Source organism: Dromiciops gliroides, chromosome 3 (genome assembly GCF_019393635.1).
Source record: "Dromiciops gliroides isolate mDroGli1 chromosome 3, mDroGli1.pri, whole genome shotgun sequence".
Taxonomy (NCBI): Eukaryota; Metazoa; Chordata; class Mammalia; order Microbiotheria; family Microbiotheriidae; genus Dromiciops; species Dromiciops gliroides.
Window position 1 is genome coordinate 603,499,517 of NC_057863.1, and position 144,179 is coordinate 603,643,695.

Below are 144,179 nucleotides of genomic sequence, written 5' to 3' on the forward strand. Positions count from 1 at the left end.
ACCTCAATTGAATAGAAAATTTGACTTTCAAATACAAGACCCTAGAGAAACATAAAAAGGTAAACAGGAAAAGGAAATCATGAGGGATGTTAAAAGGTTAAACTGTTTACATTTCTACATGGGAAGATGATATATCTAACTAATAAGAACTTTCTCAGTATTAGGGCATATGATAGGAATCAATTTAGACAGAGAACACAGGTGGAAATTGATTATGAAGGGAAGATAACTGTAAAGCATTTATTTTTTGTTTATCATTTTTCTGGGGTGGTCAGGGTTGGGTGGCATGCCTGGGGTCAAGGAGTTGGTGAGTGTCTTGTGTCTGAGGCTGAATTTGGGCTCAGGTCTTCCTGGGTCCAGGGTGGGTGCATTGTCCACTGTGTCACCTAGCTGCCCCACCATGACATCTTTAGAGTAAAATTGAGGGGGGAGTGGATTGCACTGGGGGAGAGGGAAGGGGAGAGGTAAAATGGGATAAAATATCACATGAAATAAGCAGGAAAGGGCTTATGGAGTGGGGGGAGAGAAGGGGAGGAGTGGGGCAGTGAATGAGCCTTACACTCATCAGAATCGGCTCAAGGAGGGAATAACATACACACTCAATTGGTTGGAGTAATTCATCTAACCCTGCAGGAAAGTAGGAGGGGAAGGGGATAAGGACAGAAGGTTAAAATAATGGAGGGCAGAGTGGGGGAGGGGACAGTCAGAAGCTTTTGAGGAGGGATAGTGTAATAGAAGATAGAAAATAAAGTAGATATCATGGGGAGGGAATAGGATGGAGGGAAACAGTTAACAATAGTAACTGTAAAAAATTTTTTTGAAGCAGAGGCAATAGTAATAAAAGATGATGATGATTGATTGATGGACTGATGAGGATTGATTGATAATGAGTACTGGTTGATGATGATGATAAAATGTATGGTACTTTGCTGGGCTATTGTGAAGAAAATTATTTGTTAGGTATAAGGTACTATATAAATGTTATCTATTACTGTTGTTGCAATAATCAACCTCAGGGGTTTATTGTAAGGTAATCTCTCTTTAAAGTACTATATAAATATAGTTTATTATAAAAAAATTATGAGCAGGATGCTATCAGAAAGACCTGGACAGACCTGCTTGAGCTAATGCAAAGTGAAATGTACTGTATACAAAATAACAGCAATATTGTGAGATGATCTGCTGTGAATGACTTGGTTATTTTCAGCAATGCAATGATCCAAGACAACTCTGATGGTCTTATGAAAAATGCAATCCATCTGTAGATAGAGAACTGATGGTATCTGAATACAGATTGAAGCATAATTTTTTTTGTTAGTTCCTTTATCTGAAGTTTTGGTTTTGGTTTTCTTTCACAACCTGACTAATGTGAAAATGTTTTACATAACTGCTCATGTATAGCTTATATTGAATTGCTTAAGTTCTTGTGGGGTGGAGGAAGAGAATTTGGAACTCAAAGTTTTAAAGAAATTGATGTCAAAATTTGTATTTTACATGTAATTTGGGAAAATAAAATTCTAAATATATGTAAAAAAAAATCTGCCCCTGCAGCTCCATAAGATCCTATAGCTGGAAAGGACCTTCCTTAGAAATCCATCCGTTGTTCCTGGTTTTACCCTGAAGAATGAATCCCACAAACCCATTAACTATGGGAAGACAGCTATTGTCTCTATCTATGCCCACACCACCTACTCTTTTCCAACCTAAACATTCCTACTTATTTCAATTGGGCCTAGGACAGGGCAGTTCTAGCTAAGTCACTTCATCTCTTTACCTCTGAATTCATTTATAAAATAAAATCTTCTCACCATTCCCTTTACTGGATTCTATGATTTCTAAGTCCTTTCCAGTTCTAAAATTTAATGTTTAAGCTCCCTCCCAGTTCTGACATTGGCTTCTAAGGCCCCTCCCAGCTCTGACATTTTGGGTTCTAAGGCCCCTCCCAGAACTGACATTCTGTGTTCTAAGGGCTCTCCCAGCTCTGACATTCTATGTAGAACTTAGAAAGGTTCCTCCCTTGGGATGTAGGGAAATTGAGACATTAATGCACTGTTAGTGGAATTGTGAATTGATTTGACATTCTAGAGAGCAATTTGGAACTATGCCCAAAAGGCTATAAAACAGTGCATACCCTTTGACCCAGCAATACTGCGACTAGGTCTGTATCTCAAAGAAATTTTTTTAAAAAGGAAAATGACTTATCTGTACAGAAATATTTATAGCAGCTCTTTTTGTGGTGTCAAAGAATTGGAAATTTAGGGGATACTTATTAATTGGGGAATGGCTGACCAAGATGCGGCATATGATTATGATGGAATATTATTGTGCTATAAGAAATGATGAGCAGGATGCTCTCAGAAAAACCTGGAAAGACTTACAAGAACTGATGCAAAGTGAAATGAATAGAACTAGGAAAACAGTGTACACAGTAACAACAATTCTGTAAGGATCATCAACTATGAATGATTTAGCTGTTCTTAGCAATACAATGATCTAAGACAATTCCAAATGACTTATAACAAAAAATGTTATATACCTCCAGAGTAAGTACTAATAGAGTCAAAGCATACTTTTTTAAATTTTATTTTTCTTCTCTTTTCATTTTGTCTGTTTTCTTCCACAACACGACTAATATAGAAATATGTTTTGCATGACTACACATGTATAACTTACGTCAAATGACTTGCTTTCTCAATGAGAGGAAGTTTTAAGAAATGAACAAAGTTTTTAAGAAACAAATGTGGAAAATTGTTTTTATGCATAATTGAGGAAAAAATAAAATATTAAAAAAGAAAGGTCCCTCAAACCTCATACCTTCTAATGATTTTTCCAGTCTGATATTCCATAAGTCTTGAGTTTCTCTGTGCTTCCTCCCTAGGCAAGCTTATTCATTTCTACCCAAGCTTTGGACCATCATATCTTAGGGATGAGTTCCAAATCGATAACTCCAAGTCCCCATAGGGATGTAACCATCTCTAGAAAATGTAAAACCATGAAAAACCAAATCTCTGGCATGACATGAGGAAGATAGAAAATATGGCGGGGGGGGGGTGGAACACTATAGAAATCCATGTGGTCTCCTATATATGTTGTTGAGGTTGGGTTGTTGCTGTTTGGTCTTTTTTTTTTTTTTTAAGGATAGGGATTTGACTTGTGACATCCTTTGTATATAAGGAGCTCCCAAGTGAGGAAACTCACTCTAGAAAACAGTCTGGGTCCTGATAGTCTTAGAGAGCTGTCCAGAGTCCAGAGAAGCTAAGTAACTTGTCACGGGTCACACGGCCAGCGGATGCCAGAGGAGGCATCAAGGCTGGCTTTTTAACCACTTCTCTTTGCTGCCTCTCATGGCGCCCTCTATGGATGTAAATATTCACTGCTAATTTAGTACATAAAAACATAGTGATTTGCTTGTAGAAAAGAGGAGGAGGAGGAGGAGGAGGAAAAGGAGAAGGAGAAGAAGAAGAAGAAGAAGAAGGAGAAGAAGAAGAAGAAGAAGAAGAAGAAGAAGAAGAAGAAGAAGAAGAAGAAGGAGAAGGAGGAGGAGAAGGAGGAGGAGGAGGAGGAGGAGGAGGAGGAGGAGAAGGAGGAGAAGGAGGAGGAGGAGGAGGAGAAGGAGGAGAAGGAGGAGGAGGAGGAGGAGGAGGAGGAGGAGGAGGAGGAGAAGGAGAAGGAGGAGGAGGAGGAGGAGAAGAAGAAGAAGAAGAAGAAGAAGAAGAAGAAGAAGAAGAGAAGAAGAAGAAGAAGAAGGAGAAGGAGGAGGAGGAGGAGAAGGAGGAGGAGGAGAAGGAGGAGAAGGAGGAGGAGGAGGAGGAGGAGGAGGAGGAGGAGGAGGAGGAGGGAGGAGGAGGAGGAGGAGAAGGAGTAGGAGGAGGAGGAGGAGGAGGAGAAGAAGAAGAAGAAGAAGAAGAAGAAGAAGAAGAACTGTTGTGTCTGGTGTGCTTAGAGAAATAAAGGCCTGGGAAACAAACCCCAAAAGTCCCTTCCCTTCGGGCACCTAATTTTTCCATTTTAATTCAGGTCTCCCAGACTCCTTCCTGGGCACCTCATTGAGATGCATCTCCTTGGACCCTGAAACACAGGAACAGAATTGTGGGATGTCAGAGCTGGAAGGCATCTCTGAGGTCATCTCTTCATTTTACAGAGCATACCCAGAGACAAGAAGTCACCTGCCCCAAGGTCAGAGAGTGAGTTAATGGTCGTGCCAGTACCCCGAACCAGAACCTAGGTCAGTAAAGTGCTAACCTGGGCTCACTTCCATTCTGGAATCCACTGGTCCTTCTAGCCAAGTCCACATTGCACAGCTCCTGGGCACAAAGTCTCATGATGACTTGGCAGGCCTCTCCACCCCACCCCCTCTGCACCAATCCAGGTCCCTTCTCTCCTTCAGGGAGGAACCTTGGCTCCGGACTCACTCTTTCTGGGAAGCCCTCCCTGATGAACCCCACCTGCTAGAAGGCTCAGTGCACCTCCACATTTACAGGTTTTGGCATAAGAGTAACTTACTGTGTTGCTTTGTAACTAACTGTGTTTCTTTCTTCTAGCTATTCATATTCTCCATCGCCACCTGGAATAAAGGCACCCTCAGGGCAGAGAACCTTGAATTCACCCACCCTCTGCCCCATAGTGTCTAGCACAGGACTCTGCAGAGGAGGTGGAGATGATATGGACCATGAGATTTAAAGCTGGAAGGAACCTTAAAGATCATCCCACTCAGCCCCCTCATTGTAGGTCCTGAAAAGTGAAGGCCATTGTCAATGGTCACACAAGTAGTCGGTCAGTGGTAGATCTGAGATTTGAACCCAGGTCCTCTGACTCCAAACCTCATCACTCTTTCTGAATGTTTGTTCAGTCACCTTCCCTGAGAACTATAACACACAAATACTGACAAAGAGCTACTCAGAGAACATACCCAGTAGAAGTCACCAGGGACCACAAGGAGCAGTCTAGAGGCTGGTTCCAAAAGACATACAAATTCTTGTGAGTGGCATCAGAAGCACTGGCTGAAAAAGAGCTTCTAGAAATCTCTCACATGGACCTTACTCTTTTTTTTTTTTAAGTGAGGCAACTGGGGTTAAGTGACTTGCCCAGGGTCACACAGCTAGTAAGTGTTAAGTGTCTGAGGCCGGATTTTGAACTCAGGTACTCCTGACTCCAGGGCCGGTGCTCTATCCACTGTGCCATCTAGCTGCCCTTGGTGTATATATCTTTAAGAGATGGATCACTCTCCCCACTCCATCCCCAGTCAAGTCTCTGGCCCTGCTCAATGAAAGGATAAAGAGTGTCATATTGGGAAGTGATCATTCTAGTCCCCCCAGGCTCTGACCATATGGTATATCCTTGACTCCTTTCTCTCACCCTGCAGAGCCAATCAGTTGCCAAGTCTTGTATTTTCTACCTTGTAACATCTCTCATATATGCCCCTTCTCTCCTAAGGCACTGGTCACCACCCTTGTACAGGTAACAAGTTCCCTGCCTCAAGCCTCTCCCACTCCAATCAATTCCTCTTGACCTCAGCCATCACATGAATCTTCCTAAAGACCCCCCATGTCACCTCCCACTATTCAATCCATTCCAGTGGCTCCCTGTGAAATCAAGGATCAAATATAAAATCTTCTGTTTGGCATTTGAAGCCCTTCATAACCTGGCCCATTCATTCCTACCTCTCCATTCTTCTTATATCTTACTCCTCTCCTAAGATCATTGCCTACAATCCAATGAAAATGACCTCCTTGAGGTTCTCTGAGCATTGAGAAATGGGATTTCCTAGCATTGGGAGAATGCTCTCCCTGGTTTACCTAGCTTGCTTCAAGTCTCAGCTAAAATCTCACCTCTGGCAAGAGTCTTCTCCATCCCCAGTCTTCCTTAATCTTAGCGCTGTCCTTCTGAGATCCTACTCTCTCCTAGGAGAAAGCCCCTCCAACCCCTCATGGCAGTCCATTCCATTTCTAGACCACTCTGATGTTATTTACCCCTCATAACCAGCCAGAATTTGCCTCTTCAAAATCTCCACACACTCCTCTTGCTTCTAACCTCTGTGGCCAAAGAGAATGTGTCATCATTTCTCTACATAAAAGTCCTTCAAATACCTGAAGACTGATGGCATGTCCCTCAAGTACACAATATGTGTCCTCCAGTTCCTTCAATCTGTCTGCATTTGACATAAGCCTAAGACCCTTCACCACGCTGGTTGTTGTCCTCTGCACCTTCCCCAGCTTATCAATGTTTTTATTCAGCTGCACCTAGACCAAACACTCCAGATGAGGTCTGCTGAGGCCAGAGCACAGTGGGATTATCACCTCCATTTTTCCTGGAAGTTACATCTGTCTTAATGGAGCCCAAGATCTCATTAACTTCTGAGGCTGACATATCCCAGGGCTGACTTTGATGGAGGTCCACTAAAAGCCTCACATCTGTCTCAGAACAGCTGCTGTCTAACTATCTCCCCCTAATCTTGAACTTGGAAAAAATTCTCATTTCTCTCTTCCACCTCTTCCTTTGTCTCTCCCTCCCCACTCCCTCTGTCTGTCCCTCCTTTCTCTTTCCTTCCTCTCCCCTCCCTCCTCCTTTCTGTGTCTTTCTTCTTTCCTGCTCCCCCATCTTCCTCTCTCCTGCTTCTTCTTCCCGTCCTCCCTCTCTCTGTCTCCTTTCTATATCTCTCCCTCCTCTTCCTTCTTTCTCTCCCTTTTCTCTCTCTGTCTCTCCCTCCTCTCTGTTTCTCTTCCACCTCCCTCTCAGTCTCTCCCTCTCCTTACTCTCTCCCCCCTCCCTCTCTGTCTCTCCCTCTCCTTACTCTCTCCCCCCTCCCTCTCTGTCTCTCCCTCTCCTTTATCTCTCTCTGCCCCCTCTCACTTTCTCTCTCTCTACACCATCCCCTCCTCACTACAGGGATAGGCCCACCCTATCACTTAGATGCTTCAGGGAAGAGGTCTCTAGTTGAATGCACCAAAAATGAGCTCCCTCGTGCTATTTCTGTCAGAGGCCATAATAAACTCCCCAGTGAACTTATGAATGGCTAGATTAAGAGACATAATCAGTAGAAGGAAGGAAGCTTGCAGTGCTGGGTTTCAGTCACTAAGCAGCTGGGTCCCTTCCAGCTCCTTTTGGGCATGGCCATAGCTCTGGAGTGTGGCTGGCTCATCCAAGCTCTAAAGCAGGATTCTGAGTTGCTGCCAAATAGTCCAGCAGTGGGCATGACACTCCTAATTGGTGCTGGATATGTCACAGTCACTTTACTAATTCTATACTCCACAACCTGCTTCCAGACCTAGGGAGCAATTTCCAAATTTACTCCATATGTAGAAAATCCTCAAGATTGATTTCCAATTGACCCTGTCCGGTCTGAGTGACCTGACGGAACAAAGTTTACACAAAGGCAAGAAAGCCAGGCCTGAACTGATATTCACAGACATTGAAAGGGAGTTGTTAGTAGGGAGGAAAATAGGTACAGGTGTACAAGCACTTGGAAAGAGCAACTAGACTAGTCACATACAACAATTACCTCTGTTGAATAGCAGGAATGAGAGGCATATGAGAGCCAGCAGCAGAGGCACATCTGGTGCTGGTGAGCAGTTTAAACTGGCCATTTGCTGTGGCTGAGCCCAGGCCTTTCACTCTTTGTTTATTTAATCATTTTTATTTGAGCTGTACAGTTTCTAAGCTGCAGATATGGGGAAAGTCATAGCCCTTCAGACATTCCTTCCACTGTGGTGACATTGCCAGTAAGGTCAGTTTCTGCATCTTCCCAGAGGTTCATCCCATGAGAGTCAGTGCTCCAGGTGACTTGGCTTGTGTACGTATCCCTGGAGTGACAGTCTCTGGATGGGGTTGCCACTGGTCTTTGTCTTTCCATAGACGGTGAAAAAGGAACAAGGAAGTGGCCTAAGATGGTCAGATTACAAATGGAGGTGGCCACTGGTGAGATGCCAGTCCCATGTGGTATAGTTCTGAGTGTGTCTGAGGCTCCCCAGGTCTCCACACTCAGGAAACAATGATGGAGAATGGAGAGAAGTTCCCACGCATATATGGAAAGCAGGGGTGGTGAGAGAGTTCCAGTGACTCCCCTGACTCCCTGCCACTGAGGCTGCCCAGCCTCCCACTCCCTGGCACTCTGCCAATGCCTTCTGCAGCAGCCCAGGCAGGCGCTTGTCCCCCTGATCACCCGAAGGTGAGTGACAGTGCCACAGATACAGAAGGGGAAAAAAGGCTTTTGTTCCACGGAAATGACTGTCAAGGGGAGAGGAGAAGTGGATTGTTCACTTTTTTTTCTGTTTGAGATAAAAATGTCAATTTACCTCAAATTGTCCCAAAAAGGAAGAAAATTAAATTTGTTTTTACAAGGATGTCAGCGCAACACTTCAACATGAGAGCCCAAGTTAGCGTGACTGAAGGAAGAAGGAGCAGAACGAGAAGGGGGAGGAGAGGATCTGGGAAGAGATTCTGTTCTCTGGGGAAAGGCAGTCACAGAAATGAATTTTAGAACCTGAAGGGATCAGCTAGTCCAAACCCCTCAATTTGAGGGAAAGGAGAGGCTAATTGGGAAAGGTGAGACTTGCCCAGGGCCATATAGCAAGTTAGGGACAAATTTAATCATTGCTTCATTAAGAAAAAATAAATCAAACCCACTCAACAATCACTAACTCAGGGATTCCCCCTCCCCTTCCCTACCTTTCCTGCCATCAGTAATTTAATGAAGGGAAAGAAAGGCTAAGGGGAGGGTTCACATGGCTAAGAACCTAGGACCTCATAGGTGTAGACAGGCAAGCCTAGAAGGAGTGGGCAGGGAGGTCTAAGGACAACTAGGTGGGACAGTGGATAGAGTGCCAGGCCTAGAGTCAGGAAGATCTGATTGCAAATCTGGCTCAGACACTTACTAAACTGGGCTGACCCTGGGCAAGGTCACTTTACCTGTTTGCCTCAGTTTCCTCATCTATAAAGTGAAGTTGGAGAAGGAAATGGCAAACCCTCTAGTATCTTAGCCAAGAAATTCCCAATGGGTCCTAAAGAGTTGGATATGACTGAAATGACTGAACACCAACAACAAAGGGCGTTCTGAGACTGACTAGACAGTCAGTCTCCCTCTCTCTCTCTCTCTCTCTCTCTCTCTCTCTCTCTCTCTCCCCCTGCCTTCAAATCTTCCTCTCCACCCCCTCCTCTCAAAAAAATCCATTGGGTAAAAGTTACAAAGAAGTGGATTTAGATGTGATGTCAGGGGGAAAGTCACCCCATCCTAACAATGGAGAGCAGTCCCCAAATGAATGAGCTGCTTTTGGAGGTGGTAGGTTCTCCCTTAATTGGAGGCCTTCAAGAAGAAGCCAGATGACCACTTGTTGGGCACCTTGCCCCGAGGAGATGTTATTCAGGTTAGGGTTGGACCGGTTGCCTCTGAGGTACTTTCCACCTCTGACATTCTGTGACTCTGGAAAAATCAAATCCATGGATAAATGACATCAGATGTATTGGGGGGGGGGGGGCGGGGAGTAGAACAGGATTTCTCCAGAGTTCAGCTTTAGAGGATACTGCCACAAATGATTCCCTCTACTTCCTCACTGGTAAGTCTGCACTAAGTGAGACCCCTAACCCTCTCACCCAGTCCCAACAGATGGAACCTCTACCAGGGCCCCAAGGGTACTTTCTACCTCCCACCCAGTTTAAGGTTTCTTAGTAGTTGTGGTGGATTCCAACAGAGGTGGAATCCTGCCTTCCTTAACTACAGGAAATCCCAAGCCTAGGGGGTGAGGGGACTGGACAGGGGTGAAATATCACCACAGCCCCTGGGGTCTCAGAAAAAAACGCTAAGACCCAATCGTGTTGGACTCCCTTGGGAGTTGTGTAGTGAGTTTCTTCTGGATGGAGTGGGGGAGGAGGCAAGGAGGTTAGAGATCCCAATATTTCCTACGGCCCCTCCCCTCTCTGTTGCAGCCCCCTACCCCCCCCCCACCCAATCATATGACTAAACTCTGTCGTGGTGACCTGGGTCACTTCCGAGTGGAGCTCGGCCCCCGGGGCTGCCCGGGAGGCCGGGCCCAGCTCTAGTCAGGCCGGCCTACTAAGGCCGTCTGAGGGAGAGCAGGTGGAGACCCGCTCCCGGATGGTGGCTTCGCGGGCCCGGCTGAAGCTACTGGGCTCCGGTGGGGCCCCCGGCGGAAGGGCCGCAGAACTCTCGGAAGCAGCGCTTGAAGTTTTCATCCAAGAAGGCGTAAAGCACGGGGTTGAGGCTGCTGTTGGTGTAGCCCAGGGCAATGCACAGGTGCAGGCTGGCCACCACCAGCGGGTTCCTCTTGCGATGTCCACCAGGGGTCCAGACGATGACCGAAGATGTGGATGGGGGCCCCAGCAGATGATGAAGGCGGCCACCACCACCAGCACCATGCGGTGATGCGCCGCAGGTTGCGGTCCTTCTCCTTGGAGCCGGAGAGCAGGCGCACGGTCCGCAGGCGCAGAATCATCAGTCCGTAGCACACGGTGATGACCAGGATGGGTACCACGAAGGCAAAGATAAACACGCAGATCTTGGTCACGGTGTCCCAGTACCAGCTGGCTTAGGGAAACCGCAGCATGCAGACCACCATCCCGTCTGGGGGGACACAGAAGGAGACAGAGGCAGAGTTAGCCACTGACTGACCAATGACCATTCCCCACAGATGGATTACCCAACGGGCCCGTCAGACACACGCTGGGGCGGGAGTAAGGGGGCGGGGGGGGTGGTGGTGCCAAGATTAGAGACAGTAAGCTATTCGCCTGGGTCCCTCCCAGCTCCCTTTCTGGGGTCCACCAAAGCAGGAGAATGATAACCAGGGCTCAGATCTGCAGTCGCCTCCCTCCACCCCTGCCCTGTAGCTGGAGCCCGCTTACCCAAGACCCTCCAGCACGGGGGAGTGAGAGAATGACCACAGGGGATCCATGGGGCTGGGGAATGGTTCGATTCTCAACTCTCCCAAGAGGGAGGACAAGGAAGAGAAAGACAGATTGAGCCAATCAGTCAGTCAACTATCATTATTAAGCACTTATTATGTGTACTGTGACAGGAACATGTTGCCTCTGAATGTTCCTGGTGACTTACTTAAAATAAAATCTTTTTATATTTTGTCTTTTATATCACCTTTATCTAAAAAAAAAAAAGACAGTTCCCTCCCATGTGCCTTACTTACTCAAGGGAACCCATCCCTTGTAACAGGGATGAAAAAAGATTGAAAAGAAAGCATTTCAGCAAAAGCAACCACCTCAGGCAAGTCTGATAACATGCAACATTCACACCCATAGTCCTCCACCTCTGTAAAAAATGGGAGAGAGGTGTATTGTCTCCCCTCTTTTATGCAAAGGTGGGAGAGAGATGCATTTTCTCATTCTTCCCCAGGGACAGGGGCTGGAGCAGCAAGTTGGCTCATTATAAATCCCAAAGCATTAGCTTATTGATTTTTCTGTTCTGTTTACATTTTTGTTGTCACTGTGCTATTCCTTACAACTTATATAAACCTGGGAGGGCTCCTTATCTCCGGGGTCCTCTGCCAATAATTTCCATAAAGACTAGGCAGGGAGGGCTGAGGTCCCCACTTCTTTGTCCCTCTGCCTAGCTAAACACTGCCAGTCCTTCAAGATTTGCTTCAGACCCAGCTTCTAAAGGAAAGTCTTTTCCTGCCTGGCCCTGGCCCTGGCAATGATAATCCCTCTCTCTGAGGCCTAAAGCATTTACTCTCAACTGAAGGAGCTCCTCTTGTCTGATCCATACAGTGAGTAAAGGAGAAATGGGAGAAATAAGCATAAAAGAAGACGAGCACCTTCAGTTGAGCCCTGGACCTCGATCAGGGCATCCTGAGTCTCTGGGTATCGGGAGACTGTCACCTGTCACCTAGAGACAAGTAGGTTGCCAAGTTCAGAGAGAGATGGACAGGCACCAGGAAATATAGCTGAGTTCAAATCCAGCCCTCAGATATGTGACCTTGGATAAGTCACAACCTCTGTTTCAGTTTTCTCAACTGTAAAATGGGCTTAATGATATGGCCCCTAACTCACAGGGCTGTTGTGAGGAACAAATGAAACAATATTTATAGTTCTTTGTATAGTGCCTGGCTTAACAAATGCTTGTTTTCCCTTCTTTCCTCCCCATTAAAGTCTCATCTCTCTCAAGACACAGGACTACAGACTCCAATTATTTGGGGAGGTGTTTTGTCCAAATGATGTCTGTGAGATTAGGACAGCTCTATCAGGGACCTGGAGACAGACTTCCCAGCCTGTTAAGAACTTCACAGAAGATAGTCAGAGATGCAGTCCCATGAGGTTGCTCTGAAGCCTTGTCTCCCCAATTGGTCTGTGAGCCCTTATTACCTTTTTTGCACACCCACTGCCCCTCCCCTTCCCAATCCCTCCTCTCGCGTTTTTTTGTTTTGTTTTTTTGGCAGGGCCATGAGGTTAAGTGACTTTCCCAGGGTCACATGGCTAATAAGTGGTCAAGTGTTTGAGGCTGGATTTGAACTCAGGTCCTCTTGAATCCAGGCTGGTGGTTTTATCCACGTGCCACCTAGCCGCCCCCCTCCCTTCCTTCTCCATACACTGACCAGCCACAGTGCCTGGCACATAGTAGGTGCTTAATAAATGTTTATGACTGACTACTTCCTCACCTGGGCCTCTCAGAATAACTTAGCTGCCTTCAAGGCCCAGCTCAGGTGCCACCTTCTAAAATTCTAGAATGTTATGATCCTCTAGCCCACCTATAAATTCTCCCTCTTGAAATGATGTTGTATTCTTTTGTTCATACTTCATATTTATTTCTCTAGGCACATATCTCTCTCCAGTAGAATGTAAGCTTTCTGAGGCAGGGGCTCTTTCCCTTTTTTGTCTTGGTACCCCCAGCCCCTAGCATGAGACTCAGCATGTAGTAGGTAATTAATAAAACACATTGAATTGAATTGAGCTCAATCAATAAGCATCTGTCAAGTGCCGATTAAGTGCCAGGTATAAAAAGACAAAAGTCCAGGGGACAAGCTAGATGGCGCAGTGGTAAAGCACCGGCCTTGGATTCAGGAGTACCTGAGTTCCAATCCAGCTTCAGATACTTGACACTTACTAGCTGTGTGACCCTGGGCAAGTCACTTAACCCTCATTGCCCTGCAAAACAAAACCCCCAAAAAACAAAAAACAAAACAAAACAAACAAAAAAGACAAAAGTCCCTGTCCTCAAGGGGTTTACATTCTATAGGAGAAGACAGGTACATTTTATTACAGTTCAGTCCATTTTCAGTCATGTCTGATTCTCTCATGACCCCTTTTAGAGTTTCCTTGACCATTTCCTTCTCCAGATCATTTGACAGAAGAGGAAAACTCAGGCAAACAGGGTATAGTGACTTGCCTAAGGTTATATACTAATAAGTGTCTGAGGCCAAATTTGAAACTCAGGAAGATGAGTCTTTTCTTTTCTTTTTTTTTGTGGGACAATGAGGATTAAGTGACTTGCCCAGGGGTCACACAGCTAGTAAGCGTCAAGTGTCTGAGGTCTGATTTGAACTCAGCTCCTCCTGAATTCTGGGCCAGTGTGCCACCTAGCTGCCCCCAAATGAGTCTTCTTTTCTTGACTCCAGGCCCAGCACTCTATCCACTGCACCACCTAGCTACCACATATGTATATATAAAATACAGCATGCCCCAAAAGTCTTAGCTTTAATAGTTTTAAAATGCATTTGGACTTTTGGGACACTTTATATATACCAAATTAAATGGAAGTCATTTTTAAGGGGAGGCCTCAGTGATTGGAGGGATCAGCTCAGGCCTCTAGCAGGAGGTTGTGTTCAAGCTTTTTGAAAGAAGCTTAGGGATCCCAAGAAGTGGAGGTGAAGAGAGAGAATTCTAAGCATGGCAAGCTTGGGGGGAATGGGGGAGTCTGTGTAGAAGCCCCAAGATGAGAACATGCAGTGTGTTCAGTGAGGCCCCGAAGGAAGGCTAGCTTGGTAGAGCGTACAAAGGGCAGTAAAGTATAATGAGGCTGGAAAGGTCAGCTGGAGCCAGGTTGTAAAAGGTTTTTAATGCAATATCGGGGACAATAGGCAATTTGAGGCAATAGGGAGCCATTGAAGTTTATTGAGTCATTTAGGTACTTCTCAGTAGAGTCAACATGAAGGACAAAAAGAGACTGAGGGCAGTGACCAGTGTGTGCCACTCCAGAGAGCCTTGCTTCATAACTTCACAGGGCGGACAGCTAGGTGGCACAGTGGATAAAGCACCGGCCCTGGATTCAGGAGGACCTGAGTTTAAATAAGACCTGACACTTGACACTTACTAGCTGTGTGGACCCTGGCAAGTCACTTAACCCTCATTGCCCCACAAAAAACCTCCAACCCCCCCAAAAAACCAAAAAAAACCCCAAAACCAAAACAAAACTTCACAGGCTCAGTCCCTGCAGTAGGTTCCAAGTGACCGATGGGCTTTGTGCAGCTGGTGACAAGACATAAGGTAGCCTGGGGGGGAAGAGGGTGATGATCTCTGACCAGTGATGCTCCCAGATGCCCCCTTAACCTTCTTCCCTCCCTCCCCAACTCCCCCATCCATTGGGACCACGTCAGCAAGATGGCAAGGCTTGCTGGCTGCTGAATCATCACCAATGGGAGCTGGGGAAAGGTGGGCAATAGCAGCAGCCAATCCTTCCCCTCATCCCTTCTCCATTGCCTTCTGAGATGAGCTCTGAGAAGATTCAGGCTGAACCAATTTCCGGCTCCCCATATTTGGTGAGGACAGCAGCTTCCGCATTGGAATCTTAGCCATTTTCCCCCCAGGCCCTAAATGTGGGCATGGGGGAGGGGGGGAATCCAGTGGGTATCTTTTCTCACTCATTCCCAACAAGAAGAATGAAGTGGATCTTCAGGAGCAGGGTCTGAGTGAGATCAATCAAGGGAGCTTGTCCTGAGGGACAAGAAACACTGAATAGGTATACAGACTCATAGGATCCTGGAGCTGAAAAGGTCCTGGGGGTCATCGAGCCTGCCTATCCTGTCCAATGGGAGAATTTCATCCTTTGACTGCCAAGGAATGGTTATCCAGCCTTGAATATTTCCAGTGACAGGGAACTCATTACATAACAAGGCGATGGGTTTCCAAAGGAATGTAGGGAATGTTCTTCCCTGAGAGGAGAGATGTTCATCTATCCCTGTCTATGGCCCAGTAGAGGCAATCTTGGCTTTTTTTGTGGGTCAATGAGGATTAAGTGACTTGCCCAGGGTCACACAGCTAGTAAGTGTCAAGTGTCTGAGGTCTGATTTGAACTCAGGTCCTTCCTTAGGTAGGTGAGGAACATCCCAACCTCTTCTGTTCTATCTCATTCCCTTGAGCACTGGATGCAACACTGACCTCCTCATTCCTCAAACAAGACCCTCCATCTCCCAACTCTGGGCATTTTCACTGGCTATCCTCTATGCGTGGAGTGCTCTTCCTCCTCATCTCTGCCTCCTGTTTCCTTCAAATCCCATCTAAAATCCAACTTCTGCAGGAGGTTTTCCTGGTCCCTCTTAATTCTCCACTTTATTCTGTATGTGACTTGTTTGTACACAGTCGGGGGTTTTTTGCATGCTCTTTCCCCCATTTTTTTTTACCTCCTCGAGGGCCTTTTATTCATATCTCCAGAACTTAGCAAAGTGCCTAGCACATAGTAGGTGCTAATAAATGTTTACTGACTGACTAACTGGCCAGGACTCATTCCATGTCTCCTCCAGCCCTGTCCCAAAGGACCTGCCACTCTGGGCTTGTCTGGGGTTGCCATTGTTTGTCCTTCATTTTTGAAGAGCACCAATGACATCATGGGGTAATGTCGGACTTGTGCATGAATTGGATTTAAGTGAAGCACAGCTGTGCAAGGTCATCAGCTTCAATCTCTCTGATATGAGAGCGGCATGGGGGGGGGGGGAAATCACTGGTCAAAAGCTACCCTGAAGAGCCATTGTGGCACTGGGGTAAACTGGGACAGATGAGTTCAAATTCTGGCTCCTTATTTACTAGCTGTCAGAGAGTTAAAAAAATTTTATTAAGCACCTACTATGTTCCAGGCACAATTCAAAGTTCTGGAGGATGCAAAGAAAAGGAAAAGTCCCCACCCTCAATTGGGGGAGACAATATGCAAACAGCTATATACAAATAAGGTAGAGAAAGGGCAAAGCAGAAATAAATAACAGAAGGAATACACTAGAATTAAGAGGGATCAGTCACAAGTCATGTAGCCACAGAGAAGTCTGTTAACCTCCCGAAGTCTCATCCTCCTACCTGTAAGTGGGTATAATTATACCTACCTTACAGGTATGTGATAAGAACTAAATGGGATCATGTACAGAAGGTGCTTCACAAAATTTAGAACACTATCTAAATGTCAGTTCTTCTTCTTTTTTTATTTTTGCTGGGCAATTGGGGTCAAGTGACTTACCCAGGGTCACACAGCTAGTAAGTGTTAAGTGTCTGAGGCCGGATTTGAACCAGGTCCTCCTGACTCCAGGGCCGGTGCTCTATCCTCTGCACCACCTAGCTTCCCCCTAAATGTCAGTTCTTATTCTTCCCTGGAAATGACTCAGAGAGATCTCTGTTTACTTGGTTCTCAGCCCTGGCCAGGTTCTGTGGCTGAATTATTGTCAGAGACAGGATTTGAACCCACCTCTTTCTGTTTCCGAGTCTAGGGCTCTCTCTACTTTGCAACAATTAAGGGGTGTGATGAATTAGATTGTCTCACTCGTCTCTTTGTCTTGAACTCAACTCCCCACCCCACTAGGCCCAGCACTCCAAGCAGGGCTTTTCTGGCACCTGGCAGCTTACCCCGGGGGGCCTAGGTTAACCAGTCATCCCAGCCATAGATTCATGCCTAGATCTAATAAGAGGAGTTTCTCAGCCCTAGCCCCATGGGCAAAGGCAAGGGACAAGTCTACCCTTAGAGTGGGCTCAAGGATGAGATCAGGAGAAAGATATGTGGGATTCTCCAGCCTCCTATTGGCCAGTGCCCTATCTCTCAGGGATCAATTACTTATGTTTCCCCAGACAACCAACATCATCCACTGATGAGTCAAGGATTCTTATTGGTCAGTGCTTAGGAAGCTCTTACTAGTCCCCACATGAAGCCCCTATTCTCTCTTTGGCCTGCCTCATAACCATTGACTTGAGCACTTCCAGAAACAGGGAACTCACTACCTAACAAGACAGTAAATTTCCAAGGGAATCTGGGAAATTGGCATACTCACCCTGGGCCTGGGTCACAGCCATGATCATGATGGGCACACCAATGCCAGAGGAAAGAAGCCAGATACATATGTTGATCAGTTTCGCTTTGGCTGGGGTGCGGAAGTCAAGGGCCTTGACTGGGTGGCAGACAGCAATGTAGCGGTCCACGCTCATCATGGTGAGGGTGAAGATGCTGGTGAACATGTTGTAGTAATCGATGGAGAGAACCACCTTGCAAAGCAACTCCCCGAAGGGCCACGTCTCCATCAGATACTTGGCACTCTGGAAGGGCAATGTGCTGGTGGCCAAGGCATCAGCCAGAGCCAGGTTGAAGATGTAGATGTTGGTGGCCGTCTTCATCTTAGTGTATCTGGAGAGGAAGAAAGAGGAACCAAAGGAGCTTTTTTACTTTCCATAACTGGCAGGGATCAATGGGGCATTTGACTAGAGGAAGGAGGGGGAAAAGAGGGAACCCAGAGGAGAGAGGTTTAGAGCTGGAAAGGACCTTCAAAGGTCATCCAGTCCCTTATTTTACAGTTGGGGAAACTGAGGGCCAGTAAGGTTAAATGATTTGCCAAAGGTCACCCAGGTAATGAGAGGTTCAAATAATTTTTTATTCTTGCTGGAAGATGGTGGGGGAGGGGGAGACAGAGAGGAATCTGGAAGACTCAAATTCTGCCATTTGTCTGGATTCCTAGGAATGTTTCTGGTTAGCTCTCAGGGAAACAGAGTTAGAAAATGGGTCCCTAGGTCCTCTCCTTTATGATGCAAATACTATGTGCAACACTATATGCAAATCTTAAATCCCTATATAAATGTCAGGAATTACTATCATCATCACCATTATTACTGCCCATTCTCCAAATCACTGACAAGAAGAGAAATGCAAATCAAAACAACTCTGAGATATCATCTAATATCCATAAAATTGGAAGATAGCAAAAGATGAGAAGTCAGTGTTGGAGGGGCTGTGGAAAGACAGGCACACTAATATGCTGCTGTTGGAGCTATGAGTTGGTTCAACCATTGTGGGAAGTAACTGGAATTGCCTATCCATACCCTTGGACTGAAAGATCCCACCGCTAGGCACATATTCCCAAGCAAAGCAATCATCATCACAATAAGCTAGCATTTATACAGCACTTTAATGTTGGCAAGTCACTCTCCATGTATGATTTCAGTTGATCCTTGCAATAACCCTGTGAGTTAGGTGCCGTTATTATTCCTATCTTACAGATGAAGAAATGAACCTCAGAAAGGTTAAGTGGGGGCAGCTAGGTGGCACAATGGATAAAGCATTGGCCTTGGATTCAGGAGGACCTGAGTTCAAATCCAGCCTCAGACACTTGACACTAGCTGTGTGACCCTGGGCAAGTCACTTAATCCTCATTGCTCCACAAAACAAAAAACAAAACAAAAAAGAAAGGTTAAGTGACTTGCTCAAGGTCATGTAATTATTAAGTATCAGAGGCAGAATTTGAACACAGATTTTCCAAAGTCCAACTCCAACAGTCTCTTGATTGTTGGCTTGTAGAAAAGTCTCATATACACCAAAACATCAATAGCAGCACTTTTTTGTGGTAGCAAAAAACTGGAAACAAAATAGATATCCATCAATCGGGGAGTTGACTAAACAAACTGGTGCATGAATAAGATGGGCTATTGCTACACCATAAGAAATAATAATAATAATTGTTAATATTTATATAGCATTTACTATGTGTCAGGCACCCTGCCAAATGCCTTCCTATTATCTCATTTAATCCCCACAACAACGCTGGAAGGTAGGTGCTGTTATGATCCCCATTTTTACAGTTGGGGAAACTGAAAAAGACAGAGGTTAAGTGGCTTGCTCAGAGTCACACGTTTAGTAAGTGTCTGAGGCTGGATTTGAACTCAGGTTCTGATTTCAAGCCTGGCCCTTTAACTATGAAGAATATAGAGAAGTGTGGGAATAGTTTATGAATGGATGCAGTGTGAAGTAAGCAGAAACAACTCACAACTGCAACAATGTAAATGGAAGAACAGCAACAACAAAATCCAAGCTGACTACTAGGTAATTATAAGAACCAAGTTTGGTTCTGTAGAAGGGATGAGAAAATGTATCTCCAGCCCTCCTTTGCAGAGGTGGGTGCTGGGAGCTGGGGGGGGGAAGAAAGGGGAGACTATGATTGTGGAACATGACATAGATTATTCAATTCAATTAGTGTGTAGATAAATTTCACTCAACTGCTTTCTCTGTCTCTCTCTTTTTCTTATTCTTTGTTACAAGGGCCAGCTCTCTGGGGAGAGGGGAGAGGAGGAATATATTTGGAAATGAAAGTAATATAAAAACAAAAGATATCACTAAAAATGTCAAAGCAAGTCTTATTCCCCAGACCCTCTCATCTCCCATTTAATAACACCCACACAAAGGCACTGTCTCCGACTCCAGCTTCTCTTCATGTTTAATGGTAGCAGAGATTTTGATGAAGTGGGGAAGTAATTCACATAAGGGAAGATAAATGGGACACAAAGGACTTGCTTTAGAGTCCTGAGGCTCGGGTTCAAATCACAGCTTTTCCATTCACCACCTGTGTGACTGTTGGCAAGTCATGTGGCTCTCTAGGCCTCAGTTTCCTCATTTGTAAAATGAGGAGATTGGACCAGATGGCCTCTGATGTCCTTTCTGACTCCTGTACATATTTCCATGGTCAGTCTGAGAGGACCAGTGGGATTCAAAGAGGTATTATAGCCTACAGAAATCTCACTGGATGGTCAAAAGTTGGGCTTAAGTCCTGGTACCATCATTTCCAAGCTGCAAGTTTGACTCTGAACAAGTCAATCAGTTGATCAACAGGCATTTGTGTGGGTTTTTTTTTGTGTGTGTGTGTGTGTGCAGGCAATGGGGGTTAAGTGACTTGCCCAGGGTCACACAGCTAGTAAGTGTCAAGTGTCTGAGGCAGGATTTGAACTCAGGTCCTCCTGAATCCAGGGCCGCTGCTTTAACCACTGTGCCACCTAGCTGCCCCTCAACAGGCATTTGTTAAGCACTTACTAAGTGCCATTAAGTGCTATCAAGTGTTAGGTGGCAAAGAGGAAAGAGCACTGGGCTCAGAGTCAGGAATATTTATCTTCCTGATTTTAAATCTGGCCTCAGACACTTACTAGCTGTGTGACCCTGGGCAAATCACTTACCTGTTTGTCTCAATTTCCTCATCTGTAAAATGAGCCAGAGAAGAATATGGCATATCACTCCAGTATCTCTGCCAAAAAAACCCCCACCTCAAATGGGGTCATGAAGACAGGACTTAAAAAATAACTATGCAAGGTGCTGGGGGACGGAACAAAACCAAAAATGAAGCAGTTCTTGCCCTCAGGGAGCTTAAATTCAATATCAATCGATCTTTAGATATGTATATATGTATGTATATATGCACACACATATATGCTTGTGTATACATATATATCTACTTATGTATATAACATATACACAGAAAAAATACAAATAATTTGGGGGTTTTTTTTGGTGAGGCAATTGGAGTTAAGTGACTTGCCTAGGGTCACATAGCCAGTAAGTGTTAAATGCCTGAGGCCGGATTTGAACTCAGGTCCTCCTGAATCCAGGGCCAGTGCTCTAGCTACTGTGCCACCTAGCTGCCCCTCACAAATAAATTTTGAAAGCTAAATGCAAAGTAGTTAAGGAGGGAAGGCACTCACTAGCATTTGGGGGCAGGGTTAGAATAAAGAAGATCTGGTAGAAGATGATGCTTGAGCTGAGCCTAGAGAGGTGATATGATGAAGATAAGAGAGACTCTGAGAGGAGGAAGTGCATTCCAGGCATAGGGAACAGCCATTGAGTAAAAAGACATGGAGATGGGAGATGGGGGTCTTTGTGGGACTTACCAGCTGTGTGCCCTTGGGTATGTCACTGAATTTTATTGGTCCTCAGTTTCCTAGTGTGTAGAAGAGGGTTTATAATATATGACTGACTCAGAAGGCATTTTGAGGATCAAACAAGATCATGTAGGTCAAACATTATCTTCATTTCTATTCATAGAACTTCAGATCTAAAGCAGGAAGAATTGTGAAAAATCTAACTCCCTCAATTTTCAGAGGAAGAAATTGAAGATCAATGAAATTAAATGACTTGTCCAAGGTCATACAGATAAATATCAGAGCAAGGACCCAAACCCACCTCCTCCAACTCAATATCCAGTACTCTCTCCACTGTACCAGGTTGTATCTTACAAATATGTTCTTTTCAAGTCCCTCTTGAAAGAATCCATGTGGGTCTTCCCTCCACCCACAGTCCACAGTCCCTCCATGCTTCAGTGGACAGGCTGTCTGAACTTACTGAGGATTGGTCTTTGGAATGGAGATTTTAATCCCAAGAAGACTTTAGAAGTCATTCAGTCTAACTTATTTTTTTAAATTGTTGTTGTTCTTGTATTTGTCTTTCATTCTTGAAGCAGATCAATGACATCACAGGGGTGATGTCTTGACTTGTATGTGAATTGGATTTAAGTGAGGCAGAGCTATGCAAAGTCATCAGCCTCACTCTCTCCTCAAGCCATTTTTGTTTTCCATATCACTGTCCTCTCTAGAAAGGATACCCAGCCACTACTCTAAGATCAAATTCCTCTTTGAAACAAAGGAAAGCAGTTCAGACAATCAATACAAGGACAGATTCCAATCCCCTTTTGTCCCCTGATGCCTTTCTATCCAGAGGAAGGAGACATTTCATTATCTGATTCACAGGACCGTTCCAACCTCCCCCCTCATTTCACAAGTGACAAAGGTGAGAAAAGGCAAGTGGAGAGATTTGCTCAAAGTCAAAGGACCACAGGTGGACCATGGACACATCCATCACCAGCCTGTCCTTGAGGGCTCTCCAGCTTGATGAGACCTTTGAAAGCTTAGGGAACAGTAGCATGGCCTCTGAGAGCCTGAGTCACACACACACTACAATGAGGCATAAGAAACTGTAATAGAGAATATTAATGCTAACTTGATTCTACTTCTATTCCACAGAATCTGACCTAAAAAGTCATTTATACTAACCTGTAACTAAACACCATCTCCTAAAGAGCATTAGTAAAAATGTAAGCCCCTTGAAGAGAGGGGATTGGTTCTTTGTATCCCCAGCACTTAGCACAGTGCCTTATAAATGACAGGCATAATAAATACCTGTTTAGTTCATATGAGTTGATTATACAAGTGCTCACCCAGCCTCTGCTTAAAGATCTCTTGTCTTTAAGGAGGAAACCTGTTCCTTTCCAAGGCAGTTCATTTGACTTTTGTATAGTACTTGGGGGGGGGGAAGTGTTACAATTATAACAATGTAATAGAAAGAATAAAAAACTGGAAACTGAATGCTGTGTAATTGAAATGACCAAACTCAGCCCCAGGAAAGGCATAAGAAAAGGTATCTTCTGGGAGCAGCTGGGTGGCTCAGTGGATAAAGCACTGGCCCTGGATTCAGAAGGACCTGAGTTCAAATCTGGCCTCAGACACTTGACACTAGCTGTGTGACCCTGAGCAAGTCACTTAATCCCCATTGACCCCCCCAAAAAAAAAACTGAAAAGAAAATGTATCTTTCTCCTTTTGCAGAGGTGGAGGACTATGGCTTTGGAATGTTGCATTTACCATCAGATTCAATCCATGTGTTGGCTAATTTTGCCAAACTGCTTTATTCTCTCTCTATCTCTTTTATTCATTGCTATGAGGACTGAGTTAAAATCTGTCCCCAGACACTTGCCAGCTGTGTGACCTTGGGCAAGTCACTTCACCCCATTTGCCTCAGTTTCCTCAGCTGTAAAATGAGCTGGAGAAGGAAATGGCAAGCCACTCCAGTATCTTTGCCAAGAAAATCCCAGATGGGGTCAAGGAGAGTCAAATGCGACTGAAAACAACTGAACAATAGCAAAAACCTTACTGACTTCTCCTGTCACCTCAGTAGCACCAAGCTCAGGGCAGTAAGGCAAAGTGCCCATTAAAACTTGTGAATGACTCCAGATCTGCTGAGTCTTCAGGCTCTTTCCATCTGATGTTTCAAAAGGTTTGATTGATTTTAGTTGTTTCTTGGTTTGGTTTTTTTTTTTTTTAACTAAAATTGACTAACTCAACCCATTGTTGGGCAGGCAGAGCATCTGTCCCACTTCTGTCCCAAAATATCCCTAATTTACTCTCTGGGCCTGCAGAGAAAGGCTTTTGCTCCAAGAAAGTACAAACGCATCAGCGTCTTTCTCGAACGTCTTGGAAAGTTGGCTCCTTTCAGCTGCTCACAGATCACAGCTGTGTGGGATGCGGCCTCTACCCCACAGCTGACTCCTTGAGTTTCTTTTCTCTTCTGCTGAACAATTAGATGCCTTTCTATTTCTGCTGCTTTGATTCATGCTGGATCTTTCAGTTGCCACAGGGGGTTGGGACCCTGGGAATTATGGGATTCATTTTCTTTAGCTAGTCTAATTTGTTGGGTTGGTTTAAAAAAAAACTATCACCAGCCTCTAAAACTTAAAAATATGGATTTTTTAAAAAAGTGTTGTGCTATGGCTATGAAGATAATGAACTTAACATACCACCTAGGTTATCAATGCTGTACTGGTCCCGGAATCAGGAAGACCAGCATTCAAATCCGGCCTCAGATACTTACTAGCCGTGCGATTGTAGAAAAATCATTTAACTTTTCTATGCTTCAGTTTTTTTTAATCTGGAAAACTGAGCTGATAATAGCACCTACCTCCCAGCATTATGGGAATCAAATAGGTGGTACAGTGGTTAGAACACAGGCCCTAGAGTCAGAAAGATTCATTTTCCTGAGTTCAAATCCAGCCTCAGACACTTACTAGCTATGTGACCTGGGGCAAGTCACTTCACCCTGTTTGTTTCAGTTTCCTCATCTATAAATGAGCTGGAGAAGGAAATGGCAAACTACCCCAGGATCTTTGCCAAGAAAACCCCAAATGGGGTCATGAAGAGTTGGACATGACTGAACAACAATAAAGTGCATTATAAACTTTAAAGTACTATGTAGGGCGGCTAGGTGGCGCAGTGGATAAAGTACTGGCCCTGGATTCAGGAAGACCTGAGTTCAAATCTGGCTTCAGACACTTGACACTTACCAGCTGTGTGACCCTGGGCAAGTCACTTAACCCCCATTTCCCCGTTTAAAAAAAAACTATATAAATGGGAATAATGATTTCCTGTGAGTTTAGGGTTGGTTGATTTGTTTTTTTGTTTTTTGTTTTTTCAGTACTGGAGATGAGTCGCACCAAGGTCTCCATGTTCTATCACCAAGTATTCCTGTGGACCAATGGCATTTACTGGAGTAGGCTTAGCCAAAGGTTAATGTTCCTCTTCCTCCGTATCTTTGGCTGCCTCTGTCAAAGTGATGCTTTAATTCCCCTCTCTCTGCCTTTGGATAGGCAGTCTGTACTCATGCCTGGAATTACTCCCTCCTCACCTCTCCCTTTTAATCACCACCTCCTACACAAGACCTTTTTCAACCTCCTCTAGCTACTCATGTCTCCTTCCCTCCGTATTTTTGTATGAAAGACAGCCCAGTCTAGTAGATAGAGAGCTGACCTCAGAGGCAAGAACCTGGGTTCATGTGCTGCCTCTCCATGAACTGGAGGCGCTGTAAACTTAGCCAAGTCACTTAACCCTTTTACCCCAGGCAACTCCCTGAGGCTATAAATTGCGGGACTGGTCCAGATCTGCCTTGAAAGAGGAAGCTCTGCTGTTGAAATCACAGGTTCAGTAAAAAATACACACTTTGTATAAACCTGTTGTTCAATTGTGTCCGACTCTTCAAGACCAATTTGGGGTTTTCTTGGCAGAGATACTGGAGTGCTTTTGCCACTTCCTTCTCCAGCTCATTTTACACCATGAAAAAATTGCGGCAAACTGAGTTAGGGGACTTGCCCAGGGTCACACAGCTAGTAAGTGATTGAGGCCAGATTTAAACTCAGGAAGATAAATATTCCTGACTCTAGGCCCAGTGCTCTTGTCCACTGAGCCACCTAGCTGCCCCTTATATATTCTTATCTGTGCCTATCTTTTCTCCCCAACTGGGGGCAAGCCCCCAAGGGCAAAGAGTCCTTCATTTTTGTCACCATCCCCCTAGAACCTAGCAAGGTGCCCCCCCCAGATAGTAAGGGTTTAGTAGATGTCTATTTATTCGTTAGTTCCCATAATTAGTAGCCCATCAAGTGGGGTCGTGAAACACCCTTATCGCCCCTTGCTTGGACTACTGCAGTAGCCTTCTGGTTGGTCTCCCTGCCTTAGATCTCTCCCATCATCTCTGGTCCATCCCCTACTCAGAAGCCAAAGAGAGATTCCTAAAGCTTAGGTCTGACCAAGTCACCCCTTGCTATTTGATCATCTCCTGGATTAAATCTAGGATTAAATATTAAATCCTCTTGTTTGGGTTTTAAAGTCTTTCGTGGGGCAGCTAGGTGGCACAGTGGATAGAGCACCAGCCCTGGAGTCAGGAGGACCTGTGTTCAAATGCGGCCTCAGACACTTGACACTTACTAGCTGTGTGACCCTGGGCAAGTCACTTAACCCCAATTGCCTCACTCCCCCCCCCCAAAAAAAAGTCTTTCATAACCTGGTCCCTTTCTCCCTTTCCAGGCTTCTCACACCTCACTCCCTTCCACTTGTAAGGATTGGAATGATGCCACCTGCTGGAGACTTACTGTAGAAGAGTTCGTCCCATGAAGCGAAGGTCTTTGAGGGCAAGACCAGGAGTCTTTTCTTTGGCATCAGGAAGTGACGTTGGGTAGTGGGAGGAAGAAGGAAGAGACTAGCGCTCTGTCTGGCTCTCTTTCCTCTGGACTCTGGTGGAGAGCGGAGCTAGAAATGCACTCCCCCTTTAATAGATAGATGAATATAGGCCTTTCTCTCTCTCTTAACCAAATTCTTATTCTCCTTAATAAATGCTTAAAAGCCTAACTCTTGCTAAAGCTTATAATTTATTGGTGACCATTCATTAGATATTTTAGACAGTTTAGCTAGAATTTTAGCCTTTAACACACTAATTCAGGGATCCAGTGACACTGGCCTCTTACTTAATCTCCTGACTCCTGGCATTTTCTCTGGCTGTGCTTCATGCCTGGATTGCTCTCCTTCCTCATCGCCCGGATTCCCTGGATCCCACCAAGTCCAAACTGAAGTCATACCTTCGGCAAGAAGCCTTTCCCAGTCCTCCCTCGTCTTAGTGCTTTCCCTCTGAGATGACCTCCAATTTATCCTGTCTTTATCTTGCTTGTACATAGTTGTCTGCACTCTGTCTCTTGAATTCCTTGAAGGTGAAGGGGCTGGGGTTTTTTGCCTTTCTTTGTATCTCCTAGTATTTAACACAGTGCCTGACACATAGTAGGCACTTAGTAAATGCTTGGTGATTAGATCACTTTTGCAATTTTTTTATAGACACAGCCAGCCTATCAACCATCTCCACAGGAGTGTCCAGCTGAGCTGAATGAAATCCAGGTAGGCACAGATCTTCCTCCAGTGGGGAAGAGTAATCTCCTAAAGACATCATAGTCCCCTACCCACAGCTCAAGGGATTCCACTTCCCATCAAATCATAGAATTTCAGAGTTAGAAGGGACTTCAGCTCCATCCTTACCTGGATGAGGATCCTCCCCGCAGGTAGCCCACATCCAGACTCTGCTGGAAGAGCACCAGTATGGAGGCCCCCACTCCTGTCCCAGCAGCCCCAGCAGCCCCAGCTGCCACAGCCCCATTTGGGCAGCTCTCATCCCATTGGTACATTGACCTGAAATCTGCTTCTCTGCAGATTCCTAGACTAGAACAAAACTAATCCTCTTTGTCAATGGTTCCACATGCACATTCATTTCTCTTATAATAAACTTCACATACCTGAAAACTAAGTTTATTACAAGAGAAATGAATGTGCATGTGGAACCCTAAGCCAGGGCAGATGTCACAATCCAAAGAGAAGATTGCATATTTTTGACAGTACAACAAAGGAAGGAGGGGAAAACAGAAACCACCAGCTAAAGGCGTGTGGCATGAGAGGGAGAAAGGGGCAGAAAACGTGGGGAAAGGACAAAACCCCTCTGGAAGGGGAGGAGCAAGGCAATGGCCAAAGCCACATTCTTTTCCCTTGGGAACTTCTGGACTATGAAGATAGGATGGTCTGCTTATCTAAAAGGGTCCCAACAGCACAAGCAATTTCTCAGCCTATGTAGACTGACTGGCACCTGTCTTTGACTTTCAAGGATACACAGGGAGTCCAGCTTGGTGTGCAAACTATACTTTACATCAATGGGGGGATCAAGGGGGATTTATCCTTGACACGCTCAGGGTCTCCTGCATACTCCAGGCCCAGTGTTTCTGGAAAATATTGCAACTCAAAAAGAGGTTAAATAGGATTCAGGGCAACATCTTCCACCTAGCCGCCATCTGCCATCTCTCATAGCTATCCCCAAAGCTCTTCTTCTCCGGGAGGAACAGCTGGTATTTTCTTGCCTTTGAGAGGGGCCCACCTTCTCTGGCGGACTGCCTCCTTTCCTCTCTCAGCCCTCCAATCCCCAATTTCTCCCCATCTACTGGCTCCTGTCCTGCTGCCTACAAACATACCAAAGATCTTCATTTGTTCTTACCATCCCCTCTCGCTAGGATCTCTTTTCTCTCCTCTCTCCTTGGCTAAACCCCTTGAGAAAGCTGTCTACCGCCATGTCCTCCACTTCCTGTCCTGTCATTCTTGCAAATCCTCTACAGTCTGGCTCCTGACCTCACCATTCCACTGAAACTTTTCTCCCTAAAGTCATCAGTGAAGGGGCAGCTAGGTGGCGCAGTGGATAGAGCACCGGCCCAGGAATCAGGAGGACCTGAGTTCAAATTTGGCCTCAGACACTTACTAGCTATGTGACCCTGGGCAAGCCACTTAACCCCAATTGCCTCTACCACCACCCCACTCCCCAAAATAAATAAATAAAGTCATCAGTGATCTCTTCATTGGCAAATCTAATAGCCTTTTCTCAATCTTCATCCTTCCTGATGTCTCAGCAGCCTCTGACACCGCTGATCCCCTTCTCTCTAGGTTTTCATGGCATTGCTCTCTCCTGGTTGTCTTCCTGCCTCTCTACTCCTTCTCCGCCTCCTTCATTAGGCCTTCATCCTAACCTCTCTCCTGATCTCCAGCCAGGTCTCTTACATTTTACTCCCCTTTGCCTTTTTTTTTTTTTGCAAACTAGTTGTCCTATAGACATCTCAAATTCAACATGCCCCAAACTGAACTCACTATTTCCACCACCCTGTCCCCCAGCTCCATCCCTCTTCCAAACTTCCTTATTACTGCCAATAAGTGCCTTATTACTACACCACTATCTTCTCAGGCACCCAGATTTGCAACCGAGGTGCTATCCTCAACTTCTCTCACACTCATTCAAGGTATCCAATTTGTTGCAACCAACCATTTCTCCTCTCTGACCCCTCCTCTCCATTTCTACAACTCCCACCTTGGCTAGTCCTAACCACCTCACACTTGGACTACAGCAACAGCTTGCTGGTCAGTCTCCCTATCCCAAATCTCCCCCTACTCCAATTTATCTTTTGAACAGCCAAAAAAAAAGTGATTTTCCTAAAATGCAGATCTGGTTACAGTCTCTCCCCTACTCAACAAACTCCAATGACTCCCTATTATCTCCAGGATCAAATATCGAATTCTCTGTCACTGAAAGCCCTTAACTACCCTGCCCCTTCCTACCTTCGCACCCTCCTTACACCTTCCTCCCATTCCTGTATTTTACAATCCAGCAACACCTCCCCTCTGGCTGCTCCTTATCTGTGACACCCCCCCCATCTCCAGCCTCTGTTCTTTCTTACTGGTTGCCCCTAATTCCTGGAATCCTCTGTCTTCTTCACCTTTTATACCCTCTGGCTTCCTTCAAGAATCAGCTCAAATCCCACCATGTGGGTCCTTCCTGGCCTCCAGCCCCCTTATCCCTTCCCTTCTGAGATTCTTCAATCTAGATAGATCATGTATGTATCTGGTTGTTTGCATGTTGTCTTCCCCATCCCAATGGGAACCCCTTGAGGACAGAAGCCATAATTTTGCCTTTCTTTGCATCCCTAATGCTTAGCACAGTGCCTAGCACACAGTAAATGCATTATTAATCCTTTTTTGGGGCGGGGGGTGAAGCAACTGGGGCCAAGTGACTTGCCCAGGGTCACACAGCTAGTAAGTGTCAAGTGTCTGAGGCCGGATCTGAACTCAGGTCCCCCTGAATCCAGGGCCAGTGCTCTATCCACTGTGCCACCAAGCTGCCCTGCATCATTAATTCTTGTTGATTGAATGATCCTGTAGGAAAAACGACTTATTACGTTGTTTGGAAAAATTATCCCACTGTCGAAATGCAACCTTTCCTTGATTCAAAGTTGTCCACACCCAGAATTGTTGCCTGACTCTGGTAACTCTCTAGGAATGCTGGAGATGGCTACGAGGCATTTGGGGCTTCTCCAAGACCTGGATCTATCCCAAATCATCCTTGTTTGGGGCTACCACACCCAGGACATGCATGGGATGGGCCCACCCCAGCTTGGGGTTTGGCTTATTGTGGTTCACATATAAGGCATCCTTGTCTAAATCCTAGAGAACAGAAACTTCTCGAGCCTAGAAGAGAGGGAACTAAGGCTTCTCTTCAGCTCGCTCTCCTCTGCCAAATAACCTAATACATTTCTTTCTAAAACCACTTCAGATCTGGGGGTCGGTTCCTGTGGACCACAATCCCTTGGTCCCTTCCTCTTCAGCTACGTGAGCACAGTGCACTCAACATTTGTACGCCGCTACTACACAATGTGGGTGAAGTGGAAAGGAAATTAAGTAAAAGAATTTTAATCACCAGCAGTTCTCTAACTGGCAGGTCCTTCTTACATGCCCTGAGAATGGTCTCTATAGTTACAAAGCTCTTTACATATATTATCTCACTTGAGCTTGTCAACAGACTTTCGAGATAGGGAAGGGCAGATTTTATAGATGAAGGAACCAAGGCTCAGATAGGTTAAGAGACTTGCCCACAGTTACATGACTTAAATGGCCTGGACTGGAACCCAATTCTTTAGACTCCAAGTCCAGTGTGCTTTCCAGATTATACTCCTTCCCTATTAGGCACCCCTTCTACTCTCTGCCCCAACATGAGCAGGCCAAGCTAATGGGCCTCTTCTGACTTGTTGAATTCAATTCAGCACATTTATTAACCACCTTGTATGTATAATCAACTATTCAACAAATATTTATTAAGGGCCTACCATGCAACCGTCCCTGGGCTAGGGACTGTTGATGTATAGACAAGAAAAAAATCATCTCCTGTCCTCAAGAAGCCTACTATCGGGGCAGCTAGGTGGCACAGTTGATAGAGCACCGGCCCTGGAGTCAGGAGTACCTGAGTTCAAATCTGGCCTCAGACACTTAACACTTACTAGCTGTGTGACCTTGGGCAAGTCACTTAACTCCAATTGCCTCACTAAAAAAAAAAAAAGAAGTCTACTATCAAGGGAGCCAACACCTATATATCTTTATTGTCATAGTTACATGTAACACACATGTGTGTACTGCGTATATGTGTATACCTATACATATGCACTCATATGTGTGTGCATGCATACAAAAAGCAAATACAAAGTAATTTTTTGAGGGAGATGCACTGGGATGGGCAGGGAGTGGGTGGATTCACATAGAAGGTGCTGCCTGGGCACCTTCTTGAAGGAAGTTAGAGATTCTAAGAAATGGAGAGTGGGTTCTAGGCATGGAGATGAGAAATGGAGTATTGTCTCTGGGAAGTGGACTGAAGAAAATATGGAGGGCAGTAGTGTCGGATAAACATGGACTATTGAACTCAGGCCAAGTCATGAAGGGCTTGGGAAACCAAATAGAAATTTCTGTTTGATTCTAGAGGGGATAGAAAGCTACTAAAGTTAATCGAGAAGTAGAGTAACAAGGGTGGGACTGGGCTTTTGGAAAATCACTTAGGCGACTGTGTGGAGACTGGGTTGAAGTGAGGAAGGACTTAAGGGAGAGAGACCAATCAAAAGGCAAGAGACTAGGACTATAAAGAAATGAAAACCAATACAGGCCTGCCCTCAGTGAGCTTATATTATATTGTCATGTCTCCAGAAAAGTGGTTTCCCCCCTCCAAAATCAAAGGCCTAATCTAGCCCATTGGGACCAATTGATTCTCTCTTCTGTTCATTCCTCTTTAAACCTCAGGGGTGTCTCCTTCAGACTTAGACCAGGGTAGAGTAAGAATGGGTGTGGCCCAGTAATATATCAAGAAGTAAAAGATTGGAAGGAGGAGGGTCCTTCCTCCCAGATATTAAAATGCTAATGGATTAAAATAACACCAAAGCCCTATAGAGATGAGACTTTAATGGATTTTCTTTCTTTCTTTCTTTTTTTGGTGAGGTAATTGGGGTTAAGTGACTTGCCCAGGGTGTTAAGTGTCTGCAGTCAGATTTGAACCCAGGTCTTCCCAACTCCAGGGCTGGTGCTCTATCCACTGTACCACTTAGCTGCCCCTTTAATGGATTTTCTTTTTTTTTTTTTTTTGGTAGGGCAATGAGGGTTAAGTGACTTGCCCAGGGTCACACAGCTAGTAAGTGTCAAGTGTCTGAGGCCAGATTTGAACTCAGGTCCTCCTGAATCCAAGGCCAGTGCTTTATCCACTGCACCACCTAGCTGTCCCCCACCCCCATTTAATGGATTTTCAAACAAAAATAAGGCTTTTCTTTTGTTCTAGTGAACAAATACACAGTGAAGTGTTGGGGACCCAGGGTCACCACCCCCTTGGCCCTCCTGTTAGCCTCCCTTTAAGAGCAGCTCCAGCTGGCAGTTCTGAACATCAGCCCCAGCTCCTAGCTCTTCCCCATGAATATCATCAGCAGGGAACCTCATCACCACTGCAATTAATGTGCCTCTGGCTTGCTCCCTCTCTCTTACCTGGGATCTGTGGCTCTCCATGACTGTAGTGTTCCCCCTGTGCTTAATTGGCCAAATATAAGAGCCTTTAGAGAGCTGTGCATGTTTGGGGGCCAAGAGGGAGAGTCTGAGGTATAAGGAAAATGAATGCTGGAACATGCTCTGCCCACTGAGCTGGCAATAAGAATTCTTTCCTGGGTAATCCCTGAGCAACCAGACAAGTAGAGATAGCTTTATAAGCCTTGTCCAGAAAGAAGGGAGGGAGGAAAGAGGGAAGGAAAGAAGGAGGGAAGGGAGGAAGAAGGGAAGGAAGGGAGGATGGGAGGAAAGAGGAAGGGGAGAAAGGGAGAAAGGAAGGAAGGAAGGAAGGAAGGAAGGAAGGAAGGAAGGAAGGAAGGAAGGAAGGAAGGAAGGAAGGAAGGAAGGAAGGAAGGAAGGAAGGAAGGAAGGAAGGAAGGAAGGAAGGAAGGAGGGAGGGAGGGAGGGAAGAGAGAAAGGGAGAGAGGGAGGAAAGAGTGAAAGGAGGAAGGAAGGAAGGGAAGGAGTAACAGAGGGATGGAGGGAATGGACATCTGATGCCAAACTAAACAAGTCTGATCCTTTTTCCACATGACAACCTTTCAACTACCTGAACCCAGCTATTGTGTCTCCTGTTAAGTCTTCTCTTCTCCGAGCTAAACGCTCCCAGCTCCTTTAACTGATCCTCGTATGACATGGACTCACGTCACTTATCATCCTAGTTGCCCTTCTCTGGTTATTATCCAGTTTATCAATGTTCTTCTTAGATTATGTTGCTCATAAATGAATACAATACTCCTGGTAAGGTCTGATGAGGGCAGAATACAGAGGGACTTTTTTGCCTCCTGGTTCCTGGAAGCTGTGCCTCTTTCAATGCAGCCCAAGATTCCATTAGCTTTCTTGGCTGCTACATCCCACCCACTTCTGACTCATATAGAGTCACATCATATCATGCATTTATATCCAATTTGTAGTCCACTAAAACCTCCAGATATCGTTCAGACAAAACACTGTCTAATCAAGCCTCCACCATCTTGAAATTTTGAGGTTGAATTCTTATACTCAGGTATAAAACTTTACATTGATCCTTACATTCATCCTATTGGATTCAGTCCCCTATTCTAGCCTGTAAATATCCTTTGGAATCCTGCCTGTCAAGCAGTATATTATTAGGCCCCCCTCCAGCTTAATGTCATCTGCAAATTGGATGACTTGATCCAAGTCATTGACCATTATCACTCGGATATTCCTCTAGAGACTTCCGGTCATGTTGACATCGAACCATTCATTAGCTGACTATTTTTTTCATTCAATTTGGAAAAGGAAATGGCCAACTGCTCCACTATCTTTGCCAAGAAAACTGCAAATGGGGTCACAAAGAATCGAACACCACTGAAATGACTGAATAACAATTTTCCTTCAATCTGTTCAACCACTTTAGAATCCATCTAATTGCATTATTTTCTAGTCCAATAGCTTTCCATCTTCTCCATAACCAGTAGTATGAGATACTTTATCAACTGCTTTCTTGAAATCTAGTTAAATTATAGCTGCAGCATTCCCTTTATCTACCAGTTTAGTGATCCCATTAGAAAATTAAATAAAAGGTTAGTCTAGCATCACCTGTTCTTGTTGAACCCATTCTGGCTCTTTGTAATCCCTACTTCCCTAGATGTTCTCCAACTGTCTCTTTAATAATACATTCTAGAATTTCCTCAGTGATCAAAACCATGCCTATGGTTTGAAGTCCTCTTCTCTTTTTTGAAAATCAACATATATGCCTTTCTCCAGTCTGGTGGTATCTCTTCTATCTTCCATGATCTTTCAACCTCAACAACCACACTTTCTAATACTTTTAAAAACTGAGAATATAATCCATGTGAGGCCAAGTGACATGGAGGGTCAGAGCTGGAAGGGACCCCAGAACATGCAAAGTCAAAGGCACTTTAGGACTCAGCATGTTAGAACACACAATGTCAGAGCTAGAAGTGGCCTCAGAGCCCATGTAGTCTAAATTGTTCATTGTGCCGATAAGGGAACTGAAGTTCAGGAAGGTTTGGGAATTTGCTCAAGGCCACAAAGCTAGAAAAAAAATATTAAGAGAAGGTTACCAAGCCAGACTTTGGGAAAATAGCCACTCAGGTGTGACACAACTGATAGAATGTAGAACTACTGCAGAATGTGAGCTCTTCAAGGACAGGGATGACTTTGGTTTTGTCTTTGTATCTCTAGGGTCTTGCGCAGTTCCTGGCACACAGTAGACACTTGATAAATGCTTGTTGAATTGAATTGAATGAGTTTGATACCCCAGCAGAGCTGTTATCTCACCCATGTTCACCCATGTGGCTATTTCCTCCACAGGTACAAATCTGAATCATGAATATCTTCTCCTCTGCTCCCAACAATGTTCCACAAGGGATCAACCAATCAACAAGCATTTATTAAGTGTCTGCTACATGGGAGATACAAAGACAAAAATGAATCAGTTCTTGCCCTCAAGGACCTTACATTCTAATAGGGAGAGACAACACACACATATATAGCGAGATATAAAACACACACCATACAGATACAAAATAGATACAACACACACACACATGCACTCACACACCAGGTACAAGGTAGGCTTGTAGGGAAAAACAACAGCCACCAGGGGACCACAAAAGACCTCATGCAGATAATGCTTGAGCTGAGTATTGAAGGAAATCCGGGCATTCTAAAAGGCTTCCTTGACACTGCATGGGCCCCAATGTAGTACATGTCCTGTCCACCGGTTATCCCTGCCTCTTCCTATATGAGATATCAATCCAATCCAATCAATCAATTTAGGATCTATGCCAGGTATTGGGGATTCGATGTGGAAAACCATCTGGTCCTCAGGGAACTTACCTTCTATGGGCATGATGATGACACACTTTAAAGTTTGCAAAGCGCATTTGCATATAGTATCTTTCTCATTCAATCTTACAACAACCCTATGAAGTAAGGCCTAGATTATCTCCATTTTACAGAAGAAGAAACTGAGGCTCAGAGACATTTAGCAATTTGTCTATAGTCATACACGGAGCAAGTTTAGAAGATGGGATATCAACGGACATCTCTTTTGATTCCAAGTCTAGCATTCTTTCTGCTATGCCTCTCTTGACATGACATGGGTTTATTATCTCTATTCAGAAGACTGCAAAATCTGTGCCCTCTTTCTCTCTCTCTCTTTTTTTTTTTTTTGGTGAGGCAATTGGGGTTAAGTGACTTGCCCAGGGTCACACAGCTAGTGAGTGTCAAGTGTCTAAGGCTGGATTTGAACTCAGGTCCTCCTGACTCCAGGGCCGGTGCTCTATCCACTGCACTGCCTAGCTGCCCCTGTGCCCTCTTTCTCAATGCCTGTTGGACAGCCTGGGTGTCTTGTAAGCATCTCTGACTCAACATGTCCAGAGCAGATCCCATTATCAGAGAGAGAGCCTGATTCCCAGTCCAAGGTCCTTTCTGTGATATATATTTTTTAAATTTTGTGAATGTTCTCATTTTTACAATACAAATATTTACAGATGATTCCTGATTCATTGGAGTTCTCTTGTAACAAAGTAAAACTGCTAAATAAAATTACTAATAATGATCTCATCTGAAAGTTTATGAGATATTCCACATCCATGACATCTTTCCTCCCCTCCCCTCCCCTCTCTGTCTCTGTCTCTGTCTCTGTTTCTCTCTTGTTAATATTAGTTAATAGAAATCTCTTTCCATTATATTATGTTCTATGCCCTTGGGCAAGTCATTTAGATATGGAAGGGACCTTAAAAGTCATTTATTCGAACCCCTCCCCTCTAACCCTATTTTGTTGTTGTTATTGAGTCATTTCAGTCATGTCTGACTCTTCAAGACCCCATTTGGGGTTTTCTTGGCAGAGATACTGGAGTGGTTTGCCATTTCCTTCTCCAGCTCATTTGACCGATGAGAAAACTGAGGCAAACAGGGTGAAGTGACTTGCTCATGGTCACATAGTGAGGCCAGATTTGAATTCAGGAAGATGAGTCTTCCTGACTCCAGGCCCTGCACTCCATCCACTGAACCATCTAGGTGACCCATTTTACAGATGAGGAAACTAAGACTTAGGGAGTTATTAAATAACTTGGCTAAATCCATAAAGTAGTAAGGAGAAGAGACAAGATTTTAGTCTGAGTTTCCTGATTTCAAATTGAGGTCCTTACCACAAGTCTCTCTTCCTTCCAATCCATCTTCCACACAGCTGCCAAACTAAACAAATTAAACAAACTAATTAAATTAAACAAACCAAACTGAATTTCCTTAAGGACAAATCTGATCACGTCACTCTCCCGCTCAATAAAATCCAATGGCTCCCTATTGCTGCCATGATCAAATATAAACTTCTCTGTTTGGCTTTTATAGCTCTTCAAAACCTAGTCCCAACTTACTTTTCCAGCCTGATTGTGCCTTGTTCAGAAGGCCAAATTGACCTTCTTACTGTTCCTCACATACAGTATCCCATTTCTTATCTCTCATCTCCATGCCTTTGGCCTAGCAGCACCCCCTGCCTGTAATGCACTCCCTTCTCACCCTCATATCTCAGAATTAATAATTTCCTTCAAGGCTCAGCTAAAGTGCCATCTTCTACATGAGGCCTCTCCCCCAAATTGTCTTGTAGAAATCTAGTGTATAACAATATGTGTCGATGTCTCCCCAATCTAGAGTATAAGGTCCTTAAAAGGAGCAGTTATTTTTCTTTTTTAGCCCTGTATCCTGACATAGTGCCCATCATAGAATTTGGCATATAGTAAGTACTCAATGAATGCTTGTCAATTCTACTACATCATAATCTTAACCTCTCTGACCCTCAGTTTCTTCATCTATGCAATGAAGATGATAATCCTATTATTATGGATTGTACAGAAGTATTAGTCAGATCATATAAGATAATATGTGTAGGGGGCAGCTAGGTGGCACAGTGGATAAAGCACTGGCCCTGGATTCAGGAGAACCTGAGTTCAAATCCGGCCTCAGACACTTGACACTTACTAGCTGTGTGGTTCTGGGCAAGTCACTTAACCCTCATTGCCCCCCACACACAAAAAGATAATATGTGTAAAGTGCTTTGTAAATCTTATAGGTTTTTTTTAAATTATAAAGGTATTTTATTATTTTCCAGTTACACATAAAGATAGTTTTCAACATTTGTTTTCATAAGATTTTTAGTTCCAAATTTTTCTCCCTCCCTCCCTTCCCTCCCTCTTCCCCAAGACAGAAAGCAATCTGATATAGGTACAATCACATGTAGAATCACATTAAACATGTTTCTTCATTAGTTATGTTGGGAAAGAAGAATCAGAACAAAAGGGAAAAACTTTGAAAAAGAAAAAAACACAAAAAAGTAGAAACAGTATGGTTTAATCTGCATTCAGAATCCACAGTTCTTTTTTCTGGTTGGGGAGAACATTTTCCATCATGAGTCCTGTGGAATTGTCTTGGATCATTGTATTGCTGAGAAGAGCTAAGTCTATCACAGTTGATCACAACAATGTTGCTGTTACTGTGTACAATGTTCTCTTGATTCTGTTCACTTTGCTCAGCATGTAGTTCATGTAAGTCCTTCCAAGTTTCTCTGAAATCTGCCTGCTCATCGTTTCTTACAGCATAATAGTATTCCATTACATTCATATACCACAACTTGTTCAGCCATTCCCCAGTTGATGGGCATCACCTCAATTTCCAATTCTTTGCCACCACAAAGAGAGCTGCTATAAATATTTTTGTACACGTGGGTGTAAATATAGTTCTTATAGTTCTATAGAAATTTCAGCTGTTACTACTACCTACCTCAGGATTTGATGAGACAGTATAGACAAAGTAAACTGTAAATCAGTATAAAAAATGAGTTATTAACAACATCCCTATTTTCCAAATATAGAAAACTGAGACCCAATGAGTCAACTCCAATTTGGTCAGAGAACTAACCAAGAGGTAAGATGCTCTAATTTAGAATGGCTTTCAACTGAGCAAGTAGAAACTCTAAAAGAAAAATAAAAGCTTTTCCCATTTCGAAGCCTTAAAGTGAGCCTCGGCAATACTGTGCCAAGAAACCAGGCCCACGGGGCCTGCAGAGAAAACCTTCTTCAATTCCCTCCCAAGCTTATGAAGATTTCATCTGCTTCTCTGGATCCCTCATCACCCACAAGCCTTGAAATCATTCCTGGAGCTGTGTACAAGAAAGCTTTTCAAAGCCTTTGGAGACAGAGAGCTGCCTGGTGCTGAGGACATGGAGGCTCTCAGAACCAAACTCATGGGGGTGAGGTGGAGAGGGAGAAGACATCAGATTATGGACTTTTCAGAAACCTTATTCCCAGGTCCCTTCCAGCCTCTAGAACCCTAGACGTTGAACTGTTTCCTTTCCAGAAAAATGAAACATTTAGCCAACATTCCCCTTTATCCTGGGCATCAGTCAGAATACAAGTAGGCTTGCACAGTGATGCAGTGGGAAAAATGCAGAATCCCTAAGCAAAGGACCTGGCCGAGGCTCAGTGGTACCTTTGGGACAAATAGGGTGCCAGAAGGGAGAGTGGACTTTGGGGGAAACGAAAGAATTTTTGTTTTGGGGGCAGCTAGGTGGCACAATGGATAAAGCACCGGCCCTGGATTCAGGAGGACCTGAGTTCAAATCCAGCCTCAGACACTTGACACTTACTAGCTGTGTGACCCTGGGCAAGTCACTTAACCCTCATTGCCCCACCCCCCAAAAAATTGGTTTTGAACAAGCTACTTTGGGCATACAGGTGGGAAATGTGGTGCAGTGGGAAGAACTTTATATTGGGAGGCAGAGGACCTGGAGTTGAGCCTAGGTTCTGCCACTTAGTACCCCTGGGACCTTGGCCAAGTCACTTGACCCCTACGAGCCTCAGTTTCCTTCTCTTTAAACTGGGGCTAAAGCTGTAAATCCCATGACTTTGGTCACAAAGTGAAGGTGGAAGAAAGGTTTTCTTTTGTTTCTTTTCCCTGGCTGTGAAGGAAATATCATCAGATGGTAGATTTTGAGTTGGAAGAAACCTTTGGGGTCATCTATTCTAACCCATAGATTTTTCAGAGGAAACTGAGGCCCTAGAGGTGACATGGGTCACCGAAGGCCACAAAAGTTGTAGACTGGTTTTGGAAGGATGCAGGATTATGAAGGGATAAATGTCTCTTTTAAGTAAAATTTTATGACTATCTTGTTTTCACATCCTCTACATTTTTCAAATGTATCCTCCCACCTCTTCCCAGAGTCATTCCTTAAAATAAAGAATAAAAAGAGGAAAATAAACAGTCCAGTGAAACTAACCAACATACTGAAAAAAAGTCTAGTACTATATGCCGTATTCTATTCCCATGGTTCGCCACCTCTGTAGCGAAGAGAGCAGGGATGGAAGGAGGCATCTGAAATAAGTGAATGGACCAGCAAGGCTTAGATGTTACAGTTGGAAGGTACCTCAGAGAGTGTATAGTCCCAAACTCTCATTTTAGAGAAGCAGGAACCAAAGCTTAGAAAAGGAAGTCATTTGTCTGGGGTCATACATGGACGTGTATGTGGCTCATTTCCCTTTCTATCACACCTTGGCTGCCCCCATGAATAAAGGGAAGGAAAGAACTGGGGACAGTGTGTTTGCTCCCATTTAAACTTAAGAAGGGACTCTTAGGATGATCACATTCACATTCCGAAGAGCTGGTTTCTTATAACAGTATCCTCATCCTTCTCGGAGTCATTCAGCCAGAACGCCCAGGGAAGCCTCACAGATAATACCTTCAGCTGGTGAGGGATGGAGGGTGTTAATGGGAGTAGTACAAAGACCTACACAGCCCTTTCCCTGGCCTGAGGGGGAGGTAAACTGCGGAGAGTTCTTCCTTTTTTTTCATAGGGAGGAGAGAAAATGGAGAATAAGAGCGACCTGGAAGGAACTGTAGAAACCAAAGCTCTGATAGCACAGGGAGTTTCCCTTTGGCAGACCTTCCATAGAAGCTGCTGGGATCACTTGGAACCTCTAGCTTACTCCATAGAGTAAGGAAACCTCTAAGAATTCAGGGGCTCATCAGAATTTCAAGAGGCATGATGAGAAGGGATTTTCTGGATTTGATTCTGACCAACAAGGAGTGGATGGAACAGATGGATGGATGGGGTGGGTGGGTGGATGAATGGGATGGATGGATGGATGGGATAATTGGATGGGATAGATAGATAGATGGATGGATGGATGGGTGGGATGGATGGATGGATGGGTGGGATAGATAGATGGATGGATGGATGGATGGATGGATGGATGGATGGATGGGTGGGATGGATGGATGGGTGGGATGGATGGAAAAAGGCAATGATTAAGCACTTACTAAATGCCAGGATCCATGCCCAGTACTGGGGATACAAATACAAGAATGAGACATCCCTTGCCCTCAAGAAGCCTAGATTCTAATAGAGGGAGACAATAGGAGAGGTGCCAAGGAAAGGTTATTTTGTTCTGGGAAACCATAGGGACAGTAAGTGGAACAAGAAGGCAGTAAACAGGAATAGTTTTATTCCAGCAACAGTAGCAGTTGATTTGATTACCATTACCAGAACAAGAGGTGAAAAATGGAGGAGGGAGGGAAGAAGGAAGGGAGGGAAAACACACTAAAGTGGATAGCAAGAAGTGTGAAAGGCCAGGGTGAAATATGGTCCAAACCAGGGCTGGTGAGCTATAGTGGCCCTTCCCCAGTTGGAACAACATGGCCCCAGGGTGGAAGTTCTGAAGCTGAGCAGCAATGAACCCCCCACCAACAGTCTGGAAATCCTTAATGGCCTTTCTTCCATACCAAGGTCTCTGTGCCTTCACCTCTGACCTCTCCAATCCAACTTTCTCACAGGTCTCCAAATTTTCCCACCGAGCTCATCATTCCCCTGCTCAAAAAATCTTAAATGACTCCCCAGTGCCCACAGGATAAAACACAGGACTCTTCATTATGTTCTCCTTCCCAAACTCTGTGCTCCAACCAAACTAGGCAATGGCTCTTCTCTGACCCTGTTCTACACCCTGTTGGCTTCAGCCAGGCCACTTACCATGTCTGGAAAGCACTCCCTCCACATTTCTGTTTAATGAAAATCTCTTCCTTCCAGGCCCTGCTCAGGTGCTGTGTCCTCAATCAATCAGCCAACCAGGATGTACTAAATGTCTGTCTACTGTGTGGCACGCACTGTGCTAGGAACTGGGGACACGTTCCCCTCCCCTCAACTCCCATAGAAAATTATTTCTCTTAAGAGTCTTACAACATTTTATCTAGACCTCTCCTTTCTCTTATATTCCACCTTGTAACATACCTAGTAGCATATGCTTATCTCCTCCATCATAATAGTTAGGTGGCTTGATAGATAGAGTGTTGAACTTGGACTTGTCAGATACTTACTAGCTCTGTGATCCTAAGTACATTTACTCTCAGGCTCAGTTTCCTCATCTGTAAAGTAGGGATAATAATAGTATCTACCTCATGTGTTTGCTCTAAGGATCAAATGAGATAATAAAAAAGCTGCTATTATTCATCATCATCATATGCTGACTATTAGATTTTTAAAATTTTTTTTAATTTTTAGTGAGGCAATTGGGGTTAAGTGACTTGCCCAGGGTCACACAGCTAGTAAGTGTTAAGTGTCTGAAGCCGGATTTGAAATCAGGTACTCCTGAATCCAAGGCCAGTGCTCTATCCACTGCACCACCTAGCTGCCCCTGACTATTAGATTTTAAGAACTTTGAGGCAAAAGGCAGGATTTGTATTTAGTTCCTCCCCAAATAACTAGCACAGGAAAAGAAAGGAACAATGAACCTTAGAGCTCATGATAGTCAAGGACAGTGATTGGACATTTCTGATCTGAGATTGGATTTTAGAAAAGGAGAATGGATAGTTCAGTGAAAAGTGGGAACAGCTAGGTGATGCAGTGGATAGAGTGCCACACTTGGAGTCAGAAAGACTCCTCTTCCTGATTTCAAATCCAGCCTCAGATACTTTACTAGCTGTGTGACCCTAGGCAAGTCACTTCACCCTATTTGCCTCAGTTTCCTCATCTGTAAAATGACCTGGAGAAGGAAACGGCAAAACTACTCCAGGATCTCTGCCAAGAAAACCCCAAATGGGGTCACAAAGGGTCAGATATAACTGAAAAAATTTCTGAATAAAAAAGGTGAAGAGTAGGCTCTTCAAGAGCTTTCATTTTCTAATTTGGATGGGCTCCAGGTTTCAGTTTTGATCTATATCCCCAGTACCCAGCATAGGACAATATTCTCATTTTACAGAAGAGGAAACTGAAGCCCAGGGGGGTTTAAATGAATTGTACAAGATCATATGGTGAGTAAGTGCCAGAGGTGAGATTTGAATCCAGGTCCTGTGACTCTTTAGTTAGTGATCTTTCCACTGTGCAACCCCATCTGGGTCTTTAGGATGGAAGTTGGCTCAAGGGAGTAGAGAGGCTTTTAAGAATTAGATTCTGAGATGCAATCACAAACAACTCAGGCTCCACAGGCTGTCCCCCATGTCTAGAATGCTCTGCCTCTCAGAATCCTCTTAAGCACCTGGTAAACATCTAATAAATATTCATTGAGTTGAAATTGATTTGGCTTATTAGAGGCAAACCAGGTAGGTCTTTACCATGCAAGGAACAGTAGAGAATCTCAAAGAGGCTATGAGCCTCCTGGGTGTCCCCTTAGAAAGGTCTACTCCCGGTGTGGAATCAGCAAGACCACTGGACTGACAATCAGGAAGATTCATCTTCCTGAGTTCATATCTGGCCTCATACCTCCCTGGGTGACCCTGGGCAAGTCACTTAACCATGCTTACCTCAGTTTCCTCATCTGTGAAATGAACTGGAGAAGGAAACAGAAAACTACTTTGATATCTTTGCAAGAAAACCCCCCAATAGGGACAGACACAACTGAACAACATTTCAGACTGATTCTTGGAACTTTGATAAAACTGCAAAGGACTATGGGTATTTAAGGCATCAATAAACTGAAGAAACTGTAGGTAAGAGAAAATTTTTTCCCATGGGAAACCCTGCTTTCTTCAGAACAATTGAAATCCTTCTGCTTCTTGCTGTAATCAATTATCCATTAATAGTCTGCATTTCTCCAAACAAGTTCAACAATCAACCCGTAGGTGATTCCATATTGTACATCTCCATTATCTTGTGTATTTCCATTGATCTCCCAACTTTGTCTATCTCCATTAATCTTGTCAAATGCTCCTTTGAGTTTCTTTTTTTTTTTCTTCAAAAAATGTTTTGCTTTGTGCACTTCCAGAGAAGCTCCTCCCCAGAAATTCTCTGTGCTAACCACTCTCTCCCTTATGGCAGTAAGTAATAAAGCTGTGCTTTGATTCAGTGAGAATCTCTTTCTCTGGGGTAATTCTTTGACACTGGACGCTAGAAGGGTAGGAAAGAGAAATTTCAAGAGGAAGGAGATGAGATTCCCACTCTGGATTTGAAGAATTTGTTAAGCATTCACAACCGCTGTCCTACCAACTAGGGATGCAGAGGTAGAGATTAAAAAAACAAACAACCAAACCCTCCCCCTTCCCCCACTGTAGAGATTACATTCTATACTTCCTGGAAGACTAAAGGATGGGGGTTGGGGTGGGGGGGCTACTACATAAGGAGGAGGCAGCAAGTCTATCAAACTTGAAAGCAGAAGCCCAAAGTCATTCCTGACCCTCCCCCATCCCTGTGATCCTAAGCAAGTGTCAAGGGGGTCAAACTAAGTGACCTCTGAGACTCTTTCTAATGGTCTAGCTAGAAATGTAGAAGAAAGAGCCTGAGATCTGCCATTTTTGCAGATCTGTAAGTCGCTCCTCCTAACTCTGGCATTGATATATCCTTGCCAGACAGACCCTTCCTACCCAGTGGGAGGCCCCTCTGCCAACCTGCTACTCCCTGCTGCTGCCTTCCATATGGAGACTCCTCTATTTACAGGCAAAGAGGGTGGGTCCTCTGTCTGTTGGCCCAACAATCCTGGCCCAGCATTGGGGATGCCAAGCTGCATCCTTCTTCCTCTGTTCCCTTTCCAGTGGTGGGGGGCCAGAAACTAATGAGCTGGGCCAGGGTTTGGCAAAATTTGTTAAAAGAAAGCAATTAATTATTATAAAGTACACTAGTTACTGTAGAAGAAGAGAGTAAGGACCCTCAGTTTCCACATCTGTGAAATGGGAAGGTGGAAGGAAATGTCCTAAGATCTCTAAATCCATCATCCTGTGAACCTGCAGTTCAGGCTCCCTACTGCCTATAGGATCATGTCCTAACTCTGTGGACTGGCATTCCAGGCCCTAACAGATTTGTCCAGTCTTACTTTCTTTTTTTGTTGTTGTTGTTTTTTTTGTGGGGCAAAGTGATTTGCCCAGGGTCATACAGCTAGTATACAGCTAGTAAGTGTCAAGTGTCTGAGGCCAGATTTCAACTCAGGTACTCCTGAATCCAGGGCTGGTGCTTTATCCATTGTGCCACCTAGCTGCCCCCCAGTCTTATTTTCTACACCCCAAAATAAGCCATTCTCTTCAGCCAAGTCAGGTATGGACTCTGTACTGACCCAAACACAAGACCAGGAATCAAGGGATCAGAGGCCTTGTCATATCTCTGCCACTTAATGTTTGTCTTTGGGGAAGTCATTTCTCTCCTCTGGGAGTTTCTTCCTCAATAAAATAAAGGTGTTGGCCTGGATGATCACAAAGGGGCCTCCCAGCTGACATCCTGTGTCCTAAGGGCCCTCCCAGCCCTGACATTCTGTGTTCTAAGGGCCCTCTCAGCTCTGACATCCTGAGTTCTAAGGGCCCTCCCAGCTCTGACATTCTGGGTTCTAAGGGCCCTCCCAGATCTGACATCCTGAGTTCTAAGGGCCCTCCCAGATCTGACATTCTATGTTCAAAGGGCCCTCCCAGCTCTGACATCCTGTATTCTAAAGACCCTCCTAGCTCTGACATTCTGTGTTCTAAGGTCTTCCCCAGCTCTTACATTCTGGGATGAATCTGTTTAACAAAGCACCAATTCTTCTGGAGCACCTCCATATCCCCCTCAAGTTTAAAGAAGGACAATGACCTCTGTGACCTCCCTTCCAGTTCTGTGATCCCCAAGGATACACATGGCAGAACCAAGGAGAAATGATCTACAAACAAAACGAAAAGCAGGCTCCCACTATCAGAAAGCGTAACCAGGGACCGGGACAACAGGGTACACGCCAGGGGCCATCTGGGTGATTTGGATAATGACCAGAGAAAAGCCAATGATTACTCAATGTCCCTACTCCCCATTTCTGGAGAAGCAGTGCCTGTATAGCCTGGCCTCCAGATGTGTAAAGGGGTCAGAGAACATTGCAAAAACTGGGCACGGGGTAGTCTGTGTTCTCTTCCCTCTTGGACGCTCGAGTCAGCCCACCTGACACCCTCCCCCCACACTCCCAGCCGAGGGAGACCGGAATCGGTAGGCACCGCTCCATTGCAAAACCAGCCTCTGCTCTGGATGATAAACAAGAATCACTGGATGTAAAGTGTTTCCTAGCACTGAGGAATCAAGAGGATGTGTTTATTGTAACCAGGGGAAACCTATCGTCTATTTCCAACAGGGAAATCTGGTCTGCCTAGGAGAGGAAGCAGACATTACTCGGAATTGAAATGACTCGGTTAGAATTTCCCCCTTGAGGTTGGTTCCATCCTCATCACGCTCAGGTTTGAATTTCAGGCTTCAGTTGATCTGACATCTATCAGTCAGTCAAGATGCACAAGGCATCTCTCCCAGCCACCCCCTCTTTGCACTCCTACTCCCAACCCTGCTGCTTCAGGCACTCCTCAGCTCTCCACTGGAGGACCATTCCTAACTGATTTCCCTCCTGGATTCTAGGCTCCCTCTTCTCCAATCTGTCCTCCAAACTGCTGTCAAGAGAATTTTCTGGAGGCGCACTGGCCGTATTATAAAACTTTGACAATGGAAGAAGCGCCAACTCTTTCTGGAGTGAGGAGGCCTTAGTTCAAATCCCAGCTCTAATGTTTACTACCCAAGTGACCCTGGGTAAGTCCCTTAACTTCCCTTGGCTCCAGTTTCCTTGTTTGTAAAGAGAGGGGGTTGGGGAAGTTAACTTCTAGGTCCTCTATTATCCCTTGGATAGAAAATGAACACTAACCTCAGCCTGGCATTTAAGGCTCTCCCACAATCTGACTCCAACTCATCTTTCCAGCCTTATTTCATAAGACATGATCCACATTTCAGTCAAAATGGACTACTAGTTTCAATTTTATTAGTCCAACATCGATCACCAGGCCTGGAGTCAGGAAGACCTGAGTTCAAATCAGGCCTCAGACACTGACTAGCTGTGTGGTCCTGGGCAAGTCAATTCACCCTGTCTGTCTCAGTTTCCTCCTCTGTAAAATAAGCTGGAAAAGGAAATGGCAAACCACTTCAGTGTCTCTGCCAAGAAAACCCCAAATGCGGTCTCAGAACATGATTGAAAACAACAAATAACAAAAAACTCAACATGCTGTTCCCTGCTTCCATTCGCCCAGGCTGTCTCCCCTGTCCAGAAGGCCCTCCGCTCCTCTTCTCTGCCTCTCAGACTCCTTCTGAACACAAGGGAAACACTTAATAAATATTCATTAAATTGAAATTGAATCAAATGACTGGACATGAGGCAGGTATGCGTGCACAGTGCAAGGGGAAGTAAAGCGCCAGGACACTACAAGCTCCCTGATTGTACCCTGAGGGAGGGCTTTTTCCTGGACACGCAGGAGGGAGAAGACCCAACTCCCAGCCTCAGTGTGATTGAATAAACAATTACTAAGCGCTTACCCTAAGTCAGGCACTTGCTAGCTGCAGGGACTACAAAAGCAAACATATTATTTCATTTATGTTTTTGTAGCCCTTAGTGCCTAGCACAATGCTAGGTAAATAGTCGGAGCTCAATAAATGCTTTTTGATCAGTTGATGAAAATGATCCCTGACCCTCAGGAGCTTACATTCAATACCCCTAGGCTGAAGAGACCTGGCATACAGTTATTCTCTAACAAACAACAAATAACAACAAATAACAAATAACTCCCTGTCCCTGAGGAAGGGAGGGAGGGAGGGGAACCTTTTTGTTGTTCAGTCTTCCTGACCCAAATTGGGGTTTTCTTGGCAGAGATATTGAAGTGGCCTTGCCATTTCCTTCTCCAGCTCATTTTACAGATGAGGAAACTGAGGGAAACAGGGTGAAGTGACTTGCCCGAAGTCACACAGCTAGTAAGTGTCTGAGGCCAGAGTTGAACTCAGGTCTTCCTGACTCCAGGCCCAGCACTCTATCCACTGCATGACCTAGCTGCCCCGGCGGGTAGGGGAGAATGAGGGCAACTTTTCTTTACCTCCCATTTCTAGGTCTTCAGGGAGAGACCTGACAACACCTTGTTGGAGATATTAGACTGGGGATTCCCTTCATGAACATGTTGAATAGATTGCTGCTGAGGTGTCCTCCGATTTAAAAAATCAATCTGCTTTCCCACAATTTTTAAATAGTCAAAAGATATAAACAGGCACTTTCCAGAAGAAGAAAGACAAGCTATCTATAACCATATGAAAAAAAATGCTTTGAATCACTAATAACTAGAGAAATGCCAATAAAAACAAATCTGGAGGCAGCTAGGTGGTGCAGTGGATAGAGCACTGGCCCTGGAGTCAGGAGTACCTGAGTTCAAATTCAGCCTCAGACACTTACTTACTAGCTGTGTGACCCTGGGCAAGTCACTTAACCCCAATTGCCTCACTAAAAAAAACCCAAAAAACTCTGAAGTTCCACCTCAGATTGGCCAAGCTGACAAAAACAGAAAATGATAGCTGCTGGCATGGCTGCGGGAAAACTGGTACATTAACATGCTGTTGACAGGACTATGAACAAACCCAGCCATTATGGAAAGTAATTTGGAACTTTGCCCCCAGTGTTATTAAACCATGCATTCCTTTGACCCAGTGGTACCACGATTATGTCTATACCCAAAAGAGATACAAGAAAGAAGAAAAGGACCCACACATACAGAAATATTCCTAGCAACTCCTTTTGCAGTGGCAAAGAGTTGGAAACTGATGGAGTGTCCATCAGTTTGGAAATGGCCAAATAAGTTATCAAATATAAATGTGATGGAGTACTGTTGTGACAGCTGTAAGAAATGATGGAGGGGATAGTTTCAGAGAAATTTGGCAACCTCTGTATGAACTGATGCCGAGCGAAGTTAACAGAACCAGAGGAACAATTCATAGGATAACAGCAATGATGTAAACAAACAACTTTGGGCGCTGATCAGTAAACTAACTGATCATGATCCCAGCTCATCTAATGAACTCAGAGTGCAGATTGAGACTTTTAAAAAATGTTTGGACATGGCCAATGGGGGAAATTTGTTTTGCTCAATTATGCATGTGTGTGATGGGGGTTTTTGTTTTTCTTTCTCTCTAAACTGGGGAGGATGGTAGGAGATAGGAGGGAGATAGGGCAGATTTTGTTAATTGGAAAAAATTTAATTTAAAATAAATGTATTTATCAAGAAACCAGGTGAATGTTGCTGTATGAACTAAGATGACATGAAAGGTTGTAGAGGAATATAGATCTCTCCCTATGGTAGATAATTAATAAAAACTGAGGAAACAAAAAAAAATGTATTTAAAGGGGGGAAAGTCTATCTGTTTCATATGCTTATTATGTGACCTAGGACAAGTTACTTAACCTTGCATAGCCTCAGTTTCTTGATCTGTTAGGGTTGGACTCTCTGGTCACTTCCAGCTCTCAGTCTATGAATCCATGATCTTTCCCCTAGAATAAAAGTTGGCTGGCCTTGTTGTTGCTGTTCAGTCATTTCAGTCATGTTTGACTCTTCATGACCCCATTTGGGGTTTTCTTGGCAGAGATCCTGGACTGTTTTGCCATTTCTTTCTCCAGCTCATTTGATAGATGAGGAAACTGAGGCAAACAGGGTTAGGTGACTTGCCCAGGGTCACACAGTTAGGACGTGTCTGGGGCTGGATTTGAACTCAGGAAGATGAATCCCCCTGACTCCAGGCCCAGCAGTCTATGCATTGTGCTACCTACAGTGAACCAGCCTGATCTCTTCTGGGGAAGCTGCCGGTCACCAAATGGCCCAAGTAGGAGGCATGCTTGCCCACCAGATTTGAGGGCTCAGCTCCAAGTCCATTGGCCCAGGTAAGACTACATCCTCCCTGAGGGCCCTTACTCACTCCCAGGGGCTCAGGGCACAGATGCAGAGGGGAAAGGGAGCTGTCCCAGGTGTGGGCCTGTGAGCCCTGAGTCCTGGGGGCAGAGCAGGGGGCTGTACCCATCCTGGCCCTTCACTCAGGGACCTTGCTTTCCTTTTCCCCTACAGAAGCTTGGAGGGGGGTGTCGCAGAATGGACTCTATCTTCCCTCCCCTTCTCCTTTCCTTTGCTGCATCTCTTTTCTGATGCCATTCAGGGCCCCAGGGGTCGGTGAGTGAAGCCTGACTCACCCCCTTTAAATGCCATGATCCTGACCGTATGGCTGGCTGGGCCACATTTAGCTGCTCCCTGCCCTGCTCCCTGCAGGCTCTTAACACTGAAGCAGCATGGGGTAAAATTAATAATAATAATAATAACCATCCCACCTCTGACACACGCTAGCTGTGTGACCTTGAACGAGCTACTTAATCTTGCAGGGCCCCAGACAGCTCACTGAGGCTATAAATTGCAGAAATAGTGGTGAGCATTATGAGTAGAGAAAGTTATTCACCAGCAGCTCCTTAGAGAGATAAAATCACAGGTCTGATTTAAAAAAAAAAGCTGACATCTACATCCTGGGTCTGCCAAGTAATACCTGTGTAAGTCTGGGCAAATCAATTCAATTGTCTGGGCCTCAGTGTCTTCATTTGTACAATGAGGGGGTTGAACTACAGGATTTCTTGAAGGGTCTCTTCTTCCTCTAAATCTGTGGATTTTACCTAAGGCTTTAAGGTCAGCAAAATGCTTTACCCACATTAGCTCATTTCACAGCAGCCCCATGAGGAAGGTGCTATTACTACTCCCATTTTATAGATGAGGAACCTGAGGGTCAGAGAAGTCATGAACACACAGCAAATGTCCAAAGTGGGATAAAGACTGGGCCTCTCCTGGAGAGTGATGTAGGGGAGAGATCACTGAGTTTTGGGGTCAGATGAACTTGAATGGAGATCCTGGCTCAATCTTCTATTTTCTGTTTGTGTGACCTTGGGTAGGTCACTTACATTCTCTGGGCCCCAGTTTCCTCTTCTGTGAAATGAAAAGTGTTTGACTCAATGACTTGAGGTCCCTCCCAGCTCCTTACTCATGAACCTTTGCCTCCAAGATCAGAAATCACTCCATGCCACTTAGGAGTCTTGTACTTCTGCTGAGCCAGTCCCCTCAGGGCTGAAAGCCAGACTTTGCCACCTGCCAATGAGAATTTAGATTTGATAGTGGTGACATTTTCTTAACAACTGGAAATATGCGAAAGTGGAGTGGGCTTCCTCCGTTCCCCCAACTTGGGCAAATCACATAATCTGCTGAGGCCTCAGTTTTCCCATCTGTAAAATGAGAAGATTGGGCTAGAAAGGCTTTATAGTCCCTTTCTCCTAAATCTGTGAACCTCCAAAACCTCCCCAGTGGGAAGGAAGCTCAGTAGGGTGTGTCCCCACTATCTCCCTGATGCAAGACAGACACCATCACTGTTGTCTTGCTAGACTGAGTTGATAGGCAGATGTAGATTTCATTCCAGCAATGATCTGGGCAGTAGGTGGCTCAGTGGATAGTGGTAGACCTGAAGTCAGGAAGACTCATCTTCCTGAGTTCAGATCCAGTCCTAGACACTTAATAGAGGGATGACCCTGGGCAAGTCACTTCACCCTGTTTCCCCCAGTTTCCTCATCTGTAAAATGAGCTGTAGAAGGAAATGACAAACCACTCCAGTATCTTTTGCCAAGAAAACCCCAAATGGGGTCATGAAGAGTCAGACACAACTGAAATGACAGGACAACCACACACACACACACACACACACACACACACACACACACACACACACACACAATGACCTGGGCATAAAGGCCTGGCAGAAAGTACATTAGCACTTCTTGTGGGTTGGTCAGTCCCATCCAGGAACACTATACCTGTTGATCTGGTGAGCCTTTTTGCTGTTGTTTCTCAGTCTCCCTTGGAAAGCTCTAGAAGACAAGCTTCCTGATCCTCCTCTTCTACTTCCCCAATCCCACCTTCTTGGTCAGAGACAAGTCTCCACTGATTTCTGCAGCTGTGCTAGCTAGTTTGACCAAAAGCACCCCTTCCCATTAGGCAGAGCCAGAACTGCTCCAGCCATCTGTTTGGTGAATGGCTTGTTTAATCCAGCCTTTCTTCTCTCAGTAACTATTTACCCTCTTCCTGTGCTCACTCTGATTTCCCTGGGAGCCAATTTGATTTCGAGGTCCCAGTCCTCAGCAGTAATGAAATCATACTTTGCACTTGCACAATCCCTTCCTCCCAAGGTGTGGCTAGCTGGAGCTTCATGATATCCTCAAGATAAGCAGATGGGGCTGTGGGTCATTGAATATTGTTCAAGAATGCATAATGGATAAACTAAGTCATGGCAAACAGGAAGCTAGACAGTCAGGGATGAGGGACGAACAGGGGTGGAAAGTTTCAATGGTGAGGAGGCCAGGTGAATTCTGCATTCTCAGACCTCTCTCTTGGCCAAGGATTCCCTACCTTTCTCAGGTTCCTTCAAAGAATCAAATCATGCCTCTGTGGCTCATTCCCTGTAAGACCTCAGGCAAGTCATTTAACCCCTGTTTGCCTCAGTTTCCTCATCTGTAAAATGGGGATGATAATAATAGCACCTACCTTGCAGGGATAATGTGAAAATCAAATAAGATAATAATTGTAAAGTGCTTAGCACAGCTCCTGGCCACATAGTAAGTTCTATATAATTGTAAAGGTTTGTATTATTAACCTCTCTCTGCTTAAGTCTCTTCAACTGTAAAATGAAAGTCTTGGATTAAGGTGACCTCTCAGGTCCCTTCTAGGTCTAAATATATGACCCTATGAATTCAGGTATGGAAGGGCCTCAAGAGATGATGTGGCCTAGTCCTGTCTCTCAATCAAGTGGGGTTGTAGATAGGGTTGGATTTGGAGTTAGGAAAATCTGGGTTTAAATCCTGCCTCAGAAACTTGTTAGCTGTGTGACCCTGGATAAGTCACTTAATTGCTCTGAAACTTAGTTTCCCCATCTATAAAAAAGAAATAATAATAGTACCTTCCTCCCAGGGTGGTTGAGCAAAGTATGATAAAAATGTAAACTATTAAAAAAATTAAACTATTATTGTTTTGGGGGCAACTAGGGGGCACCACAGTGCAGAGTGCCAGGACTGAAGTCAGGAAGATTCATCTTCCTGAGTTCATATCCAACCTCAGACAATTCCTAGCTGTGTGACCCTGGATAAGTCACTTCACCCTGTTTGCTTCAGTTTCCTCATTTGTAAAATGAGCTAGAGAAAGAAATGGCAAACCTCTCCAGTATTTTTGCCAAGAAAACCCCAAATGGGCTCACAAATAGTCAAATAATTGAAAAACAACTGAACAACAGCATTGTTATTTTTAAAGCATTCTGTAAACCCCAAAGTACCTTGGAAATGAGAGCTATCATTGCTGAGCCCATGGTGTCCCCATTTTGCAGCCAAGGCCCAGAAAGGTTAGGGAACCTATCCAAGATCATAGAGCTTCCTTTCCATTCCTAACACCCCCTCCTTGTTCAGGTTTTCACCATCTCATGCTTGGATTGTGGCAATAACCGGTGCCCCTTCTTGCAATCTCTTGACTTTCCAATCCATCCTTTATATTAGTGATGTCAAACTCAAGTAGAAATGGGAGGCACTCATTCATCTACAAGGATCCCTGTGGGCCACAAATTGACTTTGTTTTAAAATGCAATGTTATCTACATTGTCTTTATTTTTATTTAGTCTGCTCATTTTTTCCCAGTTATGTTTTCATCTGGTTCGGGCCATACTCGAGGGAGTTGTGGGCCATTTGCAGTGTGTTTGACACCTTTGCTTTACACCACTGACAGATTAATCCTCCTAAAACATCACTCTGCCCATGTCAGCCCTCTCCTTAGAAAGCCTTCAGAGGGCAGCTAGGTGTCATAGTGGATAAAGCACCAGCCCTGGAGTCAGGAGGACCTGAGTTCAAATCCGGCCTCAGACACTTGACACTTACTAGCTGTGTGACCTTGGGCAAGTCACTTAACCCCAACTGACTAACTAAAAAAGAAAAAAAAAAAGAAAGCCTTCACCTCTACTTTAACACCCAAATGTTAAAGTTTGGAGTGGCATTCAAGCCCTTTCCTATCTACATCTCCAGTGTTGGTTTTCCCTACCTTCCCACAGGAACTCTCTCTGTGCCAGTTAAATCACTTTTTTCACTGTTTCCTGAATAGACCGTGCTCATTCCCTGCTCTTCCAGCCAATATCTCCATGCGGGTTGCCTGGCTCTCCTCTTGTGTGAACAAAAGCTAAGGATTCAGGGAGGAGTGGGTGGAGAACAGTGGGAAGAAGAAAAAGCGGAGGAGAGGGAAAGCAAAGAGACATACGATTCATTGGTATGTTAGAAGATTATTCATTTAGAGATGGAAGGGACCTTAGGGGCTGTGTACTTCAATTCCCCTCATTTTACAGATGAGGCACTGGGACCTAGATGGGGCCAGTGGCTACTCACAGGTAGTAGGCAGAAGAACTGGAATCCACAGCCAAGTTCTCTGGCTCCCTCCCCAAATCCAGTTCATTTCCACTCCATACTCCTACACAGTACATTGACTCCAATCCCATCTCTCTGTCCAAACATTAACAAGAATCAACTCCTTTTAAAAGATAATACTATAAAAAAGGGGGGGGCAGCTAGGTGGCGCAGTGGACAGAGCACCGGCCCTGGAGTCAGGAGTACCTGAGTTCAAAATCCAGCCTCAGACACTTAACACTTACTAACTGTGTGACCCTGGGCAAGTCACTTAACCCCAATTGCCTCACTAAAAAAAAAAAAAAAGATAATACTAAGCTCCTTTCCCAAAGGGAGGTGTATGTGAAGAGGGTCTGAAGTGAGGGACTCCCCCTTGATGTGAAGCATGGACTTTGGGTCATCAAACCAGATGATGCTTGTACCTCGTTCTCGGGATGAGAGCTGTCTCATCGTCCTTCAGCAGGGAAATCAGTGCAGCTCCAGCTCCGGAGGGAGTTGTCAAGAGCAGAATGCCCTCTCTGCATCTCAGCTTTGTTAGGGAGAGAAGGGGGCGGTTGGTGGGGATGGTACTGAAATGTCTGGTTTCCTGAATGTCCAGTCAAAGAGGCCGGGAAAAGGAGAGGAATGTGGGTTTGGTGATTGATTGATGTAGAGGTCAGAGAATTGGGGGGTGGGGGGTAAAGGAGGAGAAAGACAGATAAAGAGAGAGGAAGAAGCAGGGGGAGTTAGGGAGAGACATAGGAAAAAAAAACACAAAGAGAAACACAGAGAGAAAAACACATTGGGAAGGGGTGGGGAGACTGAAACAGAGAGAGGAACAGAATGGGAAAGAGACAGGGAGAAGAAAATGACTGGAACACAAAGAAAAGGGGGAGGGAGGGAGGAGGAAGGAAGATGGAAGGGAACGTGAAAAAGACAAAGGCAGAGCAAATAAGGAGATGGAAAGGAGGAAAGAGAGTATAAAAAGAGAGAGGTAGAGACCGAGGGAAACATGGGAAAGACAGAGGTACACATACAGAGAAACAAAAAGAGACAGAAACAATCCCTGATTGAGGGTCCAGTCAATCCCAGGGTTATATACCCTTACATATGTCTGTCAAAGTCTTCAGATTCTAGGGAAATCCAAAATTCTGCTGACTGAGGAGCTCTCCAAGGTGATAGCAATGTTTGAAGTCAGTTGCCAACTCAAAGGCATTGGATGAGTGGGGTGACTAACGCTGTGGTGGAGGGGGCAGCCGAGGACTGACTGTCCTCCCAGAGCCGGGTACTATCTCAACTTTCAGAAGAAATTGAGGTTGTTTCTCCTCAGCTGACATCAGTGAATGAACTTCACAAATTGCTACTGTCCAAGGAACCTGTATAAGTCTTCAGGAAAGACTTTCAGAGAACCACAGGAGAGGCGGCCTTGGCAAAGTGAAGAGAGAGCCAGACAGAGTACAAAAAACCCTGGGTTCAAGTGAAACATAAATGACTATGTGACCCTGGGTAAATCACTTAACCTTTCACTACCTCAGGTGCTGGTGCTAATCTGGTATAGGGGAGAGTTCCCTAAACCAGTGAAGGAGAGGGGGAGAGAGAGAGAGAGAGAGAGAGAGAGAGAGAGAGAGAGAGAGAGAGAGAGAGAGAGAGAGAGAGAGAGAGAGAGAGAGTGTGTTAGTCTCATTCCTAGGATGTTCGTTCACAAGAATCTCCTCCTTAAAGGCAGTCATCTAGCACAGGAGCCCCAACTGAAGAGGAAAAATAAAGGATTGAACAGAGAACAGTTAGTCCATTAGTTGTGGTCCATTAGGCCTCTGGTCAAGATGACAACTTCTTAATTAAAAACTAAAGGTGCACATCTTCAAATACTCCTTAACCCTTCTGGTGAGTTTCCAAGTTATTCTGGCCATGTTTCCCATTCATGCATCTTTACAAAGAATATCTGAGAACTTGGGTCACTTTCTTCTGCCCCAGCATCTCTTCCAAATCTTGCAGGTCATGCTAAGTTCCTTCCAGACTTAGATCTGCAAAGGTCATTCTAGGTCATCTTGTCCAAACCTATCATTTTACAAATGTGGAAACCCTAGTATGTTAGAGAAAAGGGGGAGGCTGCCAGCACCCAGCTTTTAAGGAGCCCCATGTACTTCCCATAGAGAGCTTCACACTCTTCCTTACACTTGAGATGCACAGAATATTAGACCTGGAAGGGACCTTAGAGATCATTTCATCCAATCCCCTCATTTTTACAAGTGAGAGAACTGAGGCTGGGGACCAGGTTAAGTGACTTGTCCAAGGTCACACAGCTAATAAGTGAGAGGATTGGGGTCAAAAACCAGGTCTTCTGATTCCATGTGTGTCTCCTCATATCATCAGATCTGGTTCCTAGGACCTTAGGATAGGTGACTCCAGGTGCAACTCGTGCCCTATAGGCCTCTGCATGTTTGTGTCCTCATATGGCCAGACCTAGTCTCTGGAACAATGGGAGAGGTTGCCTCAGATGCTCTGTGTCTCCATAATTCAGTGCTTTGGTGAGTGTCTGTATGAATATATGCATGTGCACTTTGAGAGAGCAGGTTCCTAGCTACCTATTCTGTGGCTTTGTCAGTTTGTCCATTGGCACCTTGCCGCACCCCCTAGGAGCCACCTCAACAGGATTGTCTAGAGCATAAGTTCTTAACCTGGGGTCTGGAAACTTGGTTTTCTAAAATTATATACATATATAGCTATTTCACTACAATTGGTTTCCATTGTAATCCCATGTGTTTGTGCATTTTAAAATGTTCCAAACAAAAAAAAAATGTTCCAAGCAGGGGTCCATAGGCTTCTCCAGGTTGCCAATGCAATCCATGACTGCCCCTCCCCCCAAAAAAGTTCACAAAGCCTGCTCTAGAGGCAGTCGTTAGCTGCTATGGCCTCAAGGGCTCAGAAATAGAATGGTAAGACCTTCCACGCCCCAAATTGGGGGCTAGGTGATGGTGAGGATGATGAAAAAGAGTCCAAGACAGTTTGAGGGGGAACTGAACCCACATGGCTCAGCTGGAAGGAGAGAGAAATCAAGGTAATGAAGGCCTGAAGAGCAGTTATGACAAAACTCCATCACAGCAATGTCAGTCCCCCTTCACTGAGCAGGATACAGCATTCGACAATATACAGTTTTCACCTGTCAACTAGCAGTAATTCTCCAGGTTGTGAATCTGGCTGGTATAAATGGGAGGCAGGAGAGGGCCCTGGGACAAAGGTCCTTGTGCTAAGAGAGATATGCAGGAGGAAAGTCTACCCTGAGCCCCTAGACACTACTGCATTAGCTATCTGAGGAAAGGTTACATCGTGGATTGAGTCAGGAAAAGCTAGGTGCTAATCTCACCTAAAACAATTGCTAATTTTGTTTTTTGTTTTTTGGTTTTTTGTGAGGCAATTGGGGTTAAGTGACTTGCCCAGGGTCACACAGCCAGTAACTGTTAAGTGTCTGAGGCCAGATTTGAACTCAGGTACTCCTGACTCCAGGGCCGGTGCTCTATCGACTGCACCAACAATTGCTAATTTTGTGACCTGGGGCAAATCACTTCACTTAAAATGAAATTCCCTCATCTATAAAAATGATAAATGATAATACCACTTACCACCCAGAATTGGTTTTAGGTTCATTAAATAATAGATTTAAAAGATTTTGTTCTTTTTTTTAAAAGCAGGGGTAGCAATCATAATTTCAGATAAGAGTACAATAAATATAGGTAAGATCAAAGCTACAAGCTGGGAAATTGCATTATGCCTAAATATTAACTATAATTTTTTTCCTATCAGAAATGTCATGGGGCAGCTAGGTGGCACAGTGGATAGAGTTCAAATCCAGTCTCAGACACTTGATATTTCTTAGCTGTGTGGCCCTGGGCAAGTCACTTTTGCTTCACCAAAAAGAGAAAAAAAAGGAAAAAAAAGAAATGTCATTTATTACAGAAACCAGAAGTGACCACCAGGGACAGTCACTGTGGGGGAAGGAGGGGAGATTAGGGCTCAAACACTGATTGGAGGAACAGGAGGGGCAGGAGGAGGGGAAAGATTCAAGGCTGGGGGAAATCAGGCCTGGGGTGTCCAAATGCCCCAACCCCATCTAATGCCTCAGGATAGGGGTGTCCGCCTTACCCTGCCAAGCTTCCCTTCTGTTTCCAGTTTTAGGACAGGGCTGGGGAGAGGGTGTAGTGTGAATGGGTCATGGGTTGAGCCTAAGATTGGAGAGAGAGGAAGAGTCCACCCCTTTCACATACACTCACAATATTAATCTCCTGGTGGGTGAGAGGAGGTGGGAGTCCCCTCCCCCTATTATAGGAGAAAGGGGTTAGTGTTAGGGGCTGGGGGTGGTTGAGGCATCCTGACTATATATATATTTTTTAAATGAGGCAATTGGGGTTAAGTGACTTGCCCAGGGTCACACAGCCAGTAAGTGTTAAGTGTCTGAGGCCGGATTTGAACTCAGGTACTCCTGACTCCAGGGCCGGTGCTCTATCCACTGTGCCACCTAGCTGCCCCCTGGCTATATTATTAATAGTATGGAGCCTGACCCCCTGAGGGGATGAGAGGCATACATGGATGCCTAGCTGACTGAAGCAAGGTCACCCCAACACCTCAGGCAGTCGTGGGAGAATGAATCTCTTCCTTCAGCAAGAGTCATAGGGTTTTTCCCATCTCAGGCTCTGGGTGGGTGGGTGGCTTCACCGTGTTTAAGGAGAATGGGAAGATGTGCTAATTATCAATTACAGCAGAGTCACATCTTACTGCGGAGGTGAAGTTCTAAAGTCAGCTCATTTGAAAAATCCTTCAAATTACCCAAAAAGTGCAGTGTCTTTAAACAATTGCAGCTGGAGAGAAGATCATTTTTTGTCATTTTTATTGGTAGCTTTTGTTTTACATCACCTTCATTTCTGAATACATTGCTCCCTCCCCTCCACACACACACACCCCCAGTAAGCCATCCTTTGTAACATACATACAGAACATACATTAATTAATGAATAACCAATTAAATGAATAATTAATTAAAAGAGGAGGAGGATAATAGTTCACCAGAACTAAACAATACATCAATACAGGCTGACAGTATGTACGGTGCTCCACAGCCAGGGTCTCTTTAAAAGCAGTCAGTCAGTGGCAGGGAGCAAAAGGAGCTGAGATAGTTGCTATGGAAACAACTGAATGCAAGTTTTATTTTCACAACATCCAACTAAGCTATTGATCTGGGGGGGGAGGGGAATCAGGAATTAGGACTTATTTTTCAAATAGGAAAAAAAAAACGGAAACAGTTAATGACTTAGCTGGCTGGAAAACTTATGATTTGGGGGGAAATAATTGTTTTGAATTACACAGTGTAATAATGTTAAAGAATGAGCAGACCCCACAGAACTGTTTCTTCTTTCGTCTAAGAGACAAGAGGAAGAACATCCATAGCAGGAGCCTTCTAGCTGACCAGGAATTCTGGAAAAGCCAAGGGATGTTTTCCTCTCATTCACTTGATCCACATAATCCCAATGAATAGACTGTGAGTAGGTGTGATGAAAGTGAGTGAGGCTCTAGAATCCAAGGGAGACACATACTTGGAGAGGAGGGAAGAAAGGAATTGAGACCAACTGAGGAAATAGAAAATTCACTGCTCCCATTTCCAGCTCAGTTCATTCTGGGACAGATGCTCATTGACAGAAATGGCAGGTGTAGGGTGAAATTTCCCACATTTCTAATATTTTCCACTTTTCTTTTCTTTTCTTTTCTTTTTTTTTTTTTTTTTGCTGAGTGATAGTAGTTTAATTTACTTAAGTGCCTGTGTGATGTGACTCCATTGCATAGTGATGCCTCATTGATCAGGCATCAGTAGCAACTAGAGGCAGTGTGGCTGTGTGAATAGAGTGCAGGATTTAGTCATAAAGTGCTAGGTTCAAATCCTGCCTCTGACACTTAGCTGTGTGACACTGGACATATGCTTCAATCTCTATGCCCCCTCAAGTGGACTCCTAGGGTTATGGGTTGCAATCTATAATAGTGGAAGGAGTTCCCTGATGCCCTATATACCTAGTTGCCTTTAGGCCTAAAAAGGATATAGAAATCACCTAGTTCAACATCATCACCTTTCAGATAAAGAAACTGAAGACCAGAGAAATGAGATGACCTATAGAATCATAGATTTTGAGTCAGAATGACCTTAGAAAGTCACTGAGTTCGGGCAGCTAGATGGCGCAGTGGTTAAAGCACCGGCCCTGGACTCAGAAGTACCTGAGTTCAAATCCGGCCTCAGACACTTGACATTTACTAGCTGTGTGACCGTGGGCAAGTCACTTAACCCCCATTGCCTAAAAAAAAAAAAAAAAGACAAAAAAAAAAAAAAGAAAGTCACTGAGTTCAAGCCCCTCATTTTGCAGATGAGAAAACTAAGGCAGAGGTTGACTTGCTCAGAGTCGCACAGCTAATAAGTGTCTCAGGCAGGATTTGAACCCAGGTCTCCCTGCCTCCAGGTTCAGTGATACCATTCACAATACCATTGTGCTTCTCAAAAGGCACCCATATGGGCCAGAAATTGAACTCAAGCCTCTGAAACAGCAGGCAGAATTCAACCACTGAACCAGCTATTAGAATATCAAAGCTTGACCCATTAAATACCCAAAATTTGATTTTAATCATTTGGGATGGAAACCTTTAAGGAGTCAGCTAGGTGGCTCAGGGGATGGAATGCTGGGCTCAGAACCTCAGGCATTTAATAGTTGTGTGACCCTGGCCAAGTCACTTAACCTATGTTTGCCTTAATCTACTGGAGAAGGAAATGGCAAACCACTCCAGTATCTTTGCCAAGAAAATCCCATGGACAGTATAGTCCATGGGGGTCACAAAGAGTTGGACATGACTGAACAACATGGAGACCTTCCTAAAGATGCCTTCTCAAAAACAGCATACCAACCATAGTTTTCTTAATGAATTTGGATCTTGGTTATAAGCATTGTAGGTATCCATTACTCTGGACTATACTAAAGTGATCTCAAAGCAAGAGGAATGTTTTCATACTGTTGGCCACCACACTGAATGGTCCTAAACTATTTTGCTTTTGTTTTTGTTTTGTTTTTTTACAGGGCAATGGGGGTTAAGTGACTTGCCCAGGGTCACACAGCTAGTAAGTGTCAAGTGTCTGAGGCTAGATTTGAACTCAGGTCCTCCTGAATCCAGGGCCAGTGCTTTATCCACTGTGCCACCTAGCCGCCCCAACTATTTTGCTTTTTTGACTTGTCAGGATTGATTTTTTAAAAATAATTTTTCTGTCTCTCTTCCTGTTGCTCAAGCTATGAGGTGCCTCATCAAAGTACCTGTCTCCAGCAGTCTTGCTCCTACCTGAATTTTTGATCCACACAAATTAATTAAACTTGCCAGAACTGTGTCTAAAATAAGAGGCAATGGGCTTTGAGTTAGGCCCTGAGGGAGTCTCCAATGACTGAAGTGCATTATGAATGACTCTGGCTGTGCAGAGTCTTTCCCCCTCCCCCCCTGCTTCTTTCAGGGAACCTGGATAAATGGATAAACAGAATGGTATAAATGACCATTAGATAAAGCAGGCTCTATTGCCTTGCCATCCAGCAGAATTCTGCTGGCCATGGGATGAGTCTGTGGGGTTCCAAGGCCAGATCACAGTCATAGGAGAGAAACAGGAGCCCATCATATCAGAGAACAGAGCCGCTGGGGAGGGGAGGGGGGCAAAGGGAAGGGGCTCCCTGCTTACTGGAGTGCAATACCCAGAAGGGTGAGGTCAAAGGCGGGTCAGTGGGAAAAGAACACTTTACAGGCCTTCAAGAACACATTACAGGCCTTCGAAAGCTCGGCTCTCCGGAGACAGAGCAGCTCCTCCAGGCACAAACGATCTCATCTGCCAGGAACCGTGTAACCCCTTCAGGAAGCCACAGAATCAGCGCTGCCTTCACACTCTCAAAGCCAGTGCTTCTCCCTCTCCCTTCTCTTGACAGGGCTGGGGTTAGCTCTGCAGGACTTCTTAGAGAAATTACATGTGGGGCTGTGTGCCACCCCAGGCAATGACAAACACAAGAAGCTCTTTGCCCTTTCCCAAGTCTACTAGGCTGAGTCTTATACCCAGCTGCAGACAAGAGATGGGTGAAGTGATGTTTAAGCCATTCTTTGTGGGGTTCTTGGGCTACCTCCGGGCACAAATCTGTCCCAGAAAACCAAAGATTTCTGCAGGTGAAACAAGTTCACAGAATCAGGAAGAGACCCCAGAGATCACCCACCTGAGCAGGTATCCACATCCCCCACAATCATCTGGTCTCTCTGAAGCTCTCCCATGAAGGGGATGAGACTAGCTCTCAAGGTAGCCTCTTCCATTTGGAGATGGCTCTCATTGCTGGGAAGTTCTTTCTGACATTAAGCCTGACTGGCTGTGGGCAATATCTAAATAACTAATAGTACTGTATTCTGGGCCAAGTCAAACTAGCCACAGGAGTATAGATTTAGAACCGGAAGGAACCTAAGAGATCATCTAGTCCAACCCCCATTTTTTTTTTTAGTGAGGCAATTGGGGTTAAGTGACTTGCCCAGGGTCACACAGCTAGTAAGTGTTAAGTGTCTAAGGCCGGATTTGAACTCAGGTACTCCTGACTCCAGGGTTGGTGCTCTATCCACTGTACCACCTAGCTGACCCCCAACCTGCATATTTTACAGAGGTGGAAACTGGGATCCAGAGAGACAGAGTGACTTGCCCAAGGTCACTCAAGTATTCAGAAGCAAGGCTGAGATTCAAATTCATATCCTCTACCTCCAAATTCAGGGTTCTTTCCAGGGTCCCCTGGGACTGAAGGAAAAACCTAAGTCTTTTTCCACATGACATCCTTTCAAATACTTGGAAATAATGTTCATGTTCATTTCTCACCTACCCCTCACCCAAGTCTCCTGTTCTTCCCACTAAAAATCTCCAGTTCCCTCACATGATCTTTCTCTGGGGTGGTCAATCCCTCCAGCTCATCAATGTCTTATCAGTTCCTCTCCAGCGCTGCATTGTGGTTTTCTCCAAAAAACAGTAGTAATCCAACCCTGAACCTGGGGGTAGGGACGACCTCATATGATATGAGGACGGAGCAATTACTAAGTACTGTTGGACCCAGTGGCCAAGTGGCTCCTGGGAAAGAGATGAGAGCACTTAGATCTGCACAAGTGGCTTGGAAACCTGGGCTCTCCAAGGGCGAAGGGGCCCTGGTACACACAAATACTGAGCTCTAGGGACCCAGAGCACCTGAGGTCACTAAGAAACAGGACAGAGGATACAAGAAGACACCTGTATATTAGTGGGCACACAGAATATAGGAATAGAGGCAAAGCAGAACACCTGAGATCACCCGTAAGAAGGTCCAAGGAAGCAGGGATGGGGATGGCAGTTCAGTTGAAGTCTGTCAGGCAGACTGACCCCCTTGCAAAGGGAGCTAAGTGTAGGCAGGCAGGGCACCTGTGGCCACTTGTGTCCAGACACCAGCTCTGGCAATGTGGATGGACACATAGGAAAACACACAAGGTTCCTGCCAACTGCAGTAGCCCCACAAACAAAGCCCCGGCGGCAGCGGCGCGGCACACAGTCTGCTTCTGACACACTGGGACAGCCTCTCATCATCCAATACTCTTCTGCATAGTGCCCAAGTGTCCATGGGCACTTGGTGCGCGCGCGCGCGCACACACACACACACACACACACACACACACACACACACACACACACACGGTCCGCAGGCGCTCCTGGGCGCTGTTCATCACACCCCGGAGGCCTCCGGATGCCTCCTCCCCCCATCCCCAGCGCTCCTGGTCCCGGGCCCCGGCGCCCCTGGTCCCGGCCTCACCTTACGATCCCATACATGACCAGTACGTTGCCCAGGAGTCCCACCACACACACCGCCGAGTAGAGAGCCGTGATAGCCACAGCCAGCGCGATGGACGCCGCGCTGCGGCCGCCCCCCTCCAGCTCCGGCTCCTGATCCGACGCGTTGGCGCCCGAGCAGTTAGCGAAATGGGGCGCCTGCTCAGAGTCTCCCAGAAGGACCGGCTCCATGGCGGACAGGGTCTGGCTGGGCGAGCCGGGACGGAGCGGGACGGAGCGGGACGGGACTGTCGAAGCGGGCCACTGTCTCTCTCCCGCGGACCGACTCCACAGAGCCCAAGCGGGCTGCCAGCACACTCCCGCCGCGGCCCGCGGGGGCTGCCGCGCTGTGCTGCGCGCTCGGCGCGTCCCGGCGCAGCCCTGGCACCCCTCAGTCCCGCTGCGGGGAAGGAGCGGCTGAACCCGGAGCTGGCTCCCAGACGCCAAGGCGAGTGGGCTGCTTCTGCTCCCTCGCTCCCGGGTTCTCCCGCTCGCTCCTTGCCAGCCGCAGCACCGCTTCCTCGGGCTCCCTCTCCGGCGTGCGCCCCAGCCCTGACTCGCCGCCGCCGCTTCTAGCCCCGGCGCGATTTATTAGAAAACCTGCCGGCTCCTCAGACGTGGTGCACCACGTGGGCAGCTGCCAGGCTGCGGGGGCGGACTTTGCATCAGCCTGGCAGACCAGACCCCCGCTCCCGACGGGCCCTGGTGCAGCCTGGAGAGCAGCCTGGGGCTGGTGTGCGTTCAATCTATTGATTATCTCCAAATTATCCCATATACATCTTGTTTATAGTTAGTTGTTTGAATGCCCCCCACCCCCCCATTAGACCGTGAGCTCCTCCAGAGCAAGGATTGTCTTTTGCCCTTCTTTGTATCCCTAGCGCTTAGCACAATGCCTGCCATATATGGTAGGTGCTTAATAAATGCTTGTTGACTGACAGACAAACACTAATACGAAGTATACCGTCGCAGGTAGCCTGGTGCAAAGCTCTAGCTTCGGAGACAGTATTTGGATTCGAGTCCTGCTTCGGTCTCTTGCTACCTCGGGCTAGTGTGACCTTGAGCTAGTAATTTATTCTTACCAATTATATTTATATACAATCATCAATAGATTGTTTAAAAAAAAACAAATTCAGAGACCCGCTGTTAAGAACCCATGGACTAGAGGTACTCTGGCTTCCCTTTCAGTTCTAAATCGAGGTGAAGAAAGGCAGAAAATGTACTGAATATGGAGTCAGGAGCAATGAGGAAGCCCTGGGTCCCAACCCCAAAACAAAACTAATCCTGTTCGGCAGGGCAAGACACTGAACCTCTTTGAGCCTCAGTTTTCTCATTTGTAAAATAAGGATAATGATAGCGCCTCCTTCACAGGGTGGTCCTGAGGATCAAGTGAGATCATGTCCATAAATTACTATATAAATGTGAGCTGTTGTTGTTATTATCCTTTTGCAAAGTCCTGAGCTATGAAATGAGACAGAAGAAGACCTCAAGGAGTTTACAGTCTGGGAGGAGGGGGAGGAAAGGAGTAATGACAAGGACACAAATAACTCCAGTACAAGTGCTCAGGTAAGTAAGTACCCAGGAGAATGGACAGAGATGGGAAAGAAGAGATCCAGAGGGTGGGGGAGGGGGGATTAGGAAAGGCTCTAGGAAGCTTGAGCCAGGCCATGAAGGCTGGGAAGGAGTTCAGCAGACCAAGATAAAGGGGAGATCAGTCCAGGTTTGCATAGGCAAGGTGATGAGAAAGGGAAAGATGAGGTAGAGAGGGGTGGAACAGGTAATCCAGTTCGACTGAAAAACAGCAATGTGAGACAGCAAGAAGCACCCAACCATGATGGAAATAAGGGTAGGCTAATTGGTGGACGAGGTACCAGAATAGAGAGGGAGACAGTCAGACCTGTGCTTTCACAATTACCCTGGCAGCTGCATTAAGGCTGGATCTGAAGGCTGGAAAGGGAAGTGGAGGGATTGAGACAGGGAGATGGGTCCAAAGGTTTGCCTTCATGATGAGGGTGTGTAATGAGGTAGAAAAGAGAGAGCTGAATATAGAGATTGTTGAAAGTAGGATAGACCACTGTTGGTAGAGTATGGAAAAGATCCAACCATTCTGGAGAGCAATTTAAAACTATGCCCAAAGGGCTATAGAACTGTGCATACCCTTTGATCCAGCAGTGGTATCACTGCTCTGTTTATATCCCAAAGACATCCCCAAAAAGAGAAAAGACCTATTTGTACACAAATATTTATGGCAGCTCATTTTGTGATGGCTGAGAATTGGAAATCATGCCCATCAATTGGGGAATAGCTTAACAAGCTGTGGAATGTGACAGTGATGGAATATTATTGTGCTATACGAAATGACAAGCAGGATGATTTCAGAAAGGCTTGGAAAGACTTGTACGAACTGATATATAGTGAAGTAAGCAGAATCAGAAGAATGTTTTGAACAGTGACAACAATGATTGTTTGATGAAGAACTGTGAATGACAACTATTCTAAGCACTACAATGATCCAAGACAATCCCAAAGGACTAATGATGGAGCATACTATCTAGCTCCAAAGAAAGAACTGATATTGATTGAACCCAGACTGAAATAGGCTATTTCTTCACTTTCTTTCATTTGTTTCTTTTATTCAAATTTTCTTGTACAATATGACTAATATGGTCATGTTTTACATAATTGCACATGTATAATCCACATCTGATTGCTTGCCTCCTCAGGGAGGGGGGAGGGAAGGAGGGATAAAATTGCTAACTCAAAACTTTAAATAAAGGAGTATTTACTGGGGGAAAAAAAGAAAGAAAGAAAGTAGGATCGACAGGAGCTGGCAACTGTCTGGACGTTCAGGACCAAGGAAAGAGTCTAGGATGATTGATTATGAGCTTTTGTGGCTGGAGGGATTTTGTCAGAGTCAGGTGCTGGGATTAAAGGGACTCTTTAGAAGAATCAGATAAGCCAGTCATAGTGGAAAACAACAATCCTTTTCATCTGAAGTGTCTCAGGCCAGGTTTGGGGTTGTTTTAATAAAATTTTATTTATTTTAAAAATATCTCTAGGGGGCAGCTAGGTGGCGCAGTGGATAAAGCACCGGCCCTGGAGTCAGGAGTACCTGAGTTCAAATCCGGCCTCAGACACTTAACACTTACTGGCTGTGTGACCCTGGGCAAGTCACTTAACCCCAATTGCCTCACTAAAAAAAAAAATCTCTAAGTTATGTAAAATATTTCTTGTTTTCCTAATTATGTAAATTTTGAAAGACGTAAATATTTCTAAAAAATTAACATTCATTTTTAAAAAAATATTTCGTTCCAAATTCTTTCCCTCCCTCCTTTTCTTCATCCCCTCCTTGAGAAGTCAAGTAATTTGATATTGATTATTTATACATGTGAAGTCATGCAAAACATATTTTGATATTAGCCATGTTGCATATGACACCTCAGGGATATTGTCACGGGACTTTAGGCACCATGTTCTTCAAGGCTATAGTAGGAAGAGGGAATTCCTAACTCCTGCAGGGACCCATGCTTTAGGGCACTTCAGACACCTTGGGGATCAGAGAAGCTCAGATGTTTTATATGGGGAGGAGAGGGATCTGCTCTGGTTGATGTTACTATTTTTTTATCCCTGAGGTTGTCAATGGGGGGAGGGGAATCCAATCAACTCAGAAACTGGAGGTTTTGAGCCCAGAATAGAACATTCCAGATTTGGGGGAGGATGGTTTCAGAGAAAGAGCAGGGCAAGAAGGAGGGGATACTAGGTAGGAGGAGGAACCTGGGGAATAAACTGCCTGTCGAACAGAGATTTTGAATGTGATGCATTTCCATAAAGGTACCAACAGGCTGCCCAGGAACCATCTAGCAGGCAGTTAGAGAGAGATGTGGATCTGGAGCTCAAAGATAAAGATCTAGCTATAGAATCAGCTCCATAGAAGTGATCATTAGATCTATAAGCATGGGTGGGACTAATTATTCATCCATTATACTACTTAGACTGTAAGATCCTTGAAGACAGGGACTTTCCTCTTTATCTATGTTTCCTCAGAGTTTAACAAGATGCATTTACACATAGTAGGCACTTAAATTATGGGTCAGATCTGTGAACTGAGTAGGGACAAGAATCCTTGAGCTGGAGGACAAAGAAGTGATGATTGCTCACTCGGCTTGTCCCTAGCCTTCCCCAAGATGCAGCTGAATTGCTGTGCTGCCCTTTTCCCCCAAACCAACCCCAACAATGAGTTCCTCCAATAAAAGAGGCACCAATAGAAATGAGCTCCCAGTTCTGTACCCAATACCCCCCCCACCTGTGGCCATGTGGCCCATGCATTTAACCCACAGAGATGGCCATATTGGCTAGATATTCACAGAAGTGCTACTGTTATGTGTGGTTGTGACTGTAATCATAGACCAGTGCTGTCAAAATCAAATATAAATGTTGAATATTGACTGTTGTTACTATTCAGTTATTTTTCAGTCATGTCCAACTTTTCATAACCCTATTTGGGGTTTCTTGGCAGAGATACAGGAGCAGTTTGCCATTTCCTTCTCCAGATCATTTTATAGATGAGGAAACTGAGGAAAAAAGGGCTAGATCATTTGACCAGGAACACATGACTAGTAAGAGTCTGAGGCCAGATTTGAACTCAGGAAGAGTTTTCCTGACTCCAGGCCCAGTGTTCTGTGCATTGAGTCACTTACCTGCTCTGCATATTGACTTAGAAAACCACAAAGTAACATTATCTTTGTTGTTGCTTGACCCAAGTTTGATACCTCTGTATAAACTCTTAGAATCATGGAACCTCAAAATGTCAGAAGTGGGAGGGGCCTTAAAGACAATCTAGTTTCATCTCCTCATTTGACACTGGAGGATACTGAAGGACAAAGAGCTAAATGGCTATTAGAAAATCATGTTAGCTTTCACAACTTAATTATGAAAATGGTTTCCCAAACTGATCCAGCCATTCTGAAGAGCAACTTGGAACTATACCCAAAGGGCACTCAAACTGTGAATACCCTTTGACCCAGTCATATCACTACTAGGTCTGTATCTCAAAGAAACTAAAGGAAAAGGAGCTATATGTACAAAAATTTTGATAACAGCTCTTTTTGTGGTGGCAAAGAATTGGAAGTTGAGGGGATGGCATCAATTGAGGAATGGCTGAACAAGTTGTGGTATATGATTGTGATGAAATACTATTGGACTATAAGAAATGATGAGCAGGATGATTTTGGAAAAACCTGGGATGGCTTACATGAACCAATGCAGAGTGAAGTGAGCAGAACCAGGAGAACATTGTATACAGTAATAATATTGTAAGGATGTGAATGGCTTATCTCTTCTCAATAATACAGTGATCCAGGACAATTCCAAAGCACTTACTCATGATGAAAAATACTATCTACCTCCAGAGAAAGAACTGACAGCATCTGAATGCAAATCAAAGCATACTATTTTTCACTTGTGTATTTTTCAGTCTGTGCTTTCTTTCATAACATGACTAATATGAAAATATGGTTTGCATGATTGCCCATGTATAACCTGTATCAAATTGCTTACCATCTCAATAAGGGGGAGGAAAGAGGGAAAGGAGGGAGAGAACTTGGAACTTAAAAATTTTTAAATAAATGTTTAAAATTGTTTTTATATATAATTGGGGGGAAATAAAATATTATCCAAAAAATGTAAAAAATAAAGAAAAGAAAATGGTTTCCCAGTGTCAGTGGAGGACTAGAAGTCAATCAATACATTGCATTCCCATCTGTGTGACAATGAGCAAATCACTTTCCCCTCCCTTGCCTTCAATTTCCTCATCTATAAAATGAGGAGGTCCTGCTGGTTAAGCTCCAAAGTTCCTTTTATCTCTAGTATTATATATTCTCCAAGCTCCAGTATTCTAGATTGTAAGGCCCCTCCAAGCTTTAACAACCTGTATTCTATGGTTCCTCTTACTTCTGACATCCTGTGTTTTAATGGCTCTCCCAACTCTGACATCTTGTGTTCTAAGGCCCCTCCCAGCTCTGACACTTTGGGTTCTAAGGCTCCTCCCAACTCTGACATTCTTTCTTTCTTTCTTTTTTGTGGGGCAATGAGGGTTAAGTGACTTGCCCAGGGTCACACAGCTAGTAAGTGTCAAGTGTCTGAGGCTGGATTTGAACTGAGGTCCTCCTGAATCCAGGGCCAGTGATTTATCCACTGAACCACAACATTCTATTTTCTAAGGGCCTTCCCCAGCTCTGATATTGTCTTCTAAGATCCCTACCAACTCTGACCTTGTGTTTCTTAAAGGTTCTTCTATCTCTGACCCTCTGTGTTCTAATCCCCCTTCGAGCACTGACATTCTCTGTTTTTAACATGATTCTGTATTATAAAATAAACTAGAAAGAAAAGAACACATCATTTTTGCCACCATATGGGGGTAATTTTCCCATAGGAATTGATGATGAATCTCAAAAAACATGCTGGATTTTTGCATGCTTCATTATGCAACCTTCCAGTATCAAGGTCAGTGATGTGATTGATGTCTCCAGAATTCTCTACTGTGTGCCCATTCCCAGCTTCTAAAGCAATGAAATGAGAAAAAGCATGAACTATCCCAACACATCTGAAGGATGCAAGAGCCCAAACCCAGCCACCCCAACCAAACCCAAAACTCACATGACTCAACAAAAGAAGGAAATCCCTCGGGAAACTATTGAAAACAGTGCATGTGGGAATGCAGCTCTTGCTTGCCAAAGAGAAGACTAAACATGCATCTGAGAGTGAATGCAGTGGCATTATCAGACTTAACCAGACATCTTTCATATTTCCATTTCCCTCCACCCCACTTGAAAGTACAAGCTACAGAAGAAACACAAAATGATGAGAACGACATGAAAGCTACAAAAATCCTTTGCATTTGTGCAGCATTTCATATTTCCAAATACATTTGGATCCATACTCTTGTTTTATCTCTATGTCATACCTATGAAGTCAGTAAGGAGCAAAAACTCATTTCAGCCCAACCCATGAGATCTGGTTACAGATACCTAACATGGAAAAAACCAGCCCATAGAATTTGAGATTGTCAGAATTAGTAGGATCTTAGAGACCATCTAAGACTATTCCTGTCTGAGATATGAACTAGAAACATCCTCATATGGCATGAATTCAAAACACCATCTGGTTGGTCTCCTCTAGACAATCTTTATTAATTAATGTTTCTTCTTAAACTCTGGTGCTCAGAACTCTACTCCAGATATGGTCTGAATAAGGGCAAAGTTTAGTGAATGGTCATCCTTCACATCCTAGAAATTATTATGCATCTTTTAATATCTCCCAAGATTGCATATAGGTCAAATACTAACTCGGACACTTACAAGCTTCAGGCAAGTCACTTTTCTCTGTGCCTCCGTTTCCTCTTCTGTTAAATGGGGACAATTACACTTGCACTGCCTACCTCATTAGGTTGTTGTGAGGAAAGCAGGTGGTAAGCTGGAAATCACTATAGAAATGGAAGTTTTTATTACAGTGAAGATGTCAAACTCACCCCCCCAAAAAAAAAACCCAAAAGCAACAACAACAAAAAACTTCCCAGTGCTGCCAAACCAGATTAAAATGTAACTGGGAGATATTTAACAAAATTAATTAAAATACAATCTAGAGGGGGCAGCTAGGTGGCGCAGTGGATAAAGCACCGGCCCTGGATTCAGGAGTACCTGAGTTCAAATCCGACCTCAGATACTTGACACTTACTAGCTGTGTGACCCTGGGCAAGTCACTTAACCCCCATTTCCCTGCCAAAAAAAAAATACAATCTAGAGAATGTTAATTTGTGGTTTTCTAAGTCAATATGCAGCCATCAGGGATCCCTTTCTATTGAACTGTATTGAGCAAGGCAGCCCCTTCCACTGCTGGACAGATCCAATTAGAAGGAAGTCTTTGCAACTGAAATCTACCTCCCTGTAACTTTCACCAGTAGCTAAAAAATCTGGGTTCTCCTTTCTGAAGCCACCCCAAACAAATCTAATGAAAGTTAATCCTTCAAATTCTGGAAGATATCTATCATATCCTCCCTAAGCTTTGCCTTCTTCAGAACGAACACCAGTTCCTTCAATTAATCCTCTTATATGATTTCCATTCCCCTTAGCCACTCCCCTTTGAGCATAATGTAGCTTTTCTTTCTGTTGCTGTTGAATAGTATTTCATTTTTTCCCAGTCACATATAAAAACCATTTTAACATTCTTTTAAAAAAAATTTGGGGGGCAGCTAGGTGGCGCAGTGGATAGAGCACCGGCCATGGAGTCAGTAGTACCTGAGTTCAAATCCGACCTCAGACACTTAACACTTACTAGCTGTGTGACTCTGGGCAAGTCACTTAACCCCAATTGCCTCACTAAAAAAAAAAACAAAAAAAATTTTTTTTGAGTTCTAAATTCTCTCCCTCCCTTACTTTCCCCCTCTCTGTTTTGCTTCTGACCACTGCCTCCCTCATTATGTTCCTCCTTCTATCAGCCTCCCCTGCTCTTATCTCCTTCCCCTCCTACTTCTTGGTAAGGTAAGATAAATTTCTATACCCAACTGAGTGTATATGCTATTCCCTCTTTGAGCCAATTCCAATGAATGTAAAATTTAAGTGCCTAGGGTGGCTAGGTGGCAAAGTGGATAAAGCACCGGCCCTGGATTCAGGAGTACCTGAGTTCAAATCCGGATTCAGACACTTGACACTTACTAGCTGTGTGACCCTGGGCAAGTCACTTAACCCCCATAGCCCTGCAAAAACAAAATAAAACAAAACAAAACAAAAATTTAAGTGCCTGCTACCCCCACCTCATCTTTCCCTCTACTGTAAAAGCTCTTTTGAACCTCTTTTATGTGAGTTAATTTATTCCATTGTACCTCTCCCTTCCCCCACTACCCTTATAACATCCCTATTTTTCATGCTTTAATTTTATTTTTTAGATATCATTCCATTATAGTCAACTCAAACCCATCCCTCTATCTATGTATACTCCTTCTAACTGTCCTAATAAAGAAAAATTTCTTAGAATTTAAAAGTATCATATTCCCACGTAGGATATAGACAATTTTCCCTTATTAAATCCCTCATGATTTCTCTTTCCTGTTTATCTTTTTATGTTTCTCTTAAGTCTTGTGTGTGAATGTCACATTTTCTATTCATCTCTGGTCTTTTCATCAGGAATGTTTGAATATCCTCAATTTCATTAAATATCCATTTTTCCCCTGAAGGATTATAGTCAGTGTTGCTTGGTAGGTGATTCTTTCTTGTAATCCCAGCTCCTTCCAGAATATCATATTCCAAACCCTCTGATCATTTAATGTAGAAGCTACTAAATCATGCATTATCCTGACTGGTTCCATGATATTTGAATTGTTTCTTTCTGGCTGCTTGTAATAGTTTCTCCTTGACTTGGGAGTTCTGGAATTTAGCTATAATATTCCTGGGAGTTTTCATTTTGGGATCTCTTTCAGGAGGTGATAGGTGGATTCCTTCCATTTCTATTTTACCCTCTGGTTCTAGAATATCAGTGCAGTTTTCTTTGTTTCTTGAAATGGGGCAGCTAGATGGCACAGTGGATAAAGAACCAGTTCTAGATTCAGGAGGACCTGAGTTCAAATCTGACCTCAGACACTTGACACTTGCTAGCTGTGTGACCCTGAGCAAGTCACTTAACCCTCATTGCCCTGCCTAAAAAAGAAAAAGATAATTTCTTGAAATATGATGTTTAGGCTCTTTTTTTGATCATAGCTTTCAGGTAGTCCAATAATTCTTAAATTTTCTCTCCTCAATCTATTTTCCAGATCAGTTTTATCCCAGTGAAGTAGTCTACATTTTTTTTATCCTTTTGATGTTGTTTCTGTGAGAAATGATTATTAATAACTGAAATCTTGGGGAGATTCAGAGCTTCCCCCCTTCTTCCAAAGCCCTGACTTTTAGAATTCCAGTTTCTCCTTAAAAATAAGATTGTAAGGGGCAACTAGGTGGCACAGTGGATAAAGCACCATCCCTGGATTCAGGAGGACCTGAGTTCAAATCAGGCCTCAGACATTTGACACTTACAATCTGTGTGACCCCAGGCAAGTCACTTAACCCTCATTGCCCCACAAAAAAAGAAAAAAGAAAATAGGATTGTAATCATTCTGAAGAGCAATTTGGCACTTTACCCAAAAGGCTATAGAACTGTGCATGCCCTTTGATCCAGCAATACCACTGCTAGGTTTATGTCCCAAAGACATCCCAAAAAAGAGAAAAAATATCTATTTGTACAAATATATTTATAACAACTCATTTTGTAGTGGCTAAGAATTGGGAATCAAAGGAATGCTCATCAATTGGGGAATGGCTAAACAAGCTGTGGTATATTATGGTGATGGAATATTACTGTGCTATAAGAAATGATAAGCAAGATGATTTCAGAAAGGCCTGGAAAGAGTCATATGAACTGATGTTTAGTGAAATGAGAAGAACCAAGAGAACCTTGTGCACAGAAACAGCAACATTGTTTGATGAAGAACAGTGAATGACAACTATTCTGAGCAATACAATGACCCAAGACAATCTCAAAGAACTAATGATGAAGCATACTATCCAGCTCCAAAGAAAGAACTGATATTGATTGAACCCAGACTATTTTTCACTTTCATTTTTCTTTTATTCAAGTTTTCTTATACAAAATGACTAATATGGTAATGTTTTACATAATTGCACATGTATAATCCACATCTGATTGCTTGCCTCCTGGTAGGGAAGGGAAGGAGGGATAAAATTCGGAACTCAAAACTATAAATAAAAATGTTTATTATTGTTTTAAAAAAGAAAATAGGATTGTATTGAATCTCTTCACCTTGGTCAGACCCACTCCAAGGTCACAAGGAATCTAGGTTGTGGAAGCTTATTGTGTTCTATTCAAGCTTGGTGGAAAAGGATCTGTTTATTTAGATAACTGAAAGTTTCTCCTTTGGGGAGGTGGGAGGTGTCACTTGCCCCCCCTCCCCCATTGAAGAGGAGGACATTCTTTGAATTGATAGTCCAAGACTGGAGATAATCTCTCTATGCAGGGGTCAGTTCTTGGCCCCACTGACCACCTAGAATTTCAAGGGAACATAAGCCCTATGCCCCATGACCATGATGATCTTTGGTCTGTGGGAGATGTCAATGACCATCCTTTTATTAATAACCTGCTGGCCTTATTAATAAAATGATTAAATTATCCAGAAACTATGTCTCTCACACTTTTAATCATCAGCATTATGGCAAACCATGAAAGGATCAGAGCTTTTTCACTCTAGATTCTTAACAAGGAATACCCCTCAATTGGGCCCACATGGAGAGTTTCTCTACAAAGAGAGTTCTTTGTTTTCTGAAAAAATTATTAATAATAGAGCCTGGCCTGACCTTTCTTTAGGTCAGCCCAGAGTCAGGAAGTTACTTCACTCAAAACCACACCTACCTGAAAGCTTTGTTCCCACCAGAGGATCTGTTCTCTGGGCTCTGATCTCAGCATGACTGCGTTGAACCACCCTCAAGTCCAATGAATGAATAGATTTGAGTGATGCTAGCCAATTAGCTTTGAATGATGTGTATGGGCGGGCTCTGCTCCTGCCCCCAGTGCACAAACACTCATGCATTTTGGCCCAGGAGTTTGGTAAGAGCAGACACAGCTCTCTAGGGTTCCCCATTTTCTTTCTTTCTTTTTTTTAGTGAGGCAATTGGGGTTAAGTGACTTGCCTAGGGTCACACAGCTAGTAAGTGTTAAGTGTCTGAGGCTGGATTTGAACTCAGGTCCTCCTGACTCCAGGGCTGGTGCTCTGTCCACTGTGCCACCTAGCTGCCCCCAGGGTTCCCCATTTTCTCTCTTCTCTAGGCTTTCCTATCTTTCAGAGCCATGGGTGCTCTCTTTACTAATATTTAATATACTTTAATAAATGTTTAATGCCCCAAAACTTGTGCAGTAGCCTCTAATTTCTAAGTAATGAATATATGATAAACCCCAGCTAATTTTCCCTACACTTGGGACAGAAATAGGGTGACCATATATAGTTTTACTTGCCACAGTTAGGACTCTGGCTGTGATATGACTCTTGCTTTTACCAGTAAGTAAGTCTTATCTAGGTACACATATATGTGGTCACAAATAAATATTGGATATGGTAAAAATATTGGCTATTGTAATTTGTGACTATTATATAAAATCTTAAATGTTTTCTTGTACTGTTCAATTATCTAATTATTATTTTAATTCAACCATTTAAATAACTGTGTGACAGCTCTGGAGATTTCTGCTTAGGGAAACTGGCCACACCCTGCCAGCATTAAATCAAATTCCTTAGGTCTCTTTGTTTGGATTTAAAATAACAAACCAGTGGTAGGTCAATTTAGTCTGAAGATACTCTAACCCACTGTATTAAAAAAAAAAATTTTTTTTTGGTGAGGCAATTGGGGTTAAGTGACTTGCCCAGGGTCACACAGCTAGTAAGTGTTAAGTGTCTGAGGCTGAATTTGAATTCAGGTCCTCCTGAATCCAGGGCTGGTGTCCTATCCACTGCGACACCTAGCTTCCCCCAGTGTATTTTTTTTTTTTTGCGGGGCAATGGGGGTTAAGTGACTTGCCCAGGGTCACACAGCTAGTAAGTGTCAAGTGTCTGAGGCCGAATTTGAACTCAGGTCCTCCTGAATCCAGGGCCGGTGCTTTATCCACTGCACCACCTAGCCGCCCCCCCCCCCAGTGTATTTTTTAAAATAATAAACATTGTTATTTAAAGTTTTGAGTTCCAAATTTTATCCCTCCCTCCCTTCCCCACCAGGAGGCGAGCAATCAGATATGGCTTACAAGTGTGCAATTATATAAAACATTACCATATTAGTCATTTTGTACAAGAAAATTTGAATAAAAGAAAAAAATGAAAGAAAGTGAAAATAGCACGCTTTAGTCTGGGTTCAATCAATATCAGTTCTTTCTTTGGAGGTGGATAGTATGTTTCATCATTAGTCCTTTGGGATTGTTTTGGATCATTGCATTGCTGAAAATGGTTGTCATTCACAGTTCTTCATCAAACAATATTGCTGTCACTATTCAAAATGTTCTTCTGGTTCTGCTCATTTCACTATACATCAGTTCATACAAGTCTTTCCAGGCCTTTCTGAAATCATCCTGTTTATCATTTCTTATGTTACAATAATATTCCATCACCATAATATACCACAGCTTGTTTAGCCATTCCCCAATTGATGGACATGATTTCCAATTCTCAGCCACCACAAAAAGAGCTGTTATAAATATTTGTGTACAAATAGGTCTTTTTCTCTTTTGGGTGATGTCTTTGTAACCCAGTACATTTTAAACTAACCTAATGATTACAAGAGTGATTTCAAATGTTTGTAAAACTTTATATGTATTTCCTAGTATATACCAGCCTGGAATTCTCAGAGGAATGGGAATTAGAAGGGGAATGCTTAAGGAAACTCCTTATCTGGAAAGTCTCAAAGACAGGTAAAGGAAGCCAAGGATTAAGAAGTGATCCAGCTCTTTAAGGAAGTAGAAAATGAGGTTATAGAGAGCTGGAAATTGTCATCATGTGTCTTTAGAGAAAGAAGACAAAAGGAAATATATTAATTTATGGATAATAATCTTTTTCTTTTAAAGTGCTAAGAGTATTGGGCCTGAGAAATTAAAATGCTACCATTAGCAATTACAAATCCATGCTTGATTTGGTTTAAGCCAAAATCTGTCCTCCAGGAAATAAGAACAGGGTCTAAAAAGTGCTCTCTTATCAGGATTATTATGGCAAATTAGTACCTAACACAAAAAGATATTTGTTATTTGGCATTGAGAAATTTATTAGCCGTGTGGTCCCAAGAAATTTCTTTTTACCTCAGTTAACTGTTCGGTTAGGGAAAAATAATAAAACCTACCTCCCAGGGTTGTTGTGAGGATCACATAAAGTGCCTGGCACAATGCTTGGCATAGGGCAAATACTATTTGGATGTTAGCTGTTTTTATTATTTCCTTCCTTTTTTGCAGGCTGGACAATTTTTAAAATTATTTTTACTTTTTTAGGTTAACACACACATTTTGAAAACAAATGTGCGATTGGTGCTTACAGGTTTCTGCCTAATTATTTTTATGTTGGGTTTTTCTCTTGGATGCTTATTTGGCTAATGATGACTAAGGTTAGAAGAAAATAAATGAGTAGAACAAAAAGGAAAGAGAAGACTCTTATGTTGCCATTTTCCTTAGAGCCCTGATGGAGGCCGAGCATCCCCCAAGATCCTTCTTTATTGAAACAGACAAAACAACGCCATGACTTTGATGATGACAATGACACGACAACTAACAACAGTTATAAGGCACATTCATATAACTTCACAGTTTCCAAAATGCTTTTCCTCTTATGAGGGAGGATGTATAAGTACGATATTCTCCTTCTAGAGAAAATACATGCTCAGAGACTTTCAGTAACCTGCCAAGAGTCATGCAGTGGGACTTGACTCCAGTACTCTGACTTCCAGTCTTAGAATCTCCCCATTTTTGGGGGGGGTGGGCCAATGAGGGTTAAGTGACTTGCCCAGGGTCACACAGCTAGTAAATGGCAAGCGTCTGAGGCCAGATTTGAACTCAGGTCCTCCTGAATCCAGGGATGGTGCTTTATCTACTGTGCCACCTAGTTGCGCCCCACCCCACCCCCAACTTCTAGTCTTAGAAGTAGGGCTGCCTTGGAGGGCTAGGGACCTCAGCTGCCTGGGCTGGGCCCAGGGTCTCATTGCTCATTGCCTGCCACTGTCCCTGTAGATGGGAAAGGACAGGAAGGCAGGCACTTCTTCCTTAATGGCCCTTGCTCAGTCTGGGTGGAAGCCAAGGCTCTGGCCTGGAAGCTTTGCTCCATGGCAAGAACTGGAGTGGCTCTTCTCTAATGTACTTCTCCCATCTCTATTTGTCTAAGAGTTACTTGTCATGTCCCTCTCCTAGAGGGTGAGTGCCATGCAGGTAGGACCTGTCTTATGCAAGTTTGTCTCTCCCCCAGAGCCTAGTCCATTTCTGGACGTAGGGGGAGTTAACATAATCACTGAGGGGTTGAATCTTAGGATGTTTGCTGTGGAAGGAGGTCTATGCTGAGTGCCCAATAAGGGGTAGAGCCAGGCAAGCCATGGGAGAGAGTAGGGAGGGCATGCCCATGGTGGGCTGGGAAAGTCAGGTGGGACTTCTTAGGGAGGGGACATCTTCCTAGCCAGACATTCCCTGTAAGATGTTCTTGTTTTTTGTGACATTGTGAGGGGGACTCTGAACCTGTGATGTATGTCAAAGGTAGGTTTGTATTATTTCTTTAATTAGAAGTAATTGTTTCATATTTGATAACTTTTTTTTTTGGTGGGGCAATGAGGGTTAAGTGACTTGCCCAGGATCACACAGCTAGTAAGTGTCAAGTGTTTGAGGTCAGTTTTGAACTCAGGTCCTCCTGAATCTAGGGCTGGTGCTTTATCCACTGCCCCACCTAGCTATCCCCTACTTGATAACTTTCTATGGGTTTTTAGATGTGAACATTCATGATATGAATGATTTTCTGTGTAAGGTAATTCAGAAGCACATGCAACTAAGTTAAGGTCATCTGATTGGTAATTATTTTTGTTTTAAGTTTTAAATGCATATTATTAAGTTTCATGGGGCAGCTAGGTGGCACAATGGATAAAGCACTGGCCCTGGATTCAGGAGGACCTGAGTTCAAATCAGGCCTCAGACACTTGACACTTACTAGCTGTGTGACCCTTTGCAAGTCACTTAACCCTCATTGCCCCACCAAAAAAAAAAAGATATTATTAAGTTTCTAAATTTTCTTATAGTGTGTAATTTGGTAAACAATTATATCAGCTATGTTGTAAGAAAAACAATTTCTCTTATAATCTAGATGTTATTAGATTAAGAATTATACTGTTAAAAAAAAGAGAGAGAGTAAGAGAGGAAATTAATGGGTTAGGAAGCTATTGGGTCATTCTATCAGTCTTACTGACTGTTGGTAATGTTGCAGTTGGTAATGCTGGTAATGTTGGTAATGTTGCAGTTCTGTGTTAAGGAAAGGAATATCCACAAAATTACTTATCTTAGAAGAAGAATGGCTTGTGGTCTATCATGCCTTAAAGAGACATCCATTTTTGTTAGAGGTTATTCATTTGAACATGGCTAGAAGTTGAAAATGTTTCTATAACTTACTTGATATGTGCTGTTGTAAAATGAATTACTCAATGTATTTTTGCATATCATCCCTGAATCTTTTGTTACAACTGAAGTTAATCTAGCAACTTTTACATGAATTCATTTTTGTATTTGAATCCATCTTCTTATAAAAAGGATTCTGAGATTCCTTAGCAAAATCTTAGCCTCCTAATGGGGGATTGAATAATGTCAAGTATAAAAACTGGGTTCTAATTTTCTGTTTGTATCTTAGTTTCATATATATGTGTGTAGATGTAGATGTAGATGTAGGTATAGGTGTATGTGTATGTATGTATATATATGTGTATGTATTTATGAAAGAAACTAAGATACAAACAGAAAATTAGAACCAGGGGATGGATCTGATACTCACACGAGCGCGCGCACACGAGCACGAGAGAGAGAGAGAGAGAGAGAGAGAGAGAGAGAGAGAGAGAGTGTGTGTGTGTGTGTGTGTGTGTGTGTGTGTGTGTGTAGGGATAGGGATATCAACATAACATAACAATTGGACCTAAAACTGTAAATTCCCTGGTCTAAAAGTTTGCAAATTTGATCTTATAATAACAGAGACATAAGGGTTGAGTTAACTTTCATTATCTGACCTGGTTATTTGGCAAGGCAGATTTAAAGTTTGTATTAAGACCAATTTATTTATTTATTTTGGTGAGGCAATTGGGGTTAAGTGATTTGCCAAAGGTCACACAGCTAGTAAGTGTCAAGTGTCTGAGGTCCTATTTGAACTCAGGTCCTCCTGACTCCAGGGCTGGTGCTCTATCCACTGTGCCATCTAGCTATCCCTATGTATTAAGACCAATTTTGTGGGAGTTTTTTTTAACTAAGGAAGAGGATCTCTACAAGTGACCTTTGTATAAGCATAAAGACCAGATAGCTGCATCAAATAATGTCCTCAGAATCAGACAGCTGTATAATGTTAAGATAATGGAATGTGATAGATGAGATTTAGCAGATACTCAGGAGCCCACCTGAGTGGATTACTGGCTGATTTGACTGGATTAGTAGTTGACTAGATTCTAAGCACATCTGGCTAGTACTTGAGAGTACTTAAGAAAGCATGGTTCTCAGAATCTAAAAAAACTTTGAACTTCCAGTCCAATCAACCAACCAGCTTGAAGAACCTCCCCATTCTGGAAGGAGAGAGGAAAGAGGAAAGTGGAGCCTTCGTGAAGAACGCTGTCTTTTTGGTTCCTGACTTGGTGGTGATGGCAGGGAAAGACAGAGAAGAGCTGAGGAAAGATAGGATTGCGAGGTTGTAAGAATTCTGTTCTCAATCTTTCTCTTTCTATATTTCAATAAACCCTTAAAAATCTAAACTCATCTTATCAGTGATTTTAGTCAGTTTCCCAAAAAACTGGGGGAACAGATTAGAACCCACATTTAGAATTTTAAATTACACAATAAGAAGAGACTTCTGAGACTTAAATGGACATTTTCCTGTTAATGCATACTTTATCTGTAAGGTCTACTTACTAAAGGGGACTGCCCCCTCTAATTTTGCCATGACACTGCCCGTCTTTCCTTTGTTTCTTTCTTTCCTTTTTTTGTGAGGCAATGAGGGTTAAGTGACTTGCCCAGGGTCACACAGCTAAGTAAATGTCAAGTATCTGAGGCTGGATTTGAACTCAGGTCCTCCTGAATCCAGGGCTGGTGCTTTATCCACTGTGCCACCTAGCTGCCCCTCTCCTTTTTTTCCTTTCACATTGTTACCCATCAGAAACCCCATACTTAAGAACCCCTGATGAAGTGTTTGTAAAATCAGTGAGTGATTCATTGAAGGGGCCAAGCCTCTCAAGAATCAAATGGAGACTGTGAGAAATGATTATTAATAACCTATATCTTGGGGAGATTCAGAGCTTCCCCACTTCTTCCAAAGCTCTGATGTTTAGAAGTCCAGTTTCTCCTTGAAAATAGAATTGCATCAAATTTCTTCCAAATCTAGGGCAGGGAAGTTTATTGTGTTCTGTTCAAGCTTGGGTAGAGACAGATCTGTTTATTTAGATAGCTGAAGGCATCTCTGTCAGGGGGGGGTAGGGGGGGGGAAGGGTGTCAGTCCCCCTCCCATTGAAGAGGAGGAGGACATTCTTTGAATGCCCAAGACTGGAGATAATCTCTCTGTGTAGGGTTCAATTCTTGGTCCCATTGACCACCTACTGTTTCAAGACCATTCTTTGGTCTGAGAGAGACAGCCAATGACTATCCTTTTATTAATAACCTGCTGGCCTTATTAATAAAATTATTAAATCACACAGAAACTATGTCTCTCAAATGTTTAAACATCACAATTGTTTCTTGATGTCTCATGGAGTCATTAGTTTCTGCTTGTCCAATTCTAATTTTTAAGTAATAATTTTCTTCACTGAACTTTTGTACCTCCTCTTCTATTTGGCCAATTCTATTTTTTAAGGAATTCTTTGGTGGATTTTTGGGGGGGGGCCTCTTTTGACAGTTGGCCTCTTCTGTTTTTTAAGGTGGTTTTTTTTTTCAATTTTTTTGTGTGTCTTTTCCTAAGCTGTTGACTCTTACTTACATCACTTTCATTTCTTTTCCCCATTTTCCCACCGTCTTTCTTATTTGATTTTTAAAATCCTTTTTGAATTCTGACAGAGCCTGAGACCAATTTGAATTTTTCTTTGAGGTTTTCCATGTAGCTTCTTTGTTCTCATTGTCATCTTAAATTTTTGTTTTCATCTTCCCTGTCACAAATAGAAATTTTCTGTGGTCACATTCTTTTTTTTTTATGTTTGTTCACTTTTTCTAGCCTTTTTCTTGACTTTTAACTTTATATTAACTTTTAACTTTATGTATGGCCCACTACTGGATGCTTGGTGCAGGAGCCTGGGGCCTCAATGCTGGCTTACCTTAGGTGGACTTTCCTGGACTATACTCCACTCTCACTCCAGTAAGACAGAACTTTCCTGCCAACTGTCTAAGTTGATTTGGGCTGGAAAATCCTTTCACCCCATCCTTTTGCTGGTTGTCCCACTCCAGAAATCATTTTGAGGCATTTTAATGTTGTTTGGAGGGGAATTTGGGAGAGCTCAGGCAATTCCCTGTCTTTACTCCACTATCTTGTCTCAACCCCTACAGTGTAGCTTTTTAATATACTTCCTAACATGTAAAAACAGAATGAAAAACTCTGGGTATGGTTTAATTAGGGCAGTAGACAACTGGACAATTACTAGCTAGTCCAGTACATTCTGTTTGCAGTAACAAATCCTGAGACGACAATCCAGAGCCAAGCATAACTATTTTTTATTATCTGCTATTCTTTACTCCTGCCCCCCACAATTAGCTTCAATAATTGAGATCTGACTGTTTGCTACCCTTGCTAGGAACTGAATCCAGACTATTCCCAGGGACCTGAGCCTGAGGGATCTCATTAAAATGCATTTCAATCTCTGCAGTATTCCACCCATCCACCCACACCTCTTCCTTATTCTTCCCTAGAGTGAGTGAGGAAAGGGGGCTATGCAGACTCACTCATATCTCTGCCCTAGAGCAAGAATTCCTGGAGATTCCTGGAAGCAGACCCTCCCGGAACTCCCTCCTACCCCCCAGTTCAGATCCCTACCACCAGAGAAGAGCCTTGCAACAAATATAACCTTCTAATCAATCAAGAAAGGCTTGGAGGAGAGACAGAGATGGAATTTAAATTAATCCATCAGCTTGATTCTCCCTAACACAGTGAGAGCCCCGAGCATGAAAAAACTGGAGCCCACTCCACCTACCCACATCCACTCCCAATGGTAGTGGAAAGAGCCCTGTGGGGGCAGCTAGGTGATGCAGTGGATAAAGCACCAGCCCTGGATTCAGGAGGACCTGAGTTCAAATCTGACCTCAGACACTTGACACCTACTAGCTGTGTGACTCTAGGCAAGTCACTTAACCCTCATTGCCCGGCAAAAAAAAAAAAAAAAAAAAGAGCCCTGTGCTTCAGGCCTGAGGATACAGGTTCACATCCTGCCTCTGTTGCTTCCTATGTTAAATAGTCATCTGTCTAGGCCTCAGTCTCCTCATCTGTAAAAGAAGGGCATCACGATGTTAATGGAAAGGATAACTGCCAAACAACCAAAGGCGAATGTTGTAAAATTAAAAGAAAAACAAAACAAAACAAGGCTCGGCCCTCCCAAAAAAGAGAGAAGACACCACCACCACCCCATGGAGTTTGTGAGATCCATAGATATGGGACATCACATATATTATATTGTCAGATTTTTTTTTTGATCTATTGATCAATTTTACTGATTTTTTCCCTCTTCTTTTTTTCCCCTTTTATATGGATCAGCTCTCTGGGAGTAGGAAGAGATAAGTACAGGGAGAAATGTGGGCAACATTAAAAGATATTTTAAAATATTTTTGAAATGAGGGGGTTGGCATCCAGAAGACCTTCTAGCTCTAAGGTCACTTAGTGATCCCCATGATCTCCTAATCACAAAATACAATTGTCTCTAATTGGTCCTCATTCTCCAACTGCTGAGCATCTTTTGATTTTTGAACCTTGGCCTACTGCTGGACCATCCTCTTAGCTAATCTGCTTCCAGAGCTATAACTAGGGTGGGGCTACAGAAGTATAAAATAGGAGCTTCTCAGAAACAGTGCCTGTGTTGCCTCCTTCCTCCAGATCCACTCCTACCCCAGCTCTTAGAAGGAATTATCTAGGGTATAAGCAGACTGAGTGTTCATAGCCCTAAGCCTCAGGAAAGCTCCTTCCATTCAGTTAAATAATTTAATTGTCATTTATTAAGTACCTCCTATTGAGTATATAGTGTTGCTGCTAAGCTCTGTGGGAGATACCAAGTTTAGACAAGACAGTTATCTATCTATTTTCCTCTACTCTGCCTCCATGACTGTCTTCTAGGCTACTTCTTGGACCATCCTAGAGCTTGCTTACACCTTAAAAGGAATTGTTTTAGAGAGATGCAAAACAGAGAACCATGTGAGTATCAAAAATGTTTAAAAGAAGTTGGAGATGGATAAAGCACCAGCCCTGGATTCAGGAAGACCTTAGTTCAAATCTGGCCTCAGACACTTACTAGTTGTGTGACCCTGGGAAAGTCACTTAACCCCCATTGTCCCACAAAAACAAACAAACAAAAGTAGTTGGAGAAAGAACCAATTAAAGAAGGCTTTGGGGAGAGCTGGGCATCTGAATGATAGATAAATATTTAATGGGTGAAGGGGGAAAGGACAAAAATTTGAGGCATAGGGAATGTCACAGAGGGAAGAAAGCACAGAATATACTGGTAGGACAAAGAGCAACATAGCCTGGCTGGAGCACAGTCTATGGTGGACAGAAATAGGAGATAAGATTGGAAAGATCAAATGGAAATCCCCTAATTCCAGATAAAAAAGCATGAACTTTACTCAGTAGATTCAGGAGTCCCTGAAGAGTTTGGGGCTAAAGAGTGACATCATGTCTATATTTAAAGGTTATTCTGGTAGCAATCTGAAAAATGAATTGAAGAGAGGAGAAATGAAGAGCTAGGGTGTTGTTGTTGTTTTAAGATTGAGAAGAAATGGTTAGTGAGTCAGGAGGAGAGCCAAGAGAGTATGATGTCCCTGAAGCCAAAAGGAAGTGAGAAAGGGGGTGGGAAGGGAACAGTGTCAAATGCAACAGAAATGACAAAAAGAAGGAAGCCTGAAATAAGGCATTGAATTTGCCAGTTAAGAGCACAATGAGAGAATAGGGTAGAAGGGAGGAGAGGAGTGATGTGGGAGGAGCCATATTGCAAGAGGTTGAGGAGAGAGTAACAAAGTGAAGATGTCCGATATGGACACCTTTTTTCAAGAAATTTGTCCATTGAGAGAAAGCAGGAAATGGAACAAGGACAGAGGACGAATGATCCAAGACAGGAATTGGGTTTTTTTTTAATATTTAGGAAACCAAAAAATGGGTGTAGGCACATGGGAAGGAGCCAGTGGAGAGGGAGAAATGGAAGATGTATGACAGAGGGAGATGACTGCTGAAGCAACATTCTAGAGGAAGTAGGAAGGAATGGGATCTGGGACATCTCTTCTTTGGTGACTGGAGAGAACAAGAGAGTGGGTGTTTTGAAGGGGAGAGAGTTTACATCTGTGGCTCCCATCTTCCCAGTGATGTAGCAAACTAGGTGATCAGCTGCAAGCTTCAGGTTATAGTTGGAAATGTAGAGAGGCAAATGGTTTGAGGGGAATGAGATAGGGAGCCATGAGGAATCCTGGACCCAGACATCATCAATAGGTTAGTCTGCCCTGCTTCCCATCAATGAAGTATTTATTAAGTGCCTACTATATGTCAGGCACTGTGCTAGACACTAGGGCTACAAATACAAAGAATAAAATAATCCCTCCTCACCTCCAACATCTTGGCTCTGCCCCCCCCCAAACAATCCCTATTGACAAGGAACTTACATTCTAATGGGGATGCATGGGGTTCTCAGAGAGAACTAGCACCTCTCACATGAGGGCTTGATGAGCCCTTTTCAAGGCTGCTCATCCACCTTTGGTGTCCACATGTCATCCAACTCTCTCCTGTGACTCCAAGAAGCTGTAGCATACACAGTGGCCACTCCCCAGTACACCATCTCAGCAGAAGGGCTAAATCAGGTTGAGGGTAACTAACAGATGTCAAACCCATCAATGAGTTAGGGGGATGTCCATCCCAAGCACATGAAGACTTCCTCTGGTGGAACAGGTGGATGAAAACAATTTATTCCAACAAGAGCTTAGAGCTTGGTCAGACATCAAAGGTTATCTACTGCATCCAGGGCTATCATCAGCCATAGAAGATGGCCAGTACAAAAGCACAGGATGGGAGAAGGGGATTAAATCAGGTGCTTTTGGATTCCCTGGCTGAGGACCCAAAATATTCTTTGGCTGAACCTCCACATTTCAAGAAAAGCTTACAGGGAACCATATTTCAGCCCAAAATAAGGAAGGTGTTATAATTATTAGACCTCACTGGCAATGAAATGGGCTACCTCAGGAGATGGTCAGTTCTCCATCACTATAAGTCCATGAGTTAAAGATGGATGGCAACTTATGTTGCAGAAAGAAGTCATGCTTCAGAAAGAAATTGGATTAGATTCATTCATTCAATAAATTCAACTCATTAAGCACCTACTATGTGCCAGGCACTGTCACTGAGGGTCACAGACTTAGAGTGGGAGGAAACCTTAGAGGTCACCCAAGTCCAACACCCTTATTTTACAGATGAAAAAAACTGAGGCAAACAGAGACTAAGTGACTTGCCCAGAGCCACCTAGCAGGAGCTAGAGGAGCTGGGTTCAAATCCTGGCTCTTCTACTTACTACTCATACTACAAGTCAGTTAATTTCTCTCAGCTTCATTTTCCTTTTCTGTGAAATGGAGAACTTGGACTAACTCATCTCTTGGGCCTCTGCTGGTCCTGAATTTGTATTCCCTTCCTGCTAGAAGGGGGTTCTGTGCTCAGCTGGGTGCTGGATGAGGTCTTCAAAGGGAAGAATAGATAGTTGTTATAGTTCCCCACATGCCTAGATGGAACAATTCTGCCTTCTTCTATTTGTTTCAAAGTTATTCACTCCCTACTGCAACCTGAGAGGCGGCTGGAGGAAGCTCCATGGCAACCAGAATGACTCCTAGGAGATGTATTTGCCTGTTTTCATCAGCTAGATGGAGTGACCCAGGGCCTGCCGTTTCAAAGGACTGGGGGAAGAAGAGAGAAGCAAAAGGAGTGGGGAAATGACCTCAGGGGGCAAGATAGCCTTTGCCACGCATCCAGAAACAACCAGCAGACTCACTTGGGTTTGAAATCATGTGTTCCTAAGCTTTACACCAGGGGTCCTTCGCCTGGTTGGTGTCACAGACCCCCTGGCAGGAACCTCTTTAGAGAATTTTGTTGTTGTTGTTGTTGTGTTGTGTTCCATTCTAACTGACCCCATGGACCACAGCACGCCAGGCCCTTTTATCTTCCACTATCTCTCAAAATCTGTCCAAGCTCATGTTCCTGGATTCCATGACATCATCTATCCATCTCATCCTCTGCTGTTCCCTTTTCCTTTTCCCTTCAATCCTTCCCAATATCAGGGTCTTATCCCATTAAATAACTGAAGAGAATGCAAAATTTCAGTTAGAAGTTAGTGAAAATTAAGATGTAAGGGATTTTTTCCTAAGCTCATGGACCCCCTGAAATCTAGCCTTGGGGAGGTCCATGGACCTCAAGATAAGAATCCCTGCTTTATACTTTCTTAGTCTTCCAGTGATCATGTGAGATCCCTATCTTAAAGATGAGAAAGATGGCATCTAGGTGGCACGGTGGATAAAACACTGGCCCTGGATTCAAAAGGCCCTGAGTTCAAATCTGGATTCAGACACTTGACAGTCACTAGCTGTGTGATCCTGGGTAAGCCACTTAACCCTCATTGCCCTGAAAAAAAAATTAAAGATAAGTAAGCCAATGCTGAGAGCAGAAATAACTTGCCTATTGCAACAGTTGTCAGCAAAGCCAATACTACTATGAATAATAATGAAATAATTAATGAATAATTTTGGAAGGCAGCCAACAAGGGGTGTGCCAACCAACCAACCTCCCTACTACCATTTCTATTCAATTCTAAGATCCAGAATTTGAGAGTGAGAAGGGACCTCAGCAGCTATTGAGTTCATTGTTGTTGTTGAGTCATTTCAGTTGTGTCCAACTTTTTGTGATCCCGTTTTGGGGTTTTCTTGACAAAGACACTGGAGTAATTTGCCATTTTCTTCTCCAGCTCATTTGACAGATGAAAAAACTGAAGCAAACAGGGTGAAGTGACTTGTCCAGGGTCACACACCCAATAATTGTCTGAGACTGGATTTGAACTCATGAAGATGAATCTTCTTCCTTCCACTTTGACACCTACCTGCCCTAATGAGTTCAACCAATAAACAAAAGGAACCCACACAATAATCCATCCCACAAGTGGTCATTCAGCATCTGCTTGAAAACTGCCTCAAGGATCAACTGAGTAAATCAATTAAATCATCCTTCATCCCATTTAAAGTGAATGTCAAGATGCTAGATGCTGATACCTTAACCAGGTGAAAATACTTCTCCATTATTGAATTGATTAATCATATGCTTTAGGGGCGGCTAGGTGGTGCAGTGGATAGAGCACCGGCCCTGGAGTCAGGAGGACCTGAGTTCAAATCCGGCCTCAGACACTTAACACTTACTAGCTGTGTGACCCTGGGCAAGTCACTTAACCCCAATTGCCTCACTTAAAAAAAGAAGCCATATGCTTTAAACTAAATATGGAAAAGTACTTAAGTAAGTGGACCAACTTTGAACATAAAGCATTTTCATAGTGATCATGCCCCATGGGTCCTCTATAAAATATTGAGACAGTTTGTGCCCAAGAAAGTGGAGAGGAGAGTGTCCTACATAAACCTTAGAAGGAATCAAAATGCCTTTGTCTTGGTTTCTTTCTTTCCCCTTAACCAGAGGAGGAGCTTAAGTACTTAGAAGGATTTTAGACTTCTCATTTTCCCATTGGTATCCTGTCAGTTTCCTTGAGATAGCAGCAGCGGCTAGCAGCGGTATCTCCATCAAGAGCCAAGGACAGACTGGACAACATGAAGAAAAATCCAAGGTTCTACCAAGAGCCAGGCAGAAAAGCTCCACCATTTTTCTCCAAAAGAGACATCTGGAGGACTCCCAGGAGTTGTGAGTTACAGCTTTGCTACAACATACTCTCTAAGCTGGAGCCCACTTATATACTAAAGGAAAAGTGAGTCACAGACTTGGGAGGGAGGATATTTGTATCAATCATTGTGACTAATATACCTTAATAACTACCACTTTCTAAAAGGGGGGCAAGCAGGCTTAAGGTCAAATCCAGGCTCAGACACTTGCTAGCTGGGCAAGTCACTTCACCCAGTTTGCCTTACTTTCCTCATCAGTAAAATGAGCTGGAGAAAGAAATGGCAAATCACTCCATTATCTCTGCCAAGTAAACCCCAAATAGGGTCTAATGAAGATCAGAAACAACTAAATGGAATTAAGTGACTAACTAATTAACATCAATTGATAATCATGGGATGGATGGATGGATGGATGGATGGATGGATGGATGGATGGATGGATGGATGGATAGAAAGTAGTATGAGGGGAGGGAGAGAACTAGTACATACTACCTCCCCAAGCCCAATATCTTTAACCTCTCTGGCTGTTGAGCCTTCCTGATGCCTTTCCTGGCTTGCTGATAAAACATGGTCGGCACAATAGCAGGTCAGCTGAGTCAGTCTGCGCAAAGATGGAAGAAAACTTGCTGATCCCTTAACCTGTAGCCATTCAATGCTAACACTGATCCAGAACTCAGAGAGTCTGTCTGTGACTTAATTTTGTAGATGTGGAAACAAAATCTCGAGGATACCAAGTAGTTTGCCCAAGGTCACACAGGAAATAAGCAAGATTTGAACTCAGGTCTGCTAACTCCTAAGCAGGTGTTATTTCCACTGCATCACACTGCCTCCTGTGGACTACTTTCTCTCCCTAACCTCCTCTACTACAGTAGCATCTTGTATGGGACAGTTAGGTGGTGCAATGGATAGAGCCCTGGCCCTGGAGTCAGGAGGACCTGAGTTCAAATCTCACCTCAGACACTTACTAGGTGTATGACCTTGGGCAAGTCACTTAACCCCAATTGCCTCAAACATCTGGGGCCATTTCCAGTCACCCTGAGGTATGTCTTGCCATTGGACTCAGATGGCTCTGGAGGAGACTGAGCTTGGTGACTTTGCACAGCCCTTCTTCACTTAAATGCAATTCAGTGCAAGTCATGAGATCACCCTGATATCATGGTCCTCTTCAAGAATGAAGGAACAACAACAAAAAACATCTCATGTGAGGACCTCCTGTCCCTGACCCTGTATCCCACCCCACCCCTAAAGTCTCCCCAGCAGTAGCCATGCAGATTTGCCCCAGTTATAGTTTGCCGGGATCACTAGTTATGGTTCTGAGTTTGTCTACACTCAACTCAGCCCCAAGCGGTCTTCATGATGACCATTACAGTCCCTCCTACTGAGATGAGCTTTTGTGCATTCAGAATGGATTAGGTGACCTCTGAGGTCCCAAAGGAAATAGCACCACGGTCCAAATTTGCTGGGTGACCACATCTGTAAAATAAGAAGCCTCCATCCAACATGTTCCCTCATTGGTTGCCTGATCATATCTCCCCAGTATCACTTAACTCATTCATAATCAAATAGCAAGATCCAAAGTACAATAAAACCCCAAACCAAGAGCACACTTGCCTCTACCACAATGATCCCTGGAGAGAGTGGATTCAAACTTTAAGTGACAGCTACAAAACCTTTTCCCCAACCAAGTTTACTTCGAGGTGTGGCATGGATGATGGATGAGTCTTTCCCTTGCTTTTCTTGGCTGCTTGGTTGATTCACTGCTGGGATGAGTCAAGAAGTCTGTTCCTCAGAGTTGGCTGCTCTCCACAGCTGGCTATTGCAGCTACCAACAGACTCTGCTAGGCATTCTGGTGCCTCTTCTGACCTTTTGAATCTCGAAAGGTCATAATTGGTTCTATTCCATCTCTGGTACTCATTTACCTCATTAGCCACCAGGAAAGAAAAAGACTTTGGTGGAGTCTTGTATGCACACTCATTTGTGGCTTCCCAGACAATTAAAAGGACAATTAAAAAGAATTAAAATCTCCACACAGTTAGCTGAATATCTGTGCATACTCTGAATCATGGAAAGGAAGGGTCATACATCATACACTTCCAGAAGCAGGCTCACTGAGGCTCCACCTGGATAATGTGCATGCTCTAAGGACCACATCTCTATTGGTCAGTCCTCCATTATACTTCCATAGCATATCACAGTTTATAAAGCACTTTGTACAATATTATAAAGTCTATGATCATAGTTTTGGGGGTAGAAGGGATCTTAGGGACCATCTAGTCATTTTACAGATTAGGATTCTGAGACGCAGAGAGATGAAATGATTTGTCTCAACTCACAGAAGTAATAAGTAGTTATCTTATTCAATTCATGCCACAGAGAGATCAGAAGAAGTAACAAGGACAGTACAGCCTGGGAAAGAGAAGACTAAGAGGGGAAGGAGAAACATGATAGCTGTGTTGAAGCATTTAAAGACATGTGGTGGGATGATTAGAACTGTTCGGACCCAGAGGACAGAACCAAGACAAATGGGCAGAAGTTTCAAAGAGCCTGGTTTGACATTCATAAACATTTCTTAATAATTAAAGCTGTCACTTATTGGTGATAGGTGCCCCCTCACTGGAGGTTTTAAAGCAGAGGATGAATGGGGTCACTTGTTGGGGATATTATAAAGGAGATTCAGGTACAGATTAAACTGGATGCCTTCTGAGATTCCTGACAGCTCTAAGGTTCTATGCTTCTGTGTCAATACAAAAAACATGGGTCATATGAGAAACAAGATGGCAGACAAGACATTTTCTCTGATCCCCACAACCTTTCAAACATCTCCAAAACAGAAATTGTGCACCAAAGATAAAGCAACTTCAGCTCTCTCTAAGGTCTGGGACACCCAGAATCCAAATGAAGATTAAAAAACCATAGAAACTGATGCTCCCTGACCCCAAGCTCCCTCAGCACCTCTTCCCCAACTCACACACTACCAGCATCAAGGTTGCACTAGCAAGGACACAACACAGGCTTACATCAAAACCTAACCCTAAACTCAAAATTTAAAAAAAATGTTAAAAATAATTTAATGTAATTGGAAGTAATTTAATGAAGTAAATCATTTTTAATCCACCCCTATATCCCAATCTCCCCTCCCTCTTTCCAGTGCTGTGGAGCCCCCCAGCTCCAGGCTGTGGAAGTTTGCTCAGAGCTCAACAGCCAGTTTGGCCACAGCCCTTTAGAAGCAAAAGCCTGTTTGAGTCTGCAATCCAGAAGCACCAATACTGGCAAAGCTATGAACTGCTAGAGTCAGGCCAGAGAACTGAGGAACATAGAGATTGGGACAGATCACCAGGACAAGACATCACGTATATGGTTGGCTGTGTAGCACGTCCTAGGCTGGCGAACTGTGAATTGCCCAGTATAAGAGGAAGCTGAGATGTTTTGAGATTCAGCCCCCAAGGATGCCACAGTCAGAGTGGAGCGAGTCAGGGAGGGAGTGATAAGGAAAATAAGGAAGAAAAAAACAAGGTACCAAAGATGTCAGGAAGAAGAAAATTCAAAGACTCAAAGAACATAGAGAGATAAATCAACAGGAAAAACAGTTACTGTTACAACAGAAGTAAATATGGCCTTGAGATCTTGTAAATGAGTTCAGGTATCTATGAATAAATATTGTAAAATTTGGGAAATACTTTAACATTTGATGAAACAGGAGACCCTGTGGAACTTGAGGAGAACTTGGAACCATACCACATCGTTCCTGAGTGATTTAAGACAAATGAAAATTTTTAGAGCATAATTTATATCACATACAGTAAAAATGACGAACAGAGGGGGCAGCTAGGTGGTACAGTGGATAGAGCACCCACCAAAAAAAAAAAAAAAGCCAGTCACTGGATCGTAGAGTATACAGAGGGAGATAGAGTATAAGAAGACTGGAAAGGTAGGAAGGGGTCAGGTTATGAATGGTTTTAAATACCAAACTCCTCATAACAATGCTGTGAGATACTGCAAGTATTGTTATTTTACAGATGAGGAAACTGAAGCTCTGAGAGGTAATGTCACCCTGACCAATTTAAGCCCCCAGATAATGAAGAAAATAATTAGGGGGTAGCTAGGTGGTGCAGTGGATAAAGTACCAGCCCCTGGATTCAGAAGGACCTGAGTTCAAATCCGGACTCAGACACTTGACACTTACTAGCTGTGTGACTCTGGGCAAGTCACTTAACCCTCATTGCCCCACCCCCCAAAAAGTTTAGTTGTGTTCATAGCTTGTAAATGAAGAATTTATACCTCATTCTTCCTTTATGAGGTTCGAAGCTCCTCCATCAAACTGGAAAGCATCCAGAGTGCTTAGCCATTGGTCAACAGAAGGATGAACCACACCCCTTGTGGCCTTTAATAATTAAGCTTGCCAGTTCTGGAGTCAGTTGAGATGAAAGGGGTAGTTGGAGGGGCAGGTCTTAATTCCAGTACCCTGTTCAGATTCAATGATGAGATAAAATGAGGCAATAACAGTTAACAAAATAGTTTACTTTGCTCTAGAACATCCAGGACATACAATAGGATACAGTGGCATTGTGTTTCTCTGGATGCCGCCCTTCCTCATCTATATCTGGAAACCCATCTGGTTAGAAGGGCAGGTAAGGGGCATCTAGGTGTCGCAGTGGATAAAGCACTGACCCTGGACTCAGGAGGACCTGAGTTCAATTCTGGGCCCAGACACTTGACACTTACTAGCTGTGTGACCCTGGGCAAGTCACTTAACCCCAATTGCCTCAAAAAAAAAAAAAAAAAGAAGGGCAGGTAAGATGACTTAAATAGTCTTTAAACATATACTAGTTGGAGTAGATAGGTGGCACAGTGGATAAAGTATCAGCCCTGGATTCAGGAAGACCTGAGTTCAAATACAACCTCAGACACTTGACACTTACTAGCTGTGTGACCCTGGGCAAGTCATTTAACCCTCATTGCCCCGCAAAAATAAAATAAAATAAAATAAAATAAAATAAAATAAAATAAAATAAAATAAAATAAAATAAAAACATACACTAGTTGGAGGTATACTGACCCCACATGGTTGCAACTTTTTATACCCTTAGGTGACCAGGAAGGGAAACAGGAGCCAGTCAAGTTTCAGGTACAGTTTAGCTGCCTTTTAGGGAAAACTAATCTGTTTCTGGAAAATGGGGCAAACCCAGGTGCCCTCTCAATTGAGAAACTCATCTCCATTAATGAAAAAGAGTGCCAACTATGAAGGAAGAACTCAACTCTAGGAAGAAATCTTCCTTGGCCTTTTCCCTTGCAACTCTTCCAGAGTCCAGTGGGAGGAAGGGATTTTCCTTCCCCACCCCCTCCCCCATTAGCAACTACATCTTGCAACAAAGCAGTTTGGCCAACAGGAGATGCCATGCTCCACAGGCAGCAAATCCAGGGAGTCACTTCCAATAGTCAAGAATTGAGCTATAGATAGAAGGAGATCCAGGGAACCCATCTAAACAACATGACCCACAAAAATGCTATGCCGAGGGCAAAAAGCATGAAGATACCGCAAGAAGATAAAGGGTATTTGTGTCCTACAGTAATATAAGTATGGGTTGCCTTGGCCATATATGTTCCCTATATTTGTCTTTCTACATTGGTAGCGACGGTAGGTAAGATTGTGCCCCCACTCTTTCTATTGTCATTGTGTGTATTTGTGGCAGAAGTTTATGGGGAGATGTTTTGTTGCTACTGTTCATACTATGCCATTTACTTTAATTGTGTCATATGGCTGACTATTAAAGGTAACCACACTGGTGGGCACTCGTGAATTATAGTTTTAGGTATACAGACCCACAGAAAACATTAAACCTAGAGTAGTTGTGCGTCATCCAGATTACCCAATACTTAAGTGTGATGTGGGTGGGAGAGGGTAACCCCAGAGAATAAATACTGTACACCCATTATGCATTTGTGCAAATCAGACTATATAAAAAACATGTGGGGAAGAGACAAAGCTTCTACTTCAAGAACAAAATAAATCCTGTTATCCTGGGCATGTATTTTCTTTATCATTCCTGTTCATGTATATTTTCATTTCCACCTGTCCTATGTTAGTCACTCAATGAGACTAGAAGTTCCCTAGTGTCAACTTTGTCTTCCCCCATCCATACCAAAAGCTCACCAAAGGCAGAGACTGTACTCCCTTTCTCTTGTGAATCCCTAAAGTGCACAGCATAGACACATGGCAGGAATGGGGGTGGGTGGAGAGGGAAAGGGGTGTTAAGTTTGGAGGAATAACTATAACTGTCTGTGATCTAAAACTAGGCTACTGGAGTCAGCCTCCTATCTCTAAAGCTCTTAGAAGCATGACTCACACATACCCTTCTAAGGTCTCTGTGAAAATGAAAAGAGAGCTCTTGGATAGAATAGAAAATTGCCAATTTTCCCCTGCTCTCTAGCCACAACGATAAATAAAGAAAGCAAGATTGTCCTGCTTTTTTTTCCTCCAGAGAGATAACTTTATGCTGTTTGCCTGCCAAATCTCAACAGCCTCCCCATTTTCATCCATTTGGCCCAATGATTGAGAAATTTAATAAAGGCTATAGAGCTCGTCTTTTGCTTCTCACCCTAGATCTCATTTTCTAAAGTGCTCACCAGTCCCATACCAAGGAATGCCTTGAGGATCCCTTTCTGCCTCCCCCCAGACTCCCACATGCCAAACTTGCCCACTCTTCACCGCCCCCTCCACCTTGTTCCCATAGGATAGAGACATTTCCAAATATTTCCAAAGGAGTCATGAAATAGTCAAGAGAACTCCCTGCCCAGCTCCCATTCTGCTTGTCGTAAGATCCCACTGCAATGCAGCACAGCTGATAACAAGAGCTGGTAATTTTTACTGAGCTTTACAATTTGAAAAGTACTTTAAGTCCATTATCTCATTTGGCCCTCAGGACCACACTGTTGCACTATCTATTGGCACATATAAAGGGTGAGCATCTCCAGGCAGAAGAACTGATGCTGCTGCAGAAACAGCTGCCTCCCATGTGGGCACAGATTGAGTAAGGTCAGATTAGTTTTCATCAGTACCCATGAGCCCTTCTGGGTCCTGCTACCCAGTGCCTTGACCTGGGTTCCTCTCAACTCAGTTCAGAATTTAAAACGTAAAGTCAATTGCATGCAATAGTTCACAGACATCACAAATTGGCTCATTCGACTCCAGGCTGCTTACACTCTGAGAAAACCTTCAGAAAGAGTACATGACTTCATTTCCCTTTAACCTGCTTAATTCCTAATTTAGGACTATGCCCAGAACATAGTAAACACTTAAATTCTTTGTCTTTCTGTGTATTTTTCTACCTGACTCTACCTGTCTGTCTGTCTATCTATCTATATCTATCCATCCATTCATCCTTCGATCTATCCATCCATCCATCCATCCATCCATCCATCCATCCATCCATCCATCCATCCATCCATCTATCTATTTTTCTATCTATCTACTTATCTACCTTTCTATCTACCTAACTTTCTATCCATCTATTCATCCATCCTCCCACCCACCCATCCATCTATCCATTGATCCATCTATCTCATCCTTTCCAACATCCCAAGACCCAAAAAGAGGACCTTTGTATTATAGTCTAAAGCCTAGCTTCTTAAACTATGGGTCACAATCCCATATGGAGTCACATAACTGAATGTGGGGGTTATGAAAAATTTGGAAACAGTAAAAGGCTATGGATACCTATTTCATATACCTATATACCCAGGATCACATAAAAATTTCTTGGGCAAAAAGTGATCACGAGTGGCAAACGTTTAAGAAGTCCTGGTCTAAATGATATTTACTGTATGAAGGAGGATAAAATAAAAGATAATATAAATATTATAAAATAATATGATACAAGAATAAATAAGCAACTATAAAATATATAAATAAATAATGAGGTAGGTGAATAAAATATAAATAATACAAAAGAAAAGATAAAAGATACAACATTTTTTTCAGTACTCATGGCCACCATATCTAGAATTCTGAACTTCCCACTCTGTTCACCATTTCCCTTTTCTCCAGGGAATGAACATTTCCAAGAGCTTCTGGCAAATGAAGCTACCATTCATTTATCCATAGTAATGTCATAGTCACTGGAGACAAATGATCTCACTGATATAGGGAGCTCCCATAGGAGGGAGTTCCTTTACCAATACAGGTTGACAACTTCTCTGCAATGTACATCTTAGAGAACTTCCTGGGGCAACGAGGAGTTAAGTGATTTGCCCAGGGTCACATAGACAGTTTGTGTTAAAGGCAGGACCTGAACCCAGATATTTCTGTCACTGAGGCTTGTCTATCCACCAGCTTCTGTAGAGGTAGCTACCGCTGCTCCCTGGCCAATTGGGAGGGGAGTTCTGGGGGCCTAGTGGTCACTGGAGGTTCCTCAGAGATATATGGGGGCAACTAGGTGGCGCCATAGTGCATCGAGTACCTGGGTTCAAAACCAGCCTCAGATACTTATTAGCTATGTGACCCTGGGCAAGTCCCTTAACCTTGTTTGCCTCAGTTTCCTCATCTGTAAAATGAGCTAGAGAAGGAAATGGTGAACCACTCCAGTATTTTTGCCAAGAAAACCTCAAATGAGGTCACAAAGAGTCAGACATCTGTAACAACTGAACTACAGAGATCTATGACATCACCCATTGCTGCCCCCTTGGCCTGGGGCCTCATGAACTCATGTTTCAAGCTCCCTGTCCATGCTGCACCTTGGGTAGAGTTCCCTGCTATTCACATGGTAGCAGCTCTCCCCCAGCAAAGATCACACACCTAGTAAGAGAGTTAGATGAATGAATTGGAGCTATGAGGTGTCAGATTGTGGCTCAATATAAGGAAGAAGTTAAATTTCAAGCTTGAAGACACTTCAGAGGTCATATAATCAACCCCACATAGTGGCAGAGCTAGCTGGGATTTGAACTCAGATCTTTTGACTCTAAGATCTAGGATTCTATTTTACTACCACACCTAGGACATTCTACCAGTGAGAGCTGTCCAATAGTAAAATGGGATGTTCTGATGGATAATAAGCTCCCCATCACTGGAGGCATTCAAGCTGGGTGGTCATTTGTCAAGGCTATTGTAGAGGAGACTTCAGGTAGGCTTGTATTGGAATACCCCAATAAAAATAATTTATTTGTTTTGGTTTTTTTAAGTAAGGCAATTGGGGTTAAAGTGACTTGCCCAGGGTCACACAGCTAGTAAGTGTTAAGTGTCTGAGGCCAGATTTGAACTCAGGTCCTCCTGACTCCAGGGCCGGTGCTCTATCCACTGTGCCACCTAGCTGCCCCTCTAGCTTTGTTTTTAATACAATTGTGCTTATGGTTTACCCAATTTTGGCCCATCCTTCTATCCATGGTATAAATCCAACTGGATCTCACAGGTCATCTATCCTTTCTATGATGCTTCCTTTTCTTGAATAATTTAAAAAATATATTGCTGGGGCAGCTAGGTGGCACAGTGGATAGAGTCCTGGCCCTGGATTCAGGAGGACCTGAGTTCAAATCCGGCCTCAGATACTTGACACTTACTAGCTGTGTGACCCTGGGCAAGTCACTTAACCTCAATTGCCTCACCATAAAAAAAAAAAAGAGATACCAAAAACACAGAGACCCTCTGGATCTGATGAGTTTAAGCATGTCTCCAGGAACATGTACAGAGAAGGCTAAATTTGTCCTTAGGTTCACCTGATGATGTGTAAACCCCAAAAACACACCTCCAGGGGAAAAGGTACCCTCCTCATGGGTTGGCTTAAGCCCCCAGGAACTCCAAGTTAGGATAAACCCTCCCCTGTACCTCCCCAAGGTGGAGATTATGATAATGAGGAGATAATGAATTTCTTTTTTGCTATAAATAGAACCATCTTTCTTCCCCCTATTCGAGACCCCTTTCTCTTTTGAGTGCTCTCCCTATAGTCACTCACAGTATTGCAATAAAACTTAGGAAACTGAGTCACTGAGTCTTGTAATTCTTTGGGATGCCTCACGATCTAGCTGGGGCAGCTAGATGGCGCACTGGTTAAAGTACCGGCCCTGGATTCAGGAGTACCTGAGTTCAAATCCGGCCTCAGACACTTGACACTTACTAGCTGTGTGACTCTGGGCAAGTCACTTAACCCCCATTGCCTAAAAAAAAAAAAAAAAAGAAACTGAGTCACTGAGTCTTGTAATTCTTTGGGATGCCTCACGATCAATTTGATCCCCTTAATTCCATCCCACATCACTATGAGGTGATGGGTTGTCTGGAAAATCTCTGGGGTTTTTTTGTTTTGTTTTGTTTTGTTTTGTTTTGTTTGTAGTCTAGTTTTTTTCTGTCCAGCAGTCAGTCTAATGTCTAGCCAAGCTCTGCCTCCTCCCTGCAGCCCTTCATATCTGGAGTCTTCTATTCTATGCTAGAAATTTCCTGTTTCAACTCATGATGAAAAATGCTATCCACCTCCAGAGGGAGAACTGATGAACTCTAAGTGCAGATTGAAGCATCTTTTTTTTTTCATTTTCTTTATTTTTCTTGTCTTTTTTTTTTTTGCAATATAGCTAACATGGAAATATGTTCTTCATGACTTCACATATATAATGGGTATCATATTACTTGCTTTCTCAATGAGTGGGGGAGGGGCTGGAGGAAGAGAAAATTTGGAACTCAAAATTTTAAAATAAATTAAAAAAAAAAAAAGCTTTCAGGGGGCAGCTAGGTGGCGCAGTGGATAGAGCACCGGCCCTGGATTCAGGAGGACCTGAGTTCAAATCCAGCCTCAGACACTTGACACTTACTAGCTGTGTGACCCTGGGAAAGTCACTTAATCCCCAATGCCCTGCAAAAAAAAAAAATTCAAAAAAAAAAAAGCTTTCAGTTTCCTAGCTGATTGGAATCTCCTTATCTGTGTCCTCAAGGCTGAGAAGCTCATCAGACCCACCTGATCCTCTCCTACTTGAAGTAATCAGAACCCAGAGCTGAGAGGGAGGTCTCCTGAAGCATGGAGTCAGGGGCCTCAGACAAGGGCACTTGATATGTCCATGTGCCAAGTCCCAGGAGAAACCTCTCACTGGGCCATGGAGCCCCAACTCTTGGCAAGAAAAAGCATCTTTGGTTGTATCCATTCCCTGGCCCTTCCCAGCCTCAGCTCTAATACAGACTTCCCCAGGACCCTACACTAGTTGACCCTGCCTCTCACTTGAGTATTTCCAGTTAAGCCTCCAGGTCTTCCCTTAAAGATGTCAAATGAAAGGGCCTATTGCTTTCAGTATTGACCGATTAATCTAATTCTTTTGGTGATGCTTCTTTAGTCCAAGACCCTGACCCCAGCCAGGTACAACCATTGCCACCCCCATTTTAATTACAATAGAAATAGAAGCAAAGGGACTCAGTATAGGGAAAGAGCCCTATCTCTAGAGTCTTAGGTTCAAATCCTACATGTGACTTCCTATGTATATGACCTTTGGTAAATCACTTAATTTCCCTAGGTTTCATTTTCCTCATCAGAAAAATAAGAGAGTTAAAATTAGATGGTTTTGGCAGGCAGCTAGGTGGCACAGTGGATAAAGGACCAGCCCTGGATTCAGGAGGACCTGAGTTCAAATCCAGACTCAGACACTTGACGCTTACTAGCTGTGTGACCCTGGACAAGTCACTTAACCCCCATTGCCACACACACACACACACACACACACACACACACACACACACACACACACAAGATGGTTTTTGAGGTCTCTTCCAGCTCTTAATCCATTCAAGTTGCCTGGGCTTCATATTAACCCCATACTCAGCAAAGTAATAGCTCCCTATCACCTCCAGGATCAAATAGGAATTCAACAGCCAAAGGGGGTGATGGGAGGACATTCTTAGCATAGGGTACAGCATGTGCAAAAGCAAGGAGGTGGTGAGCCCACAGAGCACGTGGCAGGAGCTGAGAGCTTTTCCTTCTGGCCAGAGCCCAGACTACATAAGGATGTCTGAAGGTGGTAGGAGATGGGGGCCCAGAGCTCGGAAGAGAGGAGAGTACCAGAGATCAAGATTCGAGAGCCCTCTGTACAGAGGTGTGGGCAGTTATGAGATCTCCAAGGAAGAGAATGTAGAGAGAGGAGAACAGAGTAAAAAACAATGCTGAGGCAACCACCTACATTGAGGGGATTGGGGGGGCGGGGCGCATTCCTCCATTCATTAGAGGAAAGAGGAGAACAAGGGGAGGGTTATGCTTCTGAAGTCACGGAAAAAAAGAATGCATTCTGAAAGGGGGCGACCAACAGGGTAAAAACCCTTGGAGGGATAAGGAGATTAAGGACCAGAAAAAGGATACTGGATTTAATGACCCGGATGACCTTAGAGAGAACAGTTTCAGCAGAATGGTTGGAGTGGAAGCTCAACTGCAACACTGAGAGGGTAGCAAGAAATTAGAGATATAAGTATAGACAATTAAAAATATATATTTTACTGATGCTTTTTGGTTTTTCACACCCCTGGCACTTCCCAATAACTGTCACCACCCCCAAAGAATTCTGCCTAGAAGGAAAGAAAACAAATTAAGAAAAATCGTCTGGTACAATGATCACATCATATATGGTCTACCACCTCTCTACCAAGGAAAGTTAAGTTCCACCATCTTCTGAAACCATGATTAGTCATTGCTGTTAATTGGATTTCTAGTTATAGATGACTTTTCCAGAAGTTTAGCAGAGGAAGGGGGAGAAAAGAGGTGGGCTGAATGGGCTTGAACAGTCAGTGAAAGTAATATAAAACTGGGGAGAACAAAGCTGATTAAGAGGCAGTTGGGAAAGAACCAAAGGTGAAGAACAGACTGAAAATCCATGAGAGAAGACCCCTTGAGCAAATTCCAGGGGCAGCTAGGTGGTGCAGTGGATAAAGCACCAGCCCTGGAATTCAGGAGGACCTGAGTTCAAATACAGCCTCAGACACTTGACACTTACTAGCTGTGTAACCCTGGGCAAGTCACTTAACCCTCATTGCCCACCAAAAAACCACCACCAACAACAACAAAAATTCCAGGAAGAGGTGAGGAAGGAAAAGATCAAGACCATAGATAACAGGAGACAGCTAGCATTGGCATAGAGTCCAGAAGACCTGAGTTCAAATCTGACATCAGATATTTATTAACTGTGTGACCCTAGGCAAGACACAATTTCTGTCTACTTCAGTTTCCTTAACTATAAAATAGGAATGATAATAATAGTACCTCCTATACTACCTCCTAGGGTTTTATAAAGATTAAATGAGCAGGGCAGCTAGGTGGTGCAGTGGATAAAGCACCTTCCCCAGATTCAGGAGGACCCGAGTTCAAATCCAGCCTCAGACACTTGACACTTACTAGCTGTGTGACCCTGGGCAAGTCACTTAACCCTCATTGCCCTGCCCAAAATAAAGAAATAAATGACAATATGTGTAAACCCCTTTTCAAACAGTGCTATATAAATACCAGCCATTGTTATTAGAGGGATTAGACTTCATGAGAAGAGTGGCTCTCTTTTTCTCTCACAGAAAGAGAGAGGCCAATATATAGGTTTGAGGAGTAGAGGAAGGCATACAAGGGAGTTCTCAGAAGATGAACTGAAATCTTCTAAGTAAAGTAGGAGACTGTTATCTGCTACAGTTGTGGGGGTAGTAAAACCATTGGTGGCAAGAGATGAGAAGAGGTTTGGCATTATCAAACAAGAGCAGTCAAGGTAAGTCTTTTCTATTAAAAAGGTTAAGTTTCCAATCGAGTTTAGAAAATGAAAGGAACTGTCAATAAGCACATAAAAATGCTTCAAATCACTAAATGCAGATTAAAATAATTCTAAGGTTTCAACTCATAAACATCAGATTGGCAAAGATAATCAGTGACAGAAAAAGACAGTTCTGGAGGGGTTGCAGGGAGGAAGACACACAGATACACTGTTGGGGTTGTGAATTGATTCAGTCATTCTGAGAAGCAATCAGGAATTTTTTGAGAAAAGGCATTGAAACAGTTCCTATCCTTATAAATCCCACAGTGACCTAAGACAAAGGGGAAAGGTCCTATGCATCAACAAGCATGTATTAGTAAAATATTCATAATGGCACTTTTTATAGTAGCAGAAAACTGAAAGCAAAGTGGGTGCCCATCCACTGGAGAATAGTTGAACAAATTGTTGGGCATGAATGTAATGGAATATTATCACAGGAAAGGAAATGGTGAATATGAAGAATTCAGAGAAAATCTAGATGACTCATTCAAGTAATGCAGTGAAGACAAAATGAATATAAAAATATACACGACTAAATTAATGCAAATGCAAATTCTAAAATGTAGATTAAATGCAATGACCAATTTGGATTCCAGAAAGCTGATGATGAAATATACTCCCCTTCTTTTGGTGGAGAAGTGGTAGATTCTAGATATAGAATTTTGCATACACTGCTGGAATTTTGCATACAGTCAGATGCTTTTGATGGAACAATCTGTTTTACTTAGCTGCTTTTCTTTGCTGTAAGGAAAGGTTCCAGGGACAGAATAGAGGGGATGGATAGAGGCTGGGAAAAAACAGGGATATAAAACTACAAAAAGACCAAAATTACTAAAACATTTTTTAAAAGAAGAGCATCATTTCCCAATAGATAAGTGGTCAAAGGCTAGGTAATACAGTTAGGAAAAGAATTGCAAATGGTTAACAATCCCATGAAAGAATGCTCCAATTTACCAAAAATAAGAAAAATGTGAATCAAAACAACCTTGAGGTTTCATCTCATGTCCAACAAATTGGAAAAGATGGCAAAATATGGAAATAGTCAAAGTACTGGTAAAAAGATAGACACCCTAATAAACTGTTGGTGAAAGTATGAATGAATAGAACCATTCTGAAAGGCAGTTTGGAATTATACAAAGAGTATTACTAAATGCTCCATACTCTTTGACCCACTGGTAGACATATACTTCAAGGAGGTTAATGACAAATAGATAGGTCCCACAGACCAAAGTATAGTAACAGGGTAGCTAGGTGGCACAGTGGATAGAGCACCAGCCCTGGAGTCAGGAGTACCTGAGTTCAAATCTAGCCTCAGACACTTGACACTTACTAGCTGTGTGACCCTGGGCAAGTCACTTAACCCCAATTGCCTCACAAAAAAATTTATATATATATATATATATTAACGTTTTTATAATTATAATAATAGTTAACATTGATGGTTTACAAAGTTTACATATATATATATATATATATATATATATATTTCTCATTTGATTCTCACAACCCTGTGAAGTAAGTGCCCCCATTTTAGGGATGAGAAAATTAAGGCTTAGAGGTTAAGTGATTTGTCCAGGATCACACAAATAGTAAGGATCTGAGGCATAATCTGAACTCATCTTCCTGATCCCAAATCTCACTAAACACTATACTACCTAGCAAAGTAGTGGAAACAAAGCGGATATCAATTGATTGGGAAATGGCTAAACAACATATGACACATAAAAACAATGGAATTTTACTATGCTGTAAGAAACAATTTTTAATGTAGAAAAGCATGAGAAAATTGATATGAAAAGCATATGAAAATTGATATGATGCAAAGCAAGAGAAACAGAACCATACACATAATAGAAGCAGAATATACATGTATTTCTCAGCACCACATTGAACTTTTAAAAAATTGACCATGTAGAAAAATATATAAAGACTTGCATGAAATAATAGAGTGAAATGAGAAGAACCAAGAGAGCATTGTTTAGAGTAACAGCAATATTGTTCAAAGGATATATGTGAACAACTAAGTTATTCTGAGTATTATGAATACTCATATCAACTACAAAGTACCCAGGAAGGAAAATGCTATCCACCTCCAGAGAAAGAACTGATAAATAGGAGTATGCACAGTAAATATAGTAGGATTTTACATATAGATATAGATACAGATAGATATAGATATATGTGTGCATCGGACCTCCTCTAGGACGGTGGGGAAGGAGGAAGACAGCTTGAAATGTAAAATGTAACAAAAAAAGTTAAATTAATTTTAAAAAAATAAAAATTGACTATATACTAGGGCACGGAGATATCGCAAACAAATATAAAAAGATAGAAATGCTAAAACATTCTTTACAAACCATGTTGCAATATGGTGCAATAAAAATGGTAATAGGTTCAAGGACTACAAAAAAAAAGATACAAACCCAAATGGAGGCTTAACAAGGAAATCCTACATAATTGGTGGGTCAAAGAACAAATCATAGAAACAATTAATAACTATGCAAAAGAAAGTAAAAATAATGAAACAGTGAAAAATTTCTAGGATACAGCTAAAGCAGTCCTCAGGGGGTAGAATTATATCCTTAAAAACATTGATTAATAAAATAGAAAAAGAAAGGATTAATGAACTGAATATGCATTTTTAATTAGAAAGTCAACAAATAAATCTAAAATAAGCACAAAAGAGGAGATATTAAAAATTAGAAGGGAAACAGATAAATAAGAAATGAAAAACATGGGAATGGCAAATAAAATTAAAAGCTGATTCTTTGAAAAGACTAATAAAGTTGATAAGCCATTAGCTAACCTGATTAAAAAGAAGAGAGCAGAAAATCAAATTAATTAAATCGCAAATGAACAAGTTGAAATCACAACAAAGTAAGAAATAAAAAGAATAATCAGAGCATATTATGCACAGTTATACGCTAACAAAATTAAGAGCACAAAAGAATGCCTTCAGAAACAGAAAATATCCAACTACAAGATCAGATAGAGATCTTAAATAATCCAGTCTCAGAAAAGGCAATAAATGTGTTGGTAAAGGAACTACCAAAGGAAAAAAGTCCTGGTCCTGATGGATTCACAGGCAAGTTCAATCAAACTTTTAAAGAACAGTTAGTACCCATACTTCACAAATTATTCTCAAAAATGAGAAATAAAGCATCTTACCAGAATTGCTTTATGGGACAAAAAGAATCCTACTACCTAAGCCAGGGAATTATAAAACACAGCAAGAAAACTATAGAGCAATGTCATTAATGAATGTTGACTCACAAACTTTAAATAAAATCCCATCAAACAGACTACAATTAATTTATCCAAGGAACCATTCATTATGGTCAAGTGGGATTTATAGCAAGGATGCAAGAATGGTTCACCATTAGGAAAACAATCAGCATGATCATATTAAAAATCAAAACATCAAAAACCACATGATCATCTCAGTAGATACAGAAAAAAACCTTCTGTGTGACCCTGGGCAAGTCACTCAACCCCAATTGCCTCACAAAAACAAAAAACAAAACAAAAAAAAACCCTTGACAAACTCTTGGATACTAAAGCCCCCTCAAAGTATAGAGATAGAAGGACTTTTTTATTTCTTTTTTTTTTGGGGGGGGGGGGAGCGGGGCAATGAGAGTTAAGTGACTTGCCCAGGGTCACACAGCTAGTAAGTGTCAAATGTCTGAGGCCGAATTTGAACTCAGGGACTCCTGAATCCAGGGCCGGGGCTTTATCCACTGTGCCACCTAGCTGCCCCCGTTTTTTCTTTTAATATCATAAAAAGTATCTATGTAAAACCAAAAGTAAGTATTATATGCAGTGGAGACACACTTGAACTTTTTCCAATAAATATGGGAGCGAAGCAAGGAAGCCTACTCTCCCCACTATTGTTTGACAGACATAGTTCTGGATATGCTAGTAATAGCAATAAAATAAGGGAAAGAAATTAAAGATATAAAGACAGGCAAAGATGAGATAAAACTATCTCTATTTGCTGATGATATATAGTGGTATGCTTGGAAAATACTAGAGAATCAGTAAAGACACTAATTGAGACAATTAATGTGGCAAAGGTTCAGGCCACAATATAAACCTTCAAAAATCAACGGCATTTCTATATAATAACAAAACCCAAGAAGCAAAACTAGACAGGGAAATCCCAGTCCAAATAACTATAAAATGCATAAAGTATTTGGGGATCAAGTTACCAGAGCACACAAAAGACTTCCATTGAGCTAATTACAAAGTGCTCCTTAAAGAAATAAAGAATAACTTAAATAGTTGGAGGAATATTCATGCTAGACCATGCCAATATAATAAAAATGACAATATTTCCAAGGTTAATTTATACTTTTTTTTAAAAGCAGGGCAATGAGGGTTAAGTGACTTGCCCAGGGTCACACAGCTAGTGTCAAGTGTCTGAGGCTAGATTTGAACTCAGGTCCTCCTGAATCCAGGGCCAGTACTCTATCCACTGCGCCACCTAGCTGCCCCTTAATTTATACTTTTAATGCTATACCAGTTAAGCTACCAAGGGGATACTTTAAAGAACCTGATAAAATAACAAAATTCATTTGGAAAAACAAAAGATCTAGAATATCAAAGGAATTGATGACAAAAGGATTTCCAGAGCTCGAAATATGTGATAAAGCAGCAGTCATCAAAACTATCTGGTATTGGGGCAGTTAGGTGGTGCAGTGGATAGAGCATCAGCCCTGGAGTCAGGAGGACCTGAGTTCAAATCCGGCCTCAGACACTTGACACTTACTAGCTGTGTGACCCTGGGCAAATCACTTAACCCCCATTGCCCTGAAAGAAAAAAAGAAAAAGAAAAAAGAAGTCCCCAGAAGTATTAAAATACCTATAGCAGCATTTTTTTGGAAACAAAGTGGAGGGCCACCAATTGGGAAATGGCTAAGGAAATAATGGTACACGAATGTAATGGAATATTACTGTGCTGAAAGAAATTATATGTGTGATTAATCCTGAGAAGCATGGAAAGTTGTACGTGAATCGATACAGAGGGGAAGTAAGCAGGGCCAAGAAAACAATAGGCACAGTAACTACAACAATATAAATGGAAAGAACAACCACACATCAAAAATCAAATGTAAATTAACAAAATTATAAAGATCAAGGATGACTAGAATTAAAAGATATGAGAAGGGTGGATAGAGCGCCGGCCCTGGATTCAGGAGGACCTGAGTTCAAATCCAGCCTCAGACACTTGACACTTACTAGCTGTGTGACCCTGGGCAAGTCACTTAACCCTCATTGCCCCACAAGAAAAAAAAAAAGAAAAGAAAAGAGATATGAGAAGATAACCTCAAGCCACCGCTTCATGGAGACGGGAGGCATTACACAGGTATTACACATGGTACATGTTTTTTAGACTTTTTCAATGTAGTCATGAGTTGTGATGAAGGAAGGGGAGAGGAATAGTTCCTCACTTTAAAAAAATACTATGGGCGGGGCAGCTAGGTGGCACAGTGGATAGAGCACCGGCCCTGGAGTCAGGAGGAGCTGAGTTCAAATCCGGCCTCAGACACTTAACACTTACTAGCTGTGTGACCCTGGACAAGTCACTTAACCCCAATTGCCTCACTAAAAAAAAAAAATACTATGGGGACAGCTGGGTGGCACAGTGGATAAAGTACTGGCTCAGGATTCAGGAGCACCTGAGTTCAAATCCAGCCTCAGACACTTGACACTAACCATTTGTGTGACCCTGGGCAAGTCACTTAACCCCCATTGCCTCAAAAAAAATACTATATGAAAAAATATTATTTGTTATAGGGGATGGCTCTTAGAGAGTGAAGGGAGAGGGGTGCTAGAGGAAGCTATGGTCATATTAAAAAAATATAGCAATATAAGCTTATTTTTTAAAAAGAAAGAAAAAACATTAAGAACCCCTTAGATGGGGCAGCTAGGTGGCGCAGTGGATAGAGCACTGGCCCTGGATTCAGGAGTACCTGAGTTCAAATCCGGCCTCAGACACTTAATACTTACTAGCTGTGTGACCCTGGGCAAGTCACTTAACCCCAACTGCCTCACTAAAAAAAAAAAAAAAAAAAGAACCCCTTAGATGATTTCTAAAGTCCCTCCTAGCTTTATACCCTGTGAAGCTTCCAAACATACTAAGAACATGAGGCTTTCCTGAACCTTTAAGTTTGAGGGAATTCACATAAAACAAGCTGTAAAGCTATAAAGGTCCTATAATGTCTTTGTCATTTCTCTAGCCTTGTCTCCTAGGGTTCCTTCTGTAAACGGGAGGATGTTGAGTCTGATGAGAAGACTTCACAGAGCCACAGCATCCCAGCACCACAGATCTTGTCTTGGAAGGGACTTCAGAGGCCATCTTGTCCACCCACCTCTTTTCATGGACTGCAAAGCACAATTGATGTCTTCAATTATCTGAAGAGTATCACATGGAGGGGGAATTGGAGTGTTTCACATGACTACAGAGGGGAGAACTGGGATCAGTGGATGGCAATTACAGGGAAGAAAGCTTCATCTCAACAGAAGGAAAAACTTCCTCTCTACAAGAGCTGTTCCAAAGCTGAGTGTGAGTTCTCCATCACTGGAGGTGTTAAGGGGAAGCCCCACCACCATGTTGTTGTAGAAGGGACTCTGTGCTCTGGGTAGGGACCAGACAGGATAAGGGAGGCTGGTTTAGCAAGAAGAGTACTGGCTTTAGAGTCAGAGGCCCCCTTGTCAAAGCCCAGCACTGCTATTTATACACTGTATAGTCATGGGCAAGTTACTTCAACTCCCTGTGCTCGGGGCAGCTAGGTGGCGCAGTGGATAGAGCACCGGCCCTGGAGTCAGGAGGACCTGAGTTCAAATCCAGCCTCAGACACTCAACACTTACTAGCTGTGTGACCCCGGGCAAGTCACTTAACCCCAATCGCCTCACTTAAAAAAAAAAAAAAACTCCCTACACTCCTCAGCCCTCTGTAAAATGAAGGAATTGGACTTAAATGACCCTTAATGGCCTTTACAGACAGCTGGTGGCATAAGTGGATCCTGGAGTCTGGAACACCAGAATTCAAATCTAGCCTCAGAAATTTATTGTGTGATCCTAGACAAGTCACTTAGAAAAAAAATCTCTGCCTCAGTTTCCTAAACTGTAAAATGGTGGCAATAATAATAACACCTACCTTGTTATGAAGATAAAATTAGATATTTCTGAAAGAAGGAAGGAAGAAAGGAAGGACAGAGGGAGGGATGAGAGAGGAAGGGAGGGAGAGAGAAGAAGAAGAAGAGAGAGAGAGAGAAAGAATGGAAGAAAGAAAAGAGAAAGAGAGAAAGAGAAAGAAAGAAAGAAAGAAAGAAAGAAAGAAAGAAAGAAAGAAAGAAAGAAAGAAAGAAAGAAAGAAAGAAAGAAAAAGAAAGCACTTAGCACAGTCCCTGGTACATAGTAGCTGCTATATAAATGCTTATTTTTCCTCTCAATCCCACTCTTCTTACAACTCTAAAAATCCCATGCAATCAGGCCAGCCAAATTCCTTGGCATTCACACGGTCAGACAGCTCAGAAGAAGCCTCCCTGCTGCCATCTCTTGGTTAGAGTAAGTGTGGCAGGAACCTGGTCTCAAAATACAATGAGATTCCACCAGCATGAGCATTGACTTTAGCTTGCTGGTGTACCAATCATGCAGGAAGCCACATTCACACGTACAAAATGTGTGCATGCTCCACCTTATTGCCATCACTGATTCTCCTTATTTGGCATGGTATTAGAAAGTCAGTCAGTCAACTTTTTATACAGATACTATGTGCCAGACACAGTGCTAGATTCTAGGGACCACAAAGGCAAAAAAATCAAATCATTCCTCCCTCAAGGAGCTTACATCCTAACAGGGAGATAACATTTACAAGTCTTAGCATGTACAGAATATTTACCAAAAAATACAAGATAAATGGGGAGAAGAGAAAGGGAATGCTAATGTCTGGAGAGAACAGGAAAGGTTTTGTGTAGAAAACATCACTTGAACAGTTTTGAAGGTGACAAGGAATTCTAAAGGGTAGAAGTGAGGAGAGGGGTAGCTAAGTGGTGCAGTGGATAAAGCACTGGCCCTGGATTCAGGAGGACCTGAGTTCAAATCCAGCCTCAGACACTTGACTACCTGTGTGACCCTGGGCAAGTCACTTACCCTCATTGCTCCACAAAAATAAATGAATGAATAAATAGATAGATAAATGAATGAATCAATTAAGTAACTAATTAGTTAATCAATCAATTAATTATTTAATAGAATACATTATGTTTAAAATAGCTGTGTGACCCTGGACAAGTCACTTAACCCTCATTGCCCTACAAAAAAAAAAAAAGTGAAGAGAGAGTGAATTCCAAGCATGGGAGACAGCCAGTGCAAAGGCCCAGAAAGGAGAGATTGAGTGTCATATGTGAGGAACAACAAGAAAGCCAGAAGAACGGCTTGGAAGGTCAGAAGGAGGGAGATGCTGTGCTGATACAGAAGTCGAACCCAACCCCACAGTCACCCTGACACAAATCCAGTCTCAGGAAGGCCTCACCAGAGAAGGAGACTCCCAGGGCCTCTAAATCAGCTGCAGCACCAGTGTCATCTGGAACTAAGCTCACAGTCTGGTGAGAGGGCTGAGCCCTGGGCAGGGGGGAGACTACAGGGGTCTATGCTGGTGCTGAGGCAGAACTTGGATTTTTCACCCCTGCTGGGAACCAGGAGGTAGGCTTGGGTAGAAGTGGCCCAGGTGGGGGAGGGGAACAGGCTCATCAGAGCTAACAACCACAACACACAAAGCTAATTGATTAGCAAGTTGGTCTGGGGTCATCTATGGACCACGGAACAGGCCAGGTGAGTGAAGAACCTGATTCTCCTTAAATCATACCACCTGAGACTTCTTAATCTTGGGATAGTGCAGCCTGGAAACAGTGCCCCATTTTAAAGAGCTAAAAGGCAAGCAAAAGAAAGGCAAGATGGGGCAGCTAGGTGGCACAGTGGATAGAGCACCGGCCCTGGATTCAGGAGGACCTGAGTTCAAATCTGGCCTCAGACACTTAACAATTACTAGCTGTGTAACCCTAGGCAAGTCACTTAACCCCAATTGCCTCATCAAAAAAAAAAAAAAAAAAAAAAGAAAGAAAGAAAAGAAAGGCAAGATGAGCAGACAGAGAAAGGTGAGGACCATAGAAAGTTTCTTCAGTTAACAAAGACTGAGGTGCACCCTCAGAGGAAGATGTCAACATCAGGGCCCCCATATCTAAAGCTTCCAAGAAAAATATGAATTGGTCACAGGCCATAGAGGCACTCAAAAAGGACTTTGATGATAAAGTTAGAGAGGCAGAGGAAAAAAATGGAAAGAGAAATGAGGGTGATACAGGAAAGACATGAAAAAAAAAGTCAACAGCTTGAAAAGCCTAATGGAAAAGCTCTCTGATGAAAATAATTGTCTAAGAATTAGGACTGAACAAATGGAAGCCAGTGACTTTATGAGAAGACACAATAAAGCAAATCCAAATGAATAAAAAAATAGAGGGCAATGTGAAATATCTTCTGGGAAAAACTGCTGACCTGGAAAATAGGTCCAGGAGAGATAATTTGAAAATTATTGGTCTACCTGAAAACCATGATCAAGGAAAGAGCTTAGACATCATCTTCCAATATATTCTCAGGGAAAATTGCCCTGAAATTCTAGAAGAAGCTAAAATAGAAATTGAAAGAATCCATCGATCACCTCCAGAAAGAGATCCCAAAAGGAAAACTCCTAGGAATATTATAGCCAAATTCCAGAGCTCTCAGGGCAAGGAGAAAATATTGCAAGCTGCCAAAAAGAAAAAATTCAAGTACCGTGGAGCCCCAATCAGGATAACACAAGATCTAGCAGCTTCTACATTAAAGGACCAGAGGGCATGGAATATGATATTCCAGAGGGCAAAGGAATTGGGATTACAACCAAGAATCACCCACCCAGCAAAACTCATCATAATCTTTCAGAGGAAAAAATGGGACTTTAATGAAAAAGAGGACTTTCAGATATTTGTGATGAAAAGACCTGAACTGAATGGCAAATTTGACTTTCAAATACAAGACCCTAGAGAACTATAAAAAATTGGATTTGGGGGATATGCCTGGGGTCATACAGTGGGTAGGACTGTCTTGTGTCTGAGGCCGGGTTTTGGCTGGAATCTCCGTGGGTCCAGGGGTGATGCTTTGTCCACTGTGTCACCTAGCTGCCCCATGATGACATCTTTAGGGTTAAATTGAGGGGTGAGGGGAAGGCACTGGGGGAGGGAGAAGGGCAGAAGTGAAATCCTATATGAAAGAAACAGGAAAAGGCTTATGGAGTGGGGGAAGAGATGGGAGAGGAACAGGGCAGTAAATGAATTTTATACTCATCAGAAAAGGCTCAAAGACCATAAACTCATCAGAGCTGCCTCAAGAAGGGACTAACACACACACCCAACTGGGTGGAGTAATCTATTTAATCTGGGCAGTAAATGAGCCTAACACTCATCAGAATTGGCTCAAAGATCTCAATCTCATTAGAATTGGCTCAAGGAGGGAATAACATACACACTCAATTGGGTGGAGTAATCTCTAACTCTGTAGGAAAATAGGAGGGGAAGGGGATAAAGAGAGAGGGGCAAAAGAAGGAAGGGCAGAGTGGGGGAGGGGACAGACAGAAGCAAATCCCTTTTGAAGAGTGATAGGATGAAAAAAGAGGGATAATAGAATAAATATTATGGGTAAGGGAATAGGTTGGAAGGAAACAGTTAACAATAGTAATCATGAAAAAGAGAAAAGGGGGGAAACTGTACAAAAAATATTTATAGCAACTCATTGTGGAAGCTAAGAATTGAGAATCAAGGGAATGTCCATCAGTTGAGGAATGATGGAAGAAGCTGTGCTATATGATTGTGGTGGAATGTTCTTGTGCTATAAGAAATGACAAACAGGATGATCCCAGAAAAACCTGGAAAGACTAATGAACATCAATGTATAGTGAAATGAGCAGAGCCGGAAGGACATTGTGCATAGTGACAGCAGTATTGTTCAATGAGCAATTATGAACGACTTAACTACTCTCAGCAATGCAATGATCCAAGACAATCCACCCCCATAGAAAGAACTGATAAAGAGAACACTTGTGGATTGTACATATATAACCTGGTTGCTGTCTTGTGGAGGGGGGAGGAAGGGGAGAGAGGGAGGGAGGGAGAAAAATTTGGAACTCTAAATTTTATGAAAATGAATGTTGAAAACTACCCTATATGTAACTGGAAAAAATAAAATAAATGTTGGTTGCTAAAAACAAAACAAAACAAAAACAACAACAACAACAAAAAACCCCAAGAAAGCCAGTTTGGCTGGATGGTGGTGAAAAATATAATATGTAATATAGTTGAAAAGATAGGTTGGGGCCAGGCTGTAAAGGGATTTAAAATCCAGACAGAGGGGGCAGCTAGGTGGCGCAGTGGATAGAGCACCGGCCCTGGAGTCAGGAGTACCTGAGTTCAAATCCGACCTCAGACACTTAACACTTAACTAGCTGTGTGACCCTGGGCAAGTCACTTAACCCCAATTGCCTCACTAAAAAAAAAAAAAAAAATCCAGACAGAGGATTTTATATTTGATCCTAAAGAAAAAAGAAAGTCATTAGAATTTATTGAGAAGAGTGATATGGTCAAACTTACACCTCAGAAAAATCACTTTGGTAGATGAGTGAAGAATGGACAGACTTAAGGAAGACAAACTAGGAGATTTAAAATAGTTAAAATAATAGTTACTAAGACTTAAACTAGAGTAGTACCATGAGAAGAATGAAAGGGATGGATGACAAGGGGAAAAGAGAAGGGAACAAGAATTAAGTGCCTACTATGTGCCTTGGACTGTGTTAAGTGCTTTACAATTTTATTTGATGATGATAATGATGTTATCATCATTGTTTTGCTTGTCCTATGTTTTCTAAGATGACCCATGACATCATGAAGGTGATGTCTTGACTTTCAAGTAAATTTGATGAAAGATAGATTGTAGATTAAAAAAAAACAAGATTTGACAACTGGATGGATACATGGGGATGAGATGAGTAAGGAGTCAAGAGTAATGGTCATGGGGGGGCAGCTAGGTGGTGCAGTGGATAAAGCACCAGCCCTAGATTCAGGAGGACCTGAGTTCAAATCTGACCTCAGATACTTGACACTTACTAGCTGTGTGACTCTGGGTAAGTCACTTAACCCTCATTGCCCTGGGGGGAAGAAAAGAGTAATGGTGATGCCATTGACATAAATAGAGAAATTAGGAAGGGGATTTTTTGGGGAAAAGATAACGGACTCAATTTTTGGACATGTTAAGTTTAAGATGCCTAGCTTGAAATATCCAATAAGCAGTTGGAGGTGCATTAATGGAGCTCAGCAGAAAGACTAGCACTGGGTGTATAGATTTGGGAGTAATCTACATTGAGATGGCAACCAAACCCATGGGAGTTAATGAGGTCACCAAGTGAGAGAATATAGAGACAGAAGAACAGAAAGACAAAGAGTCTTTGGGAAGGTGAAGCCACACCTTCAGGTAGCTGATCTCAAGCAACAAGCTCAGTCTCGTTCCAGGCAACCAAATGGTCCAACTATGTTAGAGGGCTATGAGATTTTATGCTAGGGACTGGAACCATTCTTAAATATACCAATCTTAGGTAATCAGAGAAAGCACAGGGTTGGCAGAATTCCTTTAGAATAAGCACTACATTGGGATACTCATCAGTCCTTAAGACATCTCTATTCAGTTCAGGTCTTTTCATCACAAATACCTGAAAATCCATTTTTCATTGAAGTCCCATTTTTCCCCTGAAAGATTATACTCAGTTTTGCTGGGTAGGTGATTTTTGGTTGTAAACACAATTCCTTTGCCCTCTGGAATATCATATTCCATGACCTCCAATCCTTTTTTTATTTTGTTTTGTTTGTTTTTTGGTGAGGCAATTGGGGTTAAGTGACTTGCCCAAGGTCACACAGCTAGTTAAGTGTCAAGGGTCTGAGGCTGGATTTGAACTCGGGTCTTCCTGAATCCAGGGCCAGTGCTCTATCCACTGCACCACCTAGCTGCCCCGACCTCCAATCCTTTAATGTAGAAGCTCCTAGATCCTGTGCTATCCTTACCATGACTCCACAGTATTTGAATTGTTTTTGTCTGGCTGCTTGAAATATTTTCTCCTTGACCTGGGAGCACATCCCTCTTCATTTTTATGATGGGACCTGATATGCCCAAACTGTATCACTTGTGGAAAAACAGATGTACTCATTCATTGCCAGTAAAATTGCAAAGGAGTAGAATCTTTTTGGAAAGCAATGTGACTGTTTGCATGGAAGGTTTAAAAGTAGCAATGATTTGTGAACTGATAATTCCATTGTCTAGCATATATACTGAGGGTGTTATCAAAACCAAACAAAAAAAGCCATCCATTCCAATTTATTTTTATTTTTGCAGGGCAATGAGGGTTAAGTGACTTGCCCAGGGTCACACAACTAGTAAGTATCAAGTGTATGAGGCTGGATTTGAACTCAGATCTTCCTGAATCCAGGGCTGGTGCATTATCCACTGTACCACCTAGCTGCCTCTCATTCCAACATTTTTAATAGCATCATTATTTGTAACAGCAAGAAACTGGAAGCAGTTTTAATGTTCAACAATAGGTAAAAGTTAAATAAACTGTCACCCATTAATGTTATAGAATTCCAAAATGCAGAAAAGATGTACAAGTATGAAAAATATAATGAAGATGGGAAAGAACTTTAAGAAATTATGCAAATTTTTAAAAAGGAGAACCTACAGAAGAGGGAACGCATGTCCATATGAAAGGAATAATGAATAGGAATAAATTTAAAGGGAATCACTGAAAAAAAATGATATTCTGTGCATTGAAATTCCTTTATTTTGGTGACGTCATTACATTAGAGATGTAAACTAATAATAAATGGGGTTTTTTGTTTGGTTTTGTGGGGCAATGAAGGTTAAGTGACTTGCCCAGGGTCACACAGCTACTAAGTGTCAAGTGTCTGAGGCTGGATTTGAACTCAGATCCTCCTGAATCCAGGGCCAGTGCTTTATCCACTGCCCCACCTAGCTGCCCCCAATAAATGTTTTTTTAAGTATTATAGCATACTTTCAATATATTCACTTCTTATGTCCCCTGATATGTTGTTATATCCAACCTCTCTCTCAGCTCCCTTCTTGCCCCTCTGGACTTTTCTACCTCCTCTCCCCACAGTAGGCTCCTCATCCTGGAGATGCCTTCATCCACACGACTCCCCACTTCATATTGATGAATTGCTCCCAAGAACCTCTTATTGGATGACATGTCAGGGCCAGCCATCCAGATTTTTCTACCTTACCTCCATACAGGTATCTTTCCTCTCCCAGACCACCCCTTCTCCTGCTTTACAGTCACTTGATGAAAGGACTTTCTTTTCCCTTGGATTTATATTCTCTCTCTGTTTTGCCCAGTACCCAGCTCATAGTAAGCACTTAATAAAACCTTTAGCTATTACCTCTTTAACACAGTCCCTTATACACAACAGGCATTCAATAAATGTCAAAGAATAAGTGAATAAAAGAATACACTTCCACTTCAAATGGCTCTGCCCTACTTCATAGTCCTTCTGCACAATACATTTCAGGATGAACAATAAATATATGGATTTCATTATCCCAGGAGTTATGAAAACATAAATAAATTCAAGTAGGTTTAAATAAAATGTTCAATAATGGATCTATCATGAGTTATCAAGTATTTGAAGGGTTGTCAGGAGGAAGAGAAATTAAACTTGTTTTGCTCAGGAGACAATAAATAAGGCATCACCAACCAATCAGAGATGGGACTTTTTCTGGATATAAGGGGAAAGCTACAATTCATTTTGTACTGCTGTATCTCTATTGAGAGGAAGCAAAGTATAGTGAGTGGATAAAGTGCAGGACTTGAAATGAGAAAAACCTATTCAAATCCTGCCTCAGACACATACTTGCTGTTCAAGCCTCAGAAAATCACTCAACTTCTCTGTTTCCTCATGTGTGAAATAAGGGATTGAACTCAATAACTTCTCAAGTCCCTTCCAGCTCTGAATCAATGATGTAAATCCCATGAACTTAGCTAGAAATTTTGGTACTTGTGTAACTCAAGCAGTTAACTTGAATCTTGATCTAAACAAAACCTGGACAAAAACATTCTTGCTTCCAGAAGTACCTGAAAAAAAGAGTTCCTGAAAGAAAACTGCAGTATTTATAACTTCAGTTCTCAATTCTTCAACTGAGATACCCACTATAACCTATATTCTTTAGTAAACTTCACTAGGATAAAAAAATGTTGTGTGTAGAGTGTCTTTCTTTATCTTTTTATCATATAACCACCCATGTAGAGAGCATTTATGATTCAATGGTGGGCAAATGCATAGGTCAGACTGATCAACTCTAATCTATAAAAATAGGTCTCAAAAAAAAATAGGTCTCTAAAACCCCAATGGTGGATGAAGCAATGGTAACTGACAACTGAGAGGAAACAGGGCTACCTATTACCTTGCTTTTGCTTTATCTGCAAATAAAATTTATCTTTGTACTGGAAAGGGCAAACAAAATGACTCAAAGGAAGTCAATACCGAAGAATTGGTGGATGGGGGGGGCAGCTAGGTGGTCCAGTGGATAGAGCACCTGCCCTGGATTCAGGAGAAACTGAGTTCAAATGTGGCCTCAGACACTTGTCGCTCACTAGCTGTGTGACCCTGGGCAAGTCACTTAACCCTCATTGCCCCGCCAAAAAAAAAAAAAAAAAAGAATTGGTGGATGTCATTGCTTACCTATTGTCAGTGTTCTTTGAAAGATAAGAAGGTTAAATATTAAAAGGAAGACCCCTTATGAACTAGAATATTTATAGCAGCATTTTTTTTTGGTAATAACAAAAATTGGGGTGGGGAGGGATCATTATTTGGGAAATAGTTAAACAAACCTTAGCATATGAATGGAATATTACTGCACCATAAGAAATGATGACCATGCAGAATGAAGAGAAGCATGAGATAATTTATTTCAACTGACTCAAAAGGAAGTAAGCGGAGGAGGGAAAACAATAGACACAATGACCAAGCTGAAAAAACAACAACAAAAATGTAACTAAATGCTCCGAAATTATAATGACCAAGTTCAAACCCAACGAAAACACTTAAGACACCTCCCTCCCTTCTTTGCATAAATGAGGGGCTAGGGATGTGTGGCACTGAATATAATGTTAGATTTGGTTAATGTGTGTGTTAGTTTTGCTGAACTACATTTTTCTTTCTTTTTAATTCTTTGTGATAAGGTATGGTTCTCTAAGAGGGATAATAGAAGAAATATACTGTGAAATGAATGACATAAAACCCAAAGATATCAACTAAAATTTTTAAAAGAAAAAAGAAAGGTTGTATAGAACAGAAAAGGTAGGCCAGGATCAGAAAAGAACAAATGTTGAGATTTTCAAAAAGGAGAAGAGAATGTAGTCTGTTAACTGTAGGACAGTGAGCTTGGCTTTGATTCCTGGCAAAATTCCAAAATAAGTACAATTTTTTAAACAAATTTTTACATTTAGTTTTTTGAGAAATGTTTTACTAATATCTTGTTTACTAATATCTTATGTAAATAAGCTACCTTTCCCAATGAGTCCTTCCTCTCTTTCCCTACCAAAAAACCATTCCCTGTTTTTTTTCTTCTTTTTAAACTTACTAGAACAAAGCATAAAAAGGAAGGGGAAAAAACAACCCAGCAAAGCCAATCAACATAGAAAAGGTCTGACATAATATTCAGTGTTCCAACCCCTAGTGCTTGACATCTACAAAGAAATAGAGAGATGCCTTCTCATACCTCTCCTTTGGGACCAAGCTTAGTCATTATATTTTCATAGCATTCAATTTTGATTGTTTTGTGGTTGTTGTTCTTTCCATTGCCATGGTTGTGTGTATATTGTTTTTCTGTTTTTGCTTACTTCACTCTGCATCAGTTCATTATGTTATGGGGGAAATAGGTGGGGAGTTTGGGGTAGGAGTTCTTAGGAATTCCTCTTTAAAGAATTATATCCTAGGGGCAGCTAGGTGGTGCAGTGGATAGAGCACTGGCCCTGGATTCAGGAGGACCTGAGTTCAAATCCGGCCTCAGACACTTCACACTTACTAGCTGTGTGACCCTGGGCAAGTCACTTAAGCCTCATTGCCCAGTAAAAACAAAAACAAAAACAAAGAATTACATCCTAGGGCAGCTAGGTGGTGCAGTGGATAGAGCACTGGTCCTGGAGTCAAGAGGACCTGAGTTCAAATCCAGCCTCAGACACTTGATACTTACTAGCTGTGTGACCCTGGACAAGTCACTTAACCCTCATTGCCCAGCAAAAAAAAAAAAAAAAGAATTATACCCTCTTGCACCCAAATTCCATTAGAATAAAATAATATTTTATTTAGCCACTAGAAAAGGAAACCAAGAGAGTAATCCTTGGACTTCTTCTCATGGGGAGAAGGCATGGCACAGAGACATGGTTCTCTGAGATACCTATCTCCTTGAGTAGGAGGTAGACAAATACTTTTTTATTTTGGTTTTTTTTTTTTTAGTGAGGCAATTGGGGTTAAGTGACTTGCCCAGTGTCACACAACTAGTAAGTGTTTGGTGTCTGAAGCCAGATTTGAACTCAGGTACTCCTGACTCCAGGGCCGGTGCTTTATCCACTGTGCCACCAAGCTGCCCCTAGACAAATACTTTTTATTTTTTTTATATTCTATTGCATTTTAATTTATTTTGTTAAACCTTTTCCCAATTACACTTTTTAAGTGTTATTTATTTATTTATTCAAAGTTTTGAGTTCCAAATTCTTTCCCTCTCTCATTCCCTCCCTCCCTATTCTTTCCCCGCCCCCCCCCAAGGTTGCAAGCAGTCAGTATAGGTTATACATGTGCAATTATGTAAAACATTACCATATTAGTCATTTTATATAAAAAGACTCAAGTAAAAAAAGAGAAAGTCCAAAACAGCATGCTTCAGTCTGTGTTCAATCAATATCAGTTCTTTCTCTGGAGGTGGATAGTAAGCTTCATCATTAGTCCATTGGGATTGTCTTGGATCATTGTATTGCTGAGAGTAGTTAAGTCATTCTCAATTGCTTATAGAACAATAATTGCTGTCACTGTGCACAATGTTCTTCTGGTTCTGCTCACTTCACTATACATCAGTTCATATGAGTCTTTCCAGGTTTTTCTGAAATCATCCTGCTTGTCATTTCTTATAGCACAATAATATCCCATTACAATCATATACCACAGCTTGTTCAGTCATTCCCCAATTGATGGACACATTCCTAGGATTTCCAATTCTTAGCCACCACAAAGAGTTGCTATGAATATATTTTTTGTACATTTTTTTTCCTTTTTTCTTTTTCACAGTTAACTGTTTCCCTCTATCCTATTCCCTTCCCCATGATATCTAATCTATTATCTATCTTCTTCACCCTATCCCTCCTCAAAAGGGATTTTCTTCTGATTACCCCATCCCTCAATCTGCCCTCTCTTACCACTCCCTCCTTATCCCCTTCCCTTCCTATTTTCCTGCAGGGTTAGATAGATTACTCCACCCAATCAGACAAAAACTTTTTTTTTTTGAGGCAAATACTTTTATAGAGGACCAATGGTAGTCCAATGGGATGATCATCTGACTGTGGAAAGTTCCCTAATTGGGGAAGGAGCGACACCCATTGGTGGTGGCTGGGGAAAGTTTGGTGAGAGGCAGCTCAGATCTCTCTAGTCATCTCTGTCCCCCTCATGCCACAAAGGCAGCAGCCATACTCAATGGGCCTATCTCTTTAGGTGTGTCTGTCCTTTGGTTTAGCTTCTCAAGGAGAAGGTTCCTTGATTTCCCCCAGAAAACTTCTGAGGTACCCTAGGTCTATATTTATAATTTTTACAACAAAATAATGTCTCGTTCATTAATCCACCACAACCATTTAACCGTTCCCTGATTAATAAACATAATGCTTTCCTTAGTACTAGAAAAAGGGCTGCTAGAAATATTTTGTTCTATTGGAGACATTTCTTTTTGTCATTAAGTCCTTTGGACTATATGCCTTGAAGTGAGATCTGTGGGTTAAAGGCTATGGACATTTTAGTCACTTTCTTTGCATAATTCCAAATTGCTTTCCAAAATAGTTGGATCAATTCACCAATTCTATCAAGAAGGCATTAGTGTGCCTGTTTTTTCTGAAATCCCTCCAAACTCCACTATACCTTTTATCTTTGCCAATTTATTAGGGGTAAGTTGAAACCTTAGAGTTATTTTGATTTACATTTATTCCATTATTCATCTTTTAGAGCAAACTCTTATATGTGATTTTTAGTTTACAACATTTTTTTTTAATGGAAGAGAGTTTCTTCTGATACTAGAGAAGATGACCCAGGAATATAAAGTTTCCAGGGGTGAACCAGGCCTCCAAGAACGTAACATGATGGAAGTGATTTCCAAGGTGACTGGAAGAATTACTGTGCCCTCAACAAAAATAAGAAACTCCTAAGTTTGTATCCCTTCTAAGGGATAGGTTTAAGGAAAAAAATATTGAGTTCTGTTTTGGACATGTTGAGTTTGAGATCCCCATAGGACATCCATTTCAAAAAACTGAATAGGCAATAAGTGACTAATGCTCAGAAAAGCAAAGAGGACTGGATCTGTAGTTTTTGCAAGCATCTGCATGGAGATATTAATTGAACCCAATGGGAGCTGATGAGATCGCCCAGAGGAAATATATAGAAAAATAAAAGATCAGCCCAAACATAGGATGCACAAATAGATGATGACCCATTTCATTCGATCAGTCATGTTCAACTCTTTGTGACCCCGTGGACCCTTCTATCCTTTACTGTTTCCCAAAGTCTATCCAAGTTCATGTTCATTGCTTCCATGGCACTATGCATCTCTTCCTTTGCCAGTCCCTTCTCCTTTTGTCTTCAATCTTTCCCAATATCAGGGTCTTTTCCAAAGAGATTTTTCTCATTATGTGGCCAAAGTATTTAAGCTTCAACTTCAATATTTGTCCTTCCAGCAAATAGTCTGAATTAGTTTCTTTAATTAGGGAATGGTTTGATTTCCTTGGTGTCCAAGGGACTCTCAGAAGTCTTCTTCAGCACTACAATTTGAAAGCATCAATTCTATAGTGCTTAGCTTTCCTTATAGTCCAACTCTCAGCCATATATGACTACTAGAAAAACCATAGTTTTGACTAGACATACCTTTGTCAGTAAGATGATTTCTCTACTTTTTAGTATGCTGTCCAGATTTGCCATAGTTTTCCCTCCAAGAAGCAAGTGTCTTTTAATTTCACAGCTGCAGTCAACATCTGCAGTGATCTTTGAGCCCAAAAATATAAAATCTGACACCATCCCCATTTCTTCTCCCTCTATTTGCCAGGAAGTGATGGATGGGACCAATTGCATGATCTTAGTGGGTTGTTGTTTTTTTAATGTTGAGCTTTTACACTCTCCTCTCATCTTCATCAAGAAGTGCTTCACTTTCTGCCATCACAGTAGTATCATCTGCATATCTGAGATTGTTGCTATTTCTCTCAGCAATCTTAATTCTGACATTTGTTTTGTCCAACCTGGTATTTCACATGATGTGCTGTGCATATAAGTTAAATAAATAAGGTGACACTACACAGCCTTGTCGTACTCCTTTCCCGATCTTAAACCAATCAGTTGTTCCATGTTCAGTTATAACTGGTGCTTCTTGACCCCACATACAGGTTCCTCAAGAGACAAGTAAGGGGGCAGCTAGGTGGCGCAGTGGATACAGCACCAGCCCTGGAGTCAGGAGTACCTGAGTTCAAATCCGGCCTCAGACACTTAACACTTACTAGCTGTGTGACCCTGGGCAAGTCACTTAACCCCAACAGCCTCACTAAAAAAAAGAGAGAGAGAGAGAGAGAGAGAGAGAGAGAGAGAGAGAGAGAAATAAGATGATCTAGTACTTCCATCTCTTTAAGAATGTGCCCAAAAAAATAAATAAAAATAAAAAGAGAATATGCCACATTTTGTTGTGTCAAGAGCTTTAGTGTAGTAAAAGCAGAAGTAGAGAGGTCTTTTTTGGTTTGGTTTTCTTCTGTTTTCTGAAACCCTATGTGCTTTCTCCATAATCCAGCAAATGTTGGCAATTTGGTCTCTAGTTCCTCTGCCTCTTTGAAAAGCAGCCTGTACTTCTGGTAATTGTTAGTTCACATATTGCTGAAGCCTAGCTTGCAGAATATTAAGCATAACCTTGCTGGCATGTGAAATGAGCACAATTGCTCAGTAATTTGAACATTCCTTGGCATCTCCCTTCTTTAGGACTGAAAATTAAACTGCTCTTTTCCTGCTAAATCAATTATCTAAATCCCTTTAACTTAGCTAGAAATGTTGGTATTTATGTGACTCAGGCAGTTAACTTGACTCTTGATCTAAACAAATTGCTGGCATATTGAATTTAACAGCATCATCTTTTAGGATTTTAAATAGCTCAACTGGAACTCCATCACCTCCACTAGCCTTTGTTGTTAGCAATGATTCCTAAGATCCACTTGATTTCATTCTCCAAGATGCCTGACTCTAGATCAGTAACCACGCTGTCATGGTTACTGATGATGTTAAGACTTTTTCTTATATAGTTCTTTTGTATATTCTTAACACCTCTTTTTAATCTGTTCTACCCTAAGTCCCTACCATTTTTGTCTTTTTTCACACCCTTTTTACATGAATCATTCCTTTGATATCTCTTTCTTTTGTTATTTATATATTTTTTTAATTTATGGAATAAAACAAGCATTTCCATAACATAGTACAATAAAAAAGATGATTGTACATAAAACTGCAAATCTACTATGCACAACTTGCTATTCCTTTCAAATATACAACAAAAATATCATGTAAATTTCCTTTTTTTTCTTCCTTCCCCCCCCCTCCCTGCCATAGAGATGGCTGCTATTAGACACAAATAGGTTATGTATGCATGTGTGTGTGTGTCTGTCTGTCTGTGTGTAAAAGTATTGTATACATACTTCTATTTATCAGTTCTTTCTCTGGTACAGATAACAGCTTTCTTCATATGTCCTTTATAGTTCATTTGGGTATTTATAATAATCAAAATAACTTTCCAATTTTCTTGAAGAGATCTCTTTTCTTTCTGATTCTATTGTTTTCGATTTCTTTACATTGTTCATTTAAGAAAACTTTATCTCTGCTTGCTATTTTCTGGAATTCTGTATAAAGTTGGGTATGTCTTTCCCTTTCCCTTTCCTTCTTTCCTCCACTATTTGTAAAACCTCATCAGACAGAGATTTTGCTTTCTTGCTCTTCTTTTTCTTTTGGATTGTTTTTTGTTACTGACTCCTGTATAATATTTCAAAACTCTGTCCATAGTTCTTCAGGCACTCTATCTAGCAGACCTAATCCCTTAAATCTATTCATCACCTGCTCTTCATATATCATAAGAGATCTTATTTAGGTCACGTCTATATGGTCTGATGGTTTCCCTACTTTCTTCAAGTTAAGTCTGAATTTTGCAATAAGAAGCTTATGATCTCAAAAAAAATTGGGGGGCAGCTAGGTGGCACAGTGGATAAAGCACTGGCCCTGTATGCAGGAGGACCTGAGTTCAAATCCAACCTCAGACACTTGACACTTACTAGCTGTGAGACCCTGGGCAAGTCACTTAACCCTCATTTCCCCACCAAAAAAACCCCATTTTTTTCTTTTTGAAAAAAAAAGTTATACCCCAGTACTGCTTTTCTCTCCCTTTTATTGACTATGAGGGCTACTCCATTTCTTCTAAGGGATTCTTGTCCATCGTAGAATATGTAATGATCACCTGAATTAAATTCACCCATTCCCATCCATTTAAGTTCACTGACACTCAAGATGTCGATGTTCAATCTGTCCATCTCCTATATGACTACACCTAGTTTACTTTGGTTCATAGATCTGATGTTCCAGGTTCCTATGAAATACTGATCTTTACAGCATCAGACTTTCCTTTCATCACTGGACACATCCACAGCTGAGCTTCATTTTGGTTCTGGCCCAGCAGCTTCATTCTTTCCAAAGCTACTCTGTTCTTCCCCAGTAACACATTAGACACCTTCCACCCTGATGGGTTCATCTTCTGGTGTTGTATCTTTTGTCATTTTAATCCTGTCCATAGGGGCAGCTAAGTGGCGCAGTGGATAGAGCACCAGCCCTGGAGTCAGGAGTACCTGAGTTCAAATCTGGCCTCAGACACTTACTAGCTGTGTGACCTTGGGCAAGTCACTTAACCCCAATTGCCTCAGTTAAAAAAAAAATCCTGTCCATGGGGTTTTCTTGGCAAAGATGCTGGAGTGGTTTGCCATTTCCTTCTCCAGTGGATCACCTTTTGTCAGAGCTCTCCACTATGACCTGTCTGTCTTAAGTCACCCTGCACAGCACAGCAAGCCTCTCCACCAAAAGAAGGCAATGATCCAGGACTGGGGACGAACCAGCTGAGAAGGCTAATGAGAATTGTTCAGACAAGATGAAGAAAGAACCAAGAGAGCAATGATGTGAGAACTCAGAGAGAAAAGAATATCCAGAAGGCTGTAACCAGTCCTGCAGAGAACTCAAGAAAGATGAGACCTGAAAAATAGAGGACTCCACCGGCCCTGGATTCAGGAGTACCTGAGTTCAAATCCGGCCTCAGACACTTAACAATTACTAGTTGTGTGACCCTGGGCAAGTCACTTAACCCCAATTGCCTCACTAAAAAAAAACAAACAAAAAAAAATATAGGGCTCTTTGATGCTCGTGAGAAAGCAGTGTTAGCTTTATGGTGGGGATGGGAGAGCAAGGATTAGAGAAGTCAGGATGATGTAAGAATGTAGAGGAAAAAAAAATAATAATGTAGAGGCAATAGGACGCAAGCTCCCTAAGAGCCATGACTTTCACATTGTAGTCATGGCTTGTTGACTGATCAATTGATTGATTTTCCCTGGAGTTAGTTAGGAAAGGAAAGGGGTATATTGATTGATAGCTTGAACGAATGAGATGTTCAAGGGAAGAAGAGTTTTTATATATCTAAATATCTATTATTCCTGCAAAAGATGTGGTCATGTCTGTGGGCATGGAGGCAATAAGCAGCAGATAAGAAGAATGGGAAAGTAGGAGAGAAGGGATGTTCAAGAGGACAATCTATTAGCACCAGTAGGTGCTTAAGAAATACTTTAAAGAAATAATGCTGGGGCAGCTAGGTGGTGCAGTGGATAGAGCACTGGCCCTGAAGTCAGGAGGACCTGAGTTCAGATCCAGTCTCAGACACTTGACACTTATTAGCTTGTGTGACCCTGGGCAAGTCACTCAATCCCAATTGCCTCACACACACACACACACACACAAAGAAATAATGCTGATGAGGTGACCCTTCTCCTGGCCAACCCCAACTCTTTCTGCTTATGTCTATGATCCCATCTCTTCCAGTCTCCTAATAGATTGTCCTCTTGAACATCCCTTCTTTCCTACTTTCCCAGTTCTCCTTATCTGCTACTTATTGCCTCGATGCCCACAGACATGAGACAGTCCTTGGCCCAATAGGAGTTTATATTCTACTGTGGGTGGGAAATCGGGTGCATATAGTATGTTCACTTCTTCTTCTTCTTCTTTTTTTTAAGTGAGGCAATTGGGGTTAAGTGACTAGCCCAGGTTCACACAGCTAGTAAGTGTGAAGTGTCTGAGGCTGGATTTGAACTCAGGTCCTCCTGAATCCATGGCTGGTGCTTTATCCACTGCACCACCTAGCTGCCCTTGCCCCATTTTTTCAGTGAAATATAAGGCAGGATCTTTTGCTAAGAGGATGAAGGTATACATGACAAAGAGCTGAATTAAAAACGTAATTATTGGAATTTTTAAAAATTACATATATATTCTACATTATTACATTTAGATATACCTAGATATATTCTAGTACATATAACTTAGTATTTTAAATCCTTCCTCTTCCTTTTTTTTATAAATAGGCAGTTTTCTTTTTTTTTAAATATAGGTAAATAACATATTTTTAATAAATATACTCCAACTTAAACATCTAAATACCTCCAAAGCAGTAAAACACAAATTCAGTACAATAAGCCTTTATTAAGCACCTCAGGAATACTGCTTAGCACATATTGAGCACTTAAATGCTTTTCCATCCATCTACCTACCCACCTATGTATTCAATGTGAGTAACCTAGGGCTTTATATGATATTTCAAAACTAAATTTATCTAATTTGGGGGTGGGGCAATGAGGATTAAGTGACTTGCCCAAGGTCACACAGCTAGTAAGTGTCAAGTGTCTGAGGCTGGATTTGAACTCAGGTCCTCCTGAATCCAGGGCTGGTACTTTATCCACTGTGTCACCTAGCAGCCCCAATTTATCTGTTTTTAAAAGGGAGGAAATAAACATTCTGTTGGGTTTGAGGTAGGAGAATGAGTGACCAAAGAATTGATAGCTTGAAGTGAGTGGTTCCTACATAAACTAGCCACTGTTGCACCTTGGCCTCCTTGTCCCCTCAGCAGACCCTTCATCTGTCCCCAGAGCACATACACAGCTCTTCTGTACATATTGGGTTCTAATAATTACAGTCAGAAATTCTTGAACCAGACACAAAAACAGGCCTTGCAGGACGAAGGTGAGAGTGTACTGTGGTTCTATCCTGATGATGGTCTCATTGCTCAAAACATTTTGGACTTCCTTTTTGGGAACTGCCCTTAAAACCTCTGTGATATTCTTTCAGTTGTCTGTTGTGATGATAAATCTTCATTTTTTTAAGAATGAATTAGGAAAAAATTTTTAAAAAATTAAAAAGAACGAATTAGGAAAAAAAGAATAAATTAGGGCAGCTAGGTGGGGCAGTGGATAAAGCACCAGCCCTGCAATCAGGAAGACCTGAATTCAAATCTGACCTCACACATTTGACACTTACTAGCTGTGTGACACTGGGCAAATCACTTAACCCTCACTGCCCTGCAAAAAAAAAAAAAAAGAATAAATTTCATTTCTGTAAAGGACCAAAAACTATTTGGGGCCAAGGCTGGTGATTAAACTAAGTAAAGCCACAATGGGGTTGGAAAAGAGGTGTGACTAGGAAGTAATGAGACTGGTTTTCATGGCAGGGGTGAGGAGCAGTGAAACTGAAACTCAAGACCAGGCTCCCCTTAGGTCCTGGGCAGTGGCTGTGGGAATGAAGGCCAACTGCTATCTCTGAAATGGAGCCAAAAGTCAAGTAGTTAGTGACCTCAAAGGATGCCTATTAAAATATTCAATTGGCTTAAAAATGTTATTGAATCAGTAATAATAGCTCATATTGGGGCAGCTAGGTGGCACAGTGGATAGAGCACCGGCCCTGGAGTCAGGAGTACCTGAGTTCAAATCCGGCCTCAGACACTTAACACTTACTAGCTGTGTGACCCTGGGCAAGTCACCTAACCCCAATTGCCTCACTAAAAAAAAAAAATAAAATAATAATAGCTCATATTTCCATAGTGCTTTAAGGTTTAATGTGTTTTCCTTCCAATAGTCCTGTGAAATAGGTCAGTATTGATGGTAACGATAATCATAGCTAGCATTTATTCAATGCCTATAATGCACCAGTCACTCTGCTACTATTATTTCGTTCAATCCTCACAACAACACTGAAAGGTAGAAGCTATTATGATACTAATTTTACAGTTGATGAAACTGAGGCAAACAGAGTTAGGTGACTTGCTCACAGTCACACAGTTAATTAAGTGTCTGAGGTCACATTTGAACTCAAATCTTGATTCCGGGCCAGGTACTCTATCCTCTGTGCCACCTGGCTGTGAATTGATAAGAATGAAATTTCCTACTTAAGTTCACAAGAGTTGGAACTAGAAGGGACGTTAGGTAACTTTCTATGAAGTCATCTGCTCAAGAGTTGGACAGAAAGTGGAGTTGGGGGTGATGTACACTTGGAAAGAACACACTTAGCTGGGCAAGGTTAAAAGCAAGTTGGCATGTTTGGGGAGGTTAAAAAATATTTTAATTATGTTTTTTAAAAAAATAGGTTGGCCTGACCAGGGAGAATGCAAATGAGTTTGGAGACTACTAAAACACAAAGGACCTTCGGTGTCACTTCAGAATGTTCCCCAGCAGAAGTGTCCAGGGTTCATCTGATGAGTCAATAGGGATGCCAGCTGGACGTTTCTGGCCTGCTCCATCTTCATTGTCAAATGCTGGAAAAAAAAAAGTTTGCTTTTTCCTGCTGAAGATCTGGAAACTCTGTTCTACTTCTGCTAACATCATGCAATATTTGGCCTCCATTGGGGCTTTACAAACTGAATTGACAGTCACTCATTTGGCCAATAAGCATTCATGAGGCATTCATTACATGCCAGACACTGTATACCTCAGACTTGGGGAGGGCTAGAGGATCCCTGGATTAGGAAGGCAGTATCCAAAGTGTAAGGGATTCTTAGGAGGCCAGCAGGAGAGGTCTGTGACATTGGGATGGGGGCCAAACCAAAGTGCAGCAGCAACAGTAGCTTTGGGAATTTTCAGCCCAGAAATGGTAAGGAGGTCAGACAACTGGACAGAAAGACATTACAGGGGACCCTTTGCTGGGCCTAGATACAGATGGCATTGACTGACAGTTCTATTGACAGTAGTTCTGGGTTGCAGTTCCAGGACAGAAAAGAGTGCTTGTGGTCAGTCACAAGGGAGCAGGAGCCCTGGGTGCAGTTCCAAGGCAAAGGAGCACTAGAAATTGTGGCTTTAGGAGAACATTGAACTTGTTCATGGTTCCAGAATGCAAGGAGCTGTTAGCTCTTGCAGGGGAGTAGGGACCCTTCCTGGATAAAGTCCAGAGTACAGAATAGGAGAGCAGTGACCACATCTCTTCATGGATCATACCATCATGGAAGCACCGAAAAATTGCAGAAAGCCAAAACTAGCCCTGAAGACAGCAGCATGGAAAAAGCCTGAAGCTTGGAACAGTATCTGTCCATTACCAGGTGGGCAGAGTCCAACTTTAACATAAAGTTCAAAGTTAAGAAATAGGCTGAAAAAAATGAGCAAACAACAACAACAACAAAGAATACAATCATAAAGAGCTACTATAGTGACAGGGAAAATCAAGACACAAACTCAGAAGAAGACAACAATGTAAAAACAACTATTAAAAAAGTCTCAAAGGAAAATGCTAATTGGACCCAAACCCAACAAGAATTCCTGGAAGAGTTAAAGAAATATATGAATAATAGTGGAAAATTGGGAAAAGAATGAGAGTGATGCAAAAAAAAATTATGAAAAGAATTAATTTTTTTAAAAAGAGAGAAAATGAATAGCTTGATTAAAAGAGGCCAAAAGAAGAATAATGAAATAAAAAATTCCTTAAAAAAATAGAATTGGCCAAATGGAAAAGGAGATGCAAAAGCTCACTGAAGGAAATATTCTTAAAAATTAGGATTTAGCCAAATGGGAAAAGAGATACAAAAGGGGGCAGCTGGGTGGTGCAGTGGATAAAGCACCAGCCCTGGATTCAGGAGGACCTCAGTTCAAATCCGGCCTCAGACACTTGACACTTACTAGCTGTGTGACCCTGGGCAAGTCGCTTAACCCCAATTGCCACACACACACACACACACACACACACACACACACACACAAAGTAACCACAAGGCACTCAAAGTTAAACCATTTACATCCCTATATGAGAAGATGACACATGTAACCCTAAGAATTTTACTATTAGTAGGGCAGTTAGAAGTCTAAATAGACAGAGGGTATGAGTGTGAGTCAGTTATGTTGGGATGCTCTCCAAAAAAAATTAAGGGGTGAGAAAGAGGAATGCAGTGGGGGAAGAGGGAAAGAAGTAGTAGAATGGGGCAAATGTTCTCACATAAAAGAGGAGCACAAGAAGAGCTTTTATAGTGGAGGGGGAAAGAGATGGGGTGGCAGGTAATGCTTGAAATTCACTCTCATCAGAATTTATTCAAAAAGGGGAGAATATATATTCTCCCATTTTGTATATACATATATATATAATATATGTATGTATATACACACACATACTCAGGTATAGAAATCTATCTTACCCAATAGAGAAATAGGAGGGGAAGGAGATAAAAGATATGAGAAGGGGAGAGAACTGTCAAAGGGAGGGTGGATTAAGGGAGGCAGTGATTAGAAGCAAAAGACTTTTTTTTTTTTTTTGCAAGGCAATGAGGGTTAAGTGACTTGCCCAGAGTCACACAGCTAATAAGTGTTAAGTGTCTGAGGCTGGATTTGAACTCAGGTCCTCCTGAATCCAGGGCCGGTGCTTTATCCACTGCACCACCCAGCTGCCCCCAGCAAAAGACTTTTGAGGAGAGACAGAAGAAAGGATAAAACTTCTGTTTGGGAGAAACAACATGTCACACAAAGTAAATGAAAATATTGAAGAAAATATGAATATTCATACTATGTTCTATAATTTAGACACCAGTTTATCAGAAAGTTGGGGGGGGGTAATTTAATAAAACACTAATCTAGATCCACACCATGTCTAGCTTAAAGAGAAAGATGTCCAAATTGATCTAATTGGCATGTTGTCTGATATTAATGTAGGAGGCAAAAAAAAAGGGAGTTAACAGAAAAACCTAAGACCCAAGCTCTAATTTAGATCTGGGCTCTAAGAGGGATTCAGACCCCAGTTAATGGATAACTTAAGACTTGAGTCTTCATTAATATAAGTCAGGGCCTAGGTTCTTGTAACCCACATTAATCAGCACCCATAACAAGAACATAAAGAGGCAGGTCATAGAGACCTTAACTCTAACAATGATATACTGACAGGGTATAGAAATTCGAACTGATAAATGCAAATATTTGTAAACTAAGCATGGGAATCAAAAGGTGACATGCACAGAAAAGACCAAATTTGTCCCGAGATTCACCTTATGACATGTAAACCCCCAAAACACACCTCCACGGAAAAAGGTACCCACCTTGGGGGTTGGTTTAAGCCCCCAGGAACTTCAAATGAGTATAAGCCCTCCCCTGTACCTCCCTAAGGCGGAGATTATTATAATGAGACTGATAATCAATTTATCCATACTATAAATATAACTGTCTTTCTTTCCCTATTCAAGAGATGCCTTTCCACTTTTTTGGGTCTCTCTCTCTGTTCACTCATAATATTGCAATAAAACTTGGGAAACTGAGTCACTGAGTCTTGTAATTCTTTTGGGATGACTCACAATCAATTTGACCCTAAATTCCATCCCACATCAATATGACTCTCTGCCCCAAGATTTCAGGTGACATTTACAGGAATCATGAACAAGGAAGATACAGCCTGGGTTAACATTCCAGAATTGAGCAATCTAACCCTTTCCTCTTGGACTTCTCTCCACTAGGAATCCATGGAGTACTTCCCACCAATCTATATTGAGAATCCAAATTGAATAGCACATGATTTAAATGCCTCCCACTGAATGGAAGAAGGCAATTTTCATGGGGTGGACTTTAATCCCTCTAAGGCATAAAGGGAGGAGATTGACTGAAGATATTCTATTTTGTAGTCACATACTAGATTTGGGGAATGGCAAAGGGAAGCAATGTTCTCCTCCAGGAGTTCTGCTTGTTAAGTTTCTAGTTAATCTAGTCACCTAATGAAAGGCCCCTTTTTCCTTTTATTCAGATCTGTCCCATTCACCTTTCCAAGGGCCTTTTGCCAGGAGACTAGAAAGGAAAGGCTTTTGAGAAAAATATAATATCCTAATATTTGGAGAGAAACTGAAAAGGAGATGTATAATACCACACAAAGTACTTTAAGGGGGCAGCTAGGTAGAACAGTGAATAAAGCACCGGTCCTGGATTCAGAAGGACCTGAGTTCAAATCTGCTTTCAGACACTTGACACTTACTAGCTGTGTGACCCTGGGCAAGTCACTTAACCCTCATCCCCCCCCCCAAAAAAAAAAAAAGACTATAGGCAAATGATACCATACAAAGTACTTTCAAAGATAGGAAAGAACACTAACTAGGAGAATCTAGAAAGACTTCATGTAGTAGGTGACACCAAAGTTGAGCCTTGGAAGGAGCTAGGAATTCCAGAGACAGAAATGAGAAAATTAAGTATTTTCAGCATGGGGCTAAGATGAAGAGGTGGGAAACTGGTTGTCTATAGCTGCAATTCCGGAAGATGGACAATGAAGCTGGATGGACAACATGCTTTCCCACACAGAGGTGATGGACTCATGATGCGCAATAAGGCATAAATTTACAGCCATGGCCAAAGTGGTCATTTGTTTTGACTGTGAATTTGTGTGATACAGTGTTTTTTTCTCTTTTTGTCCATTTGGGAGGAAGGGAAAGAAAAGAGAAGGCTAAGAAAAAGGTTGCCTCCCCCAAAAGAAAGAAAAGAGAAAAAAAGAGGGTCATTAAAGCATTTTTAAATGCACCAAAAAGGATTCACAGATAATCAGGACAGTTCCAAAAGTAACTTGTGGAACTTACTATATTACTTAAAAAGAAAAGCAAATTTCTTATGTATAAGAAAATGAATTTTAAGTACTTTCCTATTTTTCTCTTCTGCTATGCATATGGAAATGCTTGTTTTATTCGACATTCATTAAGTTCAAAATGAAAATTAAATTTAAAAAACATTTTCAAATGTAAAAAGATTTGAATGTCTCATATGGTGAACAAGTAGTCCAGTTTGACTGGATCCTGGAGTGCATGAGAGGGAGTAATGTGAATTAAGTCTGGAAATGCAGGCTGGAAATGAGCCTATGAAGGGAATAAAACAGAAGCAATTGGGAAATTTCCTGTGGGTAATTGGGTTGTGACTTGTGTTTTTGGAGTTGGCAGCCATGTGGATGCCTTTCACTAACATCAGAAGGATGACTAACCAACAATTCTACTTCTGTGTTTATGTAGTATTTCTTGCTGTTGCTGTAAAACAATTCACCACAAATTCACAGCATAGCATACATACCAGTAAAAAATCTCAAAGGACAATTTTTAGTGTAGCTTAGAGCAGATACAGACCTAGTGGTGGCATCACTGGGTCAAAGGGTATACACAATTTTATAGCCCTTTGGGGATAATTCCTAATGATTCTCCAGAAGGGTTGGAACATTCATAACCATTTCAAGACACACTTGAAAATCACAATGTGATTTGATGAAACGGAAGAAAATCATAAAGTGATTTTCTTAAAGAGCAGCCCCAGTGGCTTCCTGTTGTTCCAGGATCAAACATAAAATCCTCTGTTTGGCATTCAAAACCCTTCCTAACCTCATCCCTCTCCTACTTTTCCAGTCTTCTTAACATCTTACTACCTGCAACATAGTCTTCCACCCAGTAACACTGGTGTCTTTTGCCTTTTTTTGTGTCTCCAGCTCTGAGCACAGTACCTGGTACATAGTAGGCTCTTTTTAAAAAAAAATAACATAGTAGGCTCTTAATAAATGTTTATCGACTGACCAGCTTCTGCTGACAAAGAGCCATTAGTTTGCTGCTATCACTTCAGATGCTTGGGGCTATATTGCCTTATGTATATATTTTTTAAATGGGGAAAACAGGAAAGAAAATAAATTGTGTTGAATCTTTAAGGCTTCTTTTTTTTTTTAATTCTTTTTTTTCTTTTTTTTTCTTTAGTGAGGCAATTGGGGTTAAGTGACTTGCCCAGGGTTACACAGCTAGTAAGAGGCCGGATTTGAACTCAGGTACTCCTGACTCCAGGGCCAGTGCTCTATCCACTCCACCACCTAGCTGCCCCTAAAAATTATTATTTTTAAACATTTTTTTTATTTTCAGTTTCAAATTCTTTTCCTCACTTCAGCCCCTCCTCCACCCATTAAGAAGACAAGCAATATGACACCCATTAAAAATGTGAAGTCATGCAAAACATATTTTCTCATTAACCATGTTGTTTTTTTCAAAAAGCAAGAAAAATAAAGTAGAAAACAATGTGCTTCAGTCTGCACTCGGAACTCATCAATTGTCTCTCTTGAGGTGGATAGCATTTTTAATAAAGAATCCTTTGGAATTGTCTTGCATCATTGTATTGATCAGAATAGCCACATCTTTCACAGTTGATCATCATTATAACATTGCTGTTACTATGCACGTTGATCCCCCGGGGTCTTCTCGCTTCCCTTTGTATCAGTTCATATAGGTCTTGCCATGCTTTTCTGATCCTTTTCCCCTCCATCATTTCTTATAGCACAATATTATTCCATCACAATTATATACCACAACTTCTTCAGCCATTCCTTATTTGATGGGCATCCCCTCAGTTTCCAATTCTTCGCCACCACAATAAGAGCCAATATAAATATTTTTGTACATATTTTCCTTTTTCTTTGATCTCTTTGGGATACAGACTTAGCAGTGGTATTGAGGTATTGCTGGGTCAAAGGGCATGCACAGTTTTATACCCCTTTGGGAATAGTTCCAGATTGTTCTCCAGGAGAGTTGGACCAGTTCACAAATTAAGGTCCTTTTAAATTCCTCCATTCTGAGAGTCTAGAGTGTGACTCCAAAATAAGAATCAGCAACATCATTGTTGTGGGGCCACGAGTACAGACTCCAAGCTTTCCAAACTTATTGTACGGTTTTCATGAGCTGTTGCCACTGAAGGATTCATCACCCCGGGGCCAAACTCTCCAAGTTAATGAATTACATTTGCAAAGTCATGGATCTGAAGCTACAAGACCTACCCAGAATTGGGAGAATGCCATCTCTACAAATTTCCCTTTTTTTGTGGGGGGGGGGTATAGAATTAACCAGCCATTCAATCAATAAGCATTTATTACCTCCCAGATAAATGTAAAATCCACTGTTTGGCTTTTAAAGCCCTTCATAACCCAACTCCTTCCAATGCTTCCAGTCTTCTCACACCTTACCCCCCCCCCAACTGTCTCTGCCATTCAATGACACTGGTCTCCTTGCTCTTCTTCACACAAGACACTCCCATCTCTTGATTCTAGGTGTTTTCACTGACTGTCCCCCAGAACTCCTACTCTCTCCCTCTTCATCTGAGACTTGCAGAGAAGGCCCACCCTCTGCTAAAAGCACTTCCCAGTCCTCCTTAATCTTTTTTTTTTTTTTTGGTGAGGTAATTGGGGTTAAGTGACTTGCCGAGGGTCACACAGCTAGTAAGTATCAAGTGTCTGAGGCCAGATTTGAACTCAGGTCCTCCTGAATCCAGGGCCAGTGCTCTATTCATTGTGCCACCTAGCTGTTCTCCTTAATCTTACTGCCTTCCCTCAGACATTGTCTCCAACTTGTCCTGTCTATAATTTGCTTGTCTGTCTCTGTTTGCATGTTGTCTCACTTGTTAGACTGGGAGCCCCTTGAGGGCAGAAATGGTCTTCCCTTTCTTTGTATTCCCCAGCTCTTAGCATAAGCCTATATTAGCAACTTAATAAATGCTGTTGACTTCCTATGAAGTGTTTATTATGTGCCAATCCTTGTGTTAAACTCTGGGATTAGAAGAAAAAGAAAAAACCACAGTCCCTGTCTTTAAGAGTTTCCATTCAAATGGGAGAGACAACATACAAGTGACATTCATATATCTATAAGGTATATGCTGGTTACACATCATGAACATAATGGAAAACGACTGTGCTATAATAGAAAATCTGATAGCTACAGAGAAGCATGGAAATATTTATGAAATCTCATACAGACCCAATAAAACAATATAATAGTGACTAAAACAATAGAAATGGTAAGTGTAACAAGGACAAAAACAAAAGTGAATGCTATAAAATTAAAATGACTAAGCTTGACCCCAAAGAAGAGAGATGGATTATGAGTGTGGAACACTATATGTAACATCAGACTTTTTGGATATATTTGTTAGTTTTGCTGAATTTTTCCATCTTTTCTCTTATTATAAGGGGTAGGTCTCTAAGAGGGGAAGAGGGACAGGGAACATTGGGAAGTGTAGGTGATATAAAAAAATTTTAAAAAAAATTTTTTTAAAGAAAGAAAAGGAATCTGTGGAGAAGAGAAAGGTACCTTAAATGAATAGCTCAGAGGCCAGAGAGGATATGATCAGCATTCTTGCATCCAAATCTAAGTGCATGAGAATTTTTTTGGCAAGAGAGTAAGGGGAGAAAAGAGTGTTAGCTTCATAGTCTGCAGGATAGCAATGTGTAAAGAGTGTTGAAATTGGAGTTAGGGGCCCTGAGTCTGAATATAAGCTTTACCACTCTGTAATTAATCAAACATTCATCAGGAGCCTACTATGTGCCAGTTTATTAATTCCGGGGTTACAAAGAAAGACAAAAAAAGTCATTTCTCTCAAGAACACCAGTTTATTGTGGAACATTACATGCAAACAAGATGGATAAACAAGACATTTGCAGAGTAAATAGAAGATAATCTTACAAAGGAAGACATTAGCAGGAAAAAAGCCATCTGCAGAAGGTGAATTTGAGCTACGTTTTGAAGAAAGCTGGGAGGGAGGGGGAAGGGGGAGAGAAGGAGACAGAGCACATTTCAGGTATGGGGACAGTCAGTCAACAAGCATTATAAGGTGACTACTATGTGCCAGGCACTATGCTAAGTGCCCAGGATAAAAAAAAAAAAAAAGGAAAAAATAATTTGTAAGAAGACAGGAAAGGTAGGAAGGAGCCAGTTTATGAAGCATTTTGAAAGCCACTGAAAGGCTTTAAAAGCCAAACAGTGCGGGGGAGGGGGGGAGCAGCTAGGTGCCGCAGTGGATAGAGCCCTGGCCCTGGAGTCAGGAGTACCTGAGTTCAAATCCGACCTCAGACACTTAACACTTACTAACTGTGTGACCCTGGGCAAGTCACTTAACTCCAATTGCCTCATTAAACAAAACAAAACAAAACAAAAAGCCAAACAGCGGGCTTTATAAAAATTTGACTCTGGAGGTAACAAAGAGCCCTGGAATTTACTGAAAGGTGACACAGTCAGACTTGAGCTTTAGAAAGATCACTTTGGCAGCCGAGTAGGGGATGGACTGGAGTGCGGAGATAGCAGGCAGGACAACCAGCCAGCAGGCAAAAGTTCCAAGCTTGAAATGATGAGGGCCTGTGCCAGGGTGGCAGTTGTGTAAGTAGAGAGAGAGGAAAATGATGTTAAAAATATTGCAAAGGTAGACTCAAAAGGGCTTGGCAATAGACTGGATATGGGTAGGAGGGGTGAGAGAGGGAAGTTAAGAATGACACTTAGATTGTGAATCTGGGTGACTTGGGAGGGTGGTGGTGTCCTGGACAGTAACAGAAAAATCAGGAAGGAGAGGTTTCAGGAAAAGATAACGAGCTCAATTTTGGACACAGCTCCCTTGAATTTGAGATGGCCAATAAGAAGTTCGAGATTCCAGAGCGGAGGTCAGGTGAAATCTTGGGGCTGAATAAGTAGTTCTGAGAATCTCCTGCATAAAGAAGCCACTTCCTTTTGTGAGCCTCAGTTTCCCTATCTGTAGAATGGAGTAAATGTCAGCTAATATTGCTGTTGTTAAAGCGGAAAGGCTAGTATAATTCACCTTTAATGTCCCTTTCAACTGTGACATTGACACCCTGGGGCAATAAACTTTTCCCGGATAACAAACTTCAAAACCAGGGTGGGAGATTTCATCAACATCCAGTCTCCGACCACGCAGCGATCCGGCCCTTAGTGACATCATCGATGGGGAGGCATCGCCCCCGGTGGCCAATCTTCCCGCATCTTTCGCGTTCGTGCAGCAGACCCAGAGCCGGCAGGTGGAGCCAAAGTGCAAAAAAAAATTAACTCCGGCCTCCGCGCCCAAATCACTTTTTAAAAGGATTAACTAGCATGTTATAGCTCTCTAAGGTTTGTAGAACGCTCTAGAAATATCGCATTTCAGCCTCACAACAAACCTGAGACAGACGTGTCATTATCGGATAGTTCCCATTTTACAGATGAGGACACTGAAGCAGGCAGAGGTTAAGAGATTAGCCCGGGGTCAGGGATTTTATTACACAATTTTTTTAAAAAAGTGAAATTAGTTCAAATTTAAAATGAGTGGGATGGAAGCCATTAGCTACGTTTGGCAAGTATGGTTTATACACCTTCAGGCGCACTAGTTGAACACCTGGGGCTGTGCATCCCACTCCCCCAGCGTAGAAATTGTGTGGGCAAGGAGTTTGCACGTGGTCGGGGAGAGGGGAGTAAAATTGGAAGATCCGCCTCTACGCAAGCGCAGTGGCTATCGCGTGGTGGGGGCTCCGGCGTTTCCAGTGCGGACCCCGCCATCTTGCGCAGAACTCTTGTTACTACAGTTCTCTCATGTTGGCAGGGCGACGAGACTGAGATGGGGCGGAGCGGTCTGGGTCAGCAGCTTGGGTAGAAGGAAGTTTCCCCCTAAGTCGGGAAAGTCTCAGCTGCCGCCAGCACAAGCCCACAGGCTCTGGGAGCGCCGGACTCAAAACCGAAGGCGTCCAGCGGGGGGCGCTCTGGCCGTTGGGCGCACTCGCGAGGGCGGAGGGCGGGGTCTTGACGTCAGACTGCGGGGAAGAAAGGAGGGGGGAAGGACTCCGCGCGCCTGCGTGAAGCTGTGAGGAAAACGGTTCCACGGAGGGGAAGTCCTGAGTTCGAACCCCACTACCCCCAATCCGCCGCGTGGCCTCGGGCGATTCCTCCTTGTCTTGTTAAGCCGTTTTTTAGACGTGTCCAACACTCCGTGGCCCCATTTAGAGTTTTCTTAGCAAGGATACTGGAGTGGTTTTGCCTTTTCCTTCACTAGCTCATTTTACGGATGAGTCAGCCGAGGCAAACTAGGTGAAATGACCCACCCAGGGTCAGCAGCCAATGCATGTCTGAGGCTAGGTTTGAACTCAGATCAGACTTAACGACTTCAGGTCCCGCATTCCGTGCACTACGGCGCCCCCTAGCGCCCCAAGGGATGGTTGGGACTCCTCCCGCTTTCCCCTTGATCATCCCCACCCAGGGAAGCCCCCAAAACCATCTAGTCCAAGCCCTTCATTTTATAGACGAGGAAACCGACGTCTAAGGAGGTTTAAGGTAGACAGGCTTTTAAGCACAAGTCTTAGAGTTTTCCCTGTGAGGCTGTTTCCCTTCCCTGTAAAGCGAGGTTTCGGTTGAAGTCATAAAGCACCAGCTGAACTAGATGCCACGGGGCGGGTCACAGGTCACCCCAAGGTTTACAAAGTGCTTTCCCCAAAAAGAGTGAAGGTGTGCGAACCTAGTGGCTTTTCTTCTCTACAACTGGCGCGTTTAACCTTTTTTGATCTTTCTTCGAGAGCAGACTGACCTTTTTGTTTTATTTGTATTCTCCAGAATTTAGCACAATCCTTGGCCCATAGGGGAGGAAAAGGAATAAGGACTTAAGGGCCTACCAGGTGCCAGGCACTGTGCTATGCACTTTACAAATATTTCATTTGATCATAGATCAAATCACATAGTTAAGGGCTTAATAAATTCTTGTTGCCTGCCTGTCCTGCCTTCTCGGATTTTAAAAAAATTCATAATTGAAAAAATGCTAAATTTCTGTTAGAGGCTAGTGAAAATAAACATCTTATTTTTCCCATTAAAATCCATGGACTGGGGGCGGCTAGGTGGCGCAGTGGATAAGGCACCCGCCCTGGATTCAGAAGTTCCTGAGTTCAAATCCGGCCTCAGACACTTGACATTTACTGGCTGTGTGACCCTGGGCAAGTCACTTAACCCCCATTGCCCCGCAAAAAAATAAAAACTTTAAATTTAAAAAATCCATGGACTCCAGGGGCAGCTAGGTGGCACAGTGGATAAAGGACAGGCCCTGGATTCAGGAGGACCTGAGTTCAAATACAGCCTCAGACACTTGACACTTACTAGCTGGGTGACCCTGGTCAAGTCACTTAACCCTCATTGCCCCACAAAAAAAAAAAAATCCATGGACTCCCTGAAATCTATCCACAGCCCCCAGGTTAAAATCTTTTGCTCTATATCACAAAACGAATTACATTGTTTGCTCTTAAAGCAGAGGGGCAGAAACATAAATTGCAATGTAAGTTAGAAGATTATTAGGTCTAATGAGGGAGGTCAAACAGGGCTGAGGACTTAAGAGAAAGGCATTGGGAGAGTTTCTGTTCTAAGGGATGGCAAAAGCTGATAATTCCTGGGGCAAGTAGAACTGTTGCTCTCCAGGCATTTACCACTGTGATCTTAGGGTAAATCATTTGTTCTGCCAAGCATCCTATAGCAGCAAAATGTTTTCCATGTTTGTTCTTCAGGACAGGTGGGGGAACTATGTCTAATAATAATCCATAATAAATAATGCAGTTGTAGGAAAAAGCTGTTTAGCTAGGATAATTTTACCCTGCATATTCCTGGGAAAGAAATTCCCCTAACAGAAAACAGAGAAAAAGAGGTATTTAGCTATCTACTAAAAAGAAAACTCATCTAATTTTTAAAGTGTAAAGGTTGCTTTTCTGATCAAACATTAGTATTTAAATTTAGATCATCTGGCTTCCAAAGAGGATCATAGCTAGAAAGGATCTCAGAAGTCACTAGTTCTCTTCCTTTTATAGACAAGGAAAGTAATGCCCAGAGGCTTGTGTGACTTGACCAAAGTGACCCGGGAAATAACAGCTTTAGATTCCAAACTAGGACCCGATTCCAGGTCCAATCCACTCTTCAGTTCTTCAACTCTGAAGAAAATCTTCAAAATGGCAACTACTTGATGCTAATGATTTATAAACAGACCCTATTTCAAGTTGAACTTGAAAGGCAGCACATAAAGTAGAAAGAGTAGACTCTGGAATCAAATTCAAATGTCACCTCTGGAAATCACTACCTGGGTAAAGTAGGTCAAAGAATTTGACTTCTCTATGCCTTGGTTTCCTTATCTGTGAAAGGAGTTGGACTAGAAAACCTCCTAGGATCCAAAGTTCCCAGGGCAAATCACTTTTTCCCCTTCCAGTCTAAGAATTAAAGATATGCCCCCAGAAAAGAATCTAAAAATAAAGTGAAATTTAAAACAAATAGTATGGGACTTTGCTATAGTGATTACATTCAAATTTACTCATGAAAAGGTCTCTCATAAAGTAAAAAGATATTCTCCTTCACACAGGCAAGCTGTAAAACCTGATTGGAATTCTCCTATTTTGTGGTATATCAGGGCTACTGTAATTGAGTGTAACTGGAGATGGCCCTCCTACCCAGCAAGGACCTTGGGTTTTTGAAGGCTATGACAGCAGAAAACAAATCCTGAAAGAACCCCCCAGAAAACAATTTGTGGATGAACTTTGCAACAGTATGTATGTCAGGCATCCTAAATTCAAAAAAGTTCACTATCAATTTGGCAACGAATTTTTTTAGCTAAATCAACTCTTGAAAACTGTCTACAAGTTGAAAAGGAGTTCAGATAGCTAATGTACATGCACTGAATGAATCAGTCAGGATCCAAAAAGATCCTGGCAGACGAATAGGGGGGCTGAATCTAAGATGTAGGAAGAAAAGTAAAGTCTCTTTCACAAGCACCAAGTATGTGATGATGATTGGACATCAATTTTTCTGAAAAGGACGTGAGGGTTTCAGTGGACTCTAAACCCAATGAATGGCTTTAGTAGTATTGCAACCAAAAAGTCAATGCTATCTTAGGCTGCATCTTTTTTGCTGATGACTCATTTATTTATAAATCCAGCCCTACTTTTTACCAAATAGCAGTCTCCATTATCACCAACTCCTTATTGTACACTTCCAATTAGATATCCACTAAATATATACAAAACAACTTGTCTTAGGGCAGCTAGGTGGCGCAGTGGATAGAGCACCGGCCCAGGATTCAGGAGTACCCGAGTTCGAATCCGACCTCAGACACTTGACACTTACTAGCTGTGTGACCCTGGGCA

The 144,179-nt window shown here is 42.6% G+C and overlaps 1 protein-coding gene across 1 annotated transcript; it reads right to left on the minus strand.

The window, feature by feature from the left end:
- Positions 1–9,883: 9,883 nt before the first annotated feature.
- On the minus strand, positions 9,884–64,351 carry OPRD1 (opioid receptor delta 1). The gene is given in 5 exon segments (XM_043995538.1): positions 9,884–10,309; positions 10,312–10,373; positions 10,376–10,573; positions 17,196–17,545; positions 63,723–64,351. Coding segments are annotated over 5 exon segments (1,014 nt in total). The 5' UTR covers positions 63,932–64,351; the 3' UTR covers positions 9,884–10,114.
- Between the last annotated feature and the right edge of the window lie 79,828 nt (positions 64,352–144,179).